At 43.3% G+C, this 135,153-nt stretch overlaps 1 protein-coding gene and 1 pseudogene across 7 annotated transcripts; one reads left to right on the top strand and one right to left on the bottom strand.

The window, feature by feature from the left end:
* Positions 1-23,674: 23,674 nt before the first annotated feature.
* LOC147881219 (Ppx-GppA phosphatase) lies at positions 23,675-89,672 on the bottom strand. Of its 7 annotated transcripts, XR_015540466.1 has the most exons (10): positions 89,147-89,671; positions 87,884-88,965; positions 50,062-50,238; positions 26,121-26,162; positions 25,686-25,766; positions 25,457-25,576; positions 25,187-25,282; positions 24,389-24,579; positions 24,198-24,299; positions 23,675-24,105 (listed from the first exon to the last, which is right to left on the bottom strand). XR_015540466.1 is itself a non-coding variant. In XM_087369894.1 (8 exons), exons 1-8 carry the CDS (start codon positions 89,574-89,576, stop codon positions 24,484-24,486), a joined length of 2,124 nt encoding a protein of 707 aa, XP_087226020.1. In that variant the 5' UTR covers positions 89,577-89,671; the 3' UTR covers positions 23,675-24,483. The 7 variants fall into 7 exon arrangements, 2 of the variants coding, with proteins under 2 accessions (XP_087226020.1, XP_087226021.1); XR_015540465.1 differs by having other exon boundaries at positions 24,198-24,579; XR_015540464.1 differs by having other exon boundaries at positions 23,675-24,299.
* Positions 31,212-31,931, top strand: LOC147881220 (secreted RxLR effector protein 161 pseudogene; annotated as a pseudogene).
* Positions 89,673-135,153: the final 45,481 nt, after the last annotated feature.

Raw genomic sequence — 135,153 nt, 5'->3', positions numbered from 1 at the left:
GGGTCAATATCCCACATCAGGTTTGTTTGAAATACATCATGGATACAATGTCCACATGCTCAATTTGGCCTTGGAAGAAACTACATTTCTTAGGATTACTTGGTTTTCTTCCAAGAGTGAAAATATCAAATTGAAATATTTCTCATGCCATTCCTATTTACAATAAAAAACAATCTTGATGTTTAATGAATATATGATTCATCATTCTACCATAATTGAAAGATTCTAGATTAGTATAGGTTAGAATAGGATCAGTGGAAAGATGACCTCCTCTAGCGATGGCCAAGCTAGGGCTACCGCCACCAAATCCACCCCTAACAACAACATGACAAATGTGGAGAGCATGCAAGAGAATATTGCAGCAGCTCCAATGATGCCAATCATGCATGGGACTGGCAGTGGCATAAAAGACACGAAAATGACCTTTGAGGATGACGACCAAGACATTCTAGGCAAGTTTGTATCCTTTCTCGACTTTACACTGCACCTCGAAGGAAAAGACTTAGACGGGTCGAAAGAGGCAATCGCCATACAACGGTTCCTATTAGATATAAACGCTAACACACAGAGAAAGAAAGCATTGGAAGCAACAAAAGCAAGCTAGGCACAAAGGACAAACCAGCCTCCGTGAGCCCATAACAACGCCACAAACACTCGCAAGAGCAATGGAGCAGTGCTAAAATGCCAACGAAAGACCTCTAGGGGATGGGAACCATGTGCAAGCTAGAAGGCAAACCATCTTATGTCAAAGAAGTTCAGAGCAGCAATCAAAGCTTCTTTAAAGCCCCCCAGTGCTGAGACACAAGTCGTGGGAAGCCCTCAACAGCAAGGCAAGGGAGATCTTCCAACGCCACCCCAAAAGAAATGGAGATGTATAGCAAAGTCAAAGAGCTCACGAAAATGATACACAAGATGGAGAAAGCTTGTTAGGTAAGTTCCCCTGTGTTAGAGTCCACACCGGTCTACAAAATGAATCGACAAAATGGCTTAGCTCTTATGCGGTGGTTGGGTACATCCATGCTCTAAGACCATCAGCAATGTTTCTAGAGGGACAGGTGCAAAACACTTGGTTGTGAAAAGTCCCAGTGGTGACCAATGTACGCTTCTTGAGGAATGGATTCATAGTCTTCCTATTTGAAAAGCCAGAGATGGGAAGTTAAATGGTTTGAAATGGAACTTGGACCATTAGGAGTTGGCTTTTATCTGTGCAGATGTGGGATCCCTCTTTCTCTCTGTCCAAAGTGCCCATTTGGGTTAAGTTTCCTGACCTCCCTTTGTCTCTCTTCCCTCAGGTGGAGACATTGTGTGCACCACTAGGGCAGTTCCTAGGGACAGAAATTGAGATATATATTAACCTGCGAGGCAACCCATAAGTGTGCGTGTTAATGGACTTAGCCATAAATCCTGCCCTTGCGATCAAGATAGTAGATGGAGATGGTTGTGAGCCCAGTCAAAAGGTGTTCTTCAAGAACATTCTGAATTCGTGTTTCTTGTGTGGGTTAGGGGATCACTTTATTAGAGATTGTACCTCTCACACATGTAGAAATGTAGCAAGAGAAATTGAGGAGGCACCTATAGAAGAAAATAAAGAGGAGAGAGAATGACAAGGGAGGAGAAAGAGAAGGCCAAGACTCAGAAAGAGAAGGGAAAGGTAGTTGATCTGACAAATAAATTCAAGGCCCTGATAAAGGAAGCACCATAGGAGGAGGTCACTAAAGATACTAGTTCGGATAAGGAGAAAGAAGTAGTCCCAAATACGCAGACTTTTGAAGAACAATTGCTCAGAGCAGATAAGGAGAAGATAGTTGAGACTCTCTTCACAATTGTAAGGGGGGGGGATATCGACCCAATAGGAGAAGAGGGGGCAAACAAGCAGGTTGGGAGAACCGCACCTTGGACCGTCAAGTCTTGAGAGAGGGAGAAAAGGAGACTATCAAGAGGCATCACGATCTCCCCCCAGCACAACCCGATCCAATTCAAGACGAAGAAAAGCAAAAATGGTGAACAATCATGCAAGACACCAATTAGAACACCTTTTCATTTCTTATTGTCAACGTCTAGGGGTTGATAAACGATTTGAAACTAGTCATTTTCAAGCGGTGGATTAGCAAGTCTAGATTAGATTTTTTAGCTCTACAAAAGGTCAAAGTTGGAGGAGAGAAGCTAAGATGGCAACTAAAATAGATAAACATCAGAATGCTATGGTTCATAACAGAGCATGAGGAAGGGAGAGGTGGTGCAGTTCTAGGAGTAGGAGCCCACTTAGCAGGCTTTCTAGGAAGGTCGCTCAACTCATTAGGGAAAGGCAGAATTTGAGTAGATTTCAGACACAAGCACTTAAAGTGCAACATTTTCTATGCCTCGAACATGTCAAGGGAGAGAACCTTGCTTTGGGAGCTGTGCACCCTTGGAGAGAATACTATCCTTTTGGGAGATTTCATCATGGTAGAGGCTAGCTCAAATAGATGGAATGGGCTTGGAACTATTACTAGAGGGAGTGAAGCTAGATCCTGGCAAGAGGTCAAGGAGACAATAGAGTTGGTTGACATCTCTGACAGAACTGCATTCACGTGGACTAATAACCAATGCTGACCTTTGCACAAGAAGGCAAGGATTAATAGAATCTATACCTCTAAGTTCATTTGTGAGGCTGCACTGATGATCAGGGTCAAAGGGCTCTCCACTATCCCATTCTCAGACCACAACCCAATTTTTTTACACCTAGATAAGAGGGAGGGAAGAAGAGGCAAGTCATGGTTTAAGGTTGATCATCTTGTCTTACAACTACCCAATATCAAGGACCGAATCAGCCACATTGGCGGGTGGTCTTTGGGGGCACAGCTAGTATTTTTGACAAATGGGTTAGGACAACAAAGAGAATAAAAATTTATCTTAAATTAATTAAGAAAAGAGTGGAAAAGTCAAGATGGAAGAGAAGGGAAAAACTGGAGGAAGAAATGAAAGCAAGAGAAGTAGATGCTACTGAATAGGATCCGTCATATAAGGTATAGAGAATGTAAGGAAAACCTTAGAAGAGGAGAAATAGTTGCACAACAGGCAACCATCTATTCAAGAGAGTGGTGGGCAAGAAAAGGCGACAGGACAAACGAAGGGATGTTCAGGATGCTCAGGAAAAAACATGCCCAGGAAAGCATCGAAGATCTTAATGTGGGGAGACAGACTCTAAGAGGACACTAAGCGACCAAGACTAGATCCTACAAGCTATAGCACAACACTTCCACTAGCAGATACTGGGGGAACCAAAAACTTTGCCTACCAGAAAGAAAGAAGTGGTGGAGAGGTGCAGTCAAGCCTATCCTAAAGTGGTAGCAAGATTTGACATGACCTTTGGAAAGGGAGGGGAGGAACTGAAGGCAACAACAATTCAAATGGAAAAGGGGAAGACACTAGGGGAAGATAACCTTCCAGTCAAAATTTTTAGGTCTACTAGGAGATTTTAAGCCCCTTCCTCATAATGCCGTGGCAAGAAACTATAGCGAAAGGATTTCTTGACTCTAGAATTAACAAAGGAATGATTAAGTTAATCCTAAAAGGAGGTCTGAAGAAGGAGCTTAAGAACTGGAGGCCGTTCACAATGCTGAACACCTACTACAAAATATTCGCCAAGGTATTACCACTCGGGCTAGAAGGGAAAATGCAGATATGGATTAGAGAGGCTTCATACAGGGACAACACATTCTTGAAGCAATCCTCACACCGTGGGAAGGATTGGAATATGCAAAAGAACACGAGCTCCTGACATTTGCTTCATGAGAGTTGACTTTGACAAAGCCTATGATAGAATGGAATGGGGCTTCATCCACCAGTCCTTACAAGACATGGGAATCGGACCTATTTTCAAGAGTTATGTTTTGCTACAAGGGGCAAAAGTGGAAGTCAGTGGCAAAACTTTAGATGCCTTCCCTTTAAAGAGATCCATTAGACAAGGATTCCCTCTTTCTCCACTACTCTTTGCCATAGCGGCTGACTCATTAGGATGGCTAATTCAAAGAGAAGTTGGAAAAAGGAACATCATGGGCATCTAGCTAGAAGGGAACAAACAAATTGTGTGCCAGCAAGATGACACAAACCTCACCCCAGCAAATGACCCCAAGTTAGTGGACTTAGTGCTAAACTGCCTCGGATACCTTTTGTTTAGCCTCTAGGTCAAACGTCAATCATAGCAAGACTAGAATTTTTTGCACAACATCACAACCACCAAAGAAGGTGAGGTTTCCAAGTTGCTCAAAATCCCAATGGGCTTCAGGTGCTCAAACAAAAGTAGGTGGGAATGGGTCATTCAAAAAATGAAAGAGAAGATCTCAAAATGGCAAGGTCTTCAGCCCACACTTGCCAGGAGAAAGTTTGTTCTGAATCACTACATCTACCCTTCAGTAATTTACTTTGTTTCCTATTGGTTCCCCTTAAAAAAAGCACTCAATCCTATCAATGCACTCTTCAAAACTTTCCTATGGGGAGGTGACATGGGGCAAAGAAAGATGGCTTAGGTGTAATGGAGATTTTGCACAATGCCCAAAGAGAAAGGAGGATTGGGTATAGTAAACATGGAAATGTCAACGGCAAGATTTATCGCACAATGGATCATAAAGGCCTTGGAGGCACCGCAGATTGACTTGGCCTTCCTGGTGAGGAAAAACATCAAAAAACTCAACCTTGCTAGATGCACCTTCTTGAACGCACAACGGTCTTTAGTAGGGAACCCTTTGTGGCTAAAGTATTTGAATTATGGAATGGGATGTAGAAAGTGTGGGAACCACTCAAGCCGCATCTCCTTTGGAAAGGCTTTTCGAGGAAAACAAGAACCTTCTACAATCAGGACTCGGTTCATTCTCGGTCATCTTGAATTCATCCCCTACAGATGAAATCAAGGAGCGACATAATTTGTGGGATGTGGAATCTCTAGCATGGATGGGAGAAACGGAAGCCTTCGATCAGAGAATTCAGATGGGCTAGGCAAAACCAACACTGCCCAGTACCCATCATTCAGGAGCACCAAGAGGACCTAGTCGCACATCTCAATTGAAAATGGATAAGACGGGACTCGACAGCAACATGGGAAAGGAGGTTTGAAAAGATGCGGGGTAAGAAAGTCTAAAAAAGAAATTGTGATTGCTATGGCTCATCATGCACAAGGGAGTCTGGACACTGGGTAAAGCCCAAAGAATTGGGCGTGGGGAGGGGAAGTGTCCATGATGAAAAAGGGAGACAGAGGATATTCCTCATCTTTTCATGAACTGTAGGTACCGGCGAAAGTCTGGAACCTTACAAGAAGCCAAATAATGGGCGTCCCTATGCATTATGCATACTTGCTCTTGGGAGACACCTCGTCTAGAGCACCGAGGAGCTTAGTATGAGTGCAAGCACTTTGGTTATTACGGACTCAAAGATGTTTGGTTCTTTTTTAAAATGATTTCATTGATTTTGCTCTCATGTTACTAATGTGGTGGCTAAACGTAGGAATGAAGAAAAATTTGGTATCCACTTGATAGGATGAAAAGGAGGTAAAGGCGGGCCTTAAAAAGGAACAAGCTTTTACTGACAAATAAGACCAGCTCATGTGAAAGGCACAAGACCTCATGGCGACCTATGCACATAAGCTTCAAGAGAGAGAAAGCACAAGGAATCTCTCAAAGATGATGGCACCTCCCCACAGAACCAATGGCAACCCCTTGGTCAACTATACCAAATGCACTAACCCCCTCTCCTATCTTATTGGAAGAAAGCATCCTGTATAAGCAGTACAAGCGATGTGTGGCCCGAACTGATCCAAGAAGTACTACCTACAGAGCTTGAAATGAGAGTAACTTACAAAGCCAGCAGTAGCTGCTCAATGCTTTAGCTTAGGAAATGCCATAGAGACAAGGTGAACCCTAGTGCAATGCGGGGCTACGAAACACATAGCAGACACATCGAGATTTTGACACTATTGTTGTATATATTACCTTTTGTCCTGGCATGTCCATCCCAAAGGAAGAATTCTAGATTCTCTATGTAGTGATGGTCGCAGTTTTTGAAAGGAACAGTTGTATTTACTATGATAGTTCACTTTGAATTTTTAATATAAAACCCTCCTTTTTGGAAATCATTCTACCATAATCAACATGAGCATTCGTAGTCCAAAAGGCATAACTTAAAACTTATAATGTCTTGATTAAGATCTAAAGGTAGACATCTTCTTTTGGCTTCCACACGTGGTGGTCTCCATATTTGGGATCAATCTCACAAAACACTATAGCCTTTTGAATTTTCTCAATAAACCATCAACTCTAGGGATTGGGTGTATATTCATCACATTATATATATGTAAAACCAAGTTCTTTGGAAAAAACAACTCTATATTAAATGCACATATGGTAAGATCCATTTTACTCTTTCACCAAGAAATTAATGCCCAATATAGGGACCAACTAAAGGAGAATATTAAGTATCTATATGTGATAGCCCATCAAGACATGAATGGCTTGATGCCCATCTTTAGGGACCACTGCATCAAGAGCAAAGTCTCCACTCATCATCATCAACTAGCACACTCATTCAATGGTCAGGTGTGACCTGACCTACGAGCCCCAAATGGCCCCACTACTAATGCAAGACTCAAACTTCGTCTATTGGGTGAGAAGGCAAGATGGAAGCGGAATGATCATGGGTGATGCATACTTCCTTCCCTTACTATTCCAACCACTCCATCATATAAAACCTCTAGTCCCATGAGATCAAAGGGTATGGGGATCCACTTCTCGTCTTCTGTGGTTGCAAAGTTGAAGGCCTAAAAAGGATGGGAAGGACTCCCAATAGCTTCGATGGAACCCCCTTTCCAAGGCCACAAGACCAAGACTAACATTTCCAATGCCATGGGTTAGCCATCTGGAACTTCAAGATAGTTCCAAGGTTCTAGCCACCATAACTCCCATTGTAGGGGCTGCCATGGGCATGCTTCAAAGGGTTCTTGTCCCATGAAGTGCATTGACTATTCTATTTGGTGATTGTTGACTATATGAGGCGTCACTGACTTACTAAGCTAGATGAAAAAATATGAGTGCAAAGTTGTATGGAGTAATGGTATGATCAAGAGAGGTGTGTAGGATAAAGGAAATTGTGTTGAGAGAATTATGCAAGTGATAAAGGGAAGGTACAATAAAGAAAAGGACATAAGCATTTCCAAAAAAAAGCATGAGAAATTAAGCTTTATGGACAACATTATAGTCATGAGCACATAGAAGGTAGGGAGGAAAGCAAAATGTTAGGAGAGACCCTTTAGAAAATCAAGCTAAGTAGTTTAAAAAAGGTTAATAAGGGATATGACAAAATAAAAATTTTACAATATTAGGTAAGGAAAAAATGGAAAAGAAGGGAGAAACAATTATAAAGGGATAAGGTTTAGAAGTAATCTTAAATAAAAACTAAGCCTTAGAAAAAGTAAAATTAACTTTTACAAAGTGTAAAGTAACTAGAATCATAAAAAGGAATAAGGCAAAAAGGTGGAGATCTTTGCTTGAAAGGATTTAAGTAGGGTTTGGAAGAGTATAAAAGGAATTCAAGGTTTGGCAAAAGAGGAAAGGGGAAAAAGTGGTAGAAGTAGGCAAAGACAGAGGGAAAATAGATTAAAAGAGAAAATATAAAAAGGAAAGCAAAGGGGGTTTAGAAGAGTCTGATAGGGGTAGAAAGCTTGATTAACACTAAGTAATGAAAAGGGGTTAAAAAAAAGGAAGGACGGTACCTGAGTTGCACGTATTGAGGTGTTAATGAAGGGTACTTTTAAGGTCGAGGTCCGAGGAGGGGTACTTTGGTGGGCCGTGGTAGTCTATAGAGAGCTGAGTTGTGGGCTAGTCCTCATTCACAGCAGAGAACTATCACAGTGTGGCCAGAGGGTAGTTTGGAAGTAGGGACATTTGGAAGCGGGGTAGTCAAGGCTAAGCAGCAGGGTAATCGAGGCTTGTGAAGGAGAAGAGGTAATGTAGGCTAAGCAAAGGAGGTGATGGCTAACTAGTTAGCTGAGGGAGTCGAGGTACAAGGAGAAGCACAGGCCAATAGGAGATCTTGTCTAGACGGGCACGGGTGTCAAAGAGAGGGCCTCTAGGCTCTGAACTTTGAAGGAGCGAGACAGCCAGGGTAGTAAGACAATGGGACAATTGGGGGGTAAGAGTATAATGATGTGAGCAGGAGCAAGTGGGAGAAGGAGGTGGGTTTTTAAAGGCTAGTTTGGCTTAGTCGGGGACGGATGGGGAGCTTAGTCAGTAGAGGAGGAGTCATAGAGACGAGGGAAGTTAGGGAGTCGGGGTAGTTAGGAGGTTTAGCTAGTTTGTTTATATAGTTACGTAGATATGTGTAGAAAAAATTAGGACAATTAGGGAGAATAGAGAAAAAAAAGGTGGGGAAGGGGGGGAGAAAAAATAGGGAGGAGAAGGTGACCCTTTGGTAGTTCGAGCATAGTAAGGTTAGGGGGGCGAGGGGTGGGGAGTGAATGTTTAGGAATAAGGTTAGGTTAGGGAGTGTAGTTAGGTTAGGGAGGGTTTTGCATTTTAAAGAAAAAGGGGGGGGGATTAGAAGAAAAAATTAGGAAATTTTTCGGGAAAATAGGGAGAAACATTAGGGAAAATGGGGAGAGAAAAGGTAGGGAAACTTAGGAGACCAAATGAAGGATAATAAGGAGAGAAAATGAGGGAGAATTAGGGAGAGGCGAAAATAGGAAAAAAAAAACTAGGGATAACAGAATTACAGAAAATTAGGAAAGAAGGGGAAATTGGAAATTTATGAAAATTTAAGAAGAAACTAGGAAATAATCATGGAAATTAAGAATTTAGGAAAAATAAAGAAAACTAAGAAAAAAAGGGGGGGAAGGTAAAATATAAAAAATTAGGAGATAAATTTAGGAGGAAAATTAGAAAAAAGGTAGGAAATAATGGAGAAAACTAGGCAAAAAATAGGAAAATTTTGGAAAAAAGTAGGGGAAATCAGAAGGGAGAAAATAAGGGAGCTTAGGGGGAGGGATATAAGGAAAAATTTAGGGAATTAATGAAAAAATAGAAAAATGAGGGTAAACAAGGTATTTAGGAGAAAGAAAGGGGAGAGAAGGGTAGAGAAAGAGTGAGGGAACAATTTTGGAGAGAGAGAGAGAGAGAGAGTGAGTGAGAGAGAGAGAGAGAGAGAGAGAGGGGGGGGGAGGAAGGTAGTTTGACAGGATTTTCGAAGGATTATAAAGGGAAGAAAAGTAATTAATATGGTCAAAAGGAAAAAGGGTTAGTGAGTGTGTGTGTGTGTACCCCACCTTTTCCCCAGTAGGATATAATACACTAGGTGAGACAGTAGGTCATCACCTAGTGTGATGACCTACTGTCTACCTGAAAAGAATAAGAAGTATATAGAAGTGAAATTTAAAGTAATGGAAAAGGAATGGAAGAGAAGTACTTGAGTGAGGTAGGTAAACAATATGGAAGCAAATAGGTTTAATAGATATATGGGTAAGTTGTGGTTATAGTAATATTAGGCAAGCAAAGGAAGTGGACAATTATGACAACAATCTAGCTTAGCAGAGTTTTAGATAAAAAGGGAAAAACTAACAAAGTAAGTGTACTAAAACAATATTGCTCAAAAGAGAAATGAAAGGAGTCAAAAGGCCAAAAAGCTATGATGACTCAAATGTATTGTTTGGGAGGTGGGAGCCGGAATCAGGGGTGGGCTATTAAGAGTTTTGGATTTGGAGTGTGACATTCGATGAATAATTCTACAAGGACAAGAGAAGGATTAGAAAGCTGTTTATTAGAAAAAATAAAGAACAAGTTAAAGAAGGGCATCAAGAAGGCAAAAAAGGCCTTAAGGACTTAAGTGTACTATGTGCAACCATCCATTGTTGCATGGGAAACGATTTGTGTGTGGAAAACTTGACAACACCCCTTTGCACAATGAAAAGACAAAAGAGCAAAGCTAGACAATGGAATAGGACTAATTGAATTAACGGAAAAGTTTGTACAAGTCGGTGAATCTCTGTTTATAAAGGAAACCAGCAATGGGCCATTTTGTAGAAATGACTTTGTGGAAACTGTATAGAAGTTGAGCTTGGATAAGTCCTAGCAAGCATTACTTTTATTGAAGAGGGGAGTCTGCCTACCTACCACCATCCAACAAGAAAAACATGGTGAGAACCAGTTAATTAGTTGGGAAGACAGGTGTCATAAACACCCCTCCCTTGTTATCGGGGTCACAATAAGAGTAAACCCTCAACCACTGACTTACTAAGCTAGATGAAAAAATATGAGTGCAAAGTTGTATGGAGTAATGGTATGATCAAGAGAGGTGTGTAGCATAAAGGAAATTGTGTTAAGAGAATTATGTGTGTGATAAAGTGAAGGTACAATGAATCAAAAGACAAGCATTTCCAAAAAAAAGCATGACAAATTAAGCTTTATGGACAAAATTATAGTCATAAGTACATAGAAGGTAAGGAGGGAAAGAAAAATGTTAGGAGACACCCTTTAGAAAAAATTAGGCTAAGTAGGTTAAAAAAGGTTAATAAGGGATAGACAAAATAAAAAATTTACAATATTAGGTAAGGAAAAAATGGAAAAGAAGGGAGAAACAATTATAAAGGGATAAGGTTTAGAAGTAATCTTTAAAAAAAACTAAGCCTGAGAAAAAGTAAAGTTAACTTTTACAAAGTGTAAAGTAATTAGAATCACAAAAAGGAATAAGGAAAAAAGGTGGAGACCTTTGCTTGAGAGGATTTAAGTAGGGTTTGGAATAGAGTATATAGGAATTCAAGGTTTGGCAAAGAGGAAAGGGGAAAAAGTGGTAGAAGTAGGCAAAGACCAAGGGGAAATAGATTAAAGGAGAAAATATAAAAAGGAAAGCAAAGGGGGTTTAGAAGAGTCTAATAGGGGAAAATTCTTTATTAACAATAATTAAAGAAAAGGGGTCAAAAAAAAGGAAGGAAGGTACCTAAGTTGCATGTAGAGGTGTTAATGAAGGGTACTGTTAAGGTCGAGGTCCGAGGAGGGGTACTTTGGTGGACTGTGGTAGTCTATACAGAGCTAGGTTGTGGGCTAGTCCTCATTCGTACTAGAGAACTGCGGCGGTGTGGCTAGAGGGCAGTTTGGAAGTAGGGACATTTGGAAGCGGTGTAGTCAAGGTTGAGCAGCAGGGCAGTTGAGGCTTGTGAAGGAGAAGAGGTAATGTAGGCTAAGCAAAGGAGGTGACAGCTAACTAGTTAGCTGAGGGAGTGGAGGTACAAGGAGAAGTGCAAGCCAATAGGATATCTTGTTTGGACGTGCACGGGTGTCAAAGAGAGGGCCTCTAGGCTCTGAACTTTGAAGGAGCGGGACAGCCGGGGCAGCAGGACAGTGGGACAGTTGGGGGTATGAGTATAATGACATGAGCAGGAGCAGGTGGGAGAAGGAGGTGGGTTTTTAAAGGCTAGTTTAGCTTAGTCGGGAAGATGGGGAGCTTAGTCAGTAGAGGAGGTAGTCATAGAGATAGGAGAAGTTAGGGAGTCGGGGTAGTTACGAGGTTTAGCTAGTTTGTTTATGTAGTTAGGTAGATAAGTGTAGAAAAACTTAGGCCAATTAGGGAAAATAGAGAAAAAAAAGGTGGGCAGAAAAAATAGGGAGGAGAAGGTGACCCTTTGGTAGTTCGAGCATAGTAAGATTAGGGGGGCGAGGGGCAGGGAGTGAATGTTTAGGAATAAGGTTAGGTTAGGGAGTGTAGTTAGATTAGGGAGGGTTTTGCATTTTAAAGAAAAAAAGGGGGGGGGGGGATTAGAAGAAAAAATTTAGAAATTTTCTGGGAAAATAGGGAGAGAAACAATAGGGAAAATGGGGAGAGAAAAGGTAGGGAAACTTAGGAGACCAAATGAAGGATAATAAGAAGAGAGAAAATTAGGGAGAGGAGAATATAGGGAAAATAGGAAAAACTAGGGATAATAGAGTTAGGGAAAATTAGCAAAATTTAAGAAGAAACTAGGAAATAATTATGGAAATTAAGAATTTACGAATAATAAGGAAAACTAAGGAAAAATGGGGAGGAAGGTAAAATATGAAAAATTAGGAGAAAATTTTAGGAGGAAAATTAGAAAAAACGTAGGAAAAAATGGAGAAAACTAGGCAAAAAATATGAAAATTTTAGGAAACGGTAGGGGAAATCAGAAGGGAGAAAATAAGAGAACTTAAGGGGAGGGATATAAGGAAAAAATAGAAAAATGCAGGTAAACAGGGAATTTAGGAGAAAGAAAGGGCAGAGAAGGGTAGAGAAAGAGTGAGGGAACAATTTTGGAGAGAGAGAGAGAGAGAGAGAGAGGGGGGGGGGGGGGGATGTAGTTTAAAAGGGTTTTCGAAGGATTATGAAGGGAAGAAAAGTAATTATTATGGTTAAAAGGAAAAAGGGTTAGTGAGTGTGTGTGTGTGTGTGTGTGTGTGTACACACACACACATGAAGAAGGTGGTCAAGGAAGAGAGGTATTGAGAACTGTTAGAATTATTATTATATTCTAGGCAGTGAGACCAATGTAATGTAATAAGTAGGTTAGGGGCACTTTTCCCCCATTAGAGGTTTTTCCCCCTAACCCCAGTTAGTTCACTAACTACAGTTAGTGAAGGATAAGGTTTTGTCACTTAGACAAGACCTTTCCTTGCTTTGTATGTTGTACATCTTATCTATTGCAACTTACGTTTAGCACTCTATCTCTCTTGCTCCCTCTTATTCCATCATTTGGTATTAGAGCATCTGCTTCTCTCCCTGGGCTCTTGCCATTGTCTGTGTGTGAGAGTGCTCTTAGATCCTGAGCTCCTTCCTTCTAGATCAGCTCCCACATCTTCAACTTTAGCTCCCAAGCTCACGTAGCTCCAGCTCCAGCTCTAGCCTTGAGGTGCCATACACCCTATGCCTATCAGTTGTACGTTCGTACGTACCTGCAGTTACGTACCTGCAGTGAAAGCTTGGAGCATCGTACTTCTTTCGTCTGTACAACTCTAGCCAGTCCCATACGGCCTTGCATTTATGTCACCTTCCATACATTGTATGACGTTCGTATTGTGCCAGTCTGTACATGCACTGTCTGTACTTGCTTCCGTACAACCTGTACATTTTGTCCGTATAGATCTGCGCTAGCTATCCGTACCTATTGGTCATCCATACTGTGAGCCATTTGGCCATACACACAACCTGCTGGCTGCTTGGTAGTACATAGCTTCAAAGCTGTTTGACGTACTACCATCTGTACGTGTGTGTACTATGCAGGAAGGATGACCATACATCCATACACAATTGCGTAAGCCTCCCGTTCTAATAGCCGGCAATTAGTCCGTACATCCATACTATGCTGATGTCCGTATAGCCACTAGCAGACACAAGGTGTAGGTAATTTTATTTTTGCAGCAAGTAATATTTAGTAGGCCCATTGCATTTTTGGGACAAAAATCTGGGGCTTCTATACATTCTTGGACAAGTATTGCAAGAAGATTCCAGATTTGTGAAGAGTTTGGGGATTTTAGACTTGCATTGCAATTTTTGCAACAGTTGGGGCTCTTAGTCAATTTGCCCTCTTCTAGTTGTAATTTCTAACAAGAAATTGGGGCTTTTGCAATTGGATTGCAATTTTGCAGAAGAAGAGCAATTTGGGAGCTTTGTAGGCTTTTTGGACTCAGTTTGAGTCACATTGGAGCACTTGAGAATTTTCATTTGGACACATTGGTAGTAGAATTTACTCCTTTTGCAGATAAATTGCAAATTGGGGCTTTCAGTCAATTTGCCCCTTTTTGAGTTGCAATTTCTTGCAAAAAATTTGGGCTTTTTGCTTTACACTGCAATTTCTTGCATTTTTGGGGCTTTCAGGCAATTTGCCCTCTTTTGGATGCAATTTCCCTAAAGAAATTGGGGCTTTTGGCATTCTGATGCAATTTGGCAGTGTACAAGCAATGTGGAATTGTTGCAAGTATTTTTTAGTGACATTGGAGAGCATTTGCAGGATAATTGAAGTGCATTCTGAGCCTTTGACAGGATGTGACAGTATTTGTCACTATGGGTAGATTTTTCTTTGCAGATTTTACTTGTGCATTTTATATCCCAGGAAGGGATTTCACTTGGTCAGTTTGCTATATTTTTTTAAAGATTATTTGGTGCAAATGGCTCAGAACAACCCTAATGAGGTGTTCGGGGTTCTTACACGGGAGGATAAGTTGGATGGCACCAACTACTCCTTGTGGAGTTTCATGGTTTGCAATATCTTGGTTGGCAGACACCTTTGGGATTATGTCAGTGGAGATGAAGCAAGACCAAATACAGTGACTACACCTATCACTCCTATAGCTAAAGGCATGGGTAGAGGTGCAAATGCAGCACAAGCAGTTGGAGCAGTCGCTCCATGAGCTCCCACAGCAGAGTAGAAAAGATGGGACTCTAGAGATGCACAAGCTCTTTCAATAATTTCTCTTTCTATCAAGAGGTTCATTATACCTCATATTTGGTCATGCAAGACATCTATGGCAGCTTGGGAGATACTAGAGAGTATGTTTGCACAGGATGCCAGGGATTCCTTTTTGAAGTGAGAACTTTCCCATTCGCATATGGAGGAGGGAGATTCCATGAATTCTCACATCACAAAGCTTTAAGACTTGAGGGAACAATTGTTGAATATTGATGAATTCATTCTGGATTTAGAGATGATCACCACCACTCTGAACTCTCTTCCTAAGTCCTATCTCGGTTTCCACACCTCGCATTGAGGGGGGGCAGCAATCCTCTCTCTTTTCACAAGTTGGTAGGACTTCTGTTGCATAAGGAAAAGACTTGCAGAAATATGGCAACTCTATGGCAACTCGGGCTGGCGAGCATGCTATACTCTCGAAGTTCAAGCCCAAGGGTAAAGGGCAGCAAAAGCCACATGCCAATCAGCCCACACATCAACATAAAACTGATTCTGCACAGCCTTCTTATAAGGCACAGGGTGATACAAATAAGCAAAAAAGGAAGGGCATCTGTCATTATTGCAAGAAGCCACGTCATTATATTGGAGAATGCAAGAAGCGCATAGCCAAAGAGAAGAAAAGGGATTCTGGTATGGCTGTGTTAGATGCATCAGTTCCACATTCTCATGATGAGGGAGATGTTGTAGCCAACTTTGTGGAAGAGCACTATGCCTTTATGTCTTGCACTTCAGATTTTTCAGTGGGTAGTTCAGATGCTACAACCATTAATGATGATGACCCATATGCTTTCTTGACTTGCAGTTATGATCCTTCAAAGGATGCATGCTCTCTTAGTGTCAATGAGACACTTCATACTTGGTATTTTGATAGTGGTGCTTCAAAGCACATCACTTCCAAGAAGAGTCTGTTTGTATCTCTGCATCCTCCACCCACCAAAAAGAAGGTGACTTGTGCGAATAATTCTTCTTATTCACTGTGTGGAGTGGGAGACATTATTCTCACATCCACTGATGGCACATATTTTAGAATTTTAGATGTTCTCTATGTGCTAGGGATAAAGAAGAATTTTCTTTCAGTGTCCTCACTTAATAGAGGAGGATTTCGGGTTGTTTTTGATGATGACAAGTGTGCAATCAGTGAGTGACAAAGAGAATGACTATGCTTTGATGTTGTCTAGCACTTTGTATCGGGGTCTTTTTCAGCTTGATCTATATGACAAAAGATCCGATCTTGCATTATCAGTTAGCACTCCCACTGTTGCAATGCAGAATGTGAATTTATGGCATGCCAGGTATGGGCACATGAGCTATGGCAGCTTAATGACACTTCAGAGGCATGATATGGTTGATGCATTGCCTCCTTTGGAGTCGCCTCCTCCTCATGCATGTGAAGGCTGCATTCTTGGCAAAATGCATAGAATTCCCTTCAAGAAGGATGGTGCAATGAAAGCTACACGAAAATTATAGCTTATTCACAGTGATGTCTGCGGTCCCATGAGGACACCTGCTTTTGGGGGTTATCTCTATTTTGTTACATTCATAGATGACCACCAACTACACTTAGGTCTATGGTCTTAAGGAAAAATCAGAAGTGTTTATGCATTTCAAACACTTTGTGGCCATGGTTGAGAATGAGACAAGACTCAAGGTGCAGACACTTCGAACAGATCGAGGGGGGGAGTATATGTCTCATGAATGTGAGACATTTTTGGAGGAGAAAGGCATCATACATCAGCTTACAGTGGGAAGAATTGCACTACCATGGAGATGGATAGATGCATGCTCACAAGTAAGAAGTTGCCTCATAAGTTTTGGCTAGAAGGCCTCATGTGTGCCAACTATATTTTGAATTGGGCTCCTACAAAGGCTTTGAAGATAATCACTCCCTATGAGGCGTGGCATGGGAGAAAGCCTTCAGTGGACCATTTCAAAGTTTTTAGTTGTATTGCATATGCCCACGTGCCCTTGGAGTCAGACACAAGTTGTCAGCAGATAAGGCACTCAAATGCATTTTTGTGGGATATAGTTCACAAAGCAAAGGCTATCGTCTCTACAATCCTGCTACACACAAGATTTTTGTTAGTAGAGATGTTATATTCTCTAAAAATTCTGCACATACACATGCTGATTTTCAGATTCCACCTTCTTCAGATGATGTGTTTGAGGGGATGCTTCCTATAGCATTAGGTTCCCCCTACTGAAACTCAAAATTTACAGCAATCTCCTCCAGATCCACATGTCGAGATTCAGCCCCCGGCTGATTTAGTACCACCTCAAGGTGTGGATGAAGATGTCAGGCATGAAATTCAAGAGATACACGCAGCCAAAATAGTCCCGAATTGGTTGCTTTAGACTCTCAGGGAGAGTAAGCTTGAGGCTCCATTGCCTAGCAAGACTCGCAATGCAATAAGGCACATAGGGGGGGCTCTTTTTGTTGAATCAGCATACGTAGGTACTCTTCTTGATGAGAAGGAGCCTGAGACATTTGAAGAAGCAAAGGATAATGTGCATTGGATGAATGCCATGCACAATGAATTGCAGTCCATTCATAAAAATCAGACTTGAGATGTTGTGGATTTGCCACCAGGCAAGAATGCCATAGGTACACGGGTTTTCAAAGTCAAAAGAAAGCCAGATGGATCCATTGATCGGTACAAGGCAAGGCTAGTTGCAGAAGGATATGCTTAGAAAAAGGGCATAGATTATGAGGAGACCTTTGCTCCTACATCCAAGATGACCACCATCCGATCAGTTATAGCAATGGCTGCAAATTTTGAATGGAATGTTCATCAGTTGGACATTAAAACATCTTTCCTTAATGAAGAAGAGGTTTTTGTCAAGCAACCTCCGAGCTTTGAAATTTCAAGAAATGCACATCAGGTATGCAAGCTGAATAAAGCTTTGTATGGGCTAAAACAAGCTCCACGTGCATGGTATGCAAAAATTGATGCCTTTCTAACTAGCAAGGGGCTGCACAATAGTCCAATTGAGAGCACCCTCTACATTAAGAAGGATGGGGGAGATATTTTGGTTATCATTCTTTATGTAGATGAAATGCTGCAAACCGGATCAAATGAGGAAGTAATTGCAGATTTCAAAGTCCAATTGAAAGCTACATTTGATATGTCAGACTTGGGCTTGTTGTTTGCTGATCTTCATCTTTCATTAGAGGGTCCTTCTCTGATTCTCATTGATAGTCAGAGTGTTATAGCAGTGGCAAAGAATCCTGTGTTTCATGCTCGCATGAAGCACATTGAGGTTCACTATCACTATGTCAGAGAGAAGTTGCATGCAGGAGAGATCAGTATGATCTATGTGTCAACACATGACAATGTTGCAAACATCTTCACCAAAGCACTTCCACGTGAGAAGTTTGAGGCATTTTGCAGTGCCTTGAACTTATCTCCTTTTGGTGATTGATCATTTCCTTGTACATGACATTGGCACTGCAGGGGGGGTGTTAGAATTATTATTATATTCTAGGCAGTGACCAATGTAATATAATAAGTAGGTTAGGGGCACTTTTCCCTCATTAGAGGTTTTTCCCCTAGCCCCAGTTAGTTCACTAACTATGGTTAGTGAAGGATAAGGTTTTGTCACTTAGACAAAACCTTTCCCTATCTTATCTATTGCAACTTACGTTCACCACTTTGTCTCTCTTGCTCTCCCTGATTCCATCAAGAACATCAACACCTGTGCACACGCATGTGAGACGCATGTTGTTTCTAGCTCCACACAAAAAAATGGAGAAAACTGGGCAAAAAATAGAAGAATTTTGAGAAAAAGAAGGGAAAATCAAAAGGGAGAAAATAAGGGAACTTAGGGGGAGGGATATAAGGAAAAATTTAGGGAATTAAGGAAAAAATAGGAAAATGAGGATAAACAAGGAATTTAGGAGAAAGAAAGGGGAGAGAAGGGTAGAGAAAGAGTGAGGGAACAATTTTGGAGAGAGAGAGAGAGAGAGAGAAGGGGGGGGGGGGGGGCAAGGTGGTTTAAAAGGGTTTTCGAAGGATTATAAAGGGAAGAAAAGTAATTAGGATGGTCAAAAGGAAAAAGGGTTAGTGAGTGAGTGAGTGTGTGTATGTGTGTGTGTGTGTGTGTGTGTGTGTGTGTGGTGCTCCCATGCTGTAGTTGCTTGTTTCTCCCTCAGTTTGACGCCCTCGAGGTTTCGTTTGACACCGTTTTGTGTCCGTACGCTCTATCAAAAAATTTGAAAAAAAAATCATTGTACTGTTAAAAATCCGTACGATTTTGTCTGTACAGCCAGGAAAAATCCATACAATTTTATCCGTACATTCCGTACAGTTTTGTCCGTACAGCCGAGGAAATATGTATAGTTTTGCTGTTTGTCAAGGGGGAAAATTTTTGTACTATCAAAAATCCGTACGATTTTGTTCGTACAGCCAAGAAAAATCCGTATAGTTTTGTACCTACTGTGCTTTCCTCCTTGTAAAGCGTTGCTACTTGCAAGCCTTTTCCTTAACTCAAATGGCAGATTATTCCTATGAGAAAACCTTTCACAAAGATAAGTCGGTTTCCTACAAGAAACAAAAACAGGTGATGGATTCAGATGATTCCCTTCATGACTCTGCTGAGGCTCAGCTTGTTTATGAGGTTATGCATGACGGGTTTGAGGATACCCGCAAAGGTTGGAAAGATCCACTTCCCACCACTGGCATTATGGTGGAAGTGGATGATATATTTGATCCAGTTAAGGAGTATGCAAAGCATGCCATTATAATTTTCTTCCCAGGACGGATGCCTACTGCAATAGATGTTGGGAATTGGTTGACTCGAACCCCAAATGGTTCTTATGTAAAAAAAGTTCATTATGCAGCGAGGGGCTTTTTTGAGATCATCATGGCTGATGAGGAGCACCGTCAGGTTTTGCTAGAGAACTCTCCTCTCTTCTATGGCCAGTAGATGGTCCATGTTCTGCCCTAGTCTCCCACCCGGGATTATCAGGCATTGATTCGGCATCATTGCCATGTTTGGGTAGAAGTTGTGGATTTTCCTCAATGCTTGTCTTCTCTTCTACCTAAAATTGCAGCTTCCCTCCGTAAGGTGGTATGTCCACCGTGACCCAATGGAAATTCGAATCGCTTCTGCATTTTGTGGGATACATATCATCCCACTCTAGCTTCTTATTCAGTTACTATGAATAATGTTTCCATGGGGAGTGCATTTTACAAGCTCAAGTGGGGGCTGTTTGCAGGTGCTTGCTTTGAATGCAAGCAATTTGGGTACATGGCTTCACAATGCCCTTCCCAAGCTCCACGGATGCCACTGCAAGCTGAAATGGTTCAACCTTTGAATAAGAATGCAAATGCCTTTTCTGTGGTCAAAAACAAAGGGGTCAAACAATTTTTCTCTATTCAAGACAAAGGCAAAGCCCCGGCTGTCTCAAATGGTAATACTTCTTTTCTTGTGCCTTTCTCCTCTCCACCTCACTGGAAGGGGGAAATTTTTTTGACTAATGGATGGCAAACTCCTCGCAAAGTGATCTCCCCTAGGCGACCTTTGCCTTGTCGGACTTGGAGTGGTGCATCCTCTCATGGGAAAACACCTGCTAAAAACTCTGGTGTTGGCTTGACCTGGGCTGTTGTGACTTGCAAATCGGACCTTGTTTCCTGAAGAAGAAGTTGCTGCAATTTTGTCCTCTCCTTAGGCTATGCTTTATCCCAAGGTAGAGGCCCGGACATTGAGGTGGAAATGCAGACGTAGACAGCCTGTTAGTTGCTGTACATACCTGTCCCATAACTGTAAACATGCTTGATCATCTAAAGTGTGCTACTCTCAATGTACAGAGAATGTGTGATGGTCGCAAATGGAAACTGGTCTGGATGTATATCAGGCAATTGCAGCCTGATATAGTTGCTTTGCAAGAGCATAATCAGCATATGTACGCTAGTCAAATAGGCCATTTTGCTAGTTATGATATCTTCTATGCTGAAGAGCAGTCCTTTTCTAGTGTGGCTTTTTTGGTAAAGCACGACCTTCAACCTGTTGTGGCTCTCAATGATCGCCATGGTAGATGGATTATTGTTCAATGCCTTGTTCAAGGGGAAATTTTTGAATTTGCATCAGTTTATGCCTCCCAGTCTTCTCGTGATAGAGCTTTGATTTGGGCTGCCATGCATACGTATCCATGGCCGACAACATGCCTTCATTTGTGGTGACTTTAATAATGCCCCTCAATCGGGTGACAGCACCTCGGGCCACACTCATATGTTGGCTTCTGAAGCACAAGCATGGTCTGATTTTTTGCTTCAGTTGCGCCTGGTTGATCTCTGGAAGGAATTACAGCCCATGCTTTTGGGTTATACCTTTCAACATAATGCTTAATCTTCTTATCAGGCACACTTGGACAAATGGTATCAGATTGATCCACAGCATTGTGATGCCTTTACTTGTAAATTTGGGTTGATCATGCTTTCACACATTCGGATCATGCTCCTCTTTGGTTGGAGGCTTTCCTTACATGAATTTCCCACTGATAGATTGCCTTGACAAAGGCTTTTGTTGATTAAAAATAGTTATCTGGAGCATGCTACCTTTAAAGCCTTGGTCTCTGATGCTATTCAGCCTCTCTCTTGTCAGATACGCGTTGGTTTGGATTATGCATGGCAGGCTTTTGTTGCTCGAATGCAAGCACTTATTCGAGATTATGGAAAATCCTATATGGCCACAAGGGAGACTGTAGCACATGCAAAATTTACTTGTTAGAGTTTGATTGAGCTTGCTCATCTTCGCCCTTTGTCTTTAGAGGAAAGCATGCTCTTATGTCAGGCTCAATTCTCTCCTCAATCCAATAATCACAGAAAGCTTGCTAAATGGGAAACTCGATCCAGACAACAGGCATTTTTGGATAAAGGCTGCTCTTCCAAGCAATTTTTTAAGAGTTTACACTACAAAAGACAGGCTGCCAATATCTGTCAGATCCGGATGCCTAATAGTTCTTGGTCAACATCTCGTTCAGAGCTTGCTGATTTATGTGTGCAACACTTCTCCACTCATTTTTGGCATCTGGATACTCTTTCTCAATGGGTTGTGTCTGCATGTCAGCTTCTTTTGCAGCATATTCATCCAATTCTGTCTGATGCTCAAGCTTTGGAACTTGAACATCCCTTCACTAAAAGGGAATTGTCTAATGCACTAAGATCCTGTGGCAGATGGAAATCTCCAGGATGGGATGGTCTCACTGCTGAATTTTTTCTTGCATTCTGGAATCTTCTTAAATTCACCTTGCTGCAAATGGTAAATACAGCATGGCAAAATCAGCAGATGCCTGTGTCATGGAAAAAGGGTCTTCTTAAGCTGATTCCAAAAAAGCAGCTATGTGATTCACTTGTTGATTGGAGGCCAATCACGCTCATGCTAGTCATTTACAAGATCATTGCCAAAATGGTGGTTGATCGGATTCAAGGTTATTTGCATGATGGGTTGCATCCCTCCCAATATGGCTTTGTTCCACGTTGCCATATCACAGATAACATTGCCAATGCTTATATTGGGACTAAATATGCCAAATACACGCAGCAGGATGTTCAACTCTTGCAGGTAGATATTGCAAAAGCCTTTGACACAGTTCCATGGGATTTCATCTCGCAAACTATGCGAGCTTTGGGGTTTGGACAAAAAATGCAGCAGGTTATGTAATAGCTTTACATAGATAGCAATGCGACTTGCATTCTTTCTGGGGATATCTCTGATGAGTGGTCCGCCAGGGATGTCCTCTCAGTGCTTTACTCTATGCCATTGCTACTTATCCTATGCTGCAATATATTGATCATCTTGTGGCTACAAAATCACTTCATGGCTTGGAATTGAATGCTAATCGCAGCATGGTTGCTCAAGCTTATGCTGATGATTCTTTCTTTACCCTGAAGAATACGCCCCATGATCTTGGTGCCTTGATGCAAGCCCTCTTTGTTTATGGATTGATAGCTGGTCTTCATGTTAATTTTCAAAAGTCTAAGCTGCTCTTTTTGCATTCCAAAGACTAGCATAGTCTATTATGGCCCGAGGATATGATTCCACCCACTCAGTTTGTTCGTCATCTTGGTTACCTTTTGGGATGGGAACTCACTCGCTGACAACACACTGATTGGGTTTTGGCTAAGCTTCGAAAAAAGCTTGAGTATTGGAAACTGGCAACCTGACCTTTGCACGTTCGTCTTCGAATAGTGCAGTCCATCCTTGTGGCATATATTCAATTTTACTTGCCATTAATCATGTTCACTAAGGCAGATCTTACATCTTTCATGTCTGTCTTTATGGAAATCTTATGGCGATCCAAACATGGAAAAAAAAGTCTCAGGCTACTTTCGATGCATCACATTTGTTCTTCCAAGATGCATGGTGGATTGAACATCACAGATATTCATGTGCATATTCTTGCCCACAGGGAAAAAATGTTGCTACAATTTCTGCAAGGTGATCAGCCTTGGACTCTTATGATTAGGACTCTGGTCACTCATATCAGTATTTTTACATTTGGTCATTGGCAACTCGATCACTGGGATTTCTTTTTTGGATGCACTGATGGCACTTTGCCTGGATGCCCTTTTATCTCCCGCTTGCTTCTTTCTCATCTAGAATGGAATGGACGGCAATCTTTGCTTGGAAATTCTTTGAGAGCTGAAAGCATTCACTAGTCAAAAGTCTTTCAACCTTCCTTGGCTTTACAAGAACCTCAACGTTACATAGATCATGAGGTCTTTTTGGCATATACTTAAATTTTCAGTTCATGTAATTGTAGCATCTTATTTTGAGGTCGCTACTTATATAATATAATCAATCAAAGATTTCACTTTAAAAAAAAAGTGTGTGTGTGTGTGGACACCCACCCATACACACACACGAAGGCGGCGATCAAAGAAGAGAGGTATTGAGAACCCCAACACCTGTGCACACCCATGCGGGACGCATGTTGTTTCCGACTCCACGGACACGTTTGACGCCCGCCCTCACATGTGCACACAAATGAATGTCTGTATATGCACAATTTTTTAGTGACAGAACAAATATGAATGTATGACATATGTATGTACATACATACAAAAAGGGGGGGAGAAGAGGGGAGGGAGAGAGAGACCCTTGCACTCTATTGATCCACAACTGATCTATCATATAATTGATCCATGGTTTCATTGCTGAATTCGACCATAATTTGTAGGTGATTGGCAAAACATCACACCAAATTTGGAAGAGACAAAATTCCCAAGGCCTTAAAATTGCTCAAATTGCATCATTCTAGTCTTCCTCCATGCCATCTTAAGGGGGGAAAGTCCTCCTGACATATGTAAGCAATCTCAAGTATTAAATAGTCAATTGAAAGAGGCACAAGAGAAAGGATAATAATCAAGTGAAAACCAAGGGCTTTACACTAAGAGTCAAGACCTCATTCGCACTCCTGCAGCCTCTTGTGACTTCTATATACAAATGGTTTAGTCATTACACCTTTGCTGGCAAGAATGGTGCACAGCGACTATACATGTTTGCCATGAATGGCATTTGTAGGCAAAAGCCACACCTTGCACCTGCTGTATTCAAAGAGTACAAATACTGTTTTTCAAAACAGTCGTCTTTTTGGCTTGGGTACATCCCTGTGTCACTTTCGATAGCCGCTGCTCGTCTGTACACCAGGTCATTGGAGCCTCACTACAACTCTCCTGCATAATCCAAAATCTTCAGCTTAAATAAGATCACCACACTCTATGCAATAGGCTCCAAGATTGATCTTCCTACTCGAAAATGTGCTCACAGGGGTTAACTGTCAAATCCTTCCCCAGAGAAAACACTTACGCATCCTTGTATCAAGGCAGTCACAATGGGGAATGCCTCAGATATGCCAGAAAATGTACATCTAGGATACAAAAAAGAACCCAAAGATGTATTAGCTGCACAGAAATAACTGAATTCACACTGCACAGGAACATAAAGACCTTGTGTTACCATCTTAGAAACTTGTTGACTGTACGCTAATATCGTCAAGGCCCACCAGGAAAGTATCAATGATAGCAGCAGATGTAAGATATGCAATCATGACTTCAGTTTCTTCCATTAAAAGTACAAGAATTATCAAGTTTGAGTAAGCTCTCATCGTTTTGATCCGCTATTACAATAGATGTTTTTCGCTGAAATATCTGAACAAAAGCAGATCATCAATACCAAAACTTTGAGGTGACTGAACTCAATCCATCATTTATAAAAGAAATTTTCCTTGGAAAATGATCACACACACAGCATAAGAAGCAGAATCAAACAATCAAACCCACAATTTCGAACAGATTACAAGATGTGTGGACTGACTGACTATTTCAGAAATTTCCATGAGACCATATGTAGAATACGCGTGCAAGGCTAACTTGATTCCAACTTCACCAAATACATAAGCACAATGGACGTGTCTATCTTCATCAGTAAGAGGTAGATCTTTCAGTATCCATTAAATCAGGAATTCCAAATGTGGTAGTTTCAAAAAAGTTCTATTACGGAATTATTGTCTGCTTTGAAAGCTGTAATACCTTCAGCCTTCCAAGCAACTACATTTTTATTCTATCCTGCAATGTGAGAGGGAGGGAGAGAAGGACAGTACCCTGAGAAATATGCCCTATAGGGGATAATCTTGTCCACTTCCATTCCAATCCTCTCTCTCTCTCTCTCTCTCTCTCTCTCTCTCTCTGACACACACACACACATGCACGCACGTAGGAGAGAGAGCAGCCCATCTGTTATTGAAGGAAGACATACCTTCTCAAAAAAATCCAGCTTGTCCTGAGAAGCCCACAATTCTACACTAACATCTTGTGGCTTTTGAGTAAACGGATCCACGGAGGGCACAGCAACCTGCAAACAAGAAAAACAAATCACATGCACAGTTGTTCAGTTTCAAGGTTACTCGTTTCATTTGGAACAATGAATATCAAATGCAGCACCCAGGAAACAAAGCAGTCTAATAATTGGCGCATCTCTATGCAATGAAGGGGCATATTATCACAAAAAAATGTGTAGATGTCGTACCAAAACACATCTATCAACATCTTGAATTACATGCACCCTCTTGATAGCACTGCGGTGGGCTCTATTCAGAGCAATTGCAATACGAATAATTGCACACAAGGCCCTTGTCTTCTTCTGTACCTGCCCAGAAGTGGCAGCAATCATGAAGAGCCCTGCAGCTTAGTAATACGATTGCTAGGAACACAAAAAGGGGCATATAGTCCAGAAAGAAGGTAAAACAAGGAGGTACCTGCACAGGAAGCTGAGTAAAATCTTCATCCTTTTTACAAGGAACCTTCTTTCGATGGTACTTTGCAAGCAAAGAAATTATCTGCACCCAAAGGAAGCTGCTTAGATGTGAAAACACTCAAAGAATACGGTGAGAATTCCTTTAGTTTGAAGTTCACAAAATATCCAGAACAAATACCCTCTTTCGGAAAAGCTCAATTTAATAGAGTTGTTTCTTACCTAAGCATTTACCTTCTCATAGATATTCTAGGAATATAAGCTGAGTGAGTTAAAATTCACTCTTCCTAGTCCCATGCTAATAAAAACTACAAAAGCCACTAGACTTGCTATAAGTGGTAAGATATGTAATGACTGATACGTTCCCCCCTACATTCAACAAACTGAAAATCAAAGCATGCTTGTTCAACATTGATCAAAAACTAAAATACAAGCTCACCTCAACTTCCAGAAGGCTGTAACCAACAAGATGCTCATTGTTCTGCACCACACTTTACATATAAACAAGACAGGTTAAACTTATTAATTGGTCAAAATATATAAAAAGACCACATTATAAATGAAGATTCTAGGTTTGCAAGCAAAATTAGCATCACGAACACAATAGAAACCTGTGCAGTCTTCAATGCACAAGAAACACAATGTCAAGAACAAATATCAAAAAAGGTGTCAATGTTAGTATTCATACAATTATAAGCAAATCAACTACTGAGTTTCTATCAATCCTCCAGAGGTGAATAGCCATAACAAATGTATCAGGGCCTACCAATGATCATACTTGACTAGCATCCTAACAGCGTCTCTCTCTTTTGAATTAAAAAATAATATTTTAATCCATAACATTCCTAGATGTTTAGACAGTGGTCAAATGTAATTATCCATCAAGAGCCTGTTAGCACCTATGTGTTGGGAGTGTAGGGTGACACCTTAGGTGTAGGCCCGGGGCACTTTTTACTCCAACCAATGGAGGTTTTTTCCCCCGAGCTTGGCAGGCACACTTCCATGTGACCTGCAGGGTGTGCTTAGCAAGCACAACCTTATCCATGTATATGACATGACTTTAGTCACATCGTCTGAATCAATCAATCATTCGAGCTTTTTGTGCTTGCTCTCTCCTCGTGTGTCTCATCTCTGCACCAACAAATGGTATCAGAGCCTCGTTGAGCTCCTGCTTCCAACCCAAGCTCCTCCTACCCTGATAGTTCGTGCTCTTCTTCCTGTTGCATTCTGTCTGTACGCTGCATTCTCATTGGCGCATGCCATCCGTACAATTGTCGTCCGTACATTTCGAATGATTCTGCCGTACAGCTTGCTGCAAGTGCGCCGCACGTACGTGTCTACGCCGTATGCCTGCCCCGTCCATACCGTCGCCGTACCTTCCGTACGGGCACTGTACCTGCTATTGCCGTACTTGCACGAGTACACCGTACAACAGGTCGTCGTACCTGTTTGCGTACAAGTCCTGATTCTGTATCTGCCGTACGTGTGGTACTTGCTGTACCTTCTGCGTAATCGTCGCCATACTTGCTGTACCATCATGTACCTGATCTACCTGTTGCAGTCATCACCTGCGTCATCGCCGTACGTAGCAGATGTACCTGCGCGTACAATCCGTACAGCAGGTCTTCATTCTTGCTTCCGTACAGGCTATGCTTCCGCACAACAAGTCTTCATTTCTGCTTCCGTACATCAGGTCGTCAGTCCTTCATTTCTGCTTCCGTACAGCAGGTCGTCAGTCCTGCTTCCGTACAGTTCTAGTACCAGCAGATCTCGTGGTACTTGTGCAGATATTTGCAGTTCTTTGCTGTCATTTGGGTATTCTCAGGTTCACAATTACTTGCAAAGCAAACATTGCAGACAGATCTGCAGATTTGGTCTAAAATTTGGGGCTTTTAGTGAATTTGCCCCTTTTTTATCGCAATTTCAAGCTCGAAATTTGGGGCTTTCAGTTTTGCAGTACAATTTCTTGAAGAAATTTGGGAAAATTCTATGCAATTGCAATGGCAAAAAGGGATGTTTTTGGATTGCTCTCTGTAGAAGATAAATTGGATGGGACCAACTATCCTCTCTGGTCGTACATGATGCGACATGTGCTTGTGGCTAAAGGTTTTTGGGGCATTGTGGATGGCACTTAGTTGCGTCCACATGCACCAACAAATACTCCTTCACCTAGTTCAGAGGGTGAGTCATCTCGGATTACAGAGATATCACAATCACCTACTCCAGAGCAGAGTCGATGGGATGGCCGAGATGCCAATGCACATGCCTTGATTGCATTATCTGTTAAAAGAAGCATTATTCCTCACATCCGGTCATGCAAAACAGCAAGCGCAGCTTGGGAAAATTTGGCAAAGTTGTACCAAGTCAAGAATGAAGCCCGTGTGGCATACTTGAAGAGGAAATTGGAGACTCTTCCTATGCTTGATGGTGATTCCATGGATGATTATCTCACGAAGGTAAAGGATTTACGGGAGCAATTAGCATCTGTGGATGAGATTATTCCGGATGCCTCGTTGGTTTCTACAGTGTTGCAGGCCATCCCCGACACGTATCAGAATGTGTCCACTACTATGCGTCTTATGATGAAGGGTAATCCCAATTCAATTACCTTCGATGAGCTTGTTTCTGTACTCTTGCAAGAGGAGCAGTCTAGATATAATAGGACCGTGATGCGTGTGGCTGATCAGGCTTTTATTGCCAGCCAGAAAGGCAAAGGTAAGGCTGCGTTTCAGGGGGGCAGCAAGCCCAAGAAAGATGCAGGCCAGCCATCTGGCAAGTATGAAAAAGAGGGTGATAGACCCAAAAAAAAGGGGAAGTGCAACTATTGCAGGAAGCCAAGACACTACATTAATGAATGTCGCAAGAGGCTTGAGAAGGAAAAGAGCAAAGGGGCCAGCATGGCAGTGACGGATAATGTCCCCACGTCGGATAACAAAGAGGCTGCAAATTACACTTATACATCCTCCCATGATGAGGAATGGGCTTTTGCAGTGTTATGCAGTTACAATCCGTCTATTCATGATGCATGCCTATCTGTGGGTGATGCCAATGTATGGTATTTTGACAGTGGTGCTAGCAAGCACATTACCTCATAGAAGGATTTGTTACATCTTATGCAGCTGGTTCTCATGGAGGCACGGTGACATGTGCCAACAACTCCTCCCATTCTTTGCAAGGAGTGGGAAAGATTGTACTTACCGCAGCAAATGGTGGTGCATTTACACTCTCTGATGTGCTGTGGGTGCCTGGCATCAAAAAGAATTTGCTTTCAGTTTCAGCCATTGCCCGTGGTGGCTTAATGGTGAAGTTTTTGGATCACAGATGCACCGTACATGACATTAGTGATGGTGATACAATTGTGGCTTCTGGAACTTTATGCCACAGTCTTTACAGACTTGATCACTATGAGAGTGCTTTGCATGATGCTTTATTCACCACCACCCCATCACAGTTGGCAAATGCTGAATTATGGCATGCTCGATTTGGCCATCTCAATTTCAGAAGTTTGCTGCGTTTACACAGCCATGAAATGGTGTCCGAGATGCCACACATACATACTCCGACTCGCCATGTATGCGAGGGATGTATCTTGGGGAAAATGCATCGCACACCGATTCCCAAAGATGGGACTGTCAGAGCTGTCCGTAGATTACAGCTTACACACAATGATGTTTGTGGTCCTATGAGGACTCCATCTATTGGGGGATATCTGTATTTTGTCACTTTCATTGATGATTTCTCTCGTTTCACGTGGCTCTACCCATTGAAGGAGAAGTCAGAGGTGTTTACAAAATTCAGACATTTTATTACTCAGGTTGAGAATTATGCCTCAGAAAAAGTGGGGACACTTCGCACTGATAGAGGGGGAGAATACATGTCCAAGGAATTTCATGCATATCTTGCAGAGAGAGGCATTATCCATCAGTGTACCACTCCATACACCCCAGAGCAAAATGGGCTCGCTGAAAGGAAAAACACGTCAGAAATGGAGATGGGTAGATGTATGCTCAAAGGCAAAGGTTTGCCCAACAGGTTCTGGATGGAAGCTCTCATGTGTGCAAATTATGTACTTAACAGATGTCCCACAAAGGCCTTGCATAATCTCACCCCGTATGAGGCATGGCATGGTAAGAAGCCTTCTGTTGCTCATCTCAGAGTATTTGGTTGCTTGGCCTATGCACATGTGCCACAGCAACATCGTACTAAACTTGATGATAAGGCTCTCAAATGCATTTTCGTGGGGTACAGTGTTGAAAGCAAAGGGTATCGGCTGTATCATCCATCCAGCAGGAGGATTATTACAAGCAGGGATGTCATTTTTGCTGAGGATTCCACTCAGCCATTGCTGTCCTGTCAAAAACAGCCTGATGTCTACTCCAGGGATGTGTTTGAACAAATGCTGCCCATGACAACTGAAGGTCCCTCATTTTCAGAACATTCCAGTTTGATTCCCCATGCTGTTACGCAGGCCGGTACAGCAACTAATCAGCCTATTGTGGCTGAACCACATATGCCTATAGATGAGGCAAATATTGACCAGGCAGTTGATGAGGAAAGGACAGCCATTCAGTCATCCAAACGGGTGCCCACGTGGCTGATTGAAACATTACGGGACAGCAGGTTACATACTCCTTTACCTGCGAGGACTCGTGCAAAATCTCATCATGCATCTGGGTTGTTTACTGATTATGCCTTTCAGAGCACATGCAGTGATGAAGAACCTCTGACATTTGAGGATGCTGCAGAGGACAGTAATTGGATGGCAGCCATGCATTCAGAATATGATTCCATCATGCAAAATGAAACATGGCACTTAACTGAATTGCCTCCAAGCAAAAAGGCCATTGGTACTAAGTGGGTCTACAAGATTAAGCAGAAGGCTGATGGTTCAATAGACCGCTTCAAAGCAAGACTCGTTGCGAAAGGGTATGCACAGCAAAAGGGTATTGATTTTGATGAAACCTTTGCCCCTACCTCTCGCATGACCACTATCAGATGCATGATCGCCATGGCAGCCCATCATGGATGGCAAGTACATCAGTTGGACATCAAAACAGCGTTCCTACATGGAGACTTGCATGAGGAGGTTTATGTTACACAGCCTCGTGGATTTGTGCAGGATGGACAGGAACACTTGGTGTGCAGGCTTCGCAAAGCTATGTATGGCCTTAAGCAGGCACCTAGAGCTTGGTATGAAAAGATACACACATATTTGGTTGCCCAGGGATTCAGCAACAGTCCAACTTACAGTACCCTCTATGTTAAAAGGACTCAGGATGTTTTTTTGGTCATTGTTTTATATGTTGATGACATGCTGCTCACAGGCCCCAATGAGCAAAATATTGCAGCCTTCAAGGCTGAATTACATTCCTCATTTGAGATGAGTGATCTGGGCCCTTTGCATTTTTATTTGGGCATTCAGTTTATACAGCGGGATGATGGTATTGTTCTGATACAAACTAAGTACATCCAAAAGTTGCTTCAGCGGTTCTCTTTCCAAGATTGCAAGCCAGTTGCAACACCTGTGGAGACTGGGATGAAATTCAGCATTGAAGATTCTGGGGATGCTTTTGATCAGACATTGTACCAGCAGGCTGTGGGCTGTTTGATTTATTTATGCAATACATGGCCAGATATTCAGTTTGGGGTCTCCTTATTGAGCAGATTCATGCATTGCCCAGGAACCAAGCATTGGCAGGCTGTTAAGCGGGTGTTCCGCTATTTGCACGGTACTATGCACCTTGGTTTATTCTTTCCCAAGGGGGCTGATCCACAGCTGCATGCTTTCTGTGACTCCGATTGGGCAGGATGCTTTGACACAAGAGTGTCCACTTCAGGTTTTTGCTTCTACTTTGGGCAGTCATGCATCTCTTGGTTGAGTAAGACGCAACCCTCCGTGGCCACTTCCAGTTGTGAAGCTGAGTACAGGGCAGCCTTCACAACCACCGTTGAGTGTGTTTGGCTCAGGCAATTATTTGCTGATTTGGGTATGAGACAGGAGTCTGCTACCTCTATTTTTACAGACAATCAGAGTGCTTTGGCAGTTGCGAAAAATCCCGTCTTCCATGCTCGCACAAAGCATATTGAGGTTCATTATCATTATGTCAGAGAGAGATTGTCTGCCTCAGAAATCAGCATGATCTATGTGCCTACACATGACAATGTGGCAGATATATTCACCAAAGCATTGTCTCGTGAGAAGTTCGAAGGCTTTCGCAAGCTTCTGAACTTACTTCCTTTTGGTGATTGATATCACATTTGCCTTGTACACTGTCACCACTTCACTCCAGGAGGGTTTGTTAGCACCTATGTGTTGGGAGTGTAGGGTGACACCTTAGGTGTAGGCCCGGGGCACTTTTTACTCCAACCAATAGAGGTTTTTTCCCCCGAGCTTGGCAAGCACACTTCCATGTGACCTGCAGGGTGTGCTTAGCACAAGCACAACCTTATCCATGTATATGATGTGACTTTAGTCACATCTTCTGAATCAATCAATCATTCGAGCTTTTTGTGCTTTCTCTCTCCTCGTGTGTCTCGTCTCTGACCCAATCTCTGACCCAACAGAGCCTTATGCATGGGGTGAATGACCCTGCCAAGTTTACAGATCATTAGGGGAGCCAAGGTTTCAGACCTAGCACAATTTTTGAGTTGATAGATCGAGAGGCTAAAAATCCTGGCATCAAGCTAAACACTCATTTGGAGGTCTGCCATATACAAAACTGATGAAACACACTCAATAGATCAAGGGCTGCCTTAAGTGTATATAGATTGACCCAAAAAAGGATTAGACAGTAGAAAATATCAGTATTCATTAGGATAATTAGATGGAACTGAAGAATACATGTGGTTATGTAAAGGCTTCTATGAGACATGTAACTGCAAATTGATACTCAGATTCTGAGAACACAAGGGTGCATATAAATTGTGACTGCATCTGTCTAGTTCATTAAATGTCCTTTCAGAATCTGCAGGTTGCTAAAACCTTGAAAGTTCGCCCTCAAGCTTATAAAAGTAAGCAAGCGTCTTACAAGTTTGGAGTATTAGACTGACTATATCAAAATGCCCAATCTTTAAGGATTTCCTGGCTCTCATGAGCTGCTCTTTGGCAAAAGCATTTGCCCAACACACTGTTAGAGATTAACCTAGGAAAGGACCTTGCTTGCTGAGCCAAGCCCTACTCAAAGTATGCAGCAGAAAATATAATAACCTCTCACACTGCAGATCAATGATGTGGACAGCCAGATAGGCACTCAAATGTAAATAGAAATAATTCCAAAACTAAATATAAAATGTCCCTACACCCAACAGCTATGTGCAGCTCCATTGATGACAGAAGGCGGCCTCCAAATGTGCCCTATCTGCTGGCCACTCTTGCTGCTGCGTCCCTCTTGAACAAGGCTTCAGTGCCTTTGGAAGGAGCCTACAAAGTACTCAGCACTTCTTATGTTGCAGGTGTTCTGAACCTTGGATGTGCTCCACGCCGAGCTAGGAGCTGCTGGAAACTCTCCACGAGTATGTTTGACGGCACACTTCAGTGTCTAAATATCCCCCAATGGGGGACCTTATATAGAGGGATGAGAGCCCTTTAATGAGGCCAACTGGCCCTGATTTAGGCAGACCTGACCTGTGGGGCTGTCTACCCCCAAACCTGCTGGCCAATCTGGTATGGCCAACAATATCCACCCCTTCCTGGTGCCTAGGGCTTCATTAGCCCCTTCTCTTCCTTCCTCCTCCACCAGATTTCTCTCATTCACCATCCCAAACTTTGGAGAGTCGGGGAAACTAGATGGGTCGAACTACCCAATCTGGAAGGTGAAAATACGGGGTCATTTAGTGGCTCGGAAGTTGTGGAAGCTGACAACAGGGGTGGAGGCAAAGCCAAAAGATATGCTGGACAACAAGGGGAAGATTCTCATTCCAGTAGATGGAGAAGAACTTGAAAATTGGGGACAGAGATGCCCACTCCCTAGGATTAATCATAGGGACCACGGCGGACTTTGTCCTTCCGCACATCTAGATGACCATAGAGGCATGGGCTATTTTGAAGGATCTGTATGAAACACACAACGCATCTCATATCTTGCTTCTTCAACATCAACTGTACAATCTGGATATGAATGAGGGGGACAATGTTCATGACCATCTGACAAAAGTCAAGGTGGTAAGGGACCAGCTCACGGCAGTTGGTCAGAAGGTAGACTCAAGTCATCTAGCATTGCTGACGTTACACAAGCTACCTCGCAGTTTCAAGAGTTTCGTGACTACGGTCACTGCAGGACAGAGGACCAAGCCTCTCATCTTCGAGGAGCTTGGCCCTTTCCTATTGCAAGAAGAGGCTCAGGAAAAGCTATTTACTCAATCGGACGAAAAGGATCTCGTGGCAAGGGACCAGCCTCGCAAGGGCAAGTTCAAAGACTCCAAGAATAACAACAAAATCGAGGATGCAGAGAAAAGAGGCAGATGAAATGCTTCTACTGTGAGAAACTTGGTCATTATGCTAAGGAGTGCCGTAAAAAGAAGGTGGACCTAAAGCGAAAGAAGGAGTCCAAGTCCAAGGAGGAGCCAAAGACCGAATCGGCAAACGTCACGACTGGCGCTGACTTCATCATCACTGAGTACTACTCTGCCTATGCAATCAGTGAAGGAAAGGAAGGTTGGTACGAGGACAGTGGAGCTTCAAAACACATGTCCAACAAGGAGAGGTTTAAAACCATGGAAGGTACGCATCCCGATTCCAAGGTCACTATGGGGGATAACCGGGCATGCCCTGTGAAGAGTGTTGGTAGTATTCCATTCATCACGACTGCAAGAAACGAGGAGCTGACTTTCGGTGTACTGTATGTACCGAACTTGTGCAAGAACCTTTTGTCTGTTTGCTGATGGACAAGCACAATATGTTGGTCTTATTCAACAACGGCGAAGTCACTATCACATCCAAGGCAAATGGAAAGGTGGTGGCTCAAGGAGTCGAGGAGCATGGGCTATATCGGCTCAACGCTCTATTGGTGCACAGGGACCATGGCAGATCCAAAGTATGGCATGAGCGGTTCGGTCATGTCAATTATGGCACTCTTGTTGAGATGCAGAAGTCGAAAATGGTGGATGGACTTCCATCGATTGCAGGCAATGATCGTGTTTGCAGGACTTGCTTAGAGGGCAAGCAACACAGGGACAAGTTCCCATAGGAGGCCTCGTCACGGGCCAAGAAGCCGCTCGAGTTGGTTCATTATGACATCTGCGGCCCAATGTCGACAAATTCATTCGCAGGTTCACGGTATTCTCTTTTATTTGTGGATGATTTCAGTCGCATGATGTGGGTATTCTGCCTGGCCAAGAAGTCTCGGGCTTATGAGAAATTCAAAGACTGGAAGGCCCAGGTAGAGAAGGAGAGCAAGGAGGTAATCAAAGCCTTCCGCACAGACAGAGGGGGAGAGTTCAATTCTACCAAGTTCAATAGATTTGGCAAGAAGCACGGGCAACTCACTACAACTCACACATCTCAGCAGAATGGAGTTGCTGAGGACCGTCACACAGACAGGTTTAACCATGTTGCGAGGGAGGAATCTCTCGAAAGCTTACTAGGGTGAAGCCGTGAACACTACCGTTCACATCCTCAACAGAACCAAGACCAAGGCTGTACTATGATAAGAAGCCCACGATATCTCATTTACACGTTTTCGGTTCTAATGCATTTGTTCATGTGCATAAAGATAAGCGGAAGAAGCTTGATTCCCATAGCTGAAGATGTATCTTTGTGGGATACAATGAAGAATCCAAGGCCTAGCACCTTTTTGACCCGAAAAAGAAGAAGACCCTTATCAGCAGGGACGTGATGTTTGAGGAGTCAGAGCCACAACCTGCAGAAGAGGTTCTTGAACTTCCGTCATTACCCCCACCCAAGGTCACCATCCAAGAGGTGAAGACAACTGAAGACCCCGAGGAGGAGGAGCATGCTATTCCAGAACCGGCTCCCAAGGCGACTCAGCAAAGGCACCTCCATCAGAGAAAAAGCTACCTTAGTGGTATTTGCAGACTTTAGCAAACTCACCGGTCTCGGATATTCTCGAGAGCAGTTCCAGAATGCGGCGCTCTCAACGCAACATGAAGACTCCCTCCATGAACTACGCTATGGGAGCTCAGCTTGAGGAGCCCCGTTCCTTCCAGAATGCGAAGGATATTCCAACATGGCGGAAAGCCATGCAGGTAGAGATGGATGCCATTTGAAAAATGACTCTTGGGATTTAGTGCCCAAACCAACCAAGCAGAAGGTCATTGAGACTAAATGGGTGTACAAGCTTAAGTTCAAGTCAGATGGGAGCTTGGACAAGTACAAAGCGAGATTGGTGGCGAAAGGCTATGCACAATCAGAAGGACTTGACTTCGACCAGACCTTCGCCCCCACAGCTAGGGTTGTGAACATTCGGATAGTCATTGCCTTGGCTGCTCATCACAGTTGGCCTATTTTTCAGATGGACGTCAAGTCTGCATTTTTTAATGGAACCCTGAAGGAGGTGTGGCACAGCCACCAGGATTTCAGATTCCAAGATCCCCATCAAAAGTCAGCACTCTAAAGAAGCCTTATACAGGTTGAAACAGGCCCCCAGAGCTTGGTTGCAATTCACTAGCTCTCTCTCTACAGATCCTCACGCTCAGAATTTACTGCAGAAATACTCAGTAAAAGCTCTCTCTCTCTCTCTCTCTCTCTCTCTCTCTCTCTCCACACACTACTAGGACCCAAGACAACATGTCGGGCTAGACCCCCCCGAAGGTATTTTATTTCTTGAAGAGAATCTCTTACAAGAGTTCAGCGTAGAGCTGTCTGATACATTAACAATCCAAAACGTGAATCATTCATTACAAGAGCTTCAAGCTCATTTCAAATTGGCAACATGCCACTTGTCTAAAATCTAGACTAAGTCCTATTAAATGCCACTAAGGGCCATTTTAGAGTCTTCAAAACACTTGGTCACGCGAACCGCCTCCTAGATGCTTGTTAGGCTCCCGTAGCGCTTAGGAAAATAACTCTTCCTAGTACCTGCAACAATTAATTAAAGCGCACCACCATGGCACCCATTAATTGTTAGCGCTTTGCATGCAAATAACACACTGTGGACTAATTCTAGTCACAGTGGGCGTCCCCCCTGAATACATGTACACACCTAAACAAATATAAAAATATATATTTATTTTCTGGTTGACCGGAGTCAACACTCTTGATCATAATATTAAGGAGCTTTGAACAAGGGTCGAGGCGCCTTAATTATAGCCAAGTCTCTCCAACTGAAGTTGGCACAACTCTCCAACCGAAGTTGGCACATCTTGGTTAACCGTGGTTAACCCTCTTGGCGTATGCCAAGTCTCGTTGACCGAAGTCAACACTCTCTGACCGTAGTCAGCTCTGTAGTTCTCTGGTTAACCATAGTTAACCCTCTTGGTAATAAACCAAGTCTCCCCAACCGAAGTCAGGTTTACTTGACTAGAGTCAAGTATCTTTGACCGTAGTCAATCCTTTGACCATTAAAAGAACTCTTTGACCATAATTAACACATATAAAACTCTTTAATTATGATCAAATAAATGGTCAACTGTACTTTGACTTAGGATATTTACATTGTGGTAACATCTCCTCGGCTTCTATTCAGTTGACCTCAACTGAAAAGCTTCCTTGTAAACATCCAAAAGCTATGGATGATCGGATAACATGTCTTCGTCCATCCACTTGGCATCTAATGCCGTATAATTCTTGAATTTTACAAGATACCTGTAAAACTCCTTGCCTTGAGGGCCTTTGCGTATACTATGGTACACAATCTGTTCTGGCTGAAAGACCTTCTCCAGCTCATCCACTTCAAGTGGATCCTCTGATACTGGTTCTGTAGGCTATGGCCCTTGGAATTTCTTTAGAAGACTCACATGGAATGCATTGTGAATCCTCCAATGCTCTGGCAATGCTAACCTGTATGCAGCCTCATTTATTCTTTCTGTAACCCTGAAAGCGCCATAGTATCTGGGAGATAACTTTGCATACACTTTCTGTTTGCCTTTAAACTTACGGAGCCTAGCTTTTTCAAACTTCAAAAGTACCCAATCCCCCTCCTTGAGATCTAATTGTCTCCTATGCTTATCTGCAGCTCTTTTATGTTTCTCTTGAGACCTTTCGATTGCTGTCCGGACTTGGCTATAAGCTGTCTGGAGGTCTCTCACAAACTGATCAGCTGCAAATATTTCATCTTTGGTCCTCAGGATAGGTGGCAAAATCACCTTCCCATAAATGACCTCAAAGGGGGCTTTCCCTGTAGAGCTGTGCACTGTATTATTGTAAGCAAACTCTACCAATGGTAGGTACTTTTCCCAGTCTGAACCTTGGTCACCCACGTAGCATTTCAGCATATCTAATGCTGTAGAATTTGCTACTTCACTTTGACCATCTGTCTGGGGATGGAAAGAAGAAGAAAAATTCAGATTCGTCCCCATGTTATCAAATAAAGCTCTCCAGAATAGATTGGTCATTCTGGGATCTCGATCACTAACAATGGACTTGGGCATACCATAATGCTTAAAGATCTGTGCCATGAAAAGCTTAGCCATATGATCTGCCTTTATGGTTTTGCGAACCGGAATGAAATGAGCTTGCTTGCTGAATCTATCAATGATAGTCCAAATCCCATCATTCCCTGACTTTGATCTTGGCAAATCATAAATAGAGTCCATTGTAATACTTTCCCATGGTGCCTGAGGCACGGGAAGAGGCATAAGTAGGCCAGGTGCCTTCCGTCTATCATACTTCACTTTCTGACATGTAAGGCATTCAGTAACAAGCTGATGTATATCTTTCCGCATCCCTGGCCAAAAGAAATACCTCTCTAGTGCTAGAGTTGTTGCTGCAATTCCTCTATGTCCAGCATAGGGAGGTGTATGGCATTCCTCCAAAATCTTTTTCCTCATCTCCTGGGTGATGCATAGGCAATCGTCTTTCATTAGATACCCACCTTTCAGGAAATAGTGACTGGTGGATTGCCCCTCTTGCATTTGCTATAAAATCTCACCAAAATCTGCATCACTAGCATATTGCTCCCTCATGCCTTCCAGGTCCTGATGATAAGCAATAGTCACATTATTGACTTGGGGTCTTCGGGACAAGGCATCTGCCACTCTGTTCCGAATTCCCGGGGTATGGACAATCTGAAAATGATACATTGACAGCATGTTTGCTTCTCGGAAAGCTTGGTCTGAGTCAAAAAGTATCTCAGACTTTGGTGATCTGTTTTAACAGTAAAATCTGCACCCAAAAGATAGTGCTTCCATGTATGGATGGCATGAATTACAGCCAATAACTCTTTCTCATAGATTCCCAGATATCTTTCAGCATCACGCAATCTTCGGCTCTCGTAGGCTACTACATGTCCATTCTGATGTAATGCAGCCCCAACACATTCTCCACAAGCATCGCAATCAACATCAAAAGGTTGATAAAGATCCGGGACTACAAGAATAGGCTCTGTAGTCAACTTCTCCTTAAGTGAATTGAATGCTTTCTTTTGTGATATTCCGCATGTGAAGGCTGCATTTTTCGTAGTAAGGTCATGTAATGGAGCTGCGATATCAGCAAAATGCCTGATAAACCTTCTGTAGTAAGAACACAGGCCTTGGAAACTTCGAACTTCATGCATAGTTTTCAGCTCTGGCAATTCCTAAATGGCACAGATCTTTGCTGGATCCATCTATATCCCATTCTTGGATATTATATGCCCCAGATAATGGATTTCTTCCAAGAAGAATTCACTTTTCTTGCTGTTTGCATAGAGCTGATGATTTCTCAGCTTTTGAAACACTATAGCAAGATGTTCCTTGTGCTCTTCTTCTGTCTTTGAAAAGACTAGGATATCATCAAAGAAAGTACCCGTGAAATGCATGTACTTTCAGAAGATGCGATCCATCATTCTATTGAATGTGGCTGGAGCATTTGTCAACCCAAATTGCTGAAAACTGAAGCTCCATTTAACTGATCCAGCACATCATCAATGAACAGAATAGGAAATCTATTCTTGATGGTCATTTTGTTCAGTGCGCGGTAATCGACGCACATACGGAATGAACCATCTTTCTTCCGTACTAGCAGTACAGGGGAACAAAAAGGAGACGAGCTGGGCTGAATCAACCCTTTGGACAGCAAGTCCTGTACCTGAGCCATAATCTCCTCTCTCTGAGTCGCACTGACTCTATAAGGTGGTCTGTTTGGTGGCTCACTACTAGGCATTAACTCTATCTGATGATCTTCTGGTCTCTCTGGGGGTAACTCCCCTGGCAAAGCAACGGAAAAGCAATCTTTAAAGTTTACAAGAAACTGAAACTTATCTTTGTCTGCATCATTCATTTCAGCATGCCAGAAGTCGAACTCGAGGTAGACGGTGATGGACTAGGAGATCGGTGATGATGCCTCGATCTCTTCCTACTATGAGACCGTCCCCTATGAGATCTCTCTTTCTCTGGCTGTACACGAGAGTGTGCCTCTGGCATTGGCACGTCATATACTGCATTAGGCATAGCTTCTGCTTGAAACAAATGCTGAGCCCTTGGATCCTTTCTGAGATTTTCCATCTCTTGTATACGAGTGCGTACCATCTGTTCAAATTCTTGCTGAGTTTGTTGCACACTTCTCTGATTTGGATGCGCATCCCTATCTTGTGAATCCCACTGGATAGGTGATTGAGCCATTTTCAAAGAGAAAATTTACCTCAACAAGAGGTGTCTTGCATTCACAATCTATGCCGATACTAGCTGTCAATTTAAGGCATATACCCACACAGTTGCCAAAGCATCAACAACTATATTGCCCCTTTTCTGGCTGCTGCAGATGGCTTCAAAAAGCATCTGTTTTTCCCTCTTTTCACTGCTCAAAGGCATGCATGATAACTGGGTGCAGATGGAACACCTCATTCGACGTATGGGGATCGGCCCATAGTTGTCTCATTGAGAGGAGGTGTTAGAGATCCAAATCCCCACCTGTAAGCCCCCGATTTGAGGGGACATGCAGGCATTAGATCATAGGGGGATCAGGGGGACTGTTGGGCAGCAGCAGGTCACCAAGGAAGCTGCATGGCAGAGCTAGGGCACGCTGGAGCAGCAGGAGGAATGACCCCCCTGACAGCCCATTATATTCGCTGCCCAGGGGGGGGGGCCGGTTGGAGCCATCAAAGGGCCGACTGCCAGTTTGGCCAGCCAGCCATAAAGCGCTGGCCTCCAGCCCTAGGAGCCGACAGGGATAGGCCATTTTCCAGGGCTTCCGGCCCTCTATAAAAGCGCCCCTTCCCCCTCACTACACTCATACAAAGCTTGCTGAAGCCTTCCATCAAAGGCAGCGCATCCAGGAAGAGTAGTAGAGAGTTCTCAGCTCGATTTATCACAGCCTTGCTGGATGTTTTGTAGTGCTCACTATTAAGCCTGTTTTTCCCACTGATTGGTGGATAGTATATTCTGAGTTCTCTCATTTTCCTTTGCTATTCTGAGTGAGGTGAGGATCGTTGTGATCAAGAGAGTTAGTCTACTTGGAGCTGAAGGTTATCCTAAGGATTGAATGATTCTGTCTTCTATTTCCAACAGCATGAACCAAGACCCACTTTCACTTTCACGCTACAAAGCCACACACCCACACATACTTGAGCATCCATTTATACAAAGGTCTTCATACTGAGTTTCTATTGGCACTCCGAAGGTGAAGGGCAGACTCAGCCGTGACAAAGGCTAGCACTAGAGGAGAAGGCTGATAAAAAATTAGTCCACATTCTCTTCATTCAAGCCACAACTGCTTGTGAAGACTATATGATTTCATTTTAGTCTCTCCCAAACGAGCACCTAAGCAAAAAATGTTAAGACAATCTAGTTGATGGGGCAACCCACCAATTAAGATAGAAAGAATTTATCGCAATATTAGCTAGCCGCAACATGGACTAATCCTTTGTATTGCATCTGCCACCACGACCCAAGAATCAAATTTTCATCTCTTAGAAGCTTCAACAACTTGTAAACAAGTATCACATCTTTATTCACGACCGGCTTGAACTCCTCCTTCAGCCCTTGCGTTCTTGCTACCAGATGTACATGCACCTCAGATTGTGCCAATCTCATGGGTTGTTCGAATCCTTGAAGTACATAGTTCGCGGACATCACTGCATCAAGCCAAAATTTATTGGGCAAAGACTTGGCCTTAAGCATGCATCTGGCCATCTCCATTGTGGACCTGTTTTTCCTTTCAGAAACAGGATTCTGCTGAGGAGTGTAAGGAGTAGTACATGAGTGAATAATGCCCCGTGAAGACAGAAATGCATCAAACTCCTATGACATATACTCTCCCCCCCCTATCTGTGTTGAGGGTAACAAGCTTGCATCCTGATTCATTCTCAACCATATTCAGCCATCTCTGAAAGCATAAGAAAACTTCAGATTTGGCTTTTAAAGGATATATCCAGCAATATCTTGTGAAATCATCACTGAGAGTCATGAAATACTTGTACCCCCCAATGGCATTTGTCCTCATTGGGCCACAGACATCACTGTGTACTAGCTGCAATTTCCTTTGTGAGAGTTTTGGACAATTCTTTTGAAAAGGAAATCGATGCATCTTACCCAAAAGACAACCCTCACACACATGTCTGGAAACTGTGTGAGTTTGAGGTATATCATTTGCCATCTGCTGTGAATGTAGCTTTGCAAGAGCTCTATAATTGAGATGGCTCATTCTCTCATGCCAAAGATGAGTTTCAGCAAGCTGTGAATCTGAAATAGCCAATGCTTCAATAGAAAGTGCAGCTGAGTGATAATCAAGGTGATAAAGCCCTTTTTGCAAAGTGCCAGTGAGAACTATGGCATTGTCATCACGAAGATCATATACTAGGCATCCGTAGCCATAAAAAATAACTCTGAAACCTAAAGTGGCAATTGCTGAAATTGAAATCAAGTTGACTTCAATTCCAGGCACAAAAAGAACATTTGTCAGAGTGACACGATGGCTTGAAATGGATGTGAGCTGCACATCTCCAATTCCTTTTACAGCATATGAAGCATTATTAGCACATGTGACAGTCCCCCCTCGAGGTGCATCAGCTAAAGAATGAAACAACTGTCTGCAAGATGTGACACGCTTGGAAGCACCACTATCAAAGTACCAGGACTGAGCATCATTAGCAGTAAAGAATGCATCAGCTTTGGGGGGATCAAATGAGCAATGGACAGCCCATGCCCAATCATCATGAAGAGCATGTGCATGTGAAGCATCTTCTGGCTCATGCGATTCAATAGCATGAGAGGCATTAACTGTCAATCCTGCTTTCTTTTTCTCCAAAGCAATGCGCTTCCTGCATTTTGAAATGTCATGTCCAGGCTTGCGACAATAGTTGCATCTTTTCTTCGTGGACTTATCTGCTGTATTTTTAAATGCATGGGAGGAATTGCAGCTACTATGCGCAGATTTTGGCTTGCCCATAGGCTTGGAAGCCTTGCCTCTTCCTGTCTGCTGTGAAGCAAATGCATGATCAGGAATAATGGCTTGTCTATTAGCACGACTTTGCTCTTCCTGCAAAAGCAAAGTAACTAGCTGATCAAAAGAATAGTGGTCTGGATTACCCATGGCCACTAATCGAAGGGTTGTAGCAAACCCTTGATATGTATCTGGCAGTCCATTCAATGTGGTGCTGACAAGCTGTGAATTTGGCACCACCTCATCAATGTTGGCAAGTTGTTCCATGAGGTCCTTGACCTTTGTCAGGTATGCATCCATAGAGTCACCTTCATTCATGCTGACTTCCTGTAATTGCCTTCTCAAATATGCAACACGTGCCTCATTGCGAATCTGATAGAGAGAAGCCAATTTATCCCAAGCATCCTTTCCTGTCCTGCAAGACCGGATGTGTGAAATAATGATTCTCTTGCATGATAAAGCAATACATAAATGTGCATTTGCATCTCTTGCATCCCATCTTGTCTGTTCCTGAGTTGGAAGAGTAGTAACAGGAGTGCTAGAAGATGAGGCATCAGGAGGAGTACCCCCTGCAAAGGGACCAGCAGTAGAGGCAACCACTATAGCGTTGGCTGGCCTCAGATCAACCCCAGAAACAATATTCCACAAATGCTTTCATAAGATAAGACCACATCGGATAGGAACGCCAAATAGATCTTGATTGTTCCCAGCCATAGCAAATGTGATACCCTCAAAGAGACCTAAAAACCCGAAAGCCTCAAGGCTATCACTGCAAAAGCTTGCTGTCCAAAAAATGACAGCAAATATCTGCAAATTTCCAACCCAAATCAAAGGGCAAATGCAGATCTGACCCAAATGTGACTGTGGTAGGCAATGTTCACTGCAAAAACAGCAAATCTGGCAAAAGCCCCAAATTTAATGAGGGCAAATAGGCCAAAAAGAGGGCAAATTCAGAAAAGCCACAAATTTTGCTGAGATCTTTTTAAAAGTGACCCAATGTATGATAATCTCACTCAATGTCCTTCAGAAAAGACTCAATGTCTGAAAATCTGACTCAATGTCCTGCAAAAGTGACTCAATGTCTTGCAATCTGACCCAAATGTACTGTCAAAGAGTATGGACCTCAAAATGTAGGCTTTCCAAACAAATCCTAGAACAAGTACTGTGCAGGTACAATGTACGGCGTAGGTACAGAAGAGATGTACGGAACAGTACGAATGTCAGTACGGAATCCAATGTACGGAGTACAAAAATGTACGACAGCTGTGCAGAGCTGTACGGTAGCCTGGTACGTGCACACTTGACTGTACGGAAGCAAGCCCTTCCGTACTTTTGTACGAAAGATGTACGATTGTGCAGCGACGCAGGTACGGATCTGTACATTTGCTCAAGTACAGAGCTGTACGGCACAAATACAGAGCAGGTACGCTCCCACATGTAGGTACGACGATGCAAGTACAAAATGCAGTACAAAACATGTACTAGATCTTCCGTACGCCTGTACGGAGAGATGTACGGCGCAGTACGATCGTCCTGTGTGCAGGCTGAGTACAGTCGTCCTGTGTGCAGGCTGAGTACGATCGTCCATACAGTCGTATGGACTGTACGAAAAGGAGTGCAGGGAGAAATGAAGGTCCAGGGCAAGAAGACGAGTCAAATCTAGCTCTGATAACCACTGTAGGATCGATGAATAGAAAGAGAGAGAGAGAGAGAGAGAGAGAGAGAGAGAGAGAGAGAGAGAGAGAGAGAGAGAGCAAGGTACAAAGAGTCGATAGAGTCTGCCGTCACGTCAACTAGGATAATGAAAAAAAAAGGAGTACAAGGTACAAGTACCTAGACCTAGGACTAAGTGTCCTAGGTGTCACATAGGACTAAGTGTCCTATGTGGCCTAAAAGGCACTAACACTACAAGTGCCTATATTTATGCCTACAAGGCACATACCATGGCATCACTAGAACCACCAGGAGATGGCCTACAACACCTGCTCTGCTCAAAATTGTAAAGTCCCTGTGCTGCAGGCCCGATAATCTTATCCTACCATCCCATTCCATAATTCTTTGGATGAAGGTAAGGATACGATAACGAATTTTCATCAGATTGTAGATGAGAGATTCAAGCTCCCATTGGGATATGAATGTCTTAAAGAAGGCACATAACACTGCAGAGAGGAGGAAGCCGAATGTGCCTAATCACGGGGAAGCTTGCAGAGCATATAAGCAGAAGCGACACTATAACTATGAGTGTCCAAATATATTGTGTGAGTATTGCTTGAAGGTGGACATAAGGAAGATACTTGCAGGAAAAAGCACGAGGCCGATTTGCCCTACTTTTGGCAGACCAGGTCTCTGGGGCTGCCGACTTGATGGCCAACCCAGAGCTACTGGTTGACTTGGAACGGCCGACCATATCAGCCCCTTCCTAGCCAACTAGGGCTTGGTTTTGGGCCCATAAAAGCCGCTACTCCCTACTCTATTTGGGCCTTGTCCCAGCCATTTTCCCTGCAATTGGGCCTATGAGCAGCCGCAAAGATGGGCAGCTCCATGGCAGTCCCAGGCATTCATCATAGAATGTTCTTCATTCTGAACTTCCACATTTCATATTTCAACACCCCTGTACGTGTTGGATTTCTCGCATAAGGCATACAATAGAGGATAGCTTCAATGTTGGTGCAAAGCTTCTCCAAGCTTACCAAGCATATTCTTGTCCATGTCCAAACTTTTTCGAACTACTAGCTTACCAAGAATATACGTGTCCATGTCCAAACTGTATAAGAAATAAAACAGAATTTCAAACTCAATTTTATAGCAGAGAAACATACCGTTGTACGACTAGAATAATACATCCAATCGTACAAAATTTAGAAATTTTGTTAATAATTGAGAATTTTTTAGCTGTTGGGGCTTTTTAACCCGCGTAAGATAAATCAATGTAGTTGAGCAACTGATCACCACTTGGATGAAAATTCAAAGAATTTGCATGTCCACTAAGATGATAGAAAAATATACCTTTGTAAGACTAGAATACATCCAATTGTACAAATTTAGAAATTTTGTAATAATTGAGAATTTTTTAGCTGTTGGGGCTTCTACACCTGTGTAAGATAAATCAATGTAGTTGAACAGCTGATCACCACTTGGACAAAAATTCAAAGAATTTGCATGTCCGCAAGGTGATAGAAAAATATATCTTTGTACGACTAGAATACATCCAATCGTACAAATTTAGATGAAATTTTTTGGCTGTTGGGGCTTCTGCACCCGTGTAAGATAAATCAATGTAGTTGAACAGTTGATCACCACTTGGACGAAAATTCAAAGAATTTGCACTTGGACAAAAATTCAAAGAATTTGCATGTCCGCTAAAGTGATAAAAATATTTGAGGTAGGCCAGAGCATCAAAATTTCCAGCAACACATAATCTCTGAAAACCAGGGTTTAACTGATTTTTCATTTTCTTGGAGCACATGCTTTAAGAATAAAGAATTTGTAAAAGGCCTAATTTCGGGTCCACATCATTTTGATTTTTGTTGTGGCAAAAGAAGCTTGTACAGAGACATAGAACTGATTTTGTATCCCCTCTCGAGCCACATGCAATTGGATATACGTGACTTTATTGAATTTTCTGGAATGTCTCACTTGACCTTCTTCAGCTTGTGTGAGTACAAAAAGCATGCCTTCTCTCAGTTCTATTGTGTCAATTTATGTACTTAAACAGCTTGGATGATGACACTCTTGCACCAACCCTGTTCATGTCTAGTTGTCCACATATGGTTTATGCATGGATCAGAACTTTTCCTTCATTCTTTTCTGCAGGACATATTACGAAGGAAGAAACCATCCACATCTACTGTTCACACTTTATTACATAAGGCAGGAATATGTCACTACATACAAACTTTTTGTAGCCTTTGACAACAGCGTTTTATCCCCAAATAAGACTATCATAGTTACTACATGGCAGAGTTACATTTATAAGCACAATTGCAAGTTCAGTAAGAAATCATATGTAATCTCAACTTCTGAAATACTTCTATACTGAACTGTGTATCCAATGTAGGTATGCAGTGACGCAGTTGAATGATATCATACACATAGAGACTCCAACTTTGACAAAGAAAACAAACTCCAAAAGGAGAAAACAACATACTCTGTAAAATAAAGTCAAATACTCTCAATGATGGGATATCTCAAGGTGTATGCCCCAGGCACACCTTGGTTTCTATGTGTGTGTGCTAGAGGCACAGTTAGGTGCCCATAAGCACTGTTAGGTGGTGGTAGAAGCCACATAGGATGATTGAGAGAATCTAGGAGCAGATTGAGGAGATGATTGTGGAGCTTAGAGGTCATCAGTGATGTCAGTGATCATGTAAGAGGTGCCTACTTAAGGACCTCACCTTTCTTCATGCCATAAGCAAGAATTCTCAATTTGTGTTCACTCCATGCTTTCCTTTCAGTTCACCCACATTGTATCAGAGCACTTTGATCCTCCTTGAGCCCACTTGTGCCACATCATCTTTTTCTTCTCCATCTTCTTCATCTTCACCATTTCTTCCCTTTCTTCCCAAATCTTGCTAAAGCTTGTTCTCCCTCAGCCACTCTCCAAGCCCTTCCTGCTGGAGATACCCCTCATTTGGGCGAACTTCCACCTGCAAGCAATTGAAGAAAAGACATCTCTACTGGTCGCCATTCCCCAAACAGCGCATTTTTTCGTCATTTTTTTGTTGCAGAATACTCCCTGTCTGCTGCACCATTGTTCGAGCCCTCTTAGGAGTAGATGGGCGACCTCAAGACGAACATTTTGAGTCACTTTGCAGCCCATTTGGTTTAGTAACTAAGGAGAAAACGTCAAAACACAGGTTCAGCCTGCAGCAACTCCCCCGGGCAATATCGCGCGCCATTTCGCCCAACCTCTGTGCTGGATCTTCTCTGGTATATGAGCTTTCTTTTGCTTCTGAAAGCCCTCTTTTCTTTGCTTTGAAGAGTGAGATACAAGCCCTCCAAGTTCAGGCCTCTGTTTTGGACAGTTTTGACAAGGTTATGAGTTGGATGCTACATTAGATGCTACTTTAGCATTTTTGAGATTTTAAAGTATTAAAAAGCATCAGTACAACTGTGGCTACAACTTTCTTTTAAGGTGCTATACCTGGATTTGCTTGGAATACTTTCATTTAGTCACCTCTATGAAGCATGCAAGTGAAAACATCATTGATTTGTAGTATGGATTTTGGTTGCAAGCCTTTGCTACTCTAAATGCTTGTATTTTGAAGCTCTTCAACTCTTTCTAGCCTTGTAAGAGAGTAGACACTGCCCATTCTGGGTTAGACCCTCTCATGGCTACCATCTTAAATATGGATAAGTTCAATGGTAAGGGCTTTCACACATGGCAGATGAAGGTTAAGTTTGCATTGATGAGGGAAAACCTCTGGGGACTTGTCAAACCGGCTTCAACTTCTTCTTCAACAGCCTCCAATGCTGGAGAATCCTCAGCTCCGACACGCCCGGCAAGAGATCCTGCTAGAGAGGAGAAAGCCTATGGCATCATTGCTGTTGCCTTAGGAGATGACTATATTCATCACATCTTTGATTTGGAGTCCCCTTCAGAAGCTTGGCAGAAGCTTGACATTATTTTTTGTGCCAGCTCTCACATCTCAAAATTGTCACTTAAGATTGCTTTATTTGAATTGAAGATGGTTAGTGGCACTCCTTTGGCTACCCATGTCAATTACATGAGGAGTCTCATGACTCAACTTGCTTTTATCAACTCTCCAATCACTACAGATGATGCAATGGCAGTGTTGCTCAAGAGTATGCCTAAAGATTATGATCATGTTGTTACCACTTTGAAAAATCTTCCTAATCCTAATCTTGAAGGTCTTATTTCTGCTCTTCAAGAAGAAGAAAGGCACATGGAACTCCGGAGAGGCAATGACACAGCCGATGCCATAAAAATCCAAAAGGGCAAGTTTTCACCTTGCAAACATTGTGGGAAGACTAATCACCTCTCAAAAGACTGCTTCAAAATCAATCCATGCAAACATTGTGGCAAAAACAATCACCATGAAAAGTTTTGTAGAGCCAAAAAGGAAGCAACTTCAAAGTCAGAAACTGCCAATCTACTTTCAGTTGATGTGCCTCCACAAGATGAGGCATCCTATGAAGATTATGCTTTTTGAATCATCTCCATGTATGCTCCAGATCTCTCTTTTTGTTGAGTCAAGGTACTCAACTTGGATAGTCCTCCAAAATGAATGAAATAAACTATTGTGTAAACACCTCTGGTCACCATATGATGTAGGCCATGTGTATGTGTTTTGCTCCATGGTACCTCCTGCAGACATTGTGTGCATGTACATGCAGGGGAGATAACCACTGGAAGGTCTTTTGTATCCTTTTTGTTTACTTCACACCCTTGGGAACCCCTTGCTAGCATGAGAACCTAGCCATAGATTTATCCTTGACCACCGTGAGATGGCATGAGCAACTATGAGACTAGATGTATCCTTGACATAGCCTGAGGCATTCCCTTAAGGGGGGGTATGATGGGATATCTCAAGGTGTATGCCCCAGGCACACCTTGGTTTCTATGTGTGTGTGCTAGAGGCACAGTTAGGTGCCCATAAGCACTCTTAGGTGGTGGTAGAAGCCACATAGGATGATTGAGAGAATCTAGGAGCAGATTCAGGAGATGATTGTGGAGCTCAAAGGTCATCAATGGTGATCGTGTTAGAGGTGCCTACTTAAGGACCTCACCTTTCTTCATTCCATAAGCAAGAATTCTCAGTTTGTGTTCACTCCATGCTTTCCTTTCAGTTCACCAACACTCAAGAATAATTAGCTTTGTTATTTTTATTGGAACCAGTTCTTACTAAAATAAGCATATCTCAAAAAAAAAAGACAAAGAAGAAACCTTGATCAGATATTGAGAATGCTTATGGTAATCTTTGTGGCCAATGAAGGTGCCCACATTATGTAACGTTATGGCAGCTTCCATTAACTCTGCATCATTATCATCCAACAGGGAGGCAACCTCAGAGACACATCCAGATCCAGCAATGATGCTAGTCTTCAAGCCATGCAAAATACCCTGCACATAGCACAAACAATGAGCTAAACTTCTATAATTTTTATAACAGCAGATTAAATCCAAACTTAGAAATGAAGAAACTTTGAAAATATAAATAAATAAACTATAGGACTGTAAGACTGTTTATATAACAAAATTTCAATGTCAATTGAAAACTAGGTAATTTAGAGGCATGGGAAGACATCTAAGCTTGAAAATATAGAAAAATCAGTATGAGAGCCATCGTCCCCATCCACCCTCTCCTTTTCTACAGCCTTTCTAGTGGAAATCTAGACCGCATCACTCCCCCTCTAATGCCCCGTGGAATTTTCATGCTTGATATACTCTACTCTAGAGCATTGTCAAGTGAAAGGTCCCTTCAGCATCATCTCCCCACAGAGCTAATCATAAACGTATAACTTCTCTTGTTGAATCTTGTGTATGTGCATACTTGTAAATGTCACCTTGTCTCACTTGGCACACATAGGCACCTTTAGCTCCTTTTAGACCTCTTGTCCTTTTGCTAGGAAAAATGATTTTTTTTTAACCTTCTAGTCCAACAAGTTGTAATTATCTTTCCAGCTAATCATATTCTGCTGCTTAGTGTGAAATAGAGGATCCATGGGCTCTGATCCCTCTTCAGTATCCCGTACAATGATGCACCTAGCTAAAAGCTTAACATTTTCCCACCACAAGACCTGACATCTAGCAATAGTCATGGGCCACTCCCTGGAGAATAAGCTCATTCTCTAGCTTGGTCATCAGTATGTACCAAGCTGAAAATTTAATATTTTCCCACCACAAGACCTCACATCTAGCAATAGTCATGGGCCAGTTCCTAGAGAATAAGCTCATTCTCTAGCTTGCTGCCTGCTATGCATTCCATCATGTTGTCATGTGCACAATGGTCATCTCCACATTGACATATAGATCTTAAAATCTACAACGGATATAGGGTGTATATGACAGATTGCCTTCCGACAACAGTCCAAGTTTGTCTCCAAATGTCTCTCATTTCTTGAAATTTGCAACGTCTATGCCACATGCTTGGTCACCGTACATGCATCGACTAGGCATAGTGGGAGATAGGTACTGAGACCAAGAAATCATATATGCAAAGGAGCCAAGTGTGAAGTTTTTTGAAAGGGATTCTTGTACCTAGGACATACGGTTTTCTGAGATCGCATGAGTATTGATTACAATCAAATCCAAAATGCTTTTGATGGTTTGATTCCTCATATGGTCAGGCAATTTTGGGTCGTTTCCCTAGGATTTATTTTCTTCTTGAAGAAGTAAGAGAATATTCGAAGCTAACTATTCCTTTTAGGAATCTCCTCAAAGGATGTGGACATAAGTCCCATGGTCCTATTACATGGACTGACAAGCTTGATAACGTTCTTTAGACTATCAAGCTGAAGGTGAAGAATGCACCTATGTTTAGCTCCAACGGATCCTAGCAAGCCATTCAAAGTCCAGGCTGATGCTAGTGATTGTGCCATCGATGCAGCGTTATTCCACGATGCTGACCTATAGCTTATGTGAGAGTAATTGCTAGATGATATCGCATACTCGGAAAAGGAATTGTATGAGATGATACATGCATTGACAACCTCGAGACATTACTTGTATGGATCCAAGCTCGTTGTATCGATGGACCATGCGTCTATCAAACACATATGTAAACCTAAGTTGAGGGGGAGGAAAGGCGCAGTGGGTGAGTGGCTCTGAGTTTTACAGAAGTTAGGACTGACCCTTATGATTCCCTGAAGCGGCTATGTCAGACAGACCCACAGGACGAGGCAGCAACGAGCCTCACTGTTATCAACCAACACTAAGGGATCATTCCATCTATTCAAGTGGTAGATGGTTAGTTCTACACTTGGAATGGATTGTTGTTCCGAAGTGGAAAGGTTTGTGTTACAATCGACATTGGGAGTAGGAAAACAATTTTGTTTGAATGTCACGATTCTCCTACAACGAGTCACCCAAGAATTCAGCAAACCTATCCTTTGGTAAAACTTGTGTTTCCTAGCCTAAAATGAAAACTGCAATTACTAACTATGTGGTAAAGTCAATGTCAGGTAAATAAGGCAGGAATGCCTGAAGGCTTTAGGGTTGTTACATCCTCTTGAGATCCTTGGAAGAAAGTGGGACAGTAATTCCATGGACTTCATGTTAGAAATTACCCAATAGAGGGTATGCACAGCGGAATACTGATAGTATTGCCCAGGAGCTCACACAGTGTGGTGTGGGGTGTGGAATCACAAACTTCTTACACTTATGTGCATATATGCGCAAGCCAGTAAATAGACAATGCTCAAAGACAAATATAGAAGCAGTACTTTATATTTCCGTCCGTCCAGAAACTAGGACAGGAGACAATACCAAAAGGTTCTCCTACTAGATGTCAAGCACTTATATCTCTGAGCCCGCGTGCTCCACCTCGCGCATATGTAGACTCTCTGTCTAGTGTGTTCTTCTCCACCTTACTGCCTGTGAATCTTCAATCAGCCTAGGTGGGCAGCACCTTGCTAGCTCAGTTTGCAGCTCTCTGTAGGTCTTCTTCACCTCCTGGGAGTAGGTCCAAGAATGCCTTAACTGCTGCTCCTGTCTGCTGCAGGTTTGCTGCTAGAGATGATAATGATCTCAGCAACCTTCTGCCCTAGAAGACAGTCTAGGTTCAGCCTCTCCCTGGAGCTAAGTCTGCAGCAACACCTCTCTCCTTCACTTCCTGTGTAGAGGCCCAAAGATGGTGGATATGCTGCTCCTTTCTGCTCCTCCCAAAGCTGCTAGGCTGGATGATAACTGAGGGCTGAATGCCCTCCTTATATAGGCCCAAAGGGCTGGTATGTGGACCGACCCCACATGCCCAAAATGGCCAACTGCTGGTCGGTTTTCCGCTCCCTCCTTGGCCGACTTTCCTGGGCCCTCCTGGGGCTCAAAAAACCAGGGCAAGAGCCCTTTGTTTCATTGTGCAGGGCCCAGTCCTTTTGACCAGTCTTTCCAAGGCCTGGTTGGCTGGCTCAACCAGCCCCAACCAGCCTTGTCACTTGGCTGATCCAAGGTGATCCCTGCCCCATCATATTGAGCCACCTATAAGGCCTGTTGCAGGCCATCAACCTGCCCACGGATCCTGCCATCTGCTACGACACCTTCAAGCCCCTGCTGCGGGTCATATACCTGCCCACAGGCCCTGCTAATGAGCTCAGCATATAGGCGCCTTTTACCTGGGACACCCCGCCATGTCTGCTGTTCCAGATCCACCTCTTCCAGGCCAGATCCTGATGCTGAATGCTCCTGTTGTTGGCGCCCATACCTAGATGAATCTAGGAACATTCCCAAATTCATCCTTTAAGAACACAACATAGTGCAGTTTCAATCTCATGATAGTCACTCATAAGGTTGAATATACCTTTGTAAGACTAGAATAAGTCCAATCATACAAATTTAGATTTTTTGTTGTTCTAAAGATCAAAAATCTACAAAGAATATAAAAGAGAAAATGAAAGAGAAGAAAAAAGAGGTAAACAAAAACTTTTATGAAAAACAAAAGGAAGGCATACTTAGCAAGCAAAGCAACACTTATGTCGTCGTCAGTGCCCAAGCATAAGCAGCTATACTGGGTTTCTAAAGAACCACGGAGTCTCTTGGGCAAACCCAGTGCTTACTAAAATACGTCAAATAAACAAAAGAGAATGAAAACAAGAAATAAAGAAGAAACGAAGCAGGTGACTAAGCAAAAATAAACAAGCAAGTCAAGAAACAAAATCTTCCAAAAAACTAGAAACTCTCTCTCTTATTTAAAACATAAAAAGCTAAATGGCCCTTTACACTAATGTATCGTTTCTACAAAGAGGCAAAAATACATTTCTAACCTAGAAAGCACAAGCATACTTAAACAAACTCTCTTTTGAAACTAAAAGAAAAACAGGCTATTCAGCTCCCCGCTTTTTGTTTTCAGCTTATGTTCAATCATTCTAAACATAAACTCATAAGGTTGAAAACCATAAACTCCATCACGCATAGTAGGGACTAGCTCCTATGACATCATCCCCATTGACGTCATCAGCGCCCAACAGCGGGGGTAGACCATAGTATAAAAATATGCTCTCACACATACATATCCACACACCCACACATACTTGTTGGCGCCATCTGTTGCAGCCACCTTGACTACAGGTGTGTTCCCTTTGTTGCTTGCTGCCCACATGGCAGCCTGTGTGCTGCCCATGTGGCAGCCCCCTCTCTTTCTGAATAGCACCTATATGGCAGCCTGTGTGCTGCCCATGTGGTTCAACTCATAAGGTTGAAAACCATAAACTCCATCACGCATAGTAGGGACTAGCTCCTATGACATCCCCATTGACGTCATCAACGCCCAAAAGTGGGGGTAGACCATAGTATAAAAATATGCTCTCACACATACAAATCCACACACCCACACATACTTGTTGGCGCCATCTGTTGCAACCACCTTGACTACAGGTGTGTTCCGTTTGCTTGCTGCCCACATGGCAGCCTGTGTGCTGCCCATGTGGCAGCCCCCTCTCTTTCTGAATAGCACCCATATGGCAGCATGTGTGCTGCCCATGTTCAACTCATAAGGTTGAAAACCATAAACTCCATCACGCATAGTAGGGACTAGCTCCTATGACATCCCCACGGACGTCATCAGCGCCCAACAGTGCGGGTAGACCATAGTATAAAAATATATGCATTATCGGACAAAGGCAAGCAGCCTATACCCCAGCATGGGGTCCAATCAGACAGCCAGAATGCATTCTCTACACCCAGGCTAGTGCATTGCAAGCACGAAACAGCTTGCAAGGTCGGGATATATATGACGGTGGCTGTACATTACACATTCAGCTGTTAGAACCGACCAAGATGTCATTCCTAGGGTCATTCCATGCTAAATGTGGAAATACAAATGCCATAGAGCAGCCACCTGTTAATTAAGCCATGATTACTAGAGGGGTAATGACACAAGCTAAGCAGGCCGATAAAAATAGCCACCCAACATCTGAGGAGAATGCATAGGTGCAAATGTGGGTAACATAGCCAATGCAGCCAAGCCATCCTATGCCTCCCACTAGTACACAGCCAAATCATGCTTCAAAGTTGGTGGACATGCCTTTGTATGCAGGACACAAATCTGATTATTTTAAGGCGATTACAGCTGCAAATACAAATGGGTTTTTTGGGGATAGCCGCTCAGATAAAAAGAGCAGCCCACATGATGGAAACGAATATGGACAGCAAGGACGCTGTTATATCAGTTTGCAGGACCGATACATTGCTCCAAATGATACCCTAGCAGTTCAGCATACCAATGGAAGGAATACATGTATGCATGGTGATGGCAGAAGCCTACATAACAGTGACAATATGCAGCTGCATCACCACACATTCAGGAGCAGTACAGTGGGAAAGATAGCCACATGAATAATGCCCTTCACTATTGCTCACTAAATGAGTATACCTGGGAGTTTTGCCTCCAATACTTAGCAGCCATAATGGGAATGAAGGCATTTCGCATGAGAGCTGTAAATGCAAGGGCAGCATGTCATAAATATTGCTGCCATGTATTGGCACTTTCAAAATTTGAGAACAAAGTTTTCAAAGGGCAATCAAAACTTGAGCTGCTCAACTTAAATGACATGTTTATGAAGCACACAATAGAGATGCATTCATCTGGGACTGAACTTAATGGTAGGAATGGAAACCAGGCCAAGCATGCAGATTTCCGGGATACTACCAGATGGCATACGTTCATGACTAGTAGGAATGACAAAAGCTGCAAGTACATGGTACAACCTCAAAATGACAGCCCAAATTATGAAGACAATGGACAGCACAAAGAAGATGGCTGTTATGGCAATAGACAGCAGAAGGAAGATGCCTGTTATGACACTTTTAAGAAGGTGTATGATGGCGAGCAACCCTTGCACAACCATATTGGTCTAAACAGCTACTGTTTCCAACAGTACATGGGTGCACAGCAGCATGATAATGCAGATTTGCCAGATGATGGAAAAGATGCACATGGAAGTGTGATGGAAGGAGTTCAAGGTAGAGCTACAGTTAGGGGTGAGGCAAACTTGCCACAACACAAGTTGGGTATCGTACAGGACAAAGGCAATCAGCTTCTTTCTGAGAGGGTGATTTCATAGGACACGATGATGCTACATCCTTGTCTATAGAGCACGAAGTTACACTCATGCATGTGGATTCTGTCGCATCCCCACACAAGATGCAGGGTGGGCAGGCAGTAGAGTATTTACTACACAACCAGCCAAATCCTTCCATCTTTGGGAAGCGTATTAGTGAGCAGCCCACTATGATCTCACCCATGGGAAATTTCAGTCAGAGACTTCCATCAGCGACCCTTCCAAGGGGGGATATCCTTGAGTTGTGTGCAGGGGATATAGGCCCATCTTCATTGCTGCCATTTGGCACATCCGAACCTCATGTTGATGTTTTTGGGAGAGCCTCTCCCTCTAGCACTCATCTCTCAGCTTTGCTTCAGCCCAATGCCTATGAGAGGATTTGGCCTCGATCTGAATCAGACATGAGGCTCTACATAGAGTCTAGGCCACCTCAAATGCAGCCTGGACAGATTTTTGTGGAAGGATATTTCAGATTATATCCAATGTATGATGAGGGCAAGGTTCCTCGTGATGGCATGCACCATGCCCACACTTGGTTAAAGTTGAGGGCTTCGTCTTCGAAGCCCTACACATGGGCAGCTTTCAAAGACCTCATGGGTGTCATGGTTAAAAGTAAATTATGTAGGACATCTTCTCCCAGTTCTAGTGATGCCCTATGGGCCTTGGTACGTGCCTTGTAGGCATAGGTATAGGCACTTAGTTTATTTTGTGCCTTTTATGCCACATAGGACACTTAGTCCTATGTGACACCTAGGACACTTCGTCCTAGGGTCTAGGTACAAGTACTATGTACTTTTCTTTACACTTTACTAGCTGACGTGACGGCTGCTATCTTCGACTCTTTGTACCTTGCACTCTCTCTCTCTCTCGTTAATCGATCCTACAGTGGTATCAGAGCTACGTTTGACTCGTCTCCTGCTCCTGGACTTGCACCAGCTTCCCTCAGCCTATTTGCTCCTCCATCCGTACAGTCCGTACGACTATACGGACGCCCGTACACACAGCATGCACACAAGACGTACATCGCCGTACAGCTCCGTACCTGCGCCGCCGTACAGCTCAGTACCTGTGTTCCGTATGATGTACTTGTGCCATACGTCATACCTGATCCGTACATCGTACTTCCATCATACCTGATCCATACATAGTACTTCCTCCGTACTTGCTCTATACTGTACTCAACACCTGTTCCGTACATCATACTTGTTCCATATCTGCTCCATACAAACAAGTACATGTACTTCCGTACACCAAGCTTCCGTACAACAGAAGTCCTGCGCCACACGTGCGACCACTTTATGCCTGCATCATCTTTCGTACAATCTGCAGTATTCCGTAGAGTGATATTCCATACAGGTGTTCCATGTAGATGCTAAACGAAGAGAGAGAGTGAGAGTGCAGGTACAGGACGAGTCGAAGAAGGAGTCACGTTAAACTGAGATTGATAGATAAGGTTCCTAAACACAAGTACAAAGTACTTGTATCTAGGCCTAGGACTAAGTGTCTTAGGTGTCACATAGGACTAAGTGTCCTATGTGGCATAGAAGGCACTAACACAATAAGTGCCTACACTTATGCCTACAAGGCAAGATCTGTAAGTAACTGTCGAAGCCAAACACACTCTACTCTAGCGGTGAAGGCTGCCCTGTACTCAGCCTCACAACTAGACGTGGCAACTATCGGTTGCTTCTTGCTGAGCCAAGAAATACATGAATTGCCAAGCAAAAAACATTTGCCAGTATGTGACACTCTGGTGTCGGAACATCCTGCCCAGTCACTATCCGTGTAAGCATGCATGGTAAGTGAACCCTGATCACCATAGAAGAGGGCTAAATCCTTAGTGCCTCTGAGATATCTGAAGACTCTCTTCACTGCCTGCCAATGCTGTGAACTGGGCATGTGCATGAATCTGCTGAGCTGAGATACTGCATACTGCAAGTCAGGTCTGGTGTGACATAAATAAATAAGGCATCCAACAGCCTGCTGATAAAGAGTGATATCACATGGTGGGCTCCCATCATGAGCTGAGAATTTGAAGCCAGGTCCACTGGAGTAGAGATTGGCTTGCAATCCTCAAACTGAAAACGATCAAGGAGCTGTCCAATATACTTGGACTGAGACATCATGATACCCCCCTCAACATGAGCAAACTGAATGCCCAAATAATAATGAAGCTGTCCCATGTCTGACATGTCAAAAATCTGCTGCAAATCAGCCTTGAAAGCTGCAATTTGCTGAGTATCTGGGCCCGTGATAAGCATATCATCCACATATAAAATCAGCACTAAAGAATGAGATCCACTCCCACAGAAATAAAGAGTGGGTTCTATGGACTATTCTGAAAACCAAGGGATAGTAAGTGTGCATGAATTTTGGCATACCATGCCCTAGGTGCCTGCTTCAAACCATAAAGGGCTTTTCGAAGCCGGCATACCTTATTTTCAGAATTAACAACCTCAAAACTAGGAGGTTGTGTGACATAGACTTCTTCCTGCAGATCCCCATGAAGAAAGGCAGTCTTGATGTCAAGTTGGTGCACTTGCCAATGATGATGGGCTGCAATGGCAATGACACATCGAATGGTAGTAATCCTGGATGTGGGAGCAAATGTCTCCTCAAAGTCAATGCCTTGTTGTTGGGCATACCCTTTTGCAACAAGACGAGCTTTGTATCGATCTATGCTGCCATCAGATTTCCTTTTTAATTTGTAGACCCATCGCGTTCCAATGGCATGCTTGCCAGGTGGGAGATCTACTAATTCCCAAGTGTCAAAGTCAATGCCTTGTTGTTGGGCATACCCTTTTGCAACAAGACGAGCTTTGTATCGATCTATGCTGCCATCAGATTTCCTTTTTAATTTGTAGACCCATCGCGTTCCAATGGCATGCTTGCCAAGTGGGAGATCTACTAATTCCCAAGTGTCATTTTTGGCAATAGATTGTAACTCAGCTTTCATTGCATCCATCCACTCTTTGCTGTCAAAAGCATCTTTATGGCACAAAGGCTCTTCATTGCAAGCTGTAGCAAGGAGTGCAAACTCAAGAAAGTGACCATGCTGTCTATTCCCTGATCTTGTCCGGGCAGCAAAAGGCTGATCTTGTTTGGTGTCCCTCAATGTATCAAGAAGCCATCTGGGAACTTGCCTTTGCTGTCTATTAACAGCTCTTTCTTCAATGACTGCATCATGAGTAATGGGATCATTTTGTGGCGGAAGAGAAACCTGCAAATCAGCATGAGGTTGAGGTTGATTATTGCTTTGTGGAGGGCCTGCAGGAGGCGCATGTTGCTGCTCAAAATCCTCTTCTGATGATGGTAGAGGTAACCAAGATTCAAAGGCATCAAACATGTCAATATCTGGCTTTGCTTTGCAGTCCACAAGAGGAGAAGCTGAATGTTCAGCAAAGATCACATCTCTACTGACAATAATCTTCCCAGTATTTGGTTGATATAACCGATACCCTCTGCTCTCCTGGCTGTAACCAATGAATATGCATTTGATTGCCTTGTCATCAAGCTTATGTCTCAGCTGAGATGGTACATGAACATATGCAAGAGACCCAAAAACTTTCATGTGTGAAAGTGAAGGCTTCCTGCCTTTCCATGCTTCATAAGGTGTAATAGTCTTTAATGCCCATGTAGGTGATCTATTCAGCAAATAGTTGGCACACATTACTGCATCAAGCCAAAATTTATTGGGCAAAGACATGGCCTTAAGCAAGCATCTAGCCATCTCCATTGTGGACCTGTTTTTCCTTTCAGAAACAAGATTCTACTGAGGAGTGTAAGGAGTAGTGCATGAGTGAATAATGCCCCGTGAGGAAAGAAATGCATCAAACTCCTTTGACATATACTCACCCCCCCTATTTGTGTTGAGGGTGACAAGCTTGCATCCTGATTCATTCTCAACCATATTCAGCCATCTCTGAAAGCATAAGAAAACTTCATATTTGGCCTTTAAAGGATATACCCAGCAATACCTTGTGAAATCATCAATGAGAGTCATGAAATACTTGTATCCTCCAATGGCATTTGTCCTCATTGGGCCACAGACATCACTGTGTACTAGCTGCAATTTCCTTTGTGAGAGTTTTGGACAATTCTTTTGAAAAGGAAATCGATGCATCTTACCCAAAAGACAACCCTCACACACATGTTTAGGAACTGTGTGAGTCTGAGGTACATCATTTGCCATCTTCTGTGAATGTAGCTTTGCAAGAGCTCTATAATTGAGATGGCCCATTCTCTCATGCCAAAGATGAGTTTCAGCAAGCTGTGAATTTGAAATAGCTAATGCTTCAGTAGAAAGTGCAGCTGAATGATGATCAAGGTGATAAAGCCCTTTTTGCAAAGTGCCAGGGAGAACTATGGCATTGTCATCACGGAGATCATATACTAGGCATCTGTAGCCATCAAAAATTACTCTGAAACCTGAAGTAGCAATTGCTGAAATTGAAATCAAGTTGACTTCAATGCCAGGCACAAAAAGAACATTCGTCAGAGTGACAGGATGGCTGGAAATGGATGTGAGTTGCACATCTCCAACTCCTTTTACAGCATATGAAGCACTATTGGCACATGTAATAGTCCCCCCTCGAGGTGCATCAATTAGAGAATGAAACAACTGTCTGCAAGATGTGACATGCTTGGAAGCACCACTATCAAAGTACCAGGACTGAGCATTATTAGCAGTAAAGAGTGCATCAGCTTTGGAGGGATCAAATGAGCAATGGACAGCCCATGCCCAATCATCATGAAGAGCATGTGCATGTGAAGCATCTGCTAGCTCATGGGATTCAATGGCATGTGAGGCATTAACTGTCAATCCTGCTTTCTTTTTCTCCGAAGCAATGCACTTCCTGCATTCTGAAATGTCATGTCCAGGCTTGCGACAATAGTTGCATCTTTTCTTCTTTCCCTTATCTGCTGTATTTTTAGATGCATGAGAGGAATTGCAGCTGCTATGCGTAGAGGAATTGCAGCTGCTGTGTGCAGATTTTGGTTTGCCCATAGGCTTGGAAGCCTTGCCTCTTCTTGTCTGCTGTGAAGCAAATGCATGATCAGGAATAATGGCTTGTCTGTTAGCTCTACTTTGCTCTTCTTGCAAAAGCAAAGTGACTAGCTGATCAAAAGAATAGTGGTCCGGATTACCCATGGCCACTAATCAAAGGGTTGTAGCAAACCCTTGATATGTATCTGGTAAGTCCATTCAATGTAGTACTGACAAGCTGTGAATTTGGCACCACCTCATCAATGTTGGCAAGATGTTCCATGAGGTCCTTGACCTTTGTCAAATATGCATCCATTGACTCACCTTCATTCATACTCACTTCCTGTAATTGCCTTCTCAAATATGCAACACGAGCTTCATTGTGAATCTGATATAGAGAAGCCAATTTATCCCAAGCATCCTTTGCTGTCCTGCAAGAACGGATGTGTGGAATAATGATTCTCTTGCATGATAAAGCAATTCATGAATGTGCATTTGCATCTCTTGCATCCCATCTAGACTGTTCTTGAGTTGGAAGAGCAGCAGCAGGAGTGCTAGAGGAAGAGGCATCAGGAGAAGTACCACCTGCAGAAGGTGCAGCAGTAGAAACAACCACTGAAGGATTGGCTGGCCTCAGATCAGCCCCAGAAACAATATTCCACAAATGCTTTGCAACAAGAATATGTTTCATGAGATAAGACCACATCGGATAGTTGGTGCCATCCAACTTATCATCTTCACGAAGAACTCCAAATAAATCTTGATTGTTCCCAACCATAGCAACTGTGATAACTTGTAAAAGACCTGAAAACCCAAAAGCCTCAAGGCTATCACTGCAATAAGCTGCCTGTCCCAAAAATGACAGCAAATATCTGCAAATTTATGACCCAAATCAAAGGGCAAATGCAAATCTGACCCCAATGTGACTGTGACAGGCAATGTTCACTGCAAAAACAGCAAATTTGGCAAAAGCCCCAAATTTATTGAGGGCAAATAGGCCAAAAAGAGGGCAAATTCAGAAAAGCCCCAAATTTTGCTGAAATTTTGCAAATGAATTTGGCAAAAGCCCCAAATTTATTTAGGGCAAATAGGCCAAAAAGAGGGCAAATGTGTGAAAGCCCCAAATTTTGCAATGTCCTGCAAAAGCCCCAAATTGCAAATGTAGATACCACTGAAAGTAAATTCGCACTTCGAAATTGTACAAAACACTCGGAGCATGTACAAGCTGTACGGTCAGCTGTTCTCAAAGTACACGTGTACGGAATGCAGGAACAAGTTGTACGACGGCTATTCTGCAAGTGAACGTACGGAGCATATGAACCTGTGCAAAGCAGGTACGGTGCGAGTACACTTGTACGGAGAAGAGCGTACGGCTGTCGCAGATACTTATTCCGTACGGCGGGAGTATTAAATACAGGTACAAAAGGTAGTACAGCAAAGTACTTAACGCTTGTATGGAAGTACGATGGCGCACTGCAAGTACGGCGTATGACGAACTGCTCACCGTACGTACGGCGAACTACCATTGAAGGTAAGTGATGACGCAGAGTACGGAATACGTACAGAAGGTACGGCGAAGCAGGAATGCAGTACAGCGATGCAACGCGTAGGTACAGCGCAGGTACCACTGAAGGTACGACGGAGCAAATAGCGATGAAGGGCCTCGAACCAGATCTGGGAGTGTGTCGACCAGCAGGGCAGAAAACTCTCCAATGAGCAATGGAGTACTCGGGGCTGAGGAGAGCTGGAAGGCTAGAGCAATACCTGCTCTGATACCACTGTAGATGCTAAACGAAGAGAGAGAGTGAGAGTGCAGGTACAGGACGAGTCGAAGGAGTCACGTTAAACTGAGATTGATAGATAAGGTTCCTTAACACAAGTACAAAGTACTTGTATCTAGGCCTAGGACTAAGTGTCCTAGGTGTCACATAGGACTAAGTGTCCTATGTGGCATAGAAGGCACTAACACGATAAGTGCCTACACTTATGCCTACAAGGCACATACCATGGCCTATAGGGCATCACTAGAACCACCAAAAGATGGCCTACATTCCATACAGTTTCGCACATGCGAAACTACCTTCAGGTTCCGTACTTGTTTTGGCATTGGTTGTGATACAGGACATTCTCAAAATTTGGGGCTTTTAAGAGCTTTTGCTGCCCTTATTCCTTTTACTGTTTGAAGTCTTATTAAGCTATTTCAACAGTTTGGAAAGCCTACATCTTGAGGTCTATACCTTGCGACAGTTGCACTTTTGCAGTCACTTTGTGGACAGCAAGTCCTAATTTTGCAGTTGCAAGCCTTGAGGCTATCTCTTGGGATTTGGTCTGCAATTTCTTGTTTGATTGCACTACATTTGGGTCAGATTGCAGGATATTGAGTCACTTTTGCAAGACATTGGGTCACATTTTCATACATTGGGTCATATTTGCAAAAATCTCATCAAAATTTGGGGCTTTTCTGCATTTGCCCTCTTTTTGGCCTATTTGCCCTCATTAAATTTGGGGCTTTTGTCAGATTTGCTGTTTTTGCTGACACAGTCACATTTGGGTCAAATTTGAATTTGCCCTTTGATTTGGGTTGGAAATTTGCAAAACATTTACTTGCAGACATTTGCTGTCATTTTTGAACAGCCAGATCTTTACAGTGATAGCCTTGAGGCTTTTGTGTTTTCAGGTCTCTTTTTCAGGGTATCCCATTTGCAATCGCTGGCAACAATCATGATCTATTTGGCATTCTTCGTGAAGATGATAAGTTGGATGGCACCAACTATCCGATGTGGTCTTATCTCATGAAACATATTCTTGTTGCAAGGCATTTTTGCAATATTGTTTCAGGGTTGATCTGAGGCCAGCCAATGCTACAATGGTTGCCTCTACTGCTGGTCCCTCTGCAGAGGGTACTCCTCCTGATGCCTTATCTTCTAGCACCCCTACTGCTGTTCTCCCAACTCAAGAACAATCAAGATGGGATGCAAGAGATGCAAATGCACATTCCTGTATTGCTTTATCATGCAAGAGAATCATTATTCCACACATCCAGTTTTGCAGGACAGCAAAGGATGCTTGGGACAAATTGGCTTCTCTTTATTAGATTCGCAATGAGGCACGTGTTGCATTTTGAAGAAGACAGTTGCAGGAAGTCACTATGAATGAAGGTGATTCCATGGATGCATACCTGACAAAGGTCAAGGACCTCATGGAACAACTTGCCAATATTGATGAGGTGGTGCCAAATTCTCAGCTTGTCAGTACCACATTGAATGGACTGCCAGATACATATCAAGGGTTTGCTACAACCCTTCGGTTAGTGGCCATGGGTAATCCAAACCACTACTCTTTTGATCAGCTAGTTAATTTGCTTTTGCAGGAAGAGCAAAGTCGTGCTAATAGACAAGCCATTATTCCTGATCATGCATTTGCTTCACAGCAGACAGGAAGAGGCAAGGCTTCCAAGCCTATGGGCAAGCCTAAGTGTGCACATAGCAGTGGCAATTCCTCCAATGCATCTAAAAATACAGCAGATAAGTCAAAGAAGAAAAGATGCAACTATTGTAGCAAGCCTAGACATGACATTTCAGAATGCAGAAAGCGCATTGCTTCGGAGAAAAAGAAAGCAGGATTGACAGTTAATGCCTCACATGCAATTGAATCCCACGAGCCAGCAGATGCTTCACATGCACATGATCTCCAAGATGATTGGGCATGGGCTGTCCATTGTTCATTGGATCCCTCCAGAGTTGATGCACTCTTTACTGCTAATGATGCTCAGTCTTAGTATTTTGATAGTGGTGCTTCCAAGCACGTCACATCTTGCAGACAATTGTTTCATTCTTTAACCGATGCACCTCGAGGGGGGACTGTCACGTGTGCTAATAATGCTTCCTATGCTGTAAAAGGAATCGGAGATGTGCAGCTCACATCCATTTCAAACCATCCTGTCACTTTGACAAATGTTCTTTTTGTGCCTGGAATTGAAGTCAACTTGATTTCAATTTCAGCAATTGCCACTTCAAGATTCAGAGTGATTTTTGATGGATACAAATGCCTAGTATATGATCTTCGTGATGACAATGCCATAGTTCTCACTGGCACTTTGCAAAAGGGACTTTATCACCTTGATCATCACTCAGCTGCACTTTCTATTGAAGCATTTGCTATTTGAGATTCACAGCTTGCTGAAACTCATCTTTGGCATGAGAGAATGGGTCATCTCAATTATAGAGCTCTTGCCAAGTTACATTCACAGGACATGGCAAATGATGTATCTCAAACTCACACAGTTTCCAAACATGTGTGTGAGGGTTGTCTTTTGGGTAAGATGCATCGGTTTCCTTTTCAAAAGAATTGTCCAAAACTCTCACAAAGGAAATTGCAGCTAGTGCACAGTGATGTCTGTGGCCCAATGAGGACAAATGCCATTGGGGGGTACAAATATTTCATGACTCTCATTGATGATTTCACAAGATATTGCTGGGTATAAGCTTTGAAAGCCAAATCTGAAGTGTTCTTATGCTTTCATAGGTGTCTGAATATGGTTGAGAATGAATCAGGATGCAAGCTTATCACCCTCAACACAAATAGGGAGGGAGAGTATATGTCAAAGGAGTTTGATGCATTTTTGTCTTCACGGGGCATTGTTCACTCATGCACTACTCCTTACACTCCTCAGCATAATCCTGTTCGTGAAAGGAAAAACAGGTCTACTATGGAGATGGCCAGATGCATGCTTAAGGCCAAGTCTTTGCCCAATAAATTTTGGCTTGATGCAGTGATGTGTGCCAACTATGTGCTGAATAGATCACCTACAGGGGCATTGAAGACTGTTACACCTTATGAAGCATGGAAAGGCAGGAAGCCCTCACTTTCACATATGAGAGTTTTTGGGTCTCTTGCATATGTTCATGTACCATCTCAGCTGAGACATAAGCTTGATGACAAGGCAATCAAATGCATATTTATTGGTTACAGTCAGGAAAGCAGAGGGTATCAGTTATACCAACCAAATACTGGGAAGATTATTGTCAATAGAGATGCCATCTTTGCTGAACATTCGGCTTCTCCTCTTGTGGACTGCAAAGCTAAGCCGAAAGTTGGCATGTTTGATGCCTTTGAATCTTGGTTACCTCTGCCATCCTCAAAAGAGGACTTTGACCAGCAACATGAGCTTCCTGCAGGCCCTCCAACAAGCAATGATCTTTGCCACATCTAGCTGTGAGGCTTAGTACAGGGGGCAGCTTTCACCGCTACAGTAGAGTGTGTTTGGCTTCGACAGTTACTTACAGATCTTGGTATTCGCCAGACATCCTCCACTATGGTCTACACTGATAGCCACAGTGCTTTGGCCATTGCGCGTAGCCCAGTGTTTCATGTGCGTACCAAGCATATTGAAGTTCACTATCATTATGTTCGAGAGCGGTTGTCAGCAGGAGACATAGAGTTGTCCTATCTTCCCACAAAGGACAACATAGCAGATCTGTTTACAAAGGCACTTCCTCGTCCCAAGTTCGAAGTCTTCCGCCAGACTTTACACTTGGTTCCCTTTGTTACGTGATCTGACATACCTTGTACATTCATAGGTGGCTATATCCTTTTGGATGAACATGTGCCACCATGATTAGAAAATACCCGGTATTTCGAGACGTTTCCAGAATACTTCAGCCCATACCATGGAGGGGGGTTTGTAGGACATCTTCTCCCAGTTCTAGTGATGCCCTATGGGCCCTGGTATGTGCCTTGTAGGCATAGGTATAGGCACTTAGTTTATTTTGTGCCTTTTATGCCACATAGGACACTTAGTCCTATGTGACACCTAGGACACTTAGTCCTAGGGTCTAGGTACAAGTACTATGTACTTTTCTTTACACTTTACTAGTTGACATGACGGCTACTATCTTCGACTCTTTGTACCTTGCACTCTCTCTCTCTCGTTAATCGATCCTACAAATTACAGCAATACAGCCCAGAGCTGAAGGCCTTACAGGTGAGGACTGAAAATCCTTGGAATGCTGAGGAAGCACAAGCACTGCTGGAAGTGTTAGAGCCTGAGTACAACAGCTATAATGAAAATGATTTTCAGTTCCTAGCATATGGGCAGTTGAAAAATGCAATGCAACAACTCCTTCTCAAAGCTGCCTTACAAGGTATATGGCAAAACAATGAGTGCTTCCGACGTGGGGAAAAGTGCGCAGCAAGTGTCATGTGCACGGATTGGTATCCGACATGTACTAGGTACATAAGACTAGCTCAAGTAACCTGGGGAGGCTTAGAGCTAGGCAGGCTTGATTCTTGGGTTGAGTGGCAAGGGTACGAACCAGTTAGAGGTCTTCGCTATTTTTGGCACATTGGGCCCGAGTCTATATAAGGGGCTCAGAGGTTCAATTCTCAGAGAGCCGATGGGATCAAGTCTCGTTCCCATGTGCTAGGTCTGATCCTGGATTGAGTCGCCGATGCGCACCTGCATCATAGCGTAGCCCAAGGCCCAGCAACAAATCCCAAGCTTAACAGCGCCACCTGGTGGTATGGGACACCAGGCTGGTTAGGATCTAGTTGGGAGTTCATGCCAATAGCTCAGCTCATGGCTCGAAGGGGACATCTCCTAATTCGGGATCTCATCCTGTAGATGTCATGGTTGGGTGGTGAGCAGCCTGCTCAGTTTCCTCACGTTTGGTGTGTTCTTGTGTTTGCTTGCAGGTTAGAGGTTTCAAGAGTGCTGGGGTCGTGTCAGTTGGTATCAGAGCCAACTCCTGAGGTAGGAACTTCTCGTTGCGAGAAATTTGGACGATTTTTTCTCCAGGTATGCCCTAATTTCGTAATTCGTGCTCAAACCCTTCAAGTGTCTGCTGGTTCATCAATTAAGGGAAGTGGTATTAGATTGGGATAGAAGGAAGAAGAGAGAGAGAGAGAGTGCAGGGTGATTTCATTGTAAGAAGTGATAGGTTGAGAGAGAGGGAGAGAGGTGTAGTTAGGAGGAAGTAGTGAGGTCCATGTAGAGGCGTTAGAAGAGAGTCAGGAGAGAGCGCACTGCTAGGGCGAACCAAACAGGATCCCGCGCGTCGACTGGCTGCTCAGGGGTTGTGGTGGCAGGTAGAAGGGGAGCACAGGAAGGTGCGTAGCAGGATAGGGCTAGATCGCAATCTAGTCTAGTTGCTTTTCGGGGGGGCCTAGAGGCTTAAAAAAGCACTATCCCTCCGTTTTTTGAGGGTGAGCTTTTGGAAAAGCAGGGCTTTACTAAAATCCTATTCTCTCACTATTAGTTCGGCCGATTTGCCCTCTCCCATAGCCTGTAGATTGCGCAAACTTCCAGTCCCTCTACACCTTCACGCTCAAGAGCCAGAACACTGCTGCAGCACTTCGTACGAACAGCCAAGAGCAAAATCCTAGGTCCAAGAATCAGAGCTGACTCATCAGCTTAGCACAACCAGCTTACCTTCTCCATCGACCAGCTTTCCCTTCTTCCATCGCCTCCTTCCTGGCCAGTTTTCACTTCGTTTCTACCTCCTAGCTCTGAGGCCACCTGCTTGCTTCTCTTCTCTAGCCTATCTTCTTTTCAGATCAGATTTCAATCGTGGCTGATTCCGTAGACCCCGGGCTTATGATGGGAGACCAAGATATGAACTACCATGCGGAGGATGACTAGGGTCTCTACGATGATTTGATTACGAAGACAGCCTTCAGTGAATTCACCATTGCTCTCGATGAAAAGTTTGAGCAAGTTAACACGAATCAAACGGGGTTGACACAACAACTCCAAGGGATTCAGTCTACACTCACACTTTTAACTAGCATTGTTCAGGCACTCACGCATGTGGATGCCATGACCTCAGTGTTAGGTCTGAACATCACTCCAGATGCTTTTCCCGGAGATCAAAAGTCTCGTACCAAGGAGGTTGTTGACACTTGGTTGCACAAGTGGCAAGTACACTTCCAATTTCACCCTTACCCAAATGACAAGAAAATACAACTTGCAGCAGGGTATATGTCAGGAAAGGCTTTATTGTGGTGGAAGGAACTCCGACCCAAGCTTGCAACATGGATAGAATTCGAAGGGGTCTTCAGGAAAGAGTTTTTGAAAAAGGAGGAAGATTATGATATCGTAGGCAAGCTCAAAGCCCTCGATATGTCCAAGCTGAATATGACTTTTGAGGTTTATCTTCAGAGGTTTCAAGATTTGCGGACCAAAGCTACAAAGATGGATCCAGTGATCTTGTCAGGTTTCTTTGTGGATGGTTTGCCTGACTCGTACAAGTTACAGATCAAGAACAACAAGTGTACCACTTTGCAAAAACCATGAGTTACGCGCGCATCTATGATGATACCATGGCCAACGAAAAGGGAACCACAGTTGCCGACACGCATGGGAAGAACAAGAAGAAGTTCTTACAGTCTACCACTGGTACCGGGGAGTCGAAGTCTATAGACAACACCTCCAAGAAGCATTCGACTCAGGCAAAGAATGGTCGTGCCCGTTTCCTTCGTACGTTGAAGCTAAAGAAAGAAGGACGTTGCTTCATATGCGAGGAGCGGGACCACACTAGGAATGATTGTCCTAAGCGCAAGAACCAGATGCAAGCGCCGGGACCGAAGCTCCATGCAGGTCCAATTACCAAAGCTAAGGGAGCTAATCAAGTTTCGATGACAGGTACTTCTGTAAATGTCATTACCTGCCCACTTTCTTGTAATTGCACTTTTAATAATTCGTTATTTGGTTCCCATGATCTTTTCCGAGTTTATTGAGAAGTTAGGGACCAAAGAGTTCTCTTTGACCCGGGCAGCTCTCACAACTTTGTTAATTACAAACTTGTGCAAAAGATGGGGCTGTCCACGATACCTAGAGATCACACCTACAAGGTGCAGCTTCCAGCTAGGAAGCAGTTTTGGAATCGCAAGATTGAGGCACTTTCTATCCGGATTCAAGACTACACAACTGCTCTTACGTGCTATGTCATGCACTTGGAGCACGTGGACTCGTTAATTGGAATAGAGTGGTTTAAAACCCACGATATTCGAATTGGACGAAAGGAACATACCCTTTCTTTTTTGGATAAGGACACCCAATTTTGTATTCAATGTGATAATATTCCCTCTTCTCAGGGACCTATTGTATTTGCGATGCAGCTTCGGAATATATTAAGCACTTCTCATTATGATGTGTATCAATGTGTTTTGATTCCGCTTTCTTCATTTGTTGTCTCTGTTAATAACAAGAATGACTTAAGTGTGTTTGAACACCGTGAATTGAGAATGTTGTTGGATGATTTCATGGATGTATTCCCTACTCAACTGTCAGGATGAGCCTCAGGGAGAGTGATAGAATTCCTAGATATTGGACTGAGTTTGAACAAGCCTTCCTAAAAGAGTTTTTACCGGAAAATGAATTAGAAAGAACGTGGGAGGCTTGGGACAATTGCACTATGAGTAAAAACACTCTAGTTCAGTACATAGCGAATTATAGGGAGGCAGTCCTTAAACTGAAAGGAATTGATAAATTCCAAAAGATAAGGGGTTTCATGAGAGGTCTCAAAGACACTCATAAGGTTGAGGTGAAAAGAAATTCTCCTAAAACCTTTAAGGAAGCCATTGAGTATGAACGCGCAATAGACCATCGCATAGATTTAGTACCTGGGGCTCAACCTATTAGTGTTCCACCTTATACGCTGAGCCAGCTTGAGGAGGATGAGTTAGCTTCACATCTACAAGATTATCTGAATATGGGTTATATCCGCCCAAGTAAATCACCTTGGGGAGCACCTGTCCTCTTAAGAAAGAAGAAAGATAATTCGTGGAGAATGTGTGTAGATTATAAACGATTGAATAAAGCGACAATTAAGAATCGATACCCTCTTCCTCGTTCCGATGATTTGATAGACCGTTTGGCCGGAGCGAAGTATTTCACTAAGATTGATTTGCGTACGGGTTATCACCAAATCCGTATCTATGCTAGACACATAGATCGAACCGCATTCCGAACTAGGTATGGCCATTACGAGTTTCTCGTATTACCTTTTGGTTTGACCAATGCTCCTGCCACCTTCAGCAAATTGTGAACCATTTGTTTCGAGATTTTCTTGGCAAACTCGTTGTCATGTTCTTAGATGACATCTTGGTATATAGCTGAACGCTAGAGGATCACATAGGACACCTCCGGATTGTCTTAGTTATTCTAAGACAGCATAAGCTCTATGCCAAGATGAGTAAATGTGACTTCTTTATGAAGGAGATCATTTACTTAGGACACAAGGATTCTTCAAAAGGTATTAGCATTGATCTGGATCGTATCCAGAAGGTTTTGGAATGGCCTATCCCTCGAACTGTGAAACAACTTCGTTCTTTCCTAGGATTCACGGTATTTCTACGAAGGTCTGTGCGTGATTATTCACACATCACGGCACCCTTGACAAACATATTGAAAGGTCTTGGACGCAAGTCTACCCAGCCGATCTCTGGGAATGATGCATTGAACAAGGCTTTTGAAACCTTCAAGTTAACTATCAAGGAAGCACCCGTTCTTACATTACCCGATTCTACCCGGCCTTATGTTTTAAAGGCCGATGCGAGTGATTTTGCGATTGTGTAGCTTTTGAGAGTAAGAAGCTAGACGACACCCAATATCGTTGGCCCACACTAGAAAAAGAACTCTATGCAGTTGTGTATGCTCTAAAAGTTTCGAGACACTACTTGTATGGTTCGAAGTTTCTTGTATTGACCGATCACCAGTCAATCAAGTATGTGTGTGATGGGTCTGAATTGAGGGGACGGAAGGCTAGATGGGCAGAGTTAATGCAAGATTTTGATTTTGAAATACATTATCAAAAGGGTTCGCTGAATAGTGTGGCGGATGCCTTAAGTCGAGTCAAGTTTGTAAATGCTATGTCATCTATGTAAATATCCTCAGACCTATTTCAATCCTTGAGAGTGTTGGGGTAAAGGCACATTGCCAACCCCTCTTTAAAAGATAGGACACCTATGACTATCCTAAGACAGTCATAGGGTAAACCTAATCCTAATAAAACATAAGTGAGTTTGTGGTGTGGCTCACTCTCTCTTCACACCCGCACTAGAGTGTCACTCTCTCTCACTCTCACTCTCTTGCTCTCTTCCACTACTCTCCCCCTCTCAACTGGTATCAGAGCCTATCAAGCCTCCTCTCCCTAGCCACACCTCCTCTGCCTAGCCTCATCTGCCTACCTCATCCGTTCCGTACGGACGTACGGACAGATCCGTATGGCCGTACGTCGGCCGTACGTCCGTACGGACAGATCTAGACAGATCTCGATGGGCGCAGGTCAACGGTACAGGGCGGCGCATCTTTGCGGGCTGCAGGGTGAAGTCGCGGGCGCGGGCATCGTCAGGTTGCAGGCGGCGCATTTTCGAGGGCTGCAGAGTGAAGGCGCGGTCGCGGGCTGCAAGACTTTTGCGCGGGCTTCAGGGCGTCGTCGTTTTTTTTGTTGCAGCTGTACAGCAGCTGCTGTACGCCGCGACGCTGCATCAGGCAACTGCCTAGCTGTTGTGCGCAGCTAGTCATACGGCAGCCGTACGGACTGTCCGTACAGTCGTACGGACTGCCGTACAACTGCGTCTCCTTCACGGTTGTACGGACGACTCCTTCACTCGTTTGTTCTTGCTGCAAGACTCGTTTTTTTTTTTTTTTGGGAAGCGTGCCTGCTACAGGCACCGATAGTACACAGGTACTCTGCAGGGACAGAAGTACAGCAGGTACTTTGCAGGTACTGAAAAGTACAGCAGATTTTCTGATTGGAAGAGGAATAGTGCTTTGTGCATGTGCGCGCAGTACATGAAGTATTTCTGATACATTCCTGAAGCATTTTAGCAGTATACTGTGCATTTGTTGAGGTACATCAGGTACTCTCGTGTCACTCACGCTTGAGGTGACTTGTGCTACAGTGGTGGTGTTTGCGCAGTTACTTGTCTTTCAGGAAGGTCAGATGCTTGTTTTGCAGAAGCTTCTATGCATTTACTGAGTGCAATTCTCAGTTTTGGGTGACCATTTCAAAGGGCTTTTGCCTGGATGTGTTTGCAGTATATGCCTTGAGGCAGTGTGTAGCCAGGGAGCACACATTTGCTTTGTTTCCGCAGTGCATTTGGTGACATTTGTTGCAGGTCACATTCTTTGTACGCACTTTGAAAATCTCAGTTGAGCCACGCTTGGTCAGGGCGCATCGAGTTTACTCGGTCCCTAACTGCCCATCGTTGACAGTGCTCAAAAGATTTTCTTCTTGGTGTCTGTACTTTGTGATTTGTGTTGTTACTGAGTACACAGGGGCAGTCTATGCATTGCACATTGTCAGGTACAAGTGTCAGAGAGATTTCATATTGCATGCTACCTCAGTGTTGAGGTGTTTTCCACTTGATTCAGGTGTCAGATCAAGGGGCTTTTGCCCAGACTTTGTTTGATAGCACTTGGGTTACCGACAGAGATCTTCAGATGCATTTTCTCCCCTTGGTATAAGGGTGATTGCTTGGGATTTATCCCATTTACTGTTGCAGGTTTTGTGACAGGCTGAAGGATCATTTACCTTTTTTTTGTGGGTGTTAGTCAAGTGGTTTCTGCAATTTAACTCAGTGCAATACCTCATCTGAGGTGGGAAAAGTGATCAGTACAGTCAGTACAGCAGTGTTTACAGCAGTGGTGGTGGTTTTGTCAGATGATTGTGCACTGTTAAGCACTTGTTGAGCAGCAGCAGCAGTCTGAAATTACTGTTTTTCATGCCTCTCTGAGCTCAGAACAGTTTGTCAGAAGGTACAGTAGTTGCAGGGACATTTACTGTTTTGCTGCAGATTTTACTGACAGTAAAAAACAGCACCATTGAAAGTGCTTCTGGCTCTAGAATAGAGCAGGTTTTTTCTGAGAAATCAGAACTTTTATTCAGCCTTTTTACTTCCAGGGAATCAGGTACTTTCCTCATCTGATATGGCATCAGGGGGAGGTGATTCTTCAATTCTGAACATAAAGAAACTGGAAGGAGCACACAACTATGCATTATGGGCAGAACAGTGCTTGAATGTACTTCTGTTAAAGAAGATTGCTAAGCCCATAAGGGTGAAGGGTGTCAAGCCATCTGATATGGCACTGATGACTGGGAAGAGCTTGATTTGTCCGCGAGGGCAGCTATCATGCTCACTATTTCAGACACTCTTGTGTTCAATGTACAGGCTGAAAAGACCTCTTATGGTCTATGGCAAAGACTAGAAGAATTGTATGCCCAAAAGAGCTCAGCCAGTAAGGTTTATTGGCTGAAGAAGCTGGTCGATCTTCGCATGAAGGAAGGTACAGCTATGACCTCACACTTGAGTGAGTTCAATGCTATCTTTACACAGCTGATTGCACAGGGGTTGAACCTTGATGAGGAGTTCAAGGCTACTTTCTTGCTGTGTACCCTCCCTGAGAGTTGGGACACTTTCAAGACCACCCTGTCAAACTCGAATGCCACTCTTATTTATGCTGATGTAGAGAGCTCTCTCCTTATGGAGGAGATGAGCAGGAAGAATAATGCGGGCAGCAAGTCTTCAAATGCTTTGCAGGTACAGGACAGAGGCAGGACTCAGCAGAAGGGGAGATCTGCTAGTAAGTCCAAATCCCGCAGTCAGTCCCGTGGCAAAAAGGACATTGAATGCTTTTATTGTGGTAAGAAGGGACATGTGAAGTCGAAGTGCTCCAAGTTCATACGGGATCAGAAATCCAAGAAGGCTGAAACAAAGGATGCAGGAAATGCAAGCAAAGGCAAAGGCAAGGCCAAGGCAGATGACTTGGATGCAGTGAATGTTGCAGCAGAGGACAGTGACAGTGACATACATGATGTTTTATGCTCTTCTGTTGTAATAGCACATGCTTTGGTTATTGATGGCCATGACATGCACACCTGGCTCTTGGATTCAGGTGCTTCTTTTCATGTTACTCCTCATAGGGAGTGGTTTACTTCCTACACAGGTATTCATGGAGTTGTTCATCTTGGGAACAACTATGCATGTCAGATTGCAGGGATTGGCAGTATACAGATAGTATTTCCTGATGGACAGTCATTTATGCTTGATGGTGTTCGCCATGTGCCGCAAATCAAGAAAAATCTGATTAGCACTGGCTTATTAGATGACAGTGGTTACCACACCACATTTGGGGATTCCAAATGGGTGATTACTGATGGCCAGACTGTAGTGGCTGAGGGTTTTAAGAGTGATACCTTGTACCCTCTTTATGTTTCCAGTGTGGGTAATCATGTTGTTGCCATAACCGAGCTGCCAAAGGTTTCATTGTGGCATAGCCGGTTGGGACACATGTCTGTTAAAGGAATGCAAGAACTGTCACGTTTGGGTTATCTGCCGCCTCTCTCTTTCTCATATTTGCCTACTTGTGATCATTGTATTTTTGGCAAGCACTCTGTCACTCCTCATAAGAGGAGAACTCCCCAGAATAGAGCACCACTTGATCTAGTGCACACTGATTTGTGTGAGATGCCACAGTTATCACTAGGGGGTGCAAAATATTTTATTACTTTCATTGATGATGCCACACGTAAGGTGTGGGTCTATTTCTTGAAGCATAAGGGAGATGCCTTAGATGCTTTCAAGAAGTTTGTCGCTCAGGTTGAGAATGACAGGTCGTAGGCTGAAATGCCTCAGATCCGATAATGGGGGTGAGTATGTATCACATGCTTTTGTGCAGTTTTGCCAAGCTAAGGGCATCAAACAGGAACTCACAGCCCCTCATAATGCATCTCAAAATGGTGCAAGTGAGCAGATGAATCGAACTGTTCAGGAAAAGGTTCGATGTATGTTGTCTTATGCTGCATTACCCCATGGCTTTTGGGCAGAAGCCGTGCAAACAGCAGTTCACATTATTAACAGGTCACCAAATAAGGCTTTGGAGTTGAAAGTGCCAGAGGAGGTGTGGTCTGGCAAGCCACCCTCATATAAGCACTTACGTGTATTTGGCTGCGAGTGCTTTGCTCATGTACGCAAAGATCTACGCACCAAACTGGATCCAAAGTCTATCAGATGCATCTTTATGGGTTATGGTGACGAAGGTGAAATGGGGTACAGGTTATGGGATCCCGTTAAACGGAAGATTATACGCAGCAATGATGTCATCTTTAAAGAAGATAGTGTACACAAGGAACCCGTGCAACCTGTGGAATACAGGAGGGTTATTTATGATGATGTTGGACAGCAAAGAATGCCCATTTATATGCAGCAGCAGCCTGCTGCAGATCACCCTGTTCCAGAGGGTATACAGGCTGAAAATCAGCCAGATAATTTTGCCAGTCATCACCACTGGATGTGCCAACAGATGGGGCTGTAGTACAGCCAGATATGGTGGTACAGCCACCCGTCATGCATGAAGAACAGGCTGGACAGCAGTCTAATCCGGAACATTTTGTTAGGAGGAGCACCCGTGCACAACGGCCTCCTGCCAGGTTTGTTCCAGGAGCCAATAATGTGGCTGATTTTATCATGCTGACAGATTGTGGTGAGCCTTCCAGCTTCAAGGAAGCTATGGGAAGAGCAGAGAAAAAGAAGTGGGAGAAAGCCATGCAGTCAGAAATGGACTCCCTACTTCAGAATGATACATGGGACTTGGTGCAGCTACCTACGGGCAGAAAGGTTTTGCCATGCAAGTGGGTTTACAAAGTCAAAGTGGATTCAAATGCTTTACCTCGGTATAAGGCCAGATTGGTTGCCAAGGGATTTAAGCAGGAGAAGGGCATTGACTTTGATGAGATTTTTTCCCCGGTAGTCAAGATGACTACTTTGAGAGCAGTGTTAGCTCTTGTTGCTCATGAGGACATGCATTTATGTCAGATGGATGTGAAGACTGCTTTTCTTCACGGAGATCTACATGATGAGATCTGTTAAAGGGAAAGAACAGCTTGTGTGTAAGCTCAAAAGGAGCTTGTATGGACTCAAGCAAGCGCCAAGGGAATGGTACAAGAAGTTTGATGCCTTCATGCAGTCCCAAGGGTATCATCGGTGTGAGACCGATCATTGCTTGTACACCAAACGGGCAAAGGATGGCAGTTTGATGCTACTCATTCTATATGTGGATGACATGCTTATTGCCAGTAAATCTCAGCATGAGATTAGTGCTTTGAAGAAACAACTGCATAAGTCTTTTGACATGAAAGACTTGGGTGATGCAAATCATATTCTTGGCATGCGTATTACTCGTGACAGGTCCAAGGGACTTTTGTTTCTGTCACAGAAAGAGTATATTGACAAAGTACTGCAGAGGTTTAAAATGGAGGGGGGGAAGTCCATTAGTACCCCGTTGCCTCCACATTTAAAACTCAGCAGTAAGGACAGCCCCAGATCAGATGATGATAAGGCTGAAATGGCCAAGGTTCCGTATGCATCTGCAGTTGGATCTTTGATGTATGCCATGGTTGCCACTCGTCCGGATATTGCTTTTGCGGTGGGAGTCATCAGCAGGTATATGGCAAATCCAGGCAAGCGGCATTGGAAAGCAGTGAAAGGTGTCTTGAGGTATCTCAAGGGTACCAAAGACTTGTGCATATGCTATGGTAGGCAGGATGCATTGGTGCATGGTTTTACAGATTCAGACTATGCAGGGAATGCGGATAACCGGAAGTCTACTACCGGTTATATTTTCACATTTGCAGGAGGTGCTATATCATGGGTGTCTCGATTGCAGAAATGCGTTGCACTGTCAACCACAGAAGCTGAATATGTTGCTGCCACTGAGGCTTGCAAGGAAGCAATATGGCTTACTCGGCTGGTGGGAGATTTGGGCATTACAAGAGATATGCCAGTTTTGCATTGTGATAGTCAGAGTGCTATCATGTTGGCAAAGAATCCGGTCTTTCATCAGAAGACCAAGCACATAGAAGTAAAATATCATTTCATCAGGGAGGTACTGGAAGACAAGCGACTTGAGCTTGTGAAAGTACATACTGATGATAATCCTGCAGATTTGCTCACTAAGAGCTTGCCTACAGAGCGGTTTGCACATTGCCGCCACATCATGGGATTAGGATGAGACCATTCTTATTTTATGGTCTTGTATACAGTAACTGTATATTGCTGTAATTTTTATTCTTTTCTCCCCTTTAGGCACATTGGCCTTTAGGTGGGAGGTTGTTGGGGTAAAGGCACATTGCCAACCCCTCTTTAAAAGATAGGACACCTATGATTGTCCTAAGACAGTCATAGGGTAAACCTAATCCTAATAAAACATAAGTGAGTTTGTGGTGTGGCTCACTCTCTCTTCACACCCGCACTAGAGTGTCACTCTCTCTCACTCTCACTCTCTTGCTCTCTTCCACTACTCTCCCCCTCTCAGAGACGACTTTAAGCAACTCATAGTCATTTCAGTTCTTATTGGCAGAAAGTCCAAGATGGGAGCTCCATGGTGGACCAGGACTCAGGGATTGCGCCACCTACGGTACAGGCGGCGGGAGGTCAATGGATGATTAGGAATGGCTTGCTGTTCCGGAATGGAAAGATATGTGTGCCAAATGTTTCGGATCTTCGATCCAAGATTCTCTGGGAGTGTCATGATGCTCCTAGTGCTAGACATCCAGGTATACATCGGACTCTGTCTCTTGTGAAGCATACCTTTTATTGGCCTAAGATGCGTGCATTTATTGAAAACTATGTGGTAGGTTGCCGGGTTTGTCAGGTTACTAAGGTAGAACGCCTTAGAAGCGCGGGTTTATTACAACCATTGCAAATGCCCTGTAATAAATGGGAAAGTATTTCCATGGATTTTAATAAGGGTTTGCCTAGAACGCGCAAGGGTCATGACTCCATTTGGGTCATAGTGGACCGTCTGACAAGAATGGCTAGATTCTTACCTACTAGAACAACCATCTCAGCTGTTCAACTGGCTCACGAGTTTGTGGACCACTTCTTTGAGCTGTATGGTTTGCCCTCTGACATAGTCAGCGACAGGGACTCGAAGTTTACAAGTAGCTTTTGGACACTTGTTTTTGAGGAGTTAGAAACTACTCTAGCTATGAGTTCCTCAAATCATGCACAATATGATGGCAGTAGAGAGAAGGTCAACCAATTGGTTGAAGATATGCTTTGAGCATATGTTTCCAAGAGACAGTCTTCATGGAAAGATTATCTACCTATGATAGAATTTGCTTATAACAGTGCAAAGCATTTGAGTACTGGTTACAGTCCCTTTATGCTTATGTACGGGTTTCAACCTAAGTCACCAGTTATGGTTGGGTTAAAGGGAATCCAAAATGATGTTGCAACGACATTCTTACAAGACATGCAAGAAATGTTGCAGTTTGCCAAGGAGTCTATTGGAAGTACCCAAGATCGGGACAGATTTTATGCTAATAGACATCGTTCACCTAGAGAGTTCTTTGAAGGAACGATGGTATATTTGCGTATTCCCAAGGAATCCAAGAGCCTGAGTACTAGTTTGGTTCCGAAGTTATCCCCCAGATACTATGGTCCGTTCAAGGTTATTAAAAGAATTGGACCAGTTGCATATAGACTAGAATTGCCTCCTGATGTTAAAGTACACCCAGTATTTCATGTCAGTAGACCGAAAGAGTTACTGGGTGCGGATGACCAACTTGTTTCACCTCAAGAGATAATAGAAGTTACAGATTTGACTTTTATTCCACACGAACCTGAGAGTATTCTTGAATTTCGTGAAAGACAAATTCGTAATAGAACTATCACGGAATACAAGATCAAGTGGAAGGATCGTGTTGAGGAAGATGCTACATGGGAGACATTACAGAACCTCTAGAGAACATTCCCGGGTTTTTTAGCAAACTCAGGAGTGAGTTCTTGGAGGAGGGGAAGTATGTCATATACACGGATGGGTATCCAACGTGTACTGGGTACACAAGACTAGCTCAGGTAGCCTGGGGAGGCTTAGAGCTAGGCAGGCTTGATTCTCGGGTTGAGTGGCAAGGGTACGAACCAGTTAGAGGTCTTCGCTATTTTTGGCGCATTGGGCCCGAGTCTATATAAGGGGCCCAAAGGTTCAGTTCTCAGAGAACCGATGGGATCAAGTCTCATTCCCACGTGCTAGGTCTAATCCTGGATTGAGTCGCGGAGGCGCGCCCGCATCATAGCGTAGCCCAAGGCCCAGCAACAGATCCCAAGCTTCACAGTGCCACCTGGTGGTATGGGACACCAAGCTGGTTAGGATCTGGTTGGGAGTTCATGCCAGTAGTTCAGCTCATGGCTCGGAGGGGACATCTCCTGATTTGGGATCGCATCCCGTAGATGTCATGGTTGGGTGGTGAGCAGCCTGCTCAGTTTCGTCACGTTTGGTGTGTTCTTGTGCTTGCTTGCAGGTCAAAGGTTTCAAGAGTGCTGGGGTAATCTGTATGTGCTTTTGAAGCATCTTCATGACAAGTATGCTAGGTGGGATCAACACTTACATGACCCAGGTGGTGCCACGACTTATGGGGACAAGGACTGTTGGAATGGTCACCTCCCCATCTGTAAGCCCCCAAATGAGGAGAGCGTGGGGGAGGGAGACCTAGGGCAGGATGTGCCCAAGAGGAAAAGAAGAGAGGGGGCTGCCACATGGGCAGCACCTCACATCAAAGAACATGGAAGGTACCCGGAGCTAGGATGGATCTGCATGGTGCTGACATCAGCAGTGTATGGAATTGTACAGTGCTGGAGAAGAGACTGGCAGAGGGCAGAACCAGCAGGACAAACAGGCGCTGACATGGCAGGTCAGGAGCGCAGGTGTACAGGGCTGCATGGGGCCTGGTAGAGCAGCAAATGGGGCTGTCAGTGGGCAGTGGCATGCCTTATATAGGCTGGGCCCCTGCCTTGATTGGAGGGCCAAAAGCCCTAGAAGTGTGGGCCAAAGGGCCCTAGTTTTGTGAGCCCTTAAAGGGCTGGTTGGGCTGAGCCAACCAGGTCTGTTGGGCCAGCCAACCTGGTCTGTCCAGTCGGCCCAGATTGGGACAGACTGGTCGGGTTTTTGACAGGCCCCTAGGCCTATAAAAGGAGGGGCTTCATGCCCCATTATAGATCCAACAGTTCAGCAATAGCAGGAGCAGACAGGATCAGCCAGGAGCCGCTCCCTTGGGCCTCACACTGGGGGTGAAGGAGAGTTGAAGGTGAGCTGCAGACTGAGTTCCTAGAGGCTGGACCTTGGCTGTCTTCTAGGGCAGCAAGGTGTTGTGATCATCATACCTTCTGGAGCAGCCATTCACAAGCAGGTTGGAGCAATGGAACAGGGACCTGTGTGCTGCAGACAAAGCTTGGCAGGGGCTGCCCACCTAGGCTGATTCACAGGCAGTAAGGTGGAGAAGAACACACTGGACGGAAAGTCTACAGACGCTCGAGGTGGAGCACGCGGACTCGAGTCTAGAGATAGCCAGCAGATTGGAGAAGGACCTTGTGGTTAGATCAGAGGACCACACCATGGGTGGAACTCTGGATCTATCTCTTTTGTATTGTGTCCATAGTTTTGGTCGGAAATATATATTTTGGTGGTTTCTCTATCTGGCTGGTTCATTGTCTATTGATGAGTCTGCACACCTATTTTATGCACATAAGTAAAGAAGTTTGTGATTCCACACCCACACCGCACACTGTGTGAGCTCCTGGGCATTACTATAAGTCTTCCGCTGTGTGTACCCTCTGTTGGGTCATTTCTATCAAGGACTACCTTATTTTTCCTTTTGACCCGGGTGGAATATGTTTCTCCGTTTTGCAGCAGCAAGGAGCCTTTGTTTCCAGCCACCACTTGCAATTTTGAGGGCAAAATTATATTGAAGGCCAAGATCAGGCCACGTTAGTGAGGGTTAGGCCTGATTTGGCTTAGGGGATTTTTAGGCCTAGAGGGGGGGCAAAAAGGAGATATAGTAAAGGGAGACTCAGACTATATAAGTCCACCTCCACGCCTTTGTACACACCTTTTGATGTGACATCTAATCCTATCTACTCTCCCTCCTCCTTCCTGCTTCCTGCTGCCTACGCTCACAATATAGAGAAGGGAGAAGGGGCAGATTTGGAGATGGGGAGAGAATAGCAGAAGGAAGGGAGGAGAAGAGAGAAGAAGGGGAAGGAAAGAGGAAGAGAGAGAAGGATGAGGGGATAGAGAGATAGAGAGAGGGAGCTTGAACAAGAAAGACCTTGTCTTTGGATCCGTTGTATCTCTTCTTCTGGGCTTCCTGATGTAGAAGCAGAAGTACTATCTCCTTGAAAGTCAGTGGAGCCGTCTATTGCCATATATATGGGGAGCATGCTAAGGAATAGCCTAGAATCCTTGCCAAATCCGCCTGTTGACCAACCGCAGAGAGTTCAGCCCTCGGCACCTTTATCTTGGTGATGTGCTCCTAAGCTGAGTCGCCTCATCCACGTGCATGTTCTACAACTCTGCGGCAGTCTAGCAGCCATGATGAGGATGTGAAGGGCTTAGGAAGTTGTACACCTGCCTAAATCTGGATCACACTCCTTCTTGCAAGGGTACCTGTCCTTCAATCGTAGAAGTCAATTTCTACAAGCTGAACCAAGATCTCCTTTCACAAGGTTCTCCCCTTCAAGGTTCCAATACTTGTAGATCTCCCTCAAGGCTCTGATACCACGTTAGAAAAATGAGGTGGAGGTTGCTTGCTACAGCTATGCGAATCACACAGTGCTAATTTCTCAAATCCAACTCTTCCTTAGTATGAACTAGTGTAGAGAGAGAAGGATGTGCAGACAGTCAATACAGTGGAAACGGTAATATGTGTTTGTCCAAAGATGGAGCAAACCATTTACATAATGTGGACAAGTGTGCCACCATCTATGAGCAGAGTGCTGCCTTGATGTGGACCCCTGTGGCTTCAAAAATTTGTTCTCCTACCTATAGAGAAACGATAGAGAAACCATAGGGTTTGCAGTGGAGCGATCAGAAAATAGACAATACTCAGATACAACTGAAGAACGGAACTCAGAAAACATAGTGCCTGTCGGTAATATGAAAAACTGAATACAAGAACCTCAAGCCATCGTGTCTGAAGGACCATGGCTGAGGTGAATCTGTAGAGAGACAGTAGAAAAGATAGCAGCAGAGGGAGCGTCACGCAGTCCTCCGTGTAGCTCAATGATGAAGGATGATGGGAGCTGGAGCTGCCCTTGGAGATGGCTGAAACCAGCATGCTCTGAGGAAGGAACCTTCAGGCTATCTGGAATAGCAATATGATGAAGAAAAGGAACTGATCTAGGGCAGAAGGAGCTGTTCTGTAGCAGAGGAGCAGAAGGGGACAGATCTGGAGCAGGATGGGACAGATCTGGAGTAGAAGGATCTGATCTGGAGAAGAGGAGCAGAAGGGACAGATCTGGAGTAGGATGGGACAGATCTGGAGCAGAAGGAGCTGAGCTGAAGTAGAGGAGCAGATCTGAGCAGAGGAGCAGAAGTTGGGAGCAGTTCTTGGAGTAGAGGATGGAGCAGCCAGGAGGCATGAAGGAAAGGCAGAAGAGGAGGCAGCAGTGGAGAGGAGAGGTAGATGGGGCAGGCGGGCCTGCAGCAAAAGATGGAGGAGATGAGGAGCAGCTGCAGGTCCTGTCCTGTCCAGTAAGAGTGCTAAGGAAGAGTGAGGGCAGAGGCCTCTTATAGGCCAGACCTAGCTGGTCGGCCAGCTGGTCGGTGGGCCTGCCAACTGGTCGGCCAGCTGGTCGGTTGGGCCTGCCAGCTGGTCGGTAGGCCTACCAACTGGTCGGCCAACTGGTCGGCCAGATCTGGTCGGCCAGACCAGCTGGACATTCTGGCCATTTGTTTGGCTGAGAGAGCTGGCCTTTTGGCTGGCCTGTGAGCTATTTGGATTGCCCCGTAAAGTGGGAATTGCTTAGTTGCTGAATACCCCCTCTCAATTGCCAATTTGGAGGGGCAAACATTGTGTGCTTGGAGCTTCGTGTAGGGATGTCGATGGTGGTGCTGGCTATTCCTGTGAAATGCCCAATAGAAGGTCACAAGAGGAGTGCCCTTGCAAGGGAATTGTTCACTTCCTCAAGTGGCGTAGTTACACGTATGATACCAGATAAGAATACTGTGAAGCTTGAGAGAATAAGCCACCCCCTCTCACCGCCGAAAAAGGTGGAGGAAAGTGCAAAGGGAAAGAACAAATTTGTCGTAGCAGTACTGATAATCCAGAGAGGTCGGAGCTGAACAGTGAGCCAGTGTGTGTCCGATCTTGGACCTCGGGAGAGAGGAGTCTATCCCCACCTCCATGCAGGTAGAAGATTCGAAACAACAGACATCTAGACACATGTGAACAGAAAGGGTCCCGCCTAGGGAGAACTTGTAGATCCTGGAAGTCGATGCTAATGGAGGTAGAGGTGAAATGTCATGACCCCCTCTTTCGAAGGAATGGGAAGTGTCAAGCCAGAAACCTAGAAAAGGAGGGAGGGATGGTAGTAGAAGATGGAGGTAAGAAAGGGAGGGAGGGATGGCAGTAGAAGATGGAGTTCTGAAAGGGAGGGAGGGATGGGAGTAGAAGATGGAGTTCTCTCCCTTAGTGCGCAGCGGAATGAAGAGGAAACTGATATGTTCATAGGAGTGATGCTCCCTGTACCTATGGCCTCCATGAAGAAGCAGGATCTTTAGAAACCATAGGGTTTGCAGTGGAGCGATCAGAAAATAGACAATACTCAGATACAACTGAAGAACGGAACTCAGAAAACATAGTGCCTGTCGGTAATATGAAAAACTGAATACAAGAACCTCAAGCCATCGTGTCTGAAGGACCGTGGCTGAGGTGAATCTGTAGAGAGACAGTAGAAAAGATAGCAGCAGAGGGAGCGTCACGCAGTCCTCCGTGTAGCTCAATGATGAAGGATGATGGGAGCTGGAGCTGCCCTTGGAGATGGCTGAAACCAGCATGCTCTGAGGAAGGAACCTTCAGGCTATCTGGAATAGCAATATGATGAAGAAAAGGAACTGATCTAGGGCAGAAGGAGCTGTTCTGTAGCAGAGGAGCAGAAGGGGACAGATCTGGAGCAGGATGGGACAGATCTGGAGTAGAAGGATCTGATCTGGAGAAGAGGAGCAGAAGGGGACAGATCTGGAGTAGGATGGGACAGATCTGGAGCAGAAGGAGCTGAGCTGAAGTAGAGGAGCAGATCTGAGCAGAGGAGCAGAAGTTGGGAGCAGTTCTTGGAGTAGAGGATGGAGCAGCCAGGAGGCATGAAGGAAAGGCAGAAGAGGAGGCAGCAGTGGAGAGGAGAGGTAGATGGAGCAGGCGGGCCTGCAGCAAAAGATGGAGGAGATGAGGAGCAGCTGCAGGTCCTGTCCTGTCCAGTAAGAGTGCTAAGGAAGAGTGAGGGCAGAGGCCTCTTATAGGCCAGACCTAGCTGGTCGGCCAGCTGGTCGGTGGGCCTGCCAACTGGTCGGCCAGCTGGTCGGTTGGGCCTGCCAGCTGGTCGGTAGGCCTGCCAGCTGGTCGGCCAACTGGTCGGCCAGACCAGCTGGACATTCTGGCCATTTGTTTGGCTGAGAGAGCTGGCCTTTTGGCTGGCCTGTGAGCTATTTGGATTGCCCCGTAAAGTGGGAATTGCTTAGTTGCTGAATACTACCTCCCTGTGGGCAACTTCAAAACACTTCAGCCTATGTTGCTCTCCTAGAGCCTATGTGAGCATTGTTGTGGTGTTCCATGGACACTCCTTGCTGCTGCTCTTCCTGGAGAAGACCTGTACATGAGTGCTCCACTGTTTGCTGCTCTGGAACTGCAGCCAGTCTCTGAGAACCTGTAAACCCTGATCACAGTGTACTGCTTTTAACCTTCTAGACGATATGCAAGCTGTACTGCTAAGCATATGGATGATCCCTCAGCCTCGCTGCTGCCCTGGTAGACAGCCAGAGCTTGGTGGCTTGGTAGAATGATAGGATACCAAGAGCCCAAGGCTGAGGACCTTGGAAAACTTCCAGAAATGACCCGACCCAGTCCGTAAATCTACAGAGTGGCCAAGTTGCTGGTGCATAAAATCCTCCAATTGTTGCACAAACTTGCCACGTGTACTGCGTCTGTCTGCTGATTATTCCAGCACTGCCCCGACCTCCAAATCAGCTCCAAAATGCTGCAGTATGCTGCACATTTCTGCAGACATCTGTTGACCTGACAGCTCCATCTGGCTGTCTTTGAAGGGTTTCTTCTTCTCCAGAGTCCAGACTGATGCTGCTCCAGTCACAGTCATCTGACACTTTTCCATGCAGTCCTTGCTGGCCACACGGCAGCTAGCATGCTGCCCATGTGGCAGCCCTGCCAATGCATTCTGTTCTGTCCCCATGGCAGTCCATGTGAAACCTCTGCTGGTCACCTCCCCCATTCTCTCCTCATTTGGGGGGCCACAGACTCCAACATTCCTCCCAGCGCTAGTACTTCTGAAAATATCTAAACACAACTCAGCCTTCAAAGCCACAAGGAGACGGGTGTGCCGTGCTTCCTAGCAAGCGTATGCTTGCTATCTGTTGGAAAGTTTGCTAGCACGGCTGGTCCTTGCTGCTTTTCTTTGTCATGGAATCTTCTCTGCTCGTCCAGCCTCCTTCGATGACCACCACTAGGAGCCCTAGGCTTCAAGGCCTTTAGAAAATCCATGTCCTAGCCTTTTTGAAAAACTGGAGGGGGAAAAGGGGGGGACAGACTTCCTTTTCACCCCCTCTCAAACTCGTGGAACAAGATGGAGAAGAGATGAGAGATTTCTGACACACTAATATGAGCAGTTCAGGCTGACACAGAAAGAGGAAAACTGACAAACACACTCTCTCCTACATTTACAAAACCCAGAAACCTTTAAATGAAGACTAGTGGAGCTACAAGTCTCCCTTTAAGAAGCCACTGGCTTGATTCTTCAGCTCCACAATTGCGGCAAAGCTCAACACCATCAGTAGGCACCTTTGGCCAGCAAAGCTGCAAACAACCTCAAGCTATGTTAGGAATGGTGAGGGCACGAGCTCACTCTAAAGCTCTGACCATGTTGGAAGAGTGTGGAACTGGGAGAGGAGGAGATGAAGGCAGCCACCACACCAGGACATACAATATAGCACACTCTTCTATTCTCAAAATGAGGATACAAGCTTACATACATAACCTTACTAAGGAACCCTATTAAGCGCCCCCATCACTAGATGCACGTAGTGACCCATTTATGCTAGCCACCATCTCCCAGCCATTGTCGACAACATAGTTACAACCATGCACCGTCTTTCTCCTATGTGTAGATCTACTTCAATGCTCTCTTCATAAACTCCCACTTACTCTCAAACTAGGAAGGTCGAACCTCAGGTGTTCTTCTCATGTCAGATCTCGGTGTGCAATGTCCGTGGAGGATGGGCAGGGGTGCAGGACAGGGGGGTGGGGGAGGGGGTTCGCCGGCTGGGTTTCAAATACACAAGTTTGTAATAATCCCCTCATAAAAGTAAAAGACTTGGGGGCTCTAACTATTTTTATAAGGGGAAAAAAGGGGACAGTAATATATCGTGCCAGAAAATGGACAAGCCATGCATACCGTCAAAAAACCATTTGAAAAAACATTATTTACAGAATGTGAACCCACCAACCTTCGCAAGTTGTGTTGAATGAGAAGCAGAGACCAAATTTTGTCCAGTGTTAAACCTACTAGCAAGGCTGACTACTGATCTCTGTCGAAGATTTGTTGATGGCTCATACTTGTTACAGGATTTTGCTAAAGTATCCACAATAACCCCCTCCCGTAGAGCATACGGAGACACCCTCATCTTGTGAATGCCCATTGCTTTGAATATTTCTTCCAACAATATTGCTCCTGCAACTAAAACTTCTGCTCCGTTTTCAGTAAATCCAAACAATTTGGCACGGTGTTCGTTATTTTTTGCTTTGCAAAGTTTGTGTACAATGACAGCGAGTTCGTCCTGAGTGAACTCTCTCTCACGAAATCCACACAAACCAAGATTTGATTGTTCATTTATTGAAGCAGTAGTATAATACCCTTGATTCACTATCCGTTCAATACATTCGATTGTACCAGAGCTACCAATCGCTAGCTCAAAGCCTACATTCTGAACTTGATCCGCTACACCAGAATCTCGTAGAGCAATAGATATATAATTCCGCAGGTCATCTAACTGACATTTTTGCAATGGCCCCTTCCCGTTGCCGATAAAAAGTTCGGTAAGGCTCAAATGTCCAAGCTTCACAGATGTTGCGTAGATGGGTGCTCCCGCCCTACCCAAAACAAATTCTGTTGACCCACCCCCAATATCGACAGTCAGGACCATCTTGTTATGCACTGGCAAAGCTTGCAGAACACCCAGATAGATCAGACAAGCTTCTTCGTTCCCTGTAAGCACCTCCACCTCGATTCCTGTCTTCTCACGAAGGTTCCTCAGAAATGCTCCTCTATTTCCAGCCTCTCGTACTGCTGACGTTGCAACTACCCTCAGAGAAGCTTTATATGCCCCTGACAATGCCTTGAACCTCTTCAATGCTTCCAAAGCCCGTGCCTCTGCCTCTGGTGTTATGAGACTTAACCCACTTCCACTTCCCAATCGTATGTATTCTTTCTCAGAATCAACAACTTGAAATTCACCATGGCAATCAGCTTTGACCACGATCATATGAAATGAGTTTGTACCCATATCCACTGCTGCCAGCATCGTGCTCTCTGTATTTCACTAATGCAAGGTAAGCGATTAAAGCTTTAGCCCACAAAAGCAATGACAAAGACTTAACCCGGAGAATTGCAGCGCGGAATTCGATCATAGATTACACTGGCGAAGGAGGGTTCTTTTCCAAATCAAACCATGTAACGTAGTTCGTGTGATTCCTTTGGGGAGTATTTTTACCCCTTTCGGATTCAGGTCTCGAGTCGACTCCCGCAAACAAATCACAATATGAAGCGCCCACATCTTCCAGCGCAGGCATATCAGTCGATTTGTTTTGAACCTGCTCGTCGTCTTCGGGGAAAGCCTCTTCGCAGCTGGAACAAACTGGACGACGATGATTTGAATCGAGCGAGCATTGCTCCGGGGGGGGCCAGCTAGGGGAAGCAGAGGAAAGGCGGGCCAATTGCGAAGCGGAGCAGTGGAGGCGGGAGCTTGGGACGGGTGAAGCAGGGGAGGGGACAGGGGGAGGGAGGGGGGAGGGGGAAGAAGGCGGCGGCGGAGGAAAGCTACCAGAGCAGATGAGTTCCATGTGGCGTTTCATGGGGGGATCACGGAGGAGGTTGAGGCAGCCATGGGGGGGAGGGAAGGGGGGAGGGCGGAGGGAACGCATGGCGATGGAGCTCGAGAGGTGGTGTGGCTATGGCTATGGGTATCGCTATGACTATGGCTATGGAGCTTCACAGATGCAGTGCAGAGGAAGAATGAAAGGAAGAGGATGATGAGCTTGTTATTATGTGCCCAGTGAAGAAGGTGGTGACGCTTAGAGCCTCCCTTCCATCATCATCATCATCATCATCATGTCATCCTCATTATCATCATCATCATCATCACCATCACCATCACCATCACCAAAAGAGCATGCAGAGAGCACTCATGGCACGAGGTGGCATCCCTATGGAGATCGTGCAAGGTGGTGAGGCCATGCACGAGGCAAGTGAGCTTCTTTTACGAATTGAACGCGATCTACTTCATAGGGTCGTCAATGCTCCCTCCACCAAAGCAGTCATCATCATTATGTGATCCTCATCTCATCATGAATCATATCATCATGCAGAGCGACCGCATGGCAGTGCACCTCGAGATCGAGGGGCGGAGAGGCTATGGAGCTTGAGATGGAAAAGGAACAAGGGAAGGGATGAAGATGATGAGCTTGTTATTTGCCACGTGAAGATGGTGTGCTCAACAGGGTGCCAATGCTTAGAGCCTCCCTTCCAAAATCATCATCATCATCATCATATGTGAGCCTCATCTGATCATCATCACCACCATACATCATGTGATCCTCGTCTGACTTCGGTAAATCTTATTCCAGAACAAGAGGCAAGTCCAGCAAGATCATGCTCCATGTATTCAAATACAAAGTATCCCTCTACACTATGAGAGAAAATCCAAGGGAGTGGTTTGTATGATATACTTTTTGGTAAATGAAAATCAATGAGAGGACCAATCTTGTCAATAGAAAAACAAGGCTCATTTTGAATTTTAGGCACAATGTACAAGCGATCCAAAGGGAGGAGGAAGATAAGCTTATTTACTAGGTCAACATGGTGTGCTCCGCAAGGTTGCCAACACTTAGAGCCTCCCTCCCTTCCCATCCTTGTCATCATCATCGTCGTCGTCAACGTCATCATGTGATGTTCATGTTGTCATCGTCATCATGCAGAGGCTTAGAGCCTCATTCCTTCCCATCGTTTCACCATGTAATCCTCATGTGACTTCATCATCATTATCATGCAGAGGGAATGCATAGTAATGGGGCTTGAGAGGTGGTATAGACATGGAGAGCGTGCAAGGCGATGAGGCAACCCAGAGGAAGGAGGAAGATGAACTTATTTGTGAAGTATAAACGTGTTGTGCTCCACAAGACCGAGCATCAATGCTTAGAGCTTTCCTTGCTTTCCATCATCATCATTATCATCATGTCATCCTCACTTGTCTCATCACGTGCCATTAACTCACCACGCGATCATCCTGAGGTTGGATACTCGCCACCTAGTGCTTTGCCCAAATGAGAGAAGGGGTAGGTTGTGTGTGGTTAGACACATAGTCCCCATGGGACACATACAAAAGAGTTTTTAAAAAAGAGCACAATAATAATGAATAGAAGAAGTTGGCCCACTTGGTTAAGGAAAGAGCCTTCTCATTGGCAGTGCAAGGGTTCCAAACCCAATTTCATCATGATTTTTGGATGGGCGAGGCTTGGCAGGGGGTTGAGGCTACACACCCTTTTGTGGAACCAATGTAAGGATGTCGAGTACTGGCCAATCAAGGCATGCCCATGTTACCCATACTTGGGGTGCTTGGTCTATAAATGCCGTGAGCATTTTTAAACACTCAAGGTTAGGTATACACCTACCCAACCACTCGAGGGATTGGCATGTGTGCTTTACACACACCAAGGGGATGGGTGAGGAAAATTCCACAAATGGGTCCTACATATCAGAGAACCAAACAAAGGGTATACACAACAGAACACTAACCCCAAAGTAGAGTTGGAGAGATAGGAACCCACCTAGTGGTATGTTTAAATCTCAAAATTCACTCCTTAATGTGTATTATGCATAGATGTGCAACAAGTAAATGGACAATGCACTAGAGAGATGTAGAATCGGCAAAACTTATATTTTTATCCAAAGTGGACATAATACAAAATTTTAGTGTCCCACCCTTGAATAGCGGAGTACTATCTTGATGTGTACATACACAAAGTTGTTATCCTACCTTTGTGGCACTCTCTAAACACTTGGCCTGCTTGCTCTCCTAGAGATTTAGTTGGCCTCATAAATGTGCCCCACAAACACACCTTCAAACTGATCCTCCTAGAGAACCCTTCATAAGGCAATGGTTACTATGGAACCTTAACCTCCTTGCTACTTTGAAATGCACTCATTGGTGAGGCACAAGCTGCCCCTTAATCCCATCTTCCTTGCTGTTATGAGGGCACCCAATTGGTGAAGACCCTAGAGCTCTCTATCTATTGCACTCAACCACTTCCCTTTGTTGCACCAAGTACTCTTGGATGACACCTTGAAGCGGGACTGGTGTGCTCCTCAAATTTCTTTTGTACTGTATAACTAATGAGCCCACTAGGGTTGCCGTTAATAGATCATGACTTGCTAGTGTGTTGTGGCAGCTCTGGTTAGCCATTTTCGAACCCGCTGGCCGTATGGCAACCTACCATTGGCTTGGTTGTCCCTAGCCCGAAATCTCTACAGAGTAGTCATCTTCATTGCCCCTGTTGTTCGACTTGCTATTATCTTACCTCAACAACCCTAGAGATATCACCAAGAAAAGCTCTTCAATCATCGACTACCACATTTGTTGAATTTTTGAGTCCTCTAATTTTGAATTGGATTTTTTCTTTTTCGTGTGATCCACCTTCTATTTCTTGCAGTCCCTCACAAGGCAGGTCACAATAGAAGCACTTCTCACTTTCTTTTTGTATTAGCCTCACCATCTAAAGTGTGCCCTTCATGGGGCTTGCCGTTGCCAGGCTTTAAGCATCTAGTTAGTCCTTAATCGACAGATCATGTGCACTCACATGATTTTGCATAGGCACATAATAGATTGCATCAATAATAGTATCACACGCTTTCATTCCATACTCTAAAAGCATGCAATGAATTCACAAGTAAGACAAGAAGCTATGCCAAATGTCAAGATGAATCAGAAAAAGAATCTGTAGCCTTAGCAACGAGACCCCCTCCAAACATCACAACCGTCTCCTAAATGCATAAATATCACACTCGTATACAAACCGATCTACAAGTTCAATGATATGGTTGGAATCACATCCAACATGAATGCAAGATAGCAAGAAATGCTAGCCTCAGCAATAAGACCCCCACCAGATCTCTTCCCACGAAGATTCAACGATAGAGTCCGCAACCTCAGCAACGAGATCCCCTCCAAAATTCACAATCATCACCCTCTTCTCAAGTGGATATAAGCTTCTTGACTACATACCAAAAATTGTATCGTGCAAAGGAATTACAGTAGGAGCGACTGGCATGCCATAAGATCAACAGCCACTAGGTTACGCACATGGCATCCCAACTCCGAAATCAAAATAAGACATAACCGGAGGACGGGTAATAAAATGGATCCGAGAGTATGTTATCTCTATGCCAACATGGACATAGGTAGAACATAATGTGTGTAGAGTAGCAGCAAAGCTTCGCTTGTGGAATCCAACTTACCATGTTCTACATGCAACACCTACATGCATGTTCTACATGCAAATCCTACATGCAACTCCTACATGCATGTTCTACCTACATGCAACATGCAACTCCTACATCAACTTGAAACTCCTACATTCAATTTCTAGATGCAAGCTCTACATGTAGAATGTCTTGCAATTCCTACATGCAGAGAGAGAATCTCTCCAACTTGTATAAATACCCCATAATGAAATGAAGCCCACACTCTTTGGGATATTGTGTTTTCTACTTTGGTATTCTAAGCAATTGTCTCCAAGTGTCCATGCTTCCTTGCACTCCACGTCCAAAAGCATGTCCTAACCTTGCAACTCCTCCTCCCCTCTCCTCCAACCTTGCAACCCCTCCTCTCCCTCCCCTCCTCCCAACTCCTCCTCTCCTTCTCACTCCTCCTCCCTTCTCCTCCCTCTCCTCCTCCCTCCTCCTCCCTTCTCCTCCCCCCTGCTCCTCCCTTCTCCTCCCTCCTAAGTTGCATTAATTTGCAGGTTTTTGTTTTTTTTTAAAGCTTAAATTTGTGTTTTTTATGATTTAAAACAATTCAAACGTTTTTTTCCATTTTATTAGTACGAATAAGCTATTTATACAAATAACTTTATTCATATGAATAACACAGTTTATTCGTACGAATAAACATAGTATAAAAGAACAACCACTCTCATTTTTGGTATTCATATGAATACAGCCACTTGCCTTCCTTGCCACCTCATCTACTTACTTGCTAGAACTGCTACCTCTTGCTTGCTTATGGTACCTACCAGCTCACCCACCTTTCATAGGTACCTTCTTCGCCCTTGTTTGTGATTGACACTCATCTCTCTTGTGAGAGATGTGTATTGCAGTCTTTTGTTTTTAATTAATGTTTGTTTTGTTTTGTTTTGTGTTTTGAACTAGCACTCATCTCTCTTGCGAGAGTTGTGTGGTGCAATCTTTTAATATTAATTAATGTTTGTTTTGTATTGTATTTTAGTGTCTAGACTAGTACTCATCTCTCTTGCGAGAGTTGTGTGATGCAGTCTATTTTTGTTAATTAATGTTTTTTGTATTATAGTCTTTTTAATGTTTGTGTTTAAGATTGGTAGTCATCTCTCCTATGAGAGTTATGTGTTGTAGTTTTAATTTTTATATAAATAATTATTTTTTATTTGAGGCTGGCACTCATCTCTCCCTTGAGAGTTGTGTGTTGTAGTCTAAGTTAAGAGATGTTTTCAAGCACACTTATTATGGCACTAATATCTCTCTTCAGAGTTGTGTGATACAGTCTAAGTTTGATATCATGCGATGTGCTAATAGATACTTAGTATGGCACTCAATTGTTCCTTGATAGCTGTGTGTTGCAGTTGAAGCCTACTGTTAGATGTGAAGGCCACGGTTAGTCAAGGTTACACACTTATTTTTTGTGATTTGATTTTTTGTAATTTGTTACATGAGTTGAACTTGAGTTCAGAGGTTATACCTAGGTCAATTTTGAAATTTCTTACATTATTAATATTATGGCTTAATCAGTTTTTTATTGCACCTGGCAATGAATTCTCTTTCGAATTCTATGTTGCAGCTTATTTGCATATTATATGGCTCACGCTGATGAGAAGAGGAAGTTTCAACATCATGATCTCGGTAAGACTCAAAGGAAGGTATTGTAAAATGGGAATATACACTTCTTAATGAATGTCGATTAGGACATCACTGAGACAGCGGTTAACATGGTGAAAGCGGTGTACAAAATTTGGCTAGGATAATGGTAGAGCGTAGAGTGAGGACCTTGCGTGAATAATATCTATATGTATTTCTAGTAGAGTCCATAGATCAATTCTTGCACCACTTCACCTTGGAGAGTCGATGATTCCTCAAAGGAGGAGAGTAGGAAACATTGAAAGAACCGGGATGCCACATCATTAATAAGGGTACTATTTTTAGATTGTGTGGGATTCCCATTGGATTTGATATTACTATGAAATAGAGATGGGACTAGTTTATGGAGAGATTTCAAAACAAGATTAACGAATGGAGACGCTTTCAAGCTAATCTTGTAGGCAGAAGGTTGGTACTCAACCATTGTATTTACCTTACTCATCCATTGTATTTACCTTATATCCATTTTTTATTTATCTTGTTGGGCCCCATCCAAAGTTGGATTGGACTTCTTTCTGCAAATCCTGACACACAGGCCAGAGATGTGGTTAGAGATGAAATTTGGCAGAGTTTACCTATGTTGGTCACACCAGAGATGATATGCTCACTTGATGCACGCTTTAACAACTCAGAGTTCAAGATTGGTCTCTCCGCTCTTCACAAGGGCAAATGCCCTGGTTCCGATGGTCTTACTTCTTCTTTTTTTATAGCCTTTTGGGATATGATAGGTTATCATATTACTTCAGTCCTGCAGGGCATTTGGGACTCAGGTGAGATGTTTGACTCACTGACCGAGGGATTCATACACCTTATCCCGAAAGGTGGCAATAAGAATTTTGTATCCCATTGGAGACCCATCACTCTTTTGGGCACTCTATACAAAATCCTTGCCAAGGCGATCATCATCTGATTGCAGCCCCTTCTTCCAAACCTCATCCATGATACTCAGACAGGGTTTGTGCATGGCAGGAGCATATTTGATAATATCTTTTCCTTTTGGGAAGCCACAGAGTGGGCTATGCAGAGCGGGCAGAGGCTGGTAGTTTTACTCTTGGACTTTAAGAAAGCCTATGACAGAGTAGATTGGGGTTTTCTTGAGGGCATTCTTCTATGATTTGGATTTTCAGATGCATGGATTAGAGGGGTGGCCTCCTATTATAGATCAACAGCCCACAGCTAGGTTTTGGTTAGAGGGGTAAGGGGTGACATGTTTCAGATTTCCAAATCAGTTTGTCAGGGATGCCCTTTAGCCCCCTTCCTCTTTCTTTTTGTGGCAGAAGCTATGAGTATCTTCCTTAGATCTCAAGTTGAGCTTTATGGGTTGAGATTGCCCTTGAGACAAGATCAAGAGCTTCTTGACTATGAGTTGGCTGATGACACTGCTATTTTTATTGAGGCCTCTTCGCAGTCACTTGATTCTTTTCGGACAGCCTTGGATATTTTTTGCTCAGCTGCAGGGGCACACATTAACTGGCATTAATCCTTTGGCTTTTGGATCAGTGATGAGGACACTCCAGGCTGGGGAGTTGACATTGGCTTTTTCTGGATTCAGAGGGGTGTTCCTGTTAGATATTTGGGATGCCAGATAGGATTGGGCATCTCTCCAGCACATCAGTTTGCCCCAGTACTAAAAAGTATAAGGAAAAAGCTCCTTTTTTGGAGCTCAGCCAAACTCGACCTTGCCTCTAGAGTTGTGGTAGTGAACCAAGTTCTCTTGGCCACCACCTGGGTTGTGTGTTCTTGTTGGTGCCGGTCTAGGGATTGCATCACTCAGCTCATTAGACTAGTCAGAAATTTTTTATGGAGTGGACTTGATGGCATGGCAGATGTTACAGTGAGGGTGGCCTGGGAGACCATTATTCTCCCTACATGGGAAGGGGGCCTTAATATCATTGACCCGGACTTGTAGTGCAGGGCATTGCTTTGTAAGGTGGTGGTGAGGGGACTCATGCCTGGGCAAGAACCTTGGAAGGATTTCTTTTTTGGACGCATTCAGGCTTGCACACGTAGCTTGGAAGATGATTGGGTGGACAGCCCTCGCTGGATTTTACTTCCACCTCTCTCTAGTCTCCTACCTCTCCTCTCATGACTGCCATCCTCAAAGCTTGGGGGAGCTTCAGGAACACTCTTCGAAGGGTTCCGCCCTCTACCCTTAAAGAGATTGATAGGCAGTCGATCGTTTGGAACGATAGTATACTTGATGAGCATGGCAGACCACTGGGCACTTCCCATTATATGTAGTGGTCTAGATGGGAGAGAGGCCCCGCCTACACAGTAAGCACTTGGAAGGCTTTTATCAAGCTACCTGAGGATCAGAGGCTACAGTCCATGAGTCACCTCAGAGGGGTAGCACGCAGGATTCAGCAGATAGATGCAGCCATCTCGGTGGAATGGACAATTGAGATGCCTATTACTTCCACCACTTGGATGGGAGCTTTTTCAAGGACAACAATTCCTCTACAGGTGATTGCTCTTTGAGGTCTCGGGGAAGATTACTGGTCTTTGACGTCGGGGATGGAGGTATACTCTCTAGATCCATGGATGATATTCTTCTAGAGGTTGCCTTTTAGCCTGTCAGAATTGCTGGTTTTGTGGACCATGGAGCGGGCTTGCAGTGGTACTTAGACCCCGACCCTCTGCTTTTGGCCTTGGGATCCTGGAGGTTGTGGTTATATGGAGGTGCACCTATCAGGTGCTTGTAGTGGGACCTAGGAGAGTGGGAGTGGATAGATCATGGGCATCGAGAGAGGGGGATTCCTTTCTTTCGTTTCATGGTTGGTAATGCCAGGAGATTTCAACTTAGCAGTAGAGGTTAGATTCCCTCCAGAGCCCCCCATTGGGATAGCTTCTTCATCACCATAGATTTGAGGAGGAATTTTTGGAGGAGGCTCTAGCAATCCCTCAGAAATAGAAAGATCACTCTTTTCTTTTGGCCTTCTATTCATGAAGGGATTGCAGTGAACCTGTGGAGATCACGATTTGGGGCTGATCCCACTTGCCCTCACTGTCATTTTGTAGAGGAGTCAGTGCGACATTGCCTTTGGGACTACAATCAAGCGAGGATTATTTGGAAAGGAGTTGCTCAGATACTCAACATTTTTCATACTTTCCCTCTCTTCATGACTTGGGGCTCGGTCGCATGGTTATCCCTTACTGGGTCCTAGGTGTTTTATGAGGGTGAGCCTTCTTCTTGGGCACTCTCAAAACTCCACATACATGTGTCTTCAAAATGTATTTTCCTTGTAGCTTAGGTCGAGTATTTATGAATCGAGGTAATGTTGTTGTATTTTGATCCATAGCATCTATAATAACGCACATGTACTCATTTGGATGAGAAGTAGCTTGCTCCTTCCAAAATGCATATTTTAGTCTAAAATGCCGAACCAGTCCATGATGAAATTCTCTTTTGTTTTTGTATGATTCTCTTTGTTCTGGAGACATTGCACTCTCAAGTGCTCACTTTAGATCATCACAATCACTGCACTTTGACATTTTTTGCCTTTTTGGGATTTTAACATGTACAAAGCTCTTCTTCCAAAGAGTATACAAATTGTGAAAACATGTTAGAGCATGCCCTCTTTGCCTTTGTGTTTCTTCAATAGACTTAAACACTTCTTGTTTTGTCAAACGTATTGGAAGATGCATTTCAGATAGATGGGGTTGAGGTAAAGCATTTTCATAAATGTAGTCTTTTAAAATTGTTGTTGCCGAGACTGTTGAGGCTCTTGTTTTGGGCCTTCCTGTGTTTTCATGAATGTTAAACTTTACTCCATATTTTGCTTTATTTGCCAAATCCCAGTATGTGCCATGTGATAATCCTGTAGTAATGCGATATGCATTATTGCAAATACTTTTTCCATTTATATGAGGCTTTATCTGTTGTTCGAAATTTGGCTTTTTCGTATAATTTACCAGAAAGCAAGAGAGCCTCATGAGTAGGTATTCATTTCTTTTGCTCCCTCTTCTTTGCCACACCTGTTCTCTACATCCCTTGATGTCAAGTAAGTTAATGGAATGCATACAACTTCTCTTGTAACATGTAGATCGCATTGCTTTTAGCATAACATCTTCATTCAATACTCTTATTCTCTTTGGTTGCTTTTCTACATCTGCTTGGACTCGCTTTCTTTTCATGCATATGTATGTCCGTTTCTTCTGTACGTTTGTACACTTCTCCTTATCAAATTTATTTGTCACTTTATTGTCATGGGATTTTGCATCCTTCATCTTATTACAATCAAAGTCAAATACCGAATAGTCTTTTGTTGGTTTCTTTTGTACATCCAAGTTTTTAGAAATTGTACACTTCTCCCAGTTGAATTTATTTGTCACCGTGTTTTCATGGGATGTTGCATGATGCATCATTTATCTTATCACTATCAAAGTGAAATACCGAATAGTACTTTGTTGATTTCATTATTGTCCTTGAAGCAATCTTCGGACCATTTGAGTCAATATCCATGCCATCCATGTTTGATAAGCCAACACTTTCTAACTCTTTGCTCTCCTTGATAATGTGTATGAATTCATCGAGACATCACTTCTGAAACCTTTTGCTTTATTGGTACCAATGAACTCATCCACTCCCGACAAGATATCACTTCTATAGTTAAGTGCATTGAAATCATCCAAGTTTGAGGAGACAACACAAATGATATCTTTATCTTTCTCGACGTGCATGAATTCATCAAATCCAAATAAGACATTGCTTTTGTAGTCTTATGCCTTCACAAGACCATAGAACTCACCAATGATATCTTTATCTTTCTCGACATGTGTGAATTCATCAACTCCTAATAAGACATCGCTTCTGAAGTCTTTTTCCTTCATAGTACCACTGAACTCATCCACTCCTGATAAGATGTCACTTCTATCGAGGATTGCATTGAAATCATCTAATTCTAAAGAGACAACACTTTTGATGCCTTTGCCTTTCTTAATATGCAAGAATTCATCCACTTCAGAGCAGGCATTGCTTCTAAACTCTTTATCTTTCTCAGTATCAATGAACTCATCCATTCTTGATAAGATGTCACTTCTGTACTTGAGTTGAAGCATTGTCTCTAAAGTCTTGTGAATTATTTTTCATGTAGGGTTTTGTACTATTATGGAGCATTCTCAAGAGATTAGAGCTTTTGTCTCTAGCACCACCTTACATTTCAATGGGAAAGAGTATGCCTCTGGTAACTTTGAAGGGAAGTGGACTCACATGCACATGGGAAGAAAAGTTTGGTTTCTCATTCAAAGAAAAACTGAGCTACATCTGATGATGTCGAGGAAAGATATGGAGCAAAATGAGGAGCCATGGAATGCAAGCTTCTCTAAGAAAGATATAACTTCTAGCAAGGTTGTGGGAATTACTATGGAACCAAAGAGCCCATACTTGGATATTTTTGTAAAGTGTTCACAACCTAATATTGGGGGTTATCATTTTATCTTATCAAGAGGTCTATATAGGTTTGCAATGCCACCTCCTCCACCATCAAACTTTATAGAATTACAAACTGCATGATAGGCTCTCATGGATGAATGGAGTACATTTCCGAATGTAGAGGCAAGTAGGTTGCGTCAAAAGATTATGGCTGAGTAATTTAAGACATCATCACTCAAGATAGACCATGAATTCAGTCAAGAGAAGGGAGGGCACAAGCAGGATTAGATGGATTCCAATTTGGTTTAGAAACAAAGAGGAGACAAGCAGGATGAGAGAGCTCCTAGTTTGGCTCAGAAGCAGCCTAGACAAGGAGCCCCACATCAAGGGTCTACACGCAAACTCTTTGAGATAGAAGTAGAAGCAGATGCTGCGTTCACACTAAAAAATGAAGAAGTAACACAACCATTGTGGCCTAAAGAAATACAAAAGATAGAGGAAGAGGAAGGACGAAGTCACGACCACTTTGGTGCAACCTATTATAGCAAAAGAAAGACTAAAAATAGAAAAGATTAGTATTGCAAGGGCCAAAGTTTCAAAGGCTACTGTCAAAAAAAGACAACGTTCCTCCATTTAGAAAGTACATTGGTAAAAGATAAAGAGGACACAATTCCAAAGGCTACTTTGAAAAAAAGGCAATGTTTCTCCGCTCAGAAACTTCAGGTACAAGAGAAAGACGAGGATAGAGAAAATATAGAGGAAGAAGCATCGGATCAAGAGGTTGAGGAAGATCAAGATGAGCTCATGTCAATAAAGAATCTCAATCTGCATCTCAATGAGATGATCACAGAAGATGATGTCAGATATATATGGGGACAAAATCCCTATACTGTGAATGCTCGAGATGTGGAGTCAACATCTATTTTTATCAATAATAGGAATGTTGATATATCTTATGCAATGCAGATATTCAAGGCTTTGGTGGATGGCAAGAATCTCATGGTCTCTAATGTGGTCTTACGTCCAATCATGTTTTGTCCAAATATAGGTAGCCATGACAATGGAGTTACATTTGAAGGATCTACCCATTTTGAGGAGACTTTTAGCAAATTCTTCACACAAAGCCTTCGACAAATTTTGTATGAATAGGGTGAAGAGGCAAATTCTGAGAAATTTTTGAAAGAGGCAAAGAGAAATTTCTTGCTGCATTGTAAATTTGATCTGATTGATGGTCAGCATTATGCATATGCCTGTAATGAACTTGAGCAAGGGACTCAAGAATGCTCATTGCAGAGCAAATGTCAAAGGTTCTTCCCTTCAATTTTTATATGGCTAAATATGCATTTTTAAGCATCCAACAAAATATTTGATTGAGTATGAAAGATTGAATCATGGTATTTTTGTAAAATGTAAGATAACCTCGACATTGGAAATCCTAATGAAAGCGAGGTGTCTATGGACTACACTTGGTTCTCCAGCAACACATTTGAAAAGAACTATCACAAAAGTGGATGCAGACACATTAGTCAACTTTTATACATGTTTAAGTGCAGTTGTACCAAGGGGAAGTCAAGAATGGGAAAAATCTCTCACAAGCTTCAAGGTAGCGAGAGATAGATATGCTGACTACACAAGTATAATTTTTCAAGGGAGGTAGCAAGCTAAGGGTGTCCACTTTTTGTTCACTCCACAATCCTTAGGAGGTGGAAAAACAAGCTTTTTGGCACACAAAAATGCAAATCTCACCTACTTCCCTATGGATCTAGTCTTTGAAGTATTCAAGCACAACATCACACATGCTATTGTGCACACAATGGTATGGTCTGATCGAAAATTTAATGCATGCACAATTTTTTTTTTTTGGTGTCACACGGCATGGTCACAGGGCGGTCACACCTTTATCACGAACACAGAGTGTCATATTAAATTCTGAATTTCTCACTCATTTTAGATTAAATGTTATTGAAACTTTTAGGTGGTCTCTTTACATTATGTAGAGCTTAAATTGATTTATTGGTAATTATTTGAATGATTTCTATAATTATAAATAATTATTTACAATAAATAAAGTCATAAAATACGTGCATTGTAGTAGCACACCACATTTTTTTAGTATTTTGAATAATTAAGCAAATCCAATTCGGTGGAAGATTAGTAGGTACATAAGGGTGTGTGGTTCATGTTAGATATCAATGCTCCACTCTCGTGTAACTACGCGGGAACCAGCTAACTCTACTTGTAAGCCCCCCATATGAGGAGAATGCATTTGAGTAGCTAGGTTATCTGGTAGGTCCTGGTTTGGACACTAGATGGGGGCCATGTGTGACGTGATGGCTGGACAGCTTCAGATAGAGTTGGCACATTGCCAACTAGGCTACATGCAAGTGTGGGAAGGCATCCCATGATTGACCGCACTGAGGGTGGATGGAGCATTGCCCAGGGCATTCCGTGTTTCAATTGGATGTAAAATCCACCTTTCTGAATGGAGATCTCAAGGAGGAAGTATACGTGGAACAACCACCATGGATCCCCGGTTCAGAAGGTAAAGTCTGTAAACTGAAGAAGGCACTTTACGGGCTGAAACAGGCCCCATGAGCATGGTACCAACAGATTGATGCCTACTTTCTGCAAAACAGGTCCAGGAGGAGCCCATCTGATGCAAATTTGTATATCTACAGAGAAGGAGGCAGGTGTATGATCGTGGTCCTTTATGTGGATGACCTTGTCATAACAGGGAATCATGAAGAGAAGATCTCGCAGACAAAGCATTTGCTAGTAAGAGAGTTTGAAATGACAGACCTCAGACTGATGCATTTCTGTTTGGGGATTGAAGTTTGGCAAGAGCCAAAACAGATCTTCATTTCACAGCTGAAGTATGCTGGAGAGATACTGAAGGCATTTGGCATGGCTGAGTGTAAGACAGTTGGCACCCCTATGGAGGTTGACGTGAAGCTCTCATATGAAGATTCATAACCATTGGTGGACGAAGCGAAGTACAGAAGGCTTGCGGGCAGTTTGATTTACTTGTGTAATGGACATCAGTTTTGCGACTGGTGTATTAAGCAGGTTTTCCAATAAGCCCCGGGAGAACCATTGGAGGGCAGGGATGCAGGTGTTGAAATACATCAAAGGCACACTTTATTATGGCATCACCTATACCAAGGGCAACATCTTGATCGGATTCTGTGACTCGGATTGGGCAAGAGACGTGGACAGCATGAGATCAGTGACATATTACCATTTCTCACTTGGATCTGGAGCTGTGTCATGGGTCAGTAAGAAGCAACCTATAGTTGCTCTTTCTTTTACCGAGGCTGAGTACAAATCAACATGTTTTGCTTCTTGTGAGGTAGTGTGGTTGAGGAGGATTTTAGGGGACATGGGTGTAGTGCAGAACAAGCCTACGCAGTTATCATGTGACAATCAGAGTTGCATGGCAATTGCCAAGAACCCTGTGTACCACGCTCGCACAAAACACATTGAGATTCAATATCACTTTGTACGCGAGCTCATCATGGATGGAGAGGTCAACTTGGTGTACTCGCCAAGGTGGCAAGGTGTGATGACATGGCTCCAAGAGTTCCTATGATGTGGAATGGTGAGGTGGCACATGTGGCCGCATGTGTGGCAATCTAAGGTGACATGGCAACGAGTGATGTCACATCTCCTTGATGACATGGTACCATGTGGTCTAACTATGTGGCATGCTAACAAGGCAAAAATAGATGACTCAACCTTCCACATGGGTAGCATGCACACTCTAAAGGCTTACCACTAGGATTGGTGATGCTCCTAACCTACCTCACCAAGCCTAATACCAAGCCTACCTTGTCTTGGTATTCAGCTTGGGTGGCCCTTTTTCCCCCACAAAAGGGAGATTTCACTTGTGAAGGCCATAATGTACCCTTCCCTTACTCAAATTTAACCAAAATTTTTTCCTCTTATTCATCATGTGGAGGACTAAATATATTGACATTTTTGAAATGTTTGGTCATGTTTAAGCATTACTAGATTTATTTTTAATGTTCTTTGTTGATCCTCTGAGTAAAAGTAAAAATTAAACTTCAATCTCCCTAAATCTAACCGTTGGATTTGGGATTTGATGATTGAATTGTAAGAAAACAATGCAACGTCTGTGCTCAACTAGAAATAGGATCTTGTATGCAAGAGAGAAAAACAGATAGTATGGAGAATCAAAGATTTGATTACTGTAAAACTGATACAGTAGATGGCGCTACCTCCCTGCCATGCGCTCTTGTGTGAGAAGCCTCGATGGCATGCTAGAAACAGTAGAGGATGGAGGCTGGATGCTAAGGAATCAGGGTTGCTATAGCTAGTGATAATAATGGGCTTCACGGGCTTACTCTTATATAGCCACCAGTCATAGTCGGTTAGACCCAATCGGGTAACCGATTATTCTCAAATTGCATTAAGAAAAATATTAATCAAGATAGGCACATATGTTATGTGAATATTAAACTGAAATAAAATCAAACAATGAAAATATTCAAAATTAACATTGGATTCCATGTATATATAATATGATTAAAATCAACTTATTTCAGTAGATCACAAAAATTAGTTTCAAAACAAAATCAAACGGAGTTTTAGTAGCCAATTATTTCCAATCTTAGCACCTTCTCCATGAATAATAATCAACAGCAATCTAGTGGATGAGTGCAGGCTTTCTATAAGACACCACATTTTGGTTTAGTTTCACCCATTCTTAGCCATTCTTGCCTCCCCATCACTTTGTCACACCTTCCATCCTATTTTCATTGAGAATGGGTTCTCAAAGCGATAGAGCTAGTAGACATGAAAGATGTAGGAAACCCCCCCCAAATCTCGTTGACGAGAAGTGTAAGTAGAAGGCTCGCGAGCGCAAGAGAGCCTCTAGAGCTAGAGATTGCACTGCCACCACCGATCCACCTCCACCTCTACATCCCACCTCCACCTCCACCTCCACCCCCACCCCCACCCCCACCTCCATTGTCCCCCCCTCCACATCCTCATCTGCTCCCCTACCTCTAGCCTCTGCCCTTCCCCGAGCCATAGACATTTTGCCCTCCACCTCTACCTATTCCCCCTCCACCCTCCCCCCTCCCCCTCTTCCTCCCCCCCTTCCCCTTGGCGCCTCCCTTTCCCCCTCCACCCTACCATCTCCCATTGATCCCCTTGCCCCACCTTGTAGCAGCAGTGTTGGTTCACGACACGACTTGCCGAAGTCCACTATCCATCATTGTACTAGCAAGATTGTGCATTATTCTTTTAGTGACCTTACGCTAGCTTTGCAGTCTGCTTTTCTCACGTCCCTGATTGATCACCCTAACTTGGTAGAGTGTAGGAGGCTTGCTGGTCTTGGTGCACATAGAGATAGGGTTGCATGTAGCGAGGTCCTTAGTAGTGTTCGACGTTCTTATGCTTCTATTAAGCATAGGAACTATAGTGATGCCTTGGCAGCACGTCGTGCTATTGTGGCTACCATTAGTAGACCTCAAATGACAGGCCATGTGTGTATCACTTCATGTCTTCTTCAGATTGCACTGCACACATTGCGAGCAGGCATGATTAGGAGACAGAGTTTAGAGGATCGGGAGACTGATGCTCTTTGGGCTTTGAGTGGTCGTGCACCTCGTAGTAGCGATCGATTGTTGGATGATTCCACTAGATCCTTCATATAGTAGTTTTAGGAGGAGCATTGTAGAGCATCCCCGGTGTTCAAGAAGGCATTGTGGAAGAGGGTGTCACGCGGTGTGTACATTGAGCATGGTGCATGTTTTTTGGAGTGTACCTAGACTGAGTTGTACACTCAGTTTGTAGAGGCGCATCTGGAGTTTAGGATTGGGCAGAGGTCATTTGAGCGATGCAGGCCATGGTTTGTGCGATGCTCTCAGGAGTGTGACACGTGTTGTTGTCACTACCATGTGGATTTTGGATTGATGTATGACGTATTCCATTCCCTTGATGCTCATAGGGGAGTGGTTCCTACTAGCCCTCGTGACTTCATTCATTCCATATTGTGTACACGAGATGGCGATGCTTTATTCCAGTCCCTTGATTGTGTGGAAGGTAGGTGTACTTTGTGTGGTGACTTTGCTAGAGTGCCACGAGTTGCACTAGATACTTGTGACATGCAGATGGTTCGTTGGCAGTAGTATGAGTATAGTACCTTGACATTAGATGGTGGTGCACAGTCGAGGAGGTTGCAACTTGTGGGGAAGGAGACTCCACATGTTGTATTCATTGATTGTTTTCGAGGGAAGCTATATTGCTACATACGCCACTCGCACACAGTGAAGTGGGAGGATCGTCAGTTTCGTGCATGTTTGAGCACATTTCCTATAGGGGTGGTTGTCTCAATGGTGGACTTTGTAGAGAATTATACCTTTGCACCACAGCATGAGATCCAATCAGAGTTTTATTTCTCTGCACAAGTGACGTACGATTGAGTTATTGGTTTTTTTATGGCCTCATTATATTGAATTATTTCAATAGTCATTTATTTTTTCGTGCCATATTGCAGGTTGCTATATTTGTGCACATTAGCTATCATCATGCACAAGCTCATGTGGATGGCATTGATAGCACCATGGACTCATGCATCATTGTGCGATAGTATCACTTCTACATCAACAGATGATCGATTGCATGATGCCCATTTTGTGCAGCATTGCTTTACTTTGCATGATAGTTTCTTGAGGGATCGTGGTGTCACATGGCAGCATCACTGGTTCTGGTCATATGGTTGTGGTGGTCACTTCAAATATGCCAGACAATTTTATTGGTTTTGCAGATGGCATCGTGAGACAGACATTCTGATGACATGGAGCTGCTTTGAGAAAGGGCATAGTAAGGGAGAGCACGATGGTGTAGGTTCTTGTGTGAAACATGCTTTGTGTCGATACCAGTTGCGTCATAGTGCCGATCGCTTCAACGATGCACATGATGTGGTGCAGTGGTGCAGCCAGCACTTATCCACTAATGCTATCTCCTCATTTCAGTCACATGATCATAGGGTGGTGAGCCGGTATTTTTGGTGCATGGACATTGGGAGTATTGATCGGTCTAGGCCTTTTGATTATTGTTCAGTGTCTGGCACTCTTGATTTCCATTCCATCAGGAGCATAACTGAGTCTCACACCACAATCTTTTCTCAACGGTTTGCATGTTTTTGCTATGCGTGCATTGATGATGATTAGGGAGGGTGCTCCATGATACCATGGGCTGATCCATGGGCATGGTGAATGCTTTCTCCCTTCTAGCCTTGGGAGGAGGTACATCATGATCAGGATGTGGAATTCAATTCCTCTAGAGATTATGACCAGCTTACAGATATGTTGCATATTGGTGATATCTTCATGGTCATTGCTCCGGAGGGCAATGAGGAGGGTGTGGATTATTACTTATTGCGATGCTCTATTGTGAAGAGTGTGCTGATACAATGGATGGGCATGGGATGCACTTCGATGCTCATAGCATGATCGTAGGTGGCTACTATTTTCAGCAGATATAGAGACGTGGTTGTTATGTTGAGTTCCAGGAGTACATGGCGGATCATGAGGCATACATGTATTCTCATCTTGTTGTTGTTGCGATCAAGATTACTTTGAGTCATGTTCGCACTTGCAAGGCAACGTCCACTCCTCGATGGTGCCTTGATGGTTTTATACACGTTCATACACATCATTGTATTAGATTCCATTTTATACATGACGTCCATTGTCTTCTCAATGGGATTTGTTGTTTCTCTAAAACAAATAATTGTTTATTAGTAGTTATGTTGTAATTGTGTTTTGTGCTTTAGGACATTTTAAAAATATGACTAAGAAAATTTGTGCATGTATAAACCAAATACTTATGTGGACTTATCTGTTGGGGATGAAACTTTGCACAGCACTTAGGCTACCCTAGATATACATCCATACAAGATTTCATTTCCAAATGATTTTGTATGTGCCACGTGGAAGGTATAATGTGTACATTTTTGCAAGCACTCACTACTAGTAACTACGTATGAAAAATGGCACACCTATTAACCAAATAGGCATGTGGACTTATCTGTTGGGGAGGAAACTTTGCATGGCTCTTAGAATACCTTAGATCTACATCCATGCGCTATTTGGTTGCTAAGTGATTTGGTATGTGTTGTTTGGAAGGTGTAATGCATACATTTTTGCAAGCACTCACTACTAGTGACTACGTATGAAAAATGGTGCATATACGAATCAAATACGCATGTGGACTTATTGGTAGGGGATGAATCTTTGCACGGTGCTTAATTTACCCTAGACCTAAATCCATGCAAGATTTGGTTGCCAATAGATTTTTTATGTGCCATGTGGAAGGTATAATGCATACATTTTTGCATGCAATCCCTACTAGTGACTACGTACGAAAAATGGTACACCTATTGACCAAATAGGCATGCAGACTTATCTATTGGAGATGAAACTTTGCATGGCTCTTATTCTACCCTATACCTACATCCATGCAAGATTTGGTTACCAATCAATTTGGTATGAGCCACGTGGAAGGTATAATGCATACATTTTTACAAGCACTCACTACTAGTGACTACGTATGAAAAATGGCGCACGTACTAACCAAATACACATGTGGACTTATCTGTTTGGGATGAAACTTTGCATGGATCTTAAGTTACCCTAGATATACATCTCTGCAAGATTTGGTCTCCAATTGATTTGGTATGTGCCATGTGGAAGGTATAATGCATACATTTTTGCAAGCACTCAGACTGCATATGAAAAATGGTGCACGTACTTACCAAATATGCATGTAGACTTATCTGTTGGGAATGAAACTTTGCACGGCTCTTAGGCTACCATAGACCTACATCCATGCAAGTTTTGGTTGCCAATCGATTTGGTATGTGCCATGTGGAAGATATAATGCATACATTTTTGCATGCAATCCCTACTAGTGACTATGTATGAAAAATGGCGCACGTACTAATCAAATACGTATGTGGACTTATTTGTTGGGGATGAAACTTTGCACGGCTCTTAGGCTACCCTAGATATACATCCATGCAAGATTCGGTCTCCAACTAATTTGGTATGTACCGTGTGGAAGGTATAATGCGTACATTTTTGCAAGCACTCACTACTAGTGACTATGTATGAAAAATGGCACACGTACTAACCAAATATGCATGTGGACTTATCTATTGGAGTTGAAACTTTGTACGAATCTTAGGCTACCCTAGACCAAAATCCATGCAAGATTTTGTTGCCAATCGATTTGTCATGTGCCACGTAGAAGGTATAATGTGTACATTTTTGCATGCAATCCCTACTAGTGACTATGAATGAAAAATGGTGCACGTACTAACCAAATACGCATGTGGACTTATACGTTGGGGATGAAACTTTGCATGGCTCTTAGGCTACCCTAGATATACTTATCTGTTGGGGATGAAACTTTGCATGGCTCTTAGGCTGATTTGGTATGTGCTGTGTGGAAGGTATAATGCATACATTTTTGCAAGCACTCACTACTAGTGACTACGTATGAAAAATGATGCACGTACTAACCAAATATGCATGTGGACTTATCTATTGGGGATGAAACTTTGCACGGCTCTTAGGCTATCCTAGACCTACATCCATGCAAGATTTGGTTGCCAATCAATTTGGTATGTGCCACATGGAAGGTATAATGCGTACATTTTTGCATGCAATCCCTACTAGTGACTATGTATGAAAAATGGCGCATGTACCAACCAAATACGCATGTGGACTTATCTGTTGGGGATGAAACTTTGCACGGCTCTTAGGCTATCCTAAATATACATCCATGCAAGATTAGGTCTCCAATTGATTTGGTATGTGCTGTGTGGAAGATATAATGAGTACATTTTTGCAAGCACTCACTACTAGTGACTACGTATGAAAAATGATGCACATACTAGCCAAATATGCAATGAGAACTTATCCGTTGGGGATGAAACTTTGCACAGCTCTTAGGCTACCCTAGACCAACATCCATGCAAGATTTGGTTGCCAATCAATTTGGTATGTGCCACGTGGAAGGTATAATGCGTACATTTTTGCATGCAATCCCTACTAGTGACTATGTATGAAAAATGACACACGTACTAATCAAATATGCATGTGGACTTATCTGTGGGGGATGAATCTTTGCACGGCTCTTAGGTTGCCCTATATATACATCCCTGCAAGATTTGGTTGCCAATTGATTTGGTATGTGTCGTGTAGAAGGTATAATGTGTACATTTTTGCATGCAATCCCTACTAGTGACTATGCATGAAAAATGGCACACGTACTAACCAAATACACATGTGGACTTATCTGTTGGGGATGAAACTTTGCACGGCTCTTAGGCTACCCTAGATATACATCCATGCAAGATTTAGTCTCCAACGGATTTGGTATGTGCCATGTGGAAGGTATAATGCGTACATTTTTGCAAGCACTCACTGCAAGCACTCACTACTAGTGGCTACGTATGAAAAATGGCACATGTACTAACCAAATACGCATGTGGACTTATCTTTTGGGGATAAAACTTTGCACAGCTCTTAGGCTACCCTAGACCAAGATTCATGCAAGATTTTGTTGCCAATAAATTTGGTATGTGCCACGTGGAAGGTATAATGAGTACATTTTTGCATGCAATCCCTACTAGTGACTATGTATGAAAAATGGCACACATACTAATCAAATACGCATGTGGACTTATCTGTTGGGGATGAATCTTTGCATGGCTATTAGGCTACCCTAGATATACATCCCTGCAAGATTTGGTTGCCAATAAATTTGGTATGTGCCATGTGGAAGGTATAATGTGTACATTTTTGCATGCAATTCCTACTAGTGACTATGTATGAAAAATGGCATACATACTAACCAAATACGCATGTGAACTTATCTATTGGGGATGAAACTTTGCACGGTGCTTAATTTACCCTAGACCTAAATCCATGCAAGATTTTGTTGCCAATTGATTTTGTATGTGCCACGTGGAAGGTATAATGCGTACATTTTTGCATGCACTCACTACTAGTGACTATGTATGAAAAATGGCACACGTACTAACCAAATACGCATGTGGACTTATCTATTGGAAATGAAACTTTGCATGGATCTTAGGCTACCCTAGACCTACATCCATGCAAGATTTGGCTACCAATAGATTTTGTATGTGCCACGTGGAAGGTATAGTGTATACATTTTTGCATGCACTCACTACTAGTGACTACGTATGAAAAATGGCATGCGTACTAACCAAATACGCATGTGAAACGTTGCACGGTGCTTAATTTACCCTAGACCTACATCCATGCAAGATTTTGTTGCCAATAAATTTTGTGTGCCATGTGGAAGGTATAATGCGTACATTTTTAGATGCACCCACTACTAGTGACTACATATGATAAATGGCACACGTACTAACCAAATACGCATGTGGACTTATGTGTTGGGGATGAATCTTTGCACGGCTCTTAGGCTACCCTAGATATACATCCTTGCAAGATTTTGGTTGGCCCAAGAGAGAATTATTATATACGTATTATATGATTTTGGACCAATTGTACATAATCATGTATTAATGTTAGACACATGTTACTACCATTGAGCACCATTCCATGCTAAACATTGACATTTTTTTCTTAATCTAAAATTTACAAAAATTAGTGACAATATTAGTGTAATAATAGCAAGCATTGATATATACGAAATTCAATATGATAGTCAAAATGATAAAGTTCATAGTAAGAGAGAGAGAGAGAGAGAGAGAGAGAGAGAGAGAGAGAGCTTATACTTGAACACCTTTTCAATGCTTAATGTTTAGAATTACTTCACATGGCATTATTTATAAAATACCTTATATATTAAATGTGTGAATTGAGATATTTGAAATTCAAGATGATATTCCTAATTTTAATTGTTTATGTTAGACTTGAACAAACTATAAACTGAGATAAACAAAGTAAGAACAACATCATGAAAGTACCAAAATGCTCATCCATCATAAAAGTAAGAATAACATCGTGAAAATATCAAAATGAATATGTACATCATCATCATCATCATTGTGCAGAAGTGCATCCCTAAACAAGATATGGCATGAAGCATGAACAATCATCCTGAATCAGAATTTGATAACTCCACATATGATCCTCTAGTCGTCCTCTGATATGGCTCTTGTATGACCCGCTGCCCAACCGTCTGCTGTGTACCCTCAGGCAAAGCCTCATCTCCTGGATCAGATGGGCTAGCCTCATCTTGATGACGAGGAGGGCATGTTGCATGAGCCACCACTGCCATCTCTGCCTCCCTTGCCTCCTCTATGTATGTGCGCCTCAACTCCCAAAGTCATGCATCTTCAAATACTCGTGCCTCAAATCTAGCTCGAGTAATTGTCTCTACATGTAGAAGACGTTGGTCTTGGCCCTACCCAAGTTGTTGCTCCACCCACTATTGCAATGATATCTGAAGCTTTGCCTCTCGCTCAATACGACGTGCCTCCTCTATTCATCCCTTGTCACCTGGCATGAAATCACCATACGAGAAGCATCACAAAACACACGTTGCAACCACTAAAGTATCAGCACTGTCCTGTTGCCAGCAAAGCTCTCTGTGCCTCCTCCCTGTAGTGCTCTGTCAAGACCACGTAGGCAAATGGATCAATGGCTTGATGATGACCAGGATATAGATCATCCATGTCTAGTCCTCTGTAAGTGGCCACATCAATGTCAGCAAAGCATACAAGGCACACTGATCATGCCACCATGTGGTGGGTCATGCAATGGAGATGTGCAATGTGGCTGCACCCTAGTCCAAATCACCCTATGGTATCAAAATCCTCGTGGCAAACGACGCAAGTGGCCGTAGGAAGCCTAGCTATAAACGATGCATCTATGGGTGTCCTAGTTGGCACATCTATAGGAGGGGCGGGGTATAGGGCCACACTGGGGTGGATCCTATGGTGAGATGGATCACGACTAATATGTCTCAATTGTAAAATATAGTGCTCCGCTCAATGGTAGGCTATGCATGTCCGAATCCTCTGGTCCTCCAAATCTACCTCCAACTGTCGTACACGAGACTCCATATTTGCCTCCAACTGTCATACATGAGACTCCATATCCTGTCGCAATAGATGTGCCTGCCAAGTAAACATGTCACCCTAGGTGAGAATGAACCAAAAAACTTCAGTTCAAAACAAGCAACAAAAAAATAAACTAAAATAATCAAAATAACTAACCTCATTGGTAGACTCAGCCAACAATACCTCCAACTCTACAATCTGTGCATCTCGACGAGTATCTAACTCATGCTGACGCGGTGTAGATGTGGGAGGTGGTGCACATGTGGGAGGTGGTGTAGATGTGGGAGGCTTTGTAGATGTGGGAGGTGGAATCGAAAGTGATCTCGATAGGGCAGAAACCATGTCGTGCAAGGATGAGGCCATTGAATGAACATCCCCCCTAATCTGTCCTCTAATAGCTCGCAATGCCATTGCTGGGATAGTGTGCAGTTGTGGTGTCTCACATCGACGCCGAACACCTGCAGTCTAACGCTCTTGATGCCCCATCCTACCATGTCCCGCTTCTGATCCTGGACGGGTACTAAGGTAGTCTACCCGATGACCAAGCACAAACTCAGCGTATAGCTGCATGGCAAATGACCTAGCTATCTGATGGAGATAAATGTGCACTACCATGACGAGATGCCTACAACATAAAATATAAAAGGGCTGCCCTGATTGTGGTTGCATCGTCTCAGTGTGAACATCCTAAAACATATCCTCTAATGCCTGCCTGTGAGGTGACTCGTGCTCAAACAACTCTCGAATGGCTCTCCAATCCAAGCCATGACCACCAATCTCTGCCTCAGCCTGTGTCTGAAAGGTATCCAAAATGTCCTCATATGTGTCTAATCGACCTAGAGCATCAATGACTGAATCAAGACTCGTGACCAAGTGAGGGGGTGCCCCAGCATCCTGCAGTGCCCTCATCTTAGCCCTCAAAATTGCTATCTACATATGAATAGTGGTGCTAGAACCTGCGCGCTGGTTGGCGCACGCACAAAAAAACACATGGAATTGAAAGACTTTACATTAGAATGCACTAATGATAAAAGAACTTTGTATTATTCAATGACGCAATAAAACACATGACTAGAACACATTTAATATTCTATTTGGGTAATGAAAATTAATGAATATCATATTCAATGGGACTTAATATTCTATTTGGGTAATGAAAACTTTTAGCTAGTCAATTTTGATTGAATTTTTGCAAAAGCTCATGACAAGATTTCATGGAATCACGTTAGTCTTTGTATTTGTCTATGTAACTATATCCATACATAGATCTACAACCTTCCCTAGTTCCCTATTTCTATACTTTCACGTGCCACCTAAAGGGATTGCTAGCCACATGATCTACCCTCTCCTTACATATACCTCTCATACCATATGATTTCAAAATGATGTGTAGGCGAATGTGTTGTTCAAATCATCCTATTTGTTTGATTGATTACACTTAGTCAAGTACTCCTTGATGAGGTAGGATGTCATTGGGATCATCCTATGCACCTAACGGTAGATGGACCAAATGTGTGGCTATGCCTACAGCAGTGCTATGTTGCAAATGCAACATATGCACTCTTGCATGCTCCAACTTGCTCCAGTCTTCAATGGAAGATGCACACATGATAGTTATTGAATGGCTTTATTGACAAAGGGATTTAGATGTACATCCTTGATCTTATTTCATTTTCAAAGAAATTTGTAACTTTGTGTTAAAGATGCTACACTTTCTATTGTATGTTAGTGGCCAGGTAATATATGCTAAGAGAACAACCATTTTGGTAAATACACTAGAAGGACAAGTTTAGTAGAGCTATGTTCTTTGAAGTTGAATACTTCATCTACAATTTTGATTTTGTTGACACAAAAATAACACAAGTGATGCATTTGTTGTCAACTCAAGTTTCCCATGAATAGATTTAAAGTTCCATGGCTTGTGGTAATAGCCCTTTAAGGTACTAGATTCTATATGAATTTCAATCACCTATTGCTTGGTTCTCTTACAACCCTACACATTGATCGATTGCTCGCATGATGGTTGTAGACTACATGCGATGAATTTCTATATGATCGATTGCATGATGGTTGTAGACTACATCTTTTAAGTATTAGAGTCTAAAACCTCACTAATTTGAAAAGTAATATAAAAACTACATTAAACTCTTGTTTTCTCTTTTCTTTTAATAGATGATTTTTGAAAAACAAAATATATATGTTTTGACATTTAAATAAAAACTTCCCTAATTTGAAAAATAATATAAAAACTACTTTAATTTCTTGTTTAAAAAAATAGATGATTTTAAAATACAAAATATATATGTTTTGACATTCAATAAAAAACTTCACTAACTTAAAAAATAATATAAAAACTACTTTAAACTCTTGTTTTCTTTTTTTTTATAGATGATTTTAAAAAATAAAATTTAAACATTTTTATATTTAAATAAAAGCTTCACTAATTTGAAAAATAACATAAAAACTACTTTAATCTCTTTTTTTTTTAAATAGATGATTTTAAAGAACAAAATATATACGTTTTGACATTTAAATAAAAAATTCAGTAATCAAAAAAATTATTAAAAAACTTTAAAATGCAATTTAATATTTCAAATATTTAATAATTAAATTACATTTTCCTTTAAACTAAAATTTAAATAAATTTTCCAAAAAAAAAAAAATTACACTTAAAAAAGCCTTACCTAGAATCTCCCGCTTCGTCCATCTCCGTCCGTCGATCTCTATCACTCCAGCAATTCCATCGATCTCTATTCGTTAATCTCCATCGCTATAGCAATTCCGTCTATTTTGATTAAGGAGGAGCTCAATCGAGGTTTTAACAATGAGGGGCTCGATCGAGGTCCTTCTCTTTATATAGAAATATTTAGCGTTTCACAATACTATGATTGTGGTATTTCACACGAACATATCATGCCATGCATACTAAGTTTAAACATGCATACGTGGCTGTCCACATGCAATACCATGATTGTGGTATTTTTGCCACATATAATCCTTAATGTTTCTCCATGTAAGGAAATCCTTCCACATCAAGTCAAGCCACTGACCATGTAGGATGCCAAAAACCACGATCATGGTATTTGCCATGCGACCGTGTCAGTACTTCCACATACCTCGATCATGGTACATTAGCTGCTAGCACACTACACTGAATACCATGTTGGATGCCACATACCTCGATCGTGGTATTTGCCATGCCTCCATGTCATCAGTCCTGCATACTACGATCGAGGTATGTGGACTTGTGCCATGATACCTTGATCAAGGTATTGTGGTGGTGCCATGACACCATCGTTGTTAGCATCTTCTTCGCTTCATCTCTTGATGTAGACATGGTATTTGGTGCAGACAACATCTTCTAGAGTCGAGGTATAGGCTTGCTTTGGTTGTTTAATTGCAAGATCTTGATCGAGGTATAGGCTCGCTTCGATTGTCCACATGTGCCAATTTCATTGGACATAATACCTCGATCGAGGTATTGAACACTAAAGCAAAACCTTTGTATTTTCACTCGGGGCATGTCACACTCCCCCGCGGGTGGTCCAGAAGTGGACACCCTTAGCTTGCTACCTCCTTGACCTGATGAGGTGTTTAAGTAAGTTGTGGGAGTTTATAGTGCATATGAGAAGCGTGAGGTTACTTATGAAGGTCCTTTGTTACTATCACAAAAGTCAAAGGTTGAGAAAAAAGAGGTGACAACAAGAATGTGGAGGCCCGTGAAGTATTTGCCTGATAGCTATGTAACAATGGCAACATAAAAACTCCTCAAGAAAGAATGGTTTTTTGGTAGGAAGGACAAAGATCATTGCATGGAGGAGTGCATCAACATATAAGTGAAATGTGATGCAGTGGATAGTGCGATCAGATATTTGCTCACAGTAAAAGAAATTCCTACTGGTCAAGGTGATATTGACCCTAATATTGTGAAGCATATAGCCGCTTTATTCGTAGCTAAGGAAAAGGCATGGGCGCAAGTGGATGAAGAATCAAGAAGATGGGGCCGAAGTAGTCACCTCATTTATAAGAGCCCAAGTCCCACCATAGGTGATTGCATATGTTGAGAAGTTTGTGAATGAGCATAAACTAAGAATAACAAGTGCAGTCAACCACGGCTTTCAATTCAATGTGAACATCACTTCATAATCTAGAAGGCTTGTAGTGTACATGGGCATTTCAGATGAGGACTTTTTAATTGATGAAACAAGCTAGGATAAGCCCCAAGTATTCTTTATCAATGAGGTTTCTTCCAATGACATTCGCCAATTCATTAATAGAATACTATATACTACTATAGTAGAGCTAGAATTTGCAATATTGTGATTTTTGTCAATAAAGAAAATAAGGAAGAGATACAATTACTTTGGAGAAAGTTTATTCCTATGATTTTAAGATCTACAATGGTGTGTATTCATCCAAGACAAGCAAGAGAGAATGTGGATTAAGATCCAATGCCTCGAATCATTCCTCTTATGCATGCAGAGTCCATATCCTGACCAGTCTCTACAACATAACATAAGGGGGACTTCCAAGAGTTTGCGTCTCATGCTAAAGGAGAAAGAAATCCATAGGTCCTCTCATCATCAAGTGCACTCCAAAATCTATGAATGTTCTCCAAAAAGGGGAAGTCTTTTGATTACTATGCTTCCATGGATGATTCAAGGTGAAGAACTCACTAGTGATACACTGGGAGGACTTTGATTTCAATTCTACTCATTGTGCGGTGATCGAAGTACTTGCTACATCGGAGGTAATTAAAAGGGTGACATTCTTCGAAGGGTAGCATGCTCCCTAAGCTTGGGAGGAGATTTGGCACATCTGCTTATTAATTCCTATGGATAAGCTCGTCTTGAATGATTTCTTCTTGATCTCATTACAAAGGTTTCTAGGGCTCGGGTATGGTTGATAATTTTTCGACCAAGGAGTCCCTTTGTACCTAATCAACCTTTTGTGCCTCATTTTGAGCTTCAAGTTGTAATTCTTTTTGGTCTAAAGATAAACCATCAACAAAGGATTGCAAGTTTATTTGGTGCTGAACGTCTTGCACAAGTATTGAATTCTCCCCACCCTCTGCTTCTACCTATCTTGGACTACCGAGAAATTTGGGATGTTCGGATTTTAGTCTTGGTGTGATGACATCTTGGCTCCTCTAATTTGACAGTGCATACAAACCTTCCATCAAGGCTGCTAGTGTGGGTGTGAAGCTCACTTCACCAGGGGGTGAGGTGTATTGTTATAGCAAGTCTGCACCAGCAAGTACTTGCAACCAAGCTGAGTACTCGGCACTCATTTTTGGGCTACAAAAGGCACAAGAACATCACATCAAGCAACTTGAGCTGCAAGGAGATTCTCAACTCATGTGTGAACAAGTTAGTGGAAGGTTGAAGGTGCAGAGCGAAGGCTTGGTTCCTCGACATCAACAAGCATTGGGACTTTGCCAACAATTTGCAGAGGTAAAAATCTTGTGGCCTTCAAGTGCCATTGTGTTTCTCTCAACTTTCTTACTAAAGATAGATGGCTGTTAGTTCTTCCCACATTTCTAGAGGGTTTGGCTCAAGTGTGGTATGAGAAGCAGGCCGAAGACATTCACCAAAGTTGGTCGAGGTTGACAGTAGCTATGATCAAGTATTTTGACAAAGAAGAGGAGCCGGAGAATGTGTACCTACAGGTGGCAAACTTGAAGTGCCGTCTCACCTTCTGACTGCTTCAAATCGAGCGGCCATGCTCTTGGACCGTTTAATTTCCACGTAGGAGGACAATGCTGAATTTTGAGCTGGAATGACTCAGCATGTATTGGGCTACCTTGTAGCAGGAGCAAGTGATGAATTCCACCTCAAGCTTAAATGGGAGAATCCAGAAACCATGGTGCTAGCACATGAGATTGCTCAAAAGTTTGATAAAGTTCAATCTGAACCTGCTTCAAAGAAGACGATTGTCCTTATGCAACCCCATCAATTCTTGCAACAACAACCTGGGGGTTCCAACTCAGGGGCATACCCCCACCCCCCATCAGGGATGTATCCACTGCCTCCACCTCAAATGTATGGTCCTCCCTTAGATGCTTACCCTCAACAAGGAGTATATCCTCAACCTCTGCCTAGAAGATTTCCCCAGCCTCACCCATGAGCCCCCCTCCTTCCTACCTCCTGCTAAAGAACCCGGAGCCAATGACCTAGCCAAGGCCCTGAATGATCTTTGGCTTGAGATGGTGGGCATAAAAAATCAAGCCAATCACCCTCCAAGAGAATGTGCCAATGCTGTGTGCTACGAGTGCCACCAGAAGGGTCATTATCGCATAGAATGTCCCAATATTCCAAGGGTAAATCTTCTAAGTCAATCAAGCACCGAGGATTCTAACGTAGAGATCCTTGACCTCAGGAAAAGAAGTCATACCACCTTGGACCCCTCTCCAAACCATGGACTGGGCCGCCCTAGGAAGAAGGTGTCCTTCTTAGAGCCCTCAAATGCTGAGATGGTAGACCCACCAACAAAGAAGACTAAAAGATCTCGCAGGAGTAAGTGGTGGCCCTCGGACATTCCCATCGGCTTGGGGCAAGAGGACTATTTGGTCGTTCAAGACCTTGCTCATCGGTCTTTGAGCATCACGCTTCCTCAACTAATAGCATTAAGCCTAAGGTGAGACGTGAGCTATAGCAAGGGCTCTCAACAAGGAGGAGCAAGAAAAAGGGAAAGGTACAAGAAGTTTCTTCTATCTTCAAAGAAATTGATCAGCACCCACATACAATAGATGTCATCATAGATAATTGCCATGTCAAAAGTATGTGTGTCGATGGGGGAGCTGCATGTAATATCATGGTGCCCCGTATCATGAAGAAATTGAATTTGAAATGCACAAGGCATTCCTCCACTCAAATCAAGGTAGTAGATGGTCGACGACTTGCCACCCTAGGAGTCATTGAGGATTTGCCCATCACTGTCAATGGGTTAACCACCACCGTCAATTTCTATGTAGTGGACATCGAAGATATAGGCAGGAGTTATCCAACCATACTCAGGAGACCATGGTTGAGAAAGAGTGATGTAGTCAGCCCAAAGTGTTTTCCTCTTTTTACTTGCTCTTTCCCTCTATGTATTCCTATGTTACTAGCTCGAGTTTGGTGTAAGTGCATACAATAAAGACACGGATATGTCGCATTTGCACATACTCCCACCCCTCATCAGGAATGTATCCACCGCCTCCACCTCAAATGTATGGTCCTCCCTTAGATGCTTGCCCTCAATAAGCAGTATATCCTCAACCTCCGCCTAGAAGATTTCCCCAGCCTCACCCACGAGCCCCCCTCCTTCCTACTCCCCTGGCCCCTCCTGCTAAAGAACCTAGAGTCAATGACCTAGCCAAGGCCCTGAATGATCTTGAGGTGGTGGGCATCAAAAATCAAGCCAATCACCCTCCAAGAGAACATGCCAATGTTGTGTGCTACGAGTGCCACCAGAATGTCCCAATATTCCAAGGGTGAATCTTCTAAGTGAATTAGGCCCTGAGGATTCTAACGTAGAGATCCTTGACCTTGGGAAAAGAAGTCATACCAACTCGGACCCCTCTCTAACCGTGGACCGGGCCGCCCCAAGAAGAAGGTGTCCTTCTTAGAGCCCTCAGATGCTGAGATGGCAGACCCACCAACAGATAAGACTACAAGATCTCGCAGGAGTAAGTGGTCACCCTCAGATTTTCCCATTGGCTGGGGGCAAGAGGACTATTTGATAGTTTAGCACCTTGCTCATCGGTCTTTGAGCATCACGCTCCCTCAACTAATAGCATTAAGCCCTAAGGTGAGACGTGAGCTACAGCAAGGGCTCTCAACAAGGAGGAGCAAGAAAAAGGGAAAGGTACGAGAGGTCTCTTCTATCTCTGAAGAAATTGATTGGTGCCCACATACAGTAGATGTCATCGTAGATAATTGCCATGTCAAAAGTGTGTGTGTTGATGGGGGAGCTGCATGTAATATCATGGTGCCCCGAATCATGAAGAAATTGAATTTGAAATGCACGAGGCATTCCTCCACTCAAATCAAGGTAGTAGATGGTCGATGACTCGCCACCCTAGGAGTCATTGAGAATCTGCCCATCACTATTAATGGGTTGACCACCACCGTTGATTTCTATGTAGTGGACATCGAAGCTACAGGTAGGAGTTACCCAGCTATACTTGGGAGACCATGGTTGAGAAAGAGTGATGCAGTCAGCTATTGGAAGATAGGACACATGTCTTTTGGTGCTTCTAAGGAGAAGATCCCGGTGCAACCAAGTGCCACTAAACCAGAAGAAGAAGAGGAGCAAGACAGTGATACTCTCTCATCCTCGGTGTCTGAATCAATGGAAGAATTAGACAGGGGGGAGGAGTTCTTAGAGGAGGAAGTTTACATGATGGGGGTGTCTCCGACCCCGCCACCTGCAAAAAAGGTAATAGCTAGTCCTCAATAGCTTGAATCTATGCTTTCCCCTAACCTCACTCCAAGTCAGGAAGATGAGTTTCTAGAAATGTTCAAAGATTTCCCTGACCTCTTCGCAACTAGCTACCACCACCTTCGCTATGTGACTGCCATAGAACACAAGATAGAGCTAAAGCCTGATGCTAAGCTTGTGGCTCAGAAGTATTGGAGATTAGGGCCCCTACAGAATGATTCTTTGCACTCAAAATTGCAATAACTTGTAGAAGTTGGGTTTATTATTTCGGGTCACAATACTGAATGGGTTTCACTAGTGGTAGTCACCCCAAAGAAAAACAACAAGTGACGGGTCTGCATTGACTATAAGAAACTCAATGTAGCCACCAAGAGGGACCATCATCCTCTTCCCTTTTAAGAGCTCATTCTTGAGAAGATAAGTGGTTATGAGATGTATACTTTCTATGATGGCTACTTTGGGTTTTATCAAATCAGAATTGTTGAGGAGGATGTGGTTAAAACCACATTTGCCACACCTTGGGGGACATTTGCATTCAAAGTAATGCCATTTTGCCTCACTGATGTTCCTGCTACCTTTCAAAGATTTATGCAGATGGTGTTTGCTCCTTATTTGGGGGTTTTCTTGGAGGTTGTTTCAAGAATTGAGGGGGTTGCGAAGGGACAATCGTCTTCTTTGAAGCAGGGTCAGACTCAACTTTATCAAACTTTTGAGCAATCTCATGTGCTAGCACCATAGTTTTTGGATTCTCCCATTTAAGCTTGAGGTAGAATTCGTCACTTGCTCCTGCTACAAGGTAGCCTAGCACATGCTGAGTCATTCCAGCTCAAAATCCGGCATTGTCCTCTTGCATGGCAATTAAATGGTCCAAGAGCACGGCCGCTCGATCCACATATCGACGCGCTGTCTCACCTTCTGACTACTTCAAGTTTGCCACCTGTAGGTACACATTCTCTAGCTCCTCTTCTCTACTGAAATACTCAATCATCGCTGTTGTTAACCTTGGCCAGCTTTGGCAAATGTCGTTGGCCTGCTTCTCATACCACACTTGAGCCAATTCGTCTAGAAATGTGGGAACAACCAACAGCCATCTATCTTTAGTAAGAAAGTTGAGAGAAACACGACGACGCTTGAAGGCCACAAGATACTCATTTGGATTTTCTTCAACCCATCCACAGAACACGGGAATGCAAGCTATCTATTGGCAAACAATGGAAAGAGGTAGCTTGAACTGAAAATCAGGCGAAGATACATCCACAAAGCACACATAGACAGGGTAGGGTGTGACTGGTGTATTGTGAAATACTACACGGGAAGAATCTTCAGCATAGAATAGCTCATAGACAATCTTAAAAGGACCAAACCTCATGATATCACATCCATCTTTACAAGTGAGGGCTAGAGACATGGCACTGCATGAGGTTGTTCATCAAGGCAAACAAGAATGCCATGATAAATGTCAATAGTTGGAGAGCTTGCACATCACCTTTAGCTTCTTCCAGTTCTTGTAATCACCATGCTATTTCTTCAAGGGGTGTGCGGTCTAGCATTCTTCTTCTGAGCAATGTCCTTGAGGACCTTTCTGATGATCTTCTAAAGTCGGTAAACTCGTATCAAATATGCCCAACACTTAGTTTCATGATGACCACAACCTTTGCATTCCTTACAAATGATCACCCTCCTTCATGGCTTGCAGCTTTGTTGGGGCGGTGCTTCCACTTGCTTCATGTGTGATTGAAGTACAAGCTTTACATGCCAAGAAATCAACAACTATATTTTGACCTCGAGGGATATGCCAAATTTTTACCTCTTCAAATTGTTGGCAAAGTTCCAATGCTTGTTGATGTCATGGAACGAAGTCTTCGCTCCGCACCTTCCACCTTCCACTAACTTGTTCACACATGAGTTGAGAATCTCCTTGCACCTATAGTTGCTTGATGCGATGTTCTTGCACCTTTTGTAGCCCAAAAAGGAGTGCCAAGTACTCAGCTTGGTTGCAAGTACTTGCTGGTGCAGACTTGCTATAACACCTCACCCCCTAGTGAAGTGAGCTTCACACCCACACTAGCAGCCTTGGTCGAAGGTTTGTATGCACTGTCAAATTGAAGGGGCCAAGATGTCATCAAACCAAGACTAAAATCCGGACATCCCAAGTTTCTCGGAAGTCCAAGATAGGTAGAAGGTGAGAGTGCTCTCAATGGAAGCAAGAACGGAAGAGGGAGAGAGAGAAACAGAGAGCCACACAAGTTTTGGTGGATGCAAAACACCCTAATCTTCTTTTTCATTCATTTATATATGTGTTTGAGTATTGTACATAATCAGGGTAAAGGCACAGTGACCTTTAACCCTCACAACCTCCCACTTAAAGGACAATGTGCCTTTAAGGGAGAACAGCCAGTGAGCATACTATCCAATCCCCATCAATACACAACAATACTCAAACCGCTGACTAGGTAGACTCTTCGTCAGCATATCTACAGGGTTATCATCTATATGAACCTTGACAAGCTCTATGCCCTTGTCCTCAAGTACCTCCCTGATGAAATGGTACCTCACCTCAATGTGTTTAGTCTTTGCATGAAAGACCGGATTCCGTGCTAGCTGAATAGTGCTCATGGAATCACTATGCAATGTCGGTACACCTGTATGAATCCCCAAATCTCCCACTAGCCGATCAAGCCATATAGCCTCCTTGCAACCCTGTGTGGCTGCAACATACTTAGCCTTTGTGGTAGACAAAGCAATGCACTTCTGTGCGTGAGACATCCACGACACTACACCACCTGCAAAGGTGAACACATAACCAGAAGTGGATCTCCTACTATCCACATGCCTTGCATAGTCTGAATCTATGTATCCAAGTACACGCATGTCTCCTTTACCAAAGTAGATGCACATCTCCTTGGTACCCTTCATGTACCTCATGATGCACTTAACTGCCTCCCAATGCCTCTTTCCTGGATTAGCCATATACCGGCTAACAACTCCCACTGCAAATGCAATGTCTAGTCTAGTAGCTATCATAGCATACATAAGACTCCCAATTGCTGATGCATAAGGAACCTTGGCCATCATGGCCCTCTCCTCATCTGATTTGGGACTATCTGTATGACTCAGTTTCACATATGGAGGCAATGGAGTACTCACTGCCTTCCCCCCCTCCATATTGAAACGCTGCAATACTTTTGTAACATACTCCTTCTGTGAAAGCCAAAGGAGTTTCCGACTCCGATCACGCGTGATGCGCATACCAAGAATATGACCTGGAAGTTCCAAATCCTTCATATCAAAGGCCTCATGCAACTTGGCCTTTAATGCATCTAGCTCATAAGTATTCTTGCTAGCCAATAGCATATCATCCACATATAGTGCTAAGATTATCAGGCTATTATCCTTAGCCCTTTTAGTGTAGAGGGAGTGATCAATTTCACTCCTTCTAAAAGCCTGAGACCGAATGAAAGCATCAAATTTCTGATACCATTCTCTAGGCGCTTGCTTAAAACCATAGAGACTCTTCTTCAGCTTGCAAACTAAATGCTCTTCGCCCTTTTTTTCAAAGCCTTCCGGTTGCACCATGTAAATTTCCTCATGCAAATCCCCATGCAAGAAAGCTGTCTTGACATCCATTTGCATAAGCTCCATATCCTCTGATGCCACTAGTCCAAGCATGCATCTAAGTGTGGTCATCTTCACAACCGGAGAGAATATCTCATCAAAGTCCACACCCTTCTCTTGCTTGAACCCTTTAGCGACCAAATGGGCCTTGTACCTAGGCACATCATCACCTGTGACCTTCATTTTGTAGACCCATTTACATGGCAATGCTTTCTTTCGATGTGGCAAAGAAACCAAGTCCCAAGTCTTATTCTTCATAAGTTAACTCATCTCTGATTGCATAGCATAGTCCCACTTGTGTTGATCCTCGCGCATCATAGCCTCTCTGTAGTAAGAAGGCTTCCCGCAATCAGTAAGCATCACATAGTCTACCCCTGGAGCAAACCTATCAGGCGGTCTAGACACTCTAGATGATCTTCTCAAGGGCATTTTAGCTTGTTGTCCCACTTGGATATCAGCCACATTTGGCTCATCATTTCCACCAATAGATGATCCATCATCTACCCTTGATTGTATACCTGTGGGAGTACTTGGTGGTGCCATTCTTGCACATTTGGTGCATGGACAACTTGCTGTCTATCAACATATGCAGGTGGATTCACATCCTGGAAAGTGATTCTCCTCATTTCCACATCCCTCATGGGTGCCTTATGCATTTTCTTCTCATTGAAGACTACATCATGGCTGTGTATGATCTTCTTTGCTTCTGGATCCCAAAGACGATAGCCCATCTCTCCACTTTCACCATAACCCAGAAAGATGCATTTCCTAGACTTAGGATCTAGCTTCTTTTGAAGCTCTTTTGGCACATGTGCATGTGCCTCACACCCAAATATACACAAATGAGAGTAAGAGGGCTTCTTGCCACTCCATGCCTCTTCAGGAATACCACCATCCAAACTCTTACTAGGTGATCTATTGATCACATGCACTACAGTCTTCATTGCCTCAGCCCAAAGACCACCAAAAAGACTTGCATTGGAAAGCATGCATTGCAACCTTTTTTGAATGGTACGGTTCATCTTTTCTGCAACTAAATTTTGCTCTAGAGTACGAGGGGATGTGAGCTTCCTCTTACTCCCACGTGTATCACAGAAATGCTGAAAGTCTTGAGAGAGATACTCTCCACCATTGTCAGCCCGTAGGCATATAAGCGTTCTACCTGACTGATTCTCAACCAAGGCCAGCCATTTCTGAAATACCTGGAACACATCACTCTTCCGAGCTATAGCATAAGCCCACACTTTCCTAGTTGCATCATCAATGAATGTCACATAGTATTCAGCCCTGCCTAATGACCGTGTAGGCATGGGACCACATACGTCTGAATGCACCAAATCAAGCTTTTCAAACTCTTTCTTTCCCCTTCTTTTATGGGCTGATTTAGTCTGCTTCCCATAGAGACAATGCTCACAAAATTCAAAATCAGAGAAACTCAAATGCGGTACATAACCCAAATGGCATGAGATTTTCATTCCATTCTGGCTCATGTGCCCCAACTTGCAATGCCACAAAGAAGTGCTTGGCTGCTCGGTTATTGCAACAACATGATCAAATACCCCTGATACATGTAAGGGATACAAAGTCCCACACTTGGCACCCCTAGCCAAAAGCATAGAGCCCTTCTGAATTTTCCAACTCTGAAAGCCAAAAGTGGTGTGAAAACTAGCATCATCTAGCTGACCCACTGAAATAAGACTCTTGGTCAACCTAGGCACATGTCTCACATGTTCCAAAATAAATGTAGACCCATTTGCAAAAGAAAACTTAATGTCACCTACTCCCACTATGTCACATGCAGTGTCATAAGTGGAGAACCATTCCCTATGGGGAGTAACATGGAATGAAGCACCAGAATCGAAAATCCAATCCTGGGAATATGCATCATTTGAAGTGGTAAGCAACTCTATAGATAAACTAGACATGAAGAGAACGTCATTGTCACTATCATGTGTGACTACATTGATCTCCTCGATCTTCACTTTTCCTTTGTCCTCCCTTGGAATCTCTTCCTTTTGATTTGCACCCCAATTCGCATTCTTTTTCTTATACTTATGCTCTCTTTTCAGCTTGTAGCAATCCTTTTTCATATGGCCCTTCTTGCCATAGTGGTAACACTCAATGTTCCATGCCCTGGATTTGCTACGAGACTTCCCTCTTTCTTGGGACTTCCCCCTGAACTGTGATCTGCCCCTTTGCACATTTAAGGCTGCATCCTGCTTGTTGCCATCCATAGACTGCCATCTAATCTCCTCGGTCAACAAGCTACCCACAACATCATCAAATTTGAGTACTCCACCAAGTGCAGAGTTACTGACAGCTGTACGGAAGGTATCCCATGAGGATGGCAATGAACATAAGAGAAATATTGCCTTAGTCTCTGCATCAAAATTCATCTTTTGAGCCTAAAGCTGGCTGAAAATAATATTGAATTCATTCAAGTGAGAAGCAATGGAGACCCCTTCCTTCATCTGCAGCTCAAACAACCTCTTCATGAGGTAAACTTTATTAGAGGCAGTTTCCTTTTCATAAGTGGCACACGCTTTCTTCCTCAAATCTTCCATAGTCTGCTCATTTTTTACTGTGAAATAAACTGATTCTGCAAGATAAAGTCTAATAGTAGATTTTGCTAATGCATCCAACTCATTCCAATCATCCTCAGACATATTTGTAGGCTTAGCTTCAATCCTTGCCAAGGGTTTAATCTGCTTCTTTTGAATAAGCACATCCCTTATTTGTTCTTTCCACAAAGAAAAGTTTGTCCCATCAAACTTTTTAATGCTAAAAAACTCCTTTTGGGACATGGAAGAGGATGCCATGATGTAAATGAAGCAAAAATCGCAAATGCTAGTGCCTATAAGAGAGAATCACACCAAATACGCTTCTCCTTCCTCCCACAGAGCTGCTGAGCTTCAAGCATTCACGCACGCTCAGCTAGATCACTCGGGCTCTGATACTAGTTGAGAGTGCTCTCAACAGAAGCAAGAACGGAAGAGGGAGAGAGAGAAACAGAGAGCCACACAAGTTTTGGTGGGTGCAGAACACCCTAATCTTCTTTTTCATTCATTTATATATGTGTTTAAGTATTGTACATAACCGGGGTAAAGGCATAGTGACCTTTAACCCCCACATTCTTTATGTGCCAGATATGAAGAGGAACTTGTTGTCTGTTTCTGCGATCATGGATCGGGACCTCAAGGTTCACTTCGATAAGAATGGTGCATAGATTTTGGATCTTCAAGGGAAGGTCGTTGGTAAAGGTACATAGCGCAACAACATCTACGAACTCTCAGCTTTTAGTGCTCGAGTGGATTCATATAAACCTTAGTTCTTTAAAGGAGATGCATAAAAGTGGAATGATTGCAGACCTACCAGAAACTACAGATTTGCCCGATGTATGTGAAGCTTGCATGATGGGCAAGCAGATCGGCATCCCTTTCCTAAAGAGGCCAGTAGGGCAAAGGCTCCTCTAGAGCTCATTCACATGAACCTTTGCAAAAAGATGGAGACGGAAGCTTTGGGTAGTTCCTACTACTTCATGACGCTGATCGATGACTACAATAGAAGGATATGGATATACTTCCTGAAGATTAAAGATGAGGCTTTTAGTAAGTTCAAAGAATGGCATGTAATGGTTGAGAAAGAATTGGGGAGGAAGGTGAAGAAGTTGAGATCGGACAGAGGTGGAGAGTTCACATCAAGTGAATTCAAAAGTTACTGCAAAAGTCACGGGATCAAGAGGAAGAAACCCCCACCACATACATCACAGCAAAATGGAGTAGCAGAACGCAAGATGCACGTCATCTACAAAATGGGCAGGAGTATGATGAAAGGGAAAGATTTGCCAAAGACTTTCTGGGATGAAGCATGTAACACGGCAGTTTACATTCTGAATCGTAGCTACACGAAGGCTGTGAATGGGATGACTCCACTGCAGGCCTTTTCTGGTAAGAAACCTTAAGCTGCACATTTTAGATTTTTTGGATGTGACTGTTTTGTGCATGTCCCTGATGCTAACAGGACCAAATGGGAACCGAAGAGCCGGAAGTGTATTTTCTTAGGCTACAGTAAAGAGGTGAAGGGTTACCATCTCTATAACCCTGTTACCAAGAAGGTAATTGTAAATCGTGATGTGGTCTTCTCAGAATAGCTGCATCAATTGGAGGAGGATGCTTCCTTCCCAGACAACCAGGACCAGGATATCCATCCAGTACAACCACCAACAACAGACCGAAATCCCCCAATGGTGCTTGGGAGGATTCAAGATAAAGAAGAGGGAGAAGAGCCTGCAGAACCATAATGGCAACGGCCATTCCGAAAGTAGGTAAAGCAGCTTTTGGATGGTAGAGAACCTCTAGCCATTGAGGAGGAACCATCCGAACACCATCGGTCCAAGAGATTAGAGGAGCAAAGAAGCGCAGGAACACTTGGTCAACTACGCTTTGATGACAAAGGTGATCCGTGCAGAAGAACCCAAGTGTCTTGAAGAGGCATAGGGTGATGATAGGTGGATGGAGGCTATGTAGTCGGAGTATGGCTCCATACTGAAGAACAACACTTGGGACCTTGTGGATCGACCATCAAAACACAAGGTAATCGGCGCCAAGTGGGTGTACAAGACCAAGTACAAGTCTGACGGCATGTTGGATAAGTACAAGGCTCGTCGGCTCATGGCAAAAGGATTCGCATAGGTACATGGTTTTGATTATCAGGATACTTTTGCTCCCACAGCTCGACTAACCACAATTCGCAGTGTTTTGGCTTTAGCTACCCAGGGAAGTTGGCCCGTGTTTCAAATGGATGTAAAATCTGCCTTTTTAAATGGAGATCTCAAGGAGGAGGTATACATGGAACAACCACTAGGTTTGTGATCCCTGATTCAGAAGGTAAAGTCTGTAAACTGAAGAAGGCACTTTACGGGCTGAAATAGGCCCCACAAGCATGGTACCAGTGAATTGATGCCTACTTTTTGCAAAATGGGTTTAGGAGGAGCCCATCTGATGCAAATTTGCATATCTTCAGAGAAGGAGGTAGGTGTATGATCATGGTCCTTTATGTGGATGACCTTGTCATAAGAGGGAACCATGAAGAGAAGATCTCGCAAACAAAGCATTTGCTAGGAAGAGAGTTTGAAATGATAGACCTCAGACTAATGCATTTCTATTTGGGGATTGAAGTTTGGCAAGAGCCAAAATAGATCATTTCATAGCTGAAGTATGCTAGAGAGATACTAAAGGCATTTGGCATGGCTGAGTGCAAGACAGTTGGTACCCCTATGGAGGTTGACGTGAAGCTCTCAAACGAGGATTCATCACCACTGGTGGATGAAGCAAAGTACAAAAGACTTGTGGGTAGTTTGATTTACCTATGCAACACGCAGCCGGACATCATCTTTGCGACTGGTGTACTAAGAAGGTTTTCCAATAAGCCCCGAGAGAACCATTGGAGGGCAGGGATGTGGGTGCTGAAATACATCAAAGGCACACTTGATTATGGCCTCACCTATACCAAGGGCAACATCTTGACCGGATTCTATGACTCGGATTGGGAAGGAGACGTGGACAGCAGGAGATCAGTGACAGATTCATGTTTCTCACTTGGATTTGGAGCTGTGTCATGGGTCAGCAAGAAGCAACCCACAGTTGCTCTTTCTTCTATCGAGGTTGAGTACAAATCAGCATGCTTTGCTTCTTGCAAAGCAGTGTGGTTAAGAAGGATTTTAGGGGACATGGGTGTAGTGCAGAACAAGCCTATGCAGTTATCATGTGATAATCAAAGTTGCATGGCGATTGCAAAGAACCCTGTGTTCCACACTCGCACAAAACACATTGAGATTCAATATCAATTTGTACACGAGCTCATCATGGATGGAGAGGTCGACTTGGTGTACTGTTCGACTACAAAGAATGTTGCGAACATCTTCACGAAGGCTCTTGGAAGAGACTTGCTTGAGAGGCATCTTCATTGACTTGGCTACTCCACTCTCGTGTAGCTACACGGGAACCAGCTAACTCTATTTGTAAGCCCCCCATATGAGGAGAAGGCATTTGAGTAGCTTGGTTATCCGGTAGGTCTTGGTTTGGACACCAGATGGGGGCCATGTGTGGCTTGATGGCTGGACGGCTTCAGATAGAGTTGGCACACTGCCAACTAGGCTATATGCAAGTGCGGCAAGGCATCCCATGACTGACCGCACTGAGGGTGGATGGAGCATTTCCCGAAGCAACCCACTCTTGGGTTGCGAGGCCCATTTGGAGCCTCAAATGATCCTAGATTGTTGCTCTATTTTGCGCACTAGTTCTATCGTGTGGTCGGTGGCCTATTTTGGGACCGCCGACCCCCAGTTAGCCGTTTTGGGTGGATTGGGGCGGTCACCCAATTGGCTCTAACCAACTACTTGTGGTGGCTATATAAGAGCAAGCCCGTGAAGCCCATTTCATCACTAGCTACAGCAACCCTGATTCCTTAGCATCCAGCCTCTGTCTTCTGCTGTTTCCAGCTCGCCATCAAAGCTTCTTTCACAGGAGTGCACGGTTGGGAGCTAGCGCCATCTTTTGTATCAGTTTTACAGTAATCAAATTTTTTGATTCTTCATACTATCTATTTTCTCTCTTGCGTATGAGATCCTGTTATTTGTTGAGCACAAACGTTGTATTGTTTTCTTACATATACATCTAGGATATCATGTCTCTTCCACTGCTTCTCGAAAAAGTGTGCTTGCAAACTGCCTCTAGAAATTCCTATAGCATTTTCAATCACACTTTCATCGATGGTAATCTTTTGACCTTGACAGACTAGTTGCCCCTCCTTTAACCTCCTATACCAACTTGTTGAAGTTTTGGAGAGCATCCAAATTGGGCTTTTGAAGAGCAAGAGAGGAGCTCCCATATGTTATGATTTCAAGATCAAGGGAGGAGGGGCTCTCACACTATGTTGTAGAGGGGGAGGAAAGATTGTGTGAGGAGCTTCTAGACTGTGTAGGGTCCATTATGAGAGGGAACAGAAGTTTCAAGAATAGTGCAAGGGAGATAGAAATGGTCGAGAGGGATAGAAGATGAAACAATGAAGGAAATGGAATAGTGGAGGCTTGAGTTTGTAGTCTAATCGCAAGGGAGAAAGAAATAGTTGAGAGGGATAGAAGATGAAGCAATGAAGGAAATGCAATAGTGGAGGCTTGAGATTGCAAGGGAGGACAAAATGGTTAAGAGAATGGAATAGCGGTTTGTATCCTGACTACACAATCAAGGTGAGAGCCACCGCGGTGGTAGTGGCCCACTACTGTCAAGGTGAGAGCCACCACAGTGGTTGGCCGGAATTTTGAATAATTCAAGGTGGAAGTACTGACTTGTATGGTAATGAATGATTAGAGGTGGTAGCATCTAAGATTCCCAACCACATCTATCGTGGTGGCTAAGACCCAACAGGCTAGCAGTTAATTACCAGCCACCATAGTGGCTGCAATTATTGAGCTTCCAGTTACCACCACTGGGCTTGCATGCATGATTACTGTGAGTGCAGTAAATTACTAGTCATTGGGCTAGCATGCTTAGGAGAGTACTAGAGTGCATGGTAATGAGGGATTAGAGATGATTAGGATTCATGATTTACTTTTGTGGAAATTATTGCCCAATGGTGGTGGCTATCATCAGCCATGTCTATCATGGCTACGATTCCATTGTGCCACCGCTTAACCACCACCATGCTTTAGCATGTATGATCACTATGAGTGCAGTAAAAGTTATCAATCATCGGGCTCCCATGCTTAGCAGAGAACTAGAGTGCATGGTAATGAGTGATTAGACATGGTAATGAGTGATTAGAGCTTCATGATTTACCTTTGTGGGAATTATTGCCCGATGGTCATGGCTCTCATCAGCCACATCTATCGTGGCTAAGATTCCATCAGGCTGACAGTCAATTACTAGCCACCGGAGCGGCACCACATGGCATCTTCTTCATGATTACCAGCCTGTCTGGGGGATTCCACCACGGTGACCTGCAATTAATATGGATGGAACCCCAGGCTCCAACCACCATGGTGGCTCGAACTTTATAATATATATAAGATCCATGGCATTTGGCATTTTACTACATTGCTCTGATCCGCCCATGCTCTGCTACTTTGCTTCACACCCCTCCTCTAGCTCTTTTTTGCCCCTGCACTACTTTGCCCCATGCTCCCTCCTCCAACTCTCGTCACTCATCTACTCCCCTACTCATCTGCTACTCACCCACTCATCTTCAACATGCCTACTACCACCCCCCCTCAATGCTCTGTGATCCCAATGTCATCTGCCTTCTCATATAAGATGATTGTGTCACACTCACCTGGAGTAGAAATGCTAGCACTAGTGGATATCCTTCCTTCCCATAGTCGATTCCTCACACATCTGAATGTCATCACCTTAGATGACATGCTCAGAGAGGGCCTCTTTATGGTTGTGTTGTATGGTAGATGTTGAGGAAGGCCTTAGTATTTTTAGAGCAGAGTCCTCTCGACTTGTTGGGGGACCCATAATATGAGTCCTGGCAATGTGCATGGTCTTCGGCCTCTCCATCATATCCTCCTTTGGCTCCCTAAAATTTTTTAATGCAACAAGCAAGACTGGCTAAAAACTGAGTTGTAAAAATTTCCTCTTGCTCAGATGAAGCTCTCAGTACAATTTCCAAATTGCAGATCTTTTTGCAACTTCTGAAAGGTGCCCGTAGTAGTGATGGCATAGCTTTACGAGATGTTCCATATATGCAGGTAAAGATTTAGTCTTTCTACATTAAGTACACAACAAAATGTTAATAATTGACATAATGATTTATTAAGGTATTGTTTGTTGTCATCTATTTTCGAAACAAATAACAAATCAGCAACAAATATCTATGCTTCAGACTTTTAATAGTAGTCAAAAGAGCAAAGGGCCATGCCAGGTATTGTTGCCTTGACTAATATTTTTTCACAAGTCATGTTTTATTACTTTGTACTAATTATTTGAAAGGTGTATTGTTCAATATCAAAGTTCCATTCTAGTGTATTGTTTAATATCAAAGCTCCATTTTAACATATGCTATGTTTGTTCTCAAAATCCTATAGGAAAAGCAAAGCATGTCAAGATTGCTACTAGTGATGTCCTTAGGAAGAGTGCACATCCTTGAAAGGTATGAGCAACTTTTCAAATGATTTAAAAAAAACAAGAGAGGGGTGTTATATTTATTGAGCTATATTTTGGATTGCTAGGTAAGCATGAAATTGAAAAGAATATTATCACATTAAGTGTATTCAATTTGGATTGATTTATATTTTAATTGTTCCAGGCAAGAGGTTGGAGTATAGTCAATCAAGAGACCATACTCATGAAATTCATTGGTCCTAAGACCGTAGACGAAATGTATGGTTAGCTAAAAATCATTTGGAATTGCATAAAGGGCAAATCCAAGAGTTCACAAGAACAAGATCATCATTCCACGAGAGAGGGAGTGGTAGAATGGCTTTTGCAACAAAGCAAAATAGCTGTTAGAAATGGCGCATCAACAAATTTGAGTCTTGATGAACGTGATAATAACATAGTTGTAACATTCAGACAATCATTTGTTTTCAGACAAGCTTTGAGCCTCAAGATTGCACAAAACAGTCACTCTTCAAGTAACTTACAAGTCTAAAGGTAGTATCACAAGAATAAGAGAGACTATGGATTCGCACAGGTTAGAGGTGGAAGTTGTGTAAAACAAAAGAAAGCATAGACGATGATCACATACACAGTCGGAGATCTTTTTCCAAATGAAGCCACTATTTGAGCCTCCAAACCTCAAAACTAAAATGCACAACACTAGCCACTCCTCA

Source organism: Dipteris shenzhenensis, chromosome 31 (genome assembly GCF_047967505.1).
Source record: "Dipteris shenzhenensis isolate YYH24624 ecotype China chromosome 31, Dip_SZ_1.0, whole genome shotgun sequence".
NCBI lineage: Eukaryota > Viridiplantae > Streptophyta > Polypodiopsida > Gleicheniales > Dipteridaceae > Dipteris > Dipteris shenzhenensis.
Note: the sequence above shows the minus strand (reverse complement) of the source record. Positions and strands in the feature narration are given on the sequence as shown.

Excerpts from the sequence above, each read along its gene's own strand:
- LOC147881219 (XM_087369894.1), bottom strand. The coding sequence starts at position 89,576 with ATGCGTTCCCTCCGCCCTCCCCCCTTCCCTCCCCCCCATGGCTGCCTC. Across the intron at positions 50,239-87,883 it reads ATTCAACACAACTTGCGAAG|GGTATTTTGCATGGCTTGAA; the intron begins GTTGGTGGGTTC and ends TGCTATGTGCAG. Across the intron at positions 26,163-50,061 it reads ATTCTCAATATCTGATCAAG|AACAATGAGCATCTTGTTGG; the intron begins GTTTCTTCTTTG and ends AGTGTGGTGCAG.